The 144,179-nt window shown below is 41.6% G+C and overlaps 8 protein-coding genes and 1 long non-coding RNA gene across 14 annotated transcripts; 2 read left to right on the top strand and 7 right to left on the bottom strand.

Annotated features, from left to right (window-relative positions):
• Nucleotides 1-6,734: 6,734 nt before the first annotated feature.
• On the bottom strand, nucleotides 6,735-8,217 carry LOC147327477 (perforin-1-like). Its single transcript, XM_086295134.1, has 4 exons — nucleotides 8,030-8,217; nucleotides 7,813-7,951; nucleotides 7,640-7,720; nucleotides 6,735-6,965 (listed from the first exon to the last, which is right to left on the bottom strand). The coding sequence occupies exons 1-4, from the start codon at nucleotides 8,200-8,202 to the stop codon at nucleotides 6,750-6,752; spliced, it is 609 nt and encodes a 202-aa protein (XP_086151260.1). The 5' UTR covers nucleotides 8,203-8,217; the 3' UTR covers nucleotides 6,735-6,749.
• A 3,176-nt stretch (nucleotides 8,218-11,393) lies between these two features.
• On the bottom strand, nucleotides 11,394-13,671 carry LOC147327476 (low-density lipoprotein receptor-related protein 1-like). Its single transcript, XM_086295133.1, has 3 exons — nucleotides 13,535-13,671; nucleotides 12,948-13,092; nucleotides 11,394-11,851 (listed from the first exon to the last, which is right to left on the bottom strand). Exons 2-3 carry the CDS (start codon nucleotides 13,065-13,067, stop codon nucleotides 11,714-11,716), a joined length of 258 nt encoding a protein of 85 aa, XP_086151259.1. The 5' UTR covers nucleotides 13,068-13,092; nucleotides 13,535-13,671; the 3' UTR covers nucleotides 11,394-11,713.
• Nucleotides 13,672-42,230: 28,559 nt separating this feature from the next.
• pin1 (peptidylprolyl cis/trans isomerase, NIMA-interacting 1) lies at nucleotides 42,231-49,937 on the bottom strand. Its single transcript, XM_086295131.1, has 5 exons — nucleotides 49,779-49,937; nucleotides 46,038-46,120; nucleotides 45,159-45,267; nucleotides 44,973-45,083; nucleotides 42,231-43,012 (listed from the first exon to the last, which is right to left on the bottom strand). The coding sequence occupies exons 1-5, from the start codon at nucleotides 49,834-49,836 to the stop codon at nucleotides 42,903-42,905; spliced, it is 471 nt and encodes a 156-aa protein (XP_086151257.1). The 5' UTR covers nucleotides 49,837-49,937; the 3' UTR covers nucleotides 42,231-42,902.
• Nucleotides 49,938-49,959: 22 nt separating this feature from the next.
• Nucleotides 49,960-52,186, top strand: ubl5 (ubiquitin like protein 5). Its single transcript, XM_086295132.1, has 5 exons — nucleotides 49,960-50,148; nucleotides 50,448-50,511; nucleotides 51,451-51,534; nucleotides 51,619-51,656; nucleotides 51,909-52,186. Exons 2-5 carry the CDS (start codon nucleotides 50,456-50,458, stop codon nucleotides 51,950-51,952), a joined length of 222 nt encoding a protein of 73 aa, XP_086151258.1. The 5' UTR covers nucleotides 49,960-50,148; nucleotides 50,448-50,455; the 3' UTR covers nucleotides 51,953-52,186.
• A 1,827-nt stretch (nucleotides 52,187-54,013) lies between these two features.
• On the bottom strand, nucleotides 54,014-73,882 carry vav1 (vav guanine nucleotide exchange factor 1). Of its 3 annotated transcripts, none has more exons than XM_086295129.1 (29): nucleotides 73,739-73,882; nucleotides 73,389-73,484; nucleotides 73,178-73,294; nucleotides 69,659-69,775; nucleotides 67,536-67,594; nucleotides 65,849-65,914; nucleotides 65,281-65,389; nucleotides 64,569-64,661; nucleotides 64,096-64,164; nucleotides 63,859-63,962; nucleotides 63,663-63,762; nucleotides 63,452-63,547; nucleotides 63,283-63,351; nucleotides 63,107-63,193; nucleotides 62,927-63,012; nucleotides 62,704-62,839; nucleotides 62,490-62,599; nucleotides 61,849-61,950; nucleotides 61,625-61,719; nucleotides 61,515-61,537; nucleotides 61,313-61,349; nucleotides 59,111-59,247; nucleotides 58,248-58,334; nucleotides 57,978-58,009; nucleotides 56,698-56,808; nucleotides 55,876-55,963; nucleotides 55,563-55,692; nucleotides 55,015-55,166; nucleotides 54,014-54,924 (listed from the first exon to the last, which is right to left on the bottom strand). In XM_086295129.1, the coding sequence occupies exons 2-29, from the start codon at nucleotides 73,473-73,475 to the stop codon at nucleotides 54,871-54,873; spliced, it is 2,553 nt and encodes an 850-aa protein (XP_086151255.1). In that variant the 5' UTR covers nucleotides 73,476-73,484; nucleotides 73,739-73,882; the 3' UTR covers nucleotides 54,014-54,870. The 3 variants fall into 3 exon arrangements, with proteins under 3 accessions (XP_086151255.1, XP_086151253.1, XP_086151256.1); XM_086295127.1 differs by having other exon boundaries at nucleotides 54,015-54,924; nucleotides 64,569-64,664; XM_086295130.1 differs by having other exon boundaries at nucleotides 54,017-54,924; nucleotides 58,269-58,334; nucleotides 64,569-64,664.
• Nucleotides 73,883-86,655: 12,773 nt separating this feature from the next.
• sh2d3a (SH2 domain containing 3A) lies at nucleotides 86,656-105,149 on the top strand. 3 transcript variants are annotated; one of them, XM_086295123.1, is made up of 20 exons: nucleotides 86,656-86,872; nucleotides 87,085-87,176; nucleotides 87,298-87,415; nucleotides 88,623-88,652; nucleotides 88,742-88,803; nucleotides 88,922-89,070; nucleotides 95,595-95,634; nucleotides 95,781-95,897; nucleotides 96,522-96,665; nucleotides 97,048-97,337; nucleotides 97,426-97,511; nucleotides 98,206-98,325; nucleotides 98,403-98,560; nucleotides 98,694-98,894; nucleotides 99,788-99,949; nucleotides 100,111-100,226; nucleotides 100,557-100,728; nucleotides 100,842-100,953; nucleotides 103,492-103,677; nucleotides 104,185-105,149. In XM_086295123.1, the coding sequence occupies exons 2-20, from the start codon at nucleotides 87,087-87,089 to the stop codon at nucleotides 104,358-104,360; spliced, it is 2,529 nt and encodes an 842-aa protein (XP_086151249.1). In that variant the 5' UTR covers nucleotides 86,656-86,872; nucleotides 87,085-87,086; the 3' UTR covers nucleotides 104,361-105,149. The 3 variants fall into 3 exon arrangements, with proteins under 3 accessions (XP_086151249.1, XP_086151248.1, XP_086151250.1); XM_086295122.1 differs by lacking the exon at nucleotides 86,656-86,872 and having other exon boundaries at nucleotides 87,039-87,176; XM_086295124.1 differs by lacking the exons at nucleotides 86,656-86,872; nucleotides 103,492-103,677; nucleotides 104,185-105,149 and adding an exon at nucleotides 102,817-103,468 and having other exon boundaries at nucleotides 87,039-87,176.
• On the bottom strand, nucleotides 88,484-91,621 carry LOC147327472 (uncharacterized). The gene is made up of 3 exons (XR_015129851.1): nucleotides 91,117-91,621; nucleotides 89,855-89,950; nucleotides 88,484-89,049 (listed from the first exon to the last, which is right to left on the bottom strand). It is a non-coding gene; the product is annotated as an uncharacterized LOC147327472 (long non-coding RNA).
• Nucleotides 105,150-105,370: 221 nt separating the features above from the next.
• Nucleotides 105,371-125,437, bottom strand: trip10b (thyroid hormone receptor interactor 10b). Of its 2 annotated transcripts, XM_086295125.1 has the most exons (15): nucleotides 125,138-125,437; nucleotides 118,895-119,010; nucleotides 118,721-118,774; nucleotides 117,705-117,852; nucleotides 117,478-117,540; nucleotides 117,015-117,119; nucleotides 116,611-116,739; nucleotides 116,286-116,432; nucleotides 115,368-115,529; nucleotides 113,993-114,016; nucleotides 108,443-108,552; nucleotides 107,842-107,974; nucleotides 107,679-107,746; nucleotides 107,047-107,168; nucleotides 105,371-106,958 (listed from the first exon to the last, which is right to left on the bottom strand). In XM_086295125.1, the coding sequence occupies exons 1-15, from the start codon at nucleotides 125,159-125,161 to the stop codon at nucleotides 106,813-106,815; spliced, it is 1,551 nt and encodes a 516-aa protein (XP_086151251.1). In that variant the 5' UTR covers nucleotides 125,162-125,437; the 3' UTR covers nucleotides 105,371-106,812. The 2 variants fall into 2 exon arrangements, with proteins under 2 accessions (XP_086151251.1, XP_086151252.1); XM_086295126.1 differs by lacking the exon at nucleotides 113,993-114,016 and having other exon boundaries at nucleotides 125,138-125,433.
• Nucleotides 125,438-126,855: 1,418 nt separating this feature from the next.
• On the bottom strand, nucleotides 126,856-130,210 carry LOC147327469 (microfibril-associated glycoprotein 4-like). The gene is made up of 5 exons (XM_086295121.1): nucleotides 129,999-130,210; nucleotides 128,999-129,196; nucleotides 128,569-128,665; nucleotides 128,229-128,396; nucleotides 126,856-127,756 (listed from the first exon to the last, which is right to left on the bottom strand). Exons 1-5 carry the CDS (start codon nucleotides 130,005-130,007, stop codon nucleotides 127,485-127,487), a joined length of 744 nt encoding a protein of 247 aa, XP_086151247.1. The 5' UTR covers nucleotides 130,008-130,210; the 3' UTR covers nucleotides 126,856-127,484.
• Between the last annotated feature and the right edge of the window lie 13,969 nt (nucleotides 130,211-144,179).

Here is a 144,179-nt window from a genome sequence, read left to right as displayed (position 1 = left end):
AAACAGGTAAGGTGTAATTGTATTATGAGCCATAGTGCTTGGTCTGTTTGTCCTATATAAATCAATTGCAGTTAGAGGCTACATTAATTTTCTTTCTGTAAGCACTTATTGAAATTATCTAAGCACATTACAAGTACATATTTGCTTACTCTGTATGCTCAAATGTGACCCGTTATAGCCAACAGAAAAAAAGCGGAGGCCTGAAAAACAGGTGGGGGTCCTCCACCACCACCACTCACAGAGGCTGAGCAGTTGGCTTCCACATTTGTGATAATGTTGGCAGCATCACATATGATCTTCACAGTGCAGAGAACACAAATTAGCATCCATTACTATAATGAAATAATTTGTTAGTTTGAAATGCTACAGGGAACTATGTACCTGTACATTAATGCTGTGGAAAGACTTCCTGTTCACATAGTCTCCTTCATTTACTGAAGGAGCAATGATTGGAATGTGAGTGCCATCTATACAGCCAATCACGCCTGGGAACCGTGGGAATAAATGTAAAATTTAAGTAGTAGTTCAAGTATCACCACATCATGAATTAAGTTTTGTTCATCCTGATACCTGCAATTTTGTGGCATCCCTCTTTGATAAATCGTGTGGGTCTATGACCGGGGAACACCACAAACGAGTACAGGAGACGTTTCAGTGCAACTGTAACATTCCTGACTGCCCGACAGACGGTAGCCTTGGAAACGTGCTCAGCGTCACCAATATTATACAGAAAGCTCCCGTTTGCAAAAAACCGAAGTGCAATACAAATAATATGTACAGAACTGAGACAATGTCCGCGATGTGTCACATGAGCAATATTAGGCCTGAGGATGTTATTCAAATAAATTATAGATTGTGCTGAAAAACGGTAACGTTCACACAGGAAATCATCAGGAAATGATAAAATGTCCAAACGCGCTCTAATCACTCTCTCCCGGCGGAGAGCTCTGCGGAGAATTTGGGCTTCAACATCTACTGGCTCTTCAAGGAAGAGACACGCCATGTCTGACACTTCCTACAGTCAGGTTTCCGACAAAGAGGCGGAGAAAGTTAGGGTTAGTTGAAGTAAACCTGCTAGGGGGCAGGTTAGCTTCACGGAGTGTGTTGTCATAGTAACTCGCTCAGAATTAATCTAAACTCGCTTTGTGAAACCGAAAACCCAGAGTTTTCGTTAACTCAGGGTATACTTACTCAGATTTTGCTCTAAACCGGCTTCCTGAAATAGGGCCCTGCTCTCACTGTTTTAGCTGTTTGGTGGTTGTTGAAATAGTTTTGTGAGTTTTAACCTGAGATTCTGGCATTTCTGGCAAAATACATTTAGATTTAAAAATTGATTCAGGATTTAATGAATATTGTGTTATTTAAGCTAAAAATTGATTTTAATTGGAAAATCCCAAACTGAGAGTGAGAAAGTGAGAGACCTGAACACACACACAGAGGAAGACGTAAAGACAGATGACATGACAGACTCTCATGAGAGACAAAGACACAAAAGGGGCCTAGTTGACAAGAACAAAATAAACCAGAATATGAATATAAACTTGGAGACACAACAAGAAGTAAACTCAAGACTAAAATGTATAAAACTTAAATCATTAAAACCCAAAGAACGAATCAAATAGAAAATAAACTAAAATATCTGGGTCATAGACCCAGACATCTGACAATAAGATATTTTTGACAATTAAATATACAGAAAGAAATAATTATAGGATAAAAAGACACAAATATGAAAAACAGCTTTAATCTTCCTTAAAAAAGTTTACTGACCGTGCCGAGCAAATAGTCACCAGTCCAAGTAGGGTAGTTTGACTCGATCATTTCAGTCCTGCCTCTGACGGAATCAATCTTTAATACAACATAGCTGTGAAGAAGTAAAGAAACAAAGAGGACAAGTTGATTAAATATTACTGCTTGAAGGAAATGCTTTTAGCATTGTGAAGCATCCTGTGCAAGAAGTTCACAGGCATGAAGAGGGCAGAGTAGAACAGGCGATAAAGAAAAGAGAAAGCTAACAAACCATTTGGGTTAAAAAAAAATTAAATCTGCCAAAGCAATCAAGAAGCAGCTAAGCAGCAAGGTAACAAGGTACAGTTAGATCCATAAATATTTAGAAAAAGACAGCTTTTTTCCATTTTTGGTTCTGTACATTACCACAATAAACTTTAAATGAAACAACTGAGATGCAGTATCTGAATAAAAAGATTGCAGAAAATGTGAGAAACTAAAGCATGTTGTTAACACAATCCCTTCATTTCAGGGGCTCAAAAGTAAGTGGACAAATTAAATAACTCAAGATAAAATATTTGTTTCTAATACTTGGTTGACATCACCAGATACAGGATTTCCTTCTTTTTAATGCTCTTCCAGGCCTTTACAGCAGCAGATTTCAGTTGCTGTTTGTTTGTGGGTCTTTGTGTCCAAAGTTTAGTCTGTCTGAAGTGAAATGCTCACTTAGGTTGAGATTACTTGACCGACTTAGCCGTTCAAGAATATTCCACTTTTTCGCTTTAATAAACTGCTGGGTTGCTTTGGCTGTAGGGTTTGAGCCATTATTCATCTGCATTATGACACGTAGAATAGGGTGAACAAGTGGGTCTTTAACTTAGCTTTGAAAAAAGAAAAAGCATGGTCCCAACAGTTTTTCTCCTGGCTTTAGGAAACTTTAGAAGGCCAGAGTATTGAGATTGGAGAGCATGGGAAGGAACATAGAGGTGCCAAGTTCAGAGAGATATGAGGGTGCCAAACCATTTAAACCCTTGTAGGTGAGCAACAGCACCTTAAAATCTTCTTAAACCTGACAAGGCACCCAGTAAGAGATTTCAGTACCGGAGTAATGTGCTCATATTTCCCAGTTTTGGTTAAAATGTGAGCAGCTGCATTTTGTACCATCTGTAAACGTCAAAAACTTTTCTTTGGTAGCCCAGAAAGGACAGCGTTACAATAATTAATGCGTGAAGACACAAATGCACGGACAAGAACCTCTGGAGTGTCAAGTTATGAAACTCGTATGATTTTAGCGATGCTTCTTAGGTGATAAAAGGCAGTCCTTGAATACCCGTCCATCTGAAACATGTTTTGGACACCACTGTAAAAATGGTTAACTTTGTGAAAGCCAGGCTCCAATGCAACAAATAAGCAGGGAACATGAGACTTTATTACTGCACAGAGAGGTTCACTGGCTATCAAGAAAGTGCTGACCCATTTCTTTGAGCTGAGGGATGAACTTAAAGTTTTCTTCTGTAACTATCCCTCTGAGCTGCCTGAACATTTGCATAATGAAGAGTACCTTACGTGCCTGGCTTATCTGTGGCTTACACATTTTCTTGTCTGAACAAGCTCCGTCTCGGATTACAAGGTGTTTCTGCAACCATATTCAATGTTCAGAATAAAGTTGAGGCCCTGATAAAGGAGTTAAACCTTTGGAAGAACTCCATGGACACAAACAACACAGAAGTCTTTCCCGTGCTGCATGATTTTCTGTGCTTAAATTATCTCACACTCACACAGTGTGAAGCACAACTGTAACATGCACCTTGAGGAGCTGGTGGCGCAGTTATGCCAATACTTTCCAGAAACGGAAGGGTCAAATGACTGGATGTGTCACGTATTCAAGGCCATGCCTACTTTATTATCAGTGGCTGACCAGGATAGCCTGATTGAGATCGCCTGAGATAGGTTTCTAAAAGTTGAATGTGCTCAAAAGACCCTGGCAGATTTCTGGATAGTACTGTGCACTGAAAACCCTGCGTTGGCTAAGCGTGCTGTCAAGACTGATGCCTTTGGCCACCACATACTTATGCAAAAGTGGATTTTCTGCTTTAACAAACATGAAAACAAAATACAGAAGAAGACTTTCTGTGGAAAACAATTTAAGACCTTTCCCAAATTGAGCCAAACATTTAAGAGCTGTGTGCCTGTGCTCAAGAACATCCATCACATTAAATAAAGTTCTGTATAATGAAAGTTCACATCTTGTCTGTATGCTCTCGATTCTAATAAATCTTTTGATACACAGCTAGTATTAAGTAGGAAAGTCATTATCTTTAGGTGGGCGATAGAACACTGTAATTAGAATCACATCATATAAGGCTTATGTGATTTACTCATGAAAGTGGCCACTTTCATATATTGTTCTAGTAAGTATACAAGTTTCATTTATATGATTTTTTTAAGGGATCTTATGTCTGTTTTCACTCTTGTATGCTTTTCATACAAGTTTCACACAAGACAGATATAAACTTTAGAAGATTTATATACATCTTTTCCATGTGGGTTTGCATGTGGCGATAGAAGCTTTGGTGCAGACAATGATGAGTGGGTAAGATGACCAAATCAATACCTAAGACTGAATCACCTTGAATGGGGAACCTCAACATCACTGGGTAAAATGCCATTTTGATGCACCAACAGAAAACGTATAGTTCAGGTAACCTGCATGCCTTTGCACTTTAAAGACACTGGCGTACTTGAAGGACACATGAACACATACAGCGATCCACAGCTAAGACTTGTGCACAGAAATCTGCAGTGACTGTACATGTAAACATTTTTAATTGCTTCATTCAACAACCTGACTTTACATGAACGGCTGACAAAATGAAAGTTATCTCTTTCCAGACTGGAAGAGGAAAGTGGTAGCACACAGTGTGCATTGACTTTCCTTGTGCAGGTACATGACAAACAGCAACAGTCACCTACTTTCTTAAATCCACTCACTCTCACAAGCTCAGTCATAGTGGCTCTGTTGCTTACTAATCACTGTCTAACCACTGTAAATTCACTGTAACTGCCATCTCCTCATAAAATGTTTGTTAAACTGACCAAGCTTACATAGACTGGATATAACTACCAATTCAAGCTGTGTAGATCATTTATGTATTTTAGCCCCAAATGTTCCTAACAAACAGTACAGGATTGTCCCTGGTGACTATAGTTACACAAATGTAATCTACAATCTCAGTACATATATATATTACAGATGATTTTAACAATGATTCAAGTAGCTGAATTCTTGAAACTGAACCAAAATGATGCTCCTTGTACTTTCCTATATTTATTAGGGCATATTATTAGGGCAAAGCATCGTGCCAAAGCAGTGGGTAGAATCAGAATCAGAATCAGAATCAGAATGGGTTTATTGCCAGATGTTGAGGTTTACAACATTAGGAAATTGCTGCGGTGCTTCAGTGCAGACAATAAGAATTAAAGTGCTATGTAGAAAGAAAGATGTGTGCATGAGATATACATGAGATATATACATGAGAATAAGAATTATGAGTGCTACGTAGAAAGATATATACATGAGTGCAGGTGGTGATCAGTGCCAGACATGGAATGATGCAGTGACACAGCGTAGGGTCATGTGATAGTGGCGGGGACAGTCATGTGGTTATTGTTCATGTGTCCAACAGCAGAGGGGAAGAAACTGTTCTTGTGGCGAGAGGTTCTGGTGTGAATGGACCGGAGCCTCCTGCCTGAGGGGAGCAGGTCAAACAGACTGTGTCCAGGGTGAGAAGGGTCAGCTGAGATCCGGGCTGCACGCCGCAGTGTCCTGGAGGTGTACAGGTCCTGCAGAGATGGGAGTCTGCAGCCAATCACCTTCTCAGCAGAGCGCACAACACGCTGCAGTCTCTGTTTGTCCCTGATAGTGGCTCCAGCGTACCACACGGTGATGGAGGAGGTGAGGATGGACTCGATGATTGCAGTGTAGAATTGCATCATCGTCCGTGTTGGCAGGTTGAATTTCTTCAGCTGCCTCAGGAAGTACATCCTCTGCTGGGCTTTCTTGATGACGGAGGTGATGGTGGGCTCCCACTTCAGGTCCTGGGTGATGGTGGTACCCAGGAAGCGGAATGAGTCCACAGAGGTGATGGGGGTGTCAGTCAGGATGATGGGGGGGAGTGGGGCTGTGTGCTTCCTGAAGTCCACAATAATCTCCACTGTCTTCTGGGCATTCAGCACCAGGTTGTTGTGGCTGCACCAAGACACCAGACGTTCAACCTCCCTCCTGTAGGCAGACTCATCCCCGTCCGAGATGAGCCCAATGACGGTGGTGTCATCTGCGAACTTGATTAGCTTGACAGACTGGTGGGTGGAGGTGCAGCAGTTGGTGTACAGGGAGAAGAGCAGAGGAGAAAGAACACAGCCCTGAGGGGAGCCGGTGCTGATGGTCCGGGAGTCCGAGACATTCTTTCCCAGCCTCACGTGCTGCTTCCTGTCCGTCAGGAAGTCAGTGATCCACCGGCAGATGGGATCAGGCACATTCATCTGGGAAAGCTTGTCTCGGAGATGGTCTGGAAGGATGGTGTTGAAGGCAGAGCTGAAGTCCACAAACAGGATCCTGGCGTAGGTTCCTGGGGAGTCCAGATGCTGCAGGATGAAGTGTAGGGCCATGTTGATGGCGTCGTCTACAGACCTGTTGGCTCTATATGCAAACTGCAGGGGGTCCAGGAGGGGGGCCGTGAGGGTCTTGAGATGGGAGAGAACTAGGCGCTCAAATGACTTCATGACCACAGATGTCAGAGCCACAGGTCTGTAGTCATTTAGTCCAGTGATCCTAGGTTTCTTGGGGACAGGGATTATGGTAGAGGACTTGAAGCAGGCAGGCACATGACATGCCTGCAGTGAGGAGTTGAAGATGCCAGAAAACACTGGGGCCAGCACGTTTGCACAGTGTCTGAGGGTGGCAGGAGACACACCGTCTGGGCCGGGAGCTTTCTGAGCATTCAGACTCCTAAACTGCTTCCTCAGTTTCTGAAGCCCACGGAGTCATCAACATTGAGGGCAAAATCCCCTGACCAATCATTGCCTCCTATCACCTCAGTGTGGTGTTGATGGAGACCAGCACCATACCTAGTAGTGTAATCCTGGTTTTGTAGGACCTTCATACAAGACTGTTCAACACTATATAATTTTTCCTTCCCCAAGCCAACCGAAAATCCCTTCGATAAACAGGCGTGAACCTGAAAGAGAGAAACACAAATGCCATGTATATTTAATAGCTATATTTCGGTATTTTATTGCTGCTTTTCCTAAAATAATGGTTTTCTCCACCACTTATCATTGGCAGCTAGAAGAAGATTTTTGGTAAAATAGTAGATATTTAACTATAGACATAATAAAATTTTACAATTCTTCAGTCAGGAAGCAATGCAGAAAATTAAAGACATTTATGTTTTGATCTGATCCAGTTTATCTTGTTTTATAGCAGAAGATGTTTTTTCCTTCATCATACTCAGCATGTTATATGACAGAATACATTAGATTTTGTCTGGAAAAGATCATCTAACTGAAGGTCTAACTGATCTGCGTATACTTTATTTAGAATAAGATTTTTTAATAAGGTTACTGAGGGCAAAGAACAATTACATACAGAACTAAAATCATTATTGAGCTTGCATTGTTTTCAATGTGCACCACTATTCATAGTTGGATTTGTTGGATGTGAAATTCCACAATGATTGAATGTAATTTAAACAATTTAGTTTAATCATCGACTAGACACAGACTAGACACAGACGACTGCCATCACTGTAAATCTGTGCGCACCGGGTCTTTCATGGCAGTGGTAACGTAATGTGTGTAAGTGGAGTGTGTGCAGTCTGTGGACAGGCACATCTGCTTCATGTACATGTACCTCATGTGAGTTGAACTTGTTCAGGGTGGACAAACAGGTTCGTGCAGCTGTGATTCTTCTTAGTTGGCCCCCAAGGAAAACCTGCAATTTGGTATATTGTTATCTTTTTAAAAAAGTGTGTGTGTGTGTGTGTGCGTGCGTGCGTGCGTGCGCACGTGCGTGTGTGTCTTAACCTTGTGGATGTAGTGCGTGCCATAGGTTTTTATCAGTCTGTCATACTGATCACTGGTGGAGGAATTGTAGTGACTTGGCAGATTGTCCACATCCCTCTTGAACTCTGGGCTTAAAGGTGGTCTGCTTGCTACACGGAAACTAGACACAAAGAGACTAATTAGGTAATTATCTTAACTGAAACAAACTAACTGACAGGAACTTATTTTCAGAGCCTACCTATAATATTTGCAGGTGATGCCATGTACACTGAAGGTGTACCGATCCTCTTCAGCCCTGGCTACAGCAAATTTAAATGCTTCGGAACGTGTTCCTCCCACAAACAAGCGAACACCCAGAACTATATTCAAATTTAGGCCATCGTGATCAAGCATAGCCTGCATTACATACATTATAAGTTACATCAATTAGGGGAACGTAACATAATCACTTCTTTTTTTTCTAGGTTCCTTTGCTCAGATGCTGTATCTCATTTGTCATGGATTCCTGATCACATTATTAAAAGAAAATTATATTTTTCATTTAACAACAGATACGTTTTAGCATTGGGTGAAATTAAATATGTTGAGATATGAATTATTTAAGATTTCATGTTTTCTTTAGTGCCATGCTGGAGATTAAAAAAAATCAGCAAGCAGTGTTTTATTATTTAATTGACTAAAGTATTAATTGTATGTCAATAATAGGTGTAATATGTTTCATACCGTCATCAGTGAGCTGTGGATACAATGCAAAGGAAGGGATCTCTGTTAAATTTCACTACTGATTTCTTCAAACAGTTTATCAAATTTTCTGTTCATAAATCAACAGAGGATGTTAATGGGACATTTAGCTTTTACACTTTATTAAAGATATTAAAGACAAATTAGGATCCAGAAGAATATTGTTACATTATTTTATTTGTCCATGGCAAATTTGATGCCAGCTTTTATGGTGAGGCACAAGTCTGTGTTACATAAAAGACATGAAGGCTGTTAGTCCTTTAGTAATTATAACATGTTATAATACTATACCCAACATTGTCGTGTACACTGCTGTCAACCGGAGTGCTGCACTGGCTGAATGCACGCCAGTCCACTGCAGAGACTGGCACCTGAAAATAGAAGACAGAATACCATGATTAATAAGTACAAGCTATGTGTAAGCCATGTTTAACTCACTGCACAGAATTATTTATTTTACTTTCTGCAGCCTGTTGCCTTGAAGGGGGTTGGTACAGAGAGTACAGTGGCCGTTTGGAGTCATGTAGGTCCTCACATCAACCACACAGGCTGATGTTCGCCTCAGGGTGACCAAGTCGAATCCCTCCCCCACCAGGTTGTGGGGGAGGGACCAGGTCATTGTATGTTTTTATTGTGTCAATCCAGTTTGAAACGTCCTATTTTCAAAGGGTAGTAATCTTTCTGTGAAACTACAAGCATAAATTACAAAGACAAACAGGGGGGTGTGAGGGGAAGGTTTTCATACAGTACAATACATACAAAAGGAACACTGATTTTCAGAAGTAAAAATAAAAAAGTACTTTGTACAACTGAAGACATATTTCATGTGGGTTTTTTTGAGACAGACTTTTATTTTGGGGGGCAGGGCAAGGGTTTGATCTATACTGCAGCCAGCCACCAGGGACTTGGAGACATATCCATGGAGAAACTACGGAGGCTGAAAAATGAAGCACAAGTGCCAAAAACTGGAGTGGCTGGCACCAAAAGTAAGTCGGTCACATACACACCAGTGTTAAAATAGCAAGAAAAACATTATGATCATGTTTATAGGTACAAGAAAATACATTTAGATGTGTGTGACTGGTTACTTTAGGGGGAGGGGGAGCCCTCACTCCCCATACTTTAAAATCACTGAACCTGACCTTTCCACCACATGGGTGCCACCCAGTGTTGCCAACTTAAAGACTTTGTCGCTATATTTAGCGAGTTTTCAGACCCCCTTAGCAACTTTTTTTCTAAAAAGCGACTAGCAACAAATCTGGCGACAAATCCCCCCCCCCCACACACACACACTGTAATGCAGAGTGGGAGCTGCAGTAAATGTACTTTTTTTTTTGACTAAAATAAATCAATGCACTAAAAAATATCATTCCCATCATTGCAAACTTAGAAATCAGATGCCCTTGATGAGCCTTAAGTCCGTCTTGTACATCCGATATGACTGAAGCTGTCTGGTGAGGCTTGCTGTGTCCATTTTTATTTTAATGGTTAAAAATGTTCTTCTTTTGCCATTACTTTTTATGGATCACAAGGTATAAAACTATAAAACAGACACACACAGACACACATTCACACACACAAAATAACTTGTAGTTCTAAATGTATTTTAAATGCTTTTATGGTGTTTTTTACTCACTTTATGTCTCTTCCGTGATGTTATTTCTCTCTCCTACAGCGTCTGTTACAATTACATAGGCATGACCAATTATGCAAATTAGGCGATGACATCATTTAGCGACTTCTAGCGACTTTTAGGACAGCCAATAGCGATTTTCCTTACTGAGGAATTGGCAACACTGGTGCCACCTAAACAGTTTGCTAGCTAAGCTTGCAAGCTAACAGTTGCAAGCTAACCAAGCTTGCAAGCATTAGCACACTCTGCACCTTGTATCCAAATACAGTAGGGCTAACTTCTGACTCCAAAAAAGTACCAAAAACTACAGCAGCGGTTATATTCCTAAATTCAGGCTTCTAAATGTAGCGAGTATGACCATGTTTTATATGCAGTCTATGATAAATAAGAATCCATCCAACACAGAAACTAGCTGCCTAGCAGACTAAGTGCAATGAAAAAAAGTTGCACAAATACATATAGTGTGACTACAGTGGAGAGTTTTGACTGTTTATCACTCAGTTTTACTTCACTATAAAGAAGATGACTGTATATTATGACTTCTGATGTCTCAACAGCAGGCGTTATGCTAAAGGAGCATTAAGAGCACTGACAAGATTGTATGAGATTAGTCCACATTAGGCATACAGTACGGTTGAGCCTGTGAAGAACTTGTTTGACAGAGACCCCCATAAACTGAGCTAGCCAACCTCTTATTTGCTGCCTAGAAATGTGAATTGAGTAAAATCAAATAATCAAATAATTCTAGATGTTTCTAATACTATTGCATCAAAGTAATTCAGTTCTGACCTGCTTTTGTTCTAGTAAATGTGTGTGAGTGTAAAAATGCTACTTGGTTCAGAATGAATAAGTATTATGATCACTGCACATATAGTACCTACAGTTCTTTTGAAGCTGTTGGTGTCTCTAAATTAGAGCACTGCTGGGCCAATGAGTCCTGCCAGAGCCACACCCTGATCAGAGGGCTGCACCTCCTGCTCTCCCAGCACCTTTTCCACCTGTCATTTGATTCACATGCTGGCCAAGAAACCACACAGTGCCCTGGTGAAGAGCGAGTAAGTGTGTGTGTGAGTGTGTGATTGACCCATAGGGTGAACAGAGATCAGAGGTAGGTGCCAGATCAGATCAGATCAAGGCTTTCCAAGTAGGATAAGCTCTACTTATGCTGCTTTCAGAAGGGTCGTGTGTGTGTGTGTGTGTGTGTGTGTGTGTGTGTGTGTGTGTGTGTGTGTGTGTGTGTGTGTGTGTGAGAGAGAGAAGTTGTGAGGAAGTGAGCAAAATGAAAAAGAACTGGATAAAATGTCTATAAAATGGTTTCTTTTCCGTCACCAGAGGATTTGTTTTCCTTTTTGTCAAAGAACAAAATATAATACTGCAATCACTTAAAAAAAGTAGTTCTTCATTTTATACATTTTATACAGTGTTCTCGTTTTTATGTTTTTTTGTTGCTTTTCTTTTCAGTTGGTAAAGGCATAAAATGAGAGAGCTCGCTGGCTCTAGGTTGGGCGAGGCAGGGCAATGTTGGCAGAGTTCAGTCCATGCCGAGGTCTATGCCAGGGGGTCGCTCATGTCCTCGTCAACCTGGGAGAGGAGCTCCTTCTTTTCATCAGTGCTCGCCAGAGAATTGCGGCTGTTGTGGGCACCCATGTACAGGGTGGCATACACTGGGTTCGTGAAGTTGGTGGGCTGCGGAGTGAAGAAAATTTCTCAGTGACTCAGGCAAAAGAAATGAAAAGATTTGGTATATTGTGAAAGAAGCAGTATTTTTCTTATTCAAATAGGCTCAGCTCGCATAAATAACAAGATGTTTCCCAGCTCAGTGCTGAAACCCTGGCAGACATTTGTGGTTTGTTATGTTTTCTGTGTTTGGTTATTTGTTTCTGAAAGTCTGGGCACTAATCATCTGCCCCCAACAAACCAGTAGGTGTATTTCCAGTGAAGAACTTGCAACTTCTTTTTAAGCACTCAGGACTTTATGGACAATTCCTCATTTGATGTTTTATGATTGTGGTGAAAAGTGTTTGAATATAGTGACCATGAGGGCTCCAGCATAAAAGCTTTATTCAGCTGCTCCCCTTATTCACAGTGGATTTCCGTTCCTGACACCCCCAAGGGATTTTTGTCTCCAGCTGGGATTAAACTGGAGATTTTTTCACTTCTTAGGTGAATGTAAAAGAAATGGTATTTATATAGTGCCTTGTGCTTTTATCTGCTGAATGCAATCACACACACAGAGGTAACTCAGGGTTCAGTATCTTGCCCAAGCATTGATCTGTATACAAACCACTCGAGCCACAACGTGTAAACCATGAGACTATGGAGCCACTCATCAGAACTAAAGTATATGATTCACATAATTCTAACAATATTCATTCCAAAATTCATTACAGATGCCAGAAGTAAATACCATAACGACACCCACTGGTTTCCTAAGTCTTGCTTTAAAGCTTTTGCATTTGGACTGTGGTGATCTCGATGGCAAAAAACTGGATATAAATGTAGAAAAGTGATTACAGATCAGTCAAGACAGAAAACTGTTTTTCACTAGACGTCCAAAGGACAGGAATATATTGAGAAACCCAGCTACTTTCATCCAGTGTTCTTTAGATCACAAAGAAGGGTCTATTTACTGTCTATAATGACTCCACAACCAAAACCAATTCATTAAAAAAAAAAAAAAACTCACAAAAGGACTCATAAATGTGGAAATATCTGCATGGTTAGCCACTACCAGGCATTTTCAGATATTTTGTAATGAAACGGCTTTTTTAAGCTTTGTTACCTTGTCTGGGTCTAAAGCAAAGTCGGAGTCCAGAAGTTCCCCAGCATCATCATCAGGATCTCCTTCATAGATCTTATAGGCAGGGTTTCCAATCTCAACATTCATGGCCCCGTTGGTCATTCGGTGGTGCTGGAAGCCCTTGGCACTGCAGAGAAACAGATCAACAATTATCTTAGAAGCAGATTCAGACCCTTGTTTAAAAGAATTGATGTGCTAACCTCAGAAGAAAGCTAGAGTGACTAAAAGGTGTCTTATCATAAACCCATATCATAAATTCACTCAGCACTGGCTATGTACAATTGACAAGAACAAGACAACATATATCAAAGGTTTTCAAATGAGCTTTTGTGTCAAAAGGCCATTTGATCAAACCTATCGAATATACTGCAGCATGTCCATTGCGGAGAATGCTGGATTAGATTGCAAATATTCGGCTGTTTGCAAGCATATAAACATTTTTCAGAGATGCACAGTTATACATTTTACTCTGCAAGCACATTGCCTGAGCCTAATATTTACAAATGTAAACAGGGAAAGGCATGGAGGACAATGGGAGGACGTCAAAAGTTCAACTACTCGTGCATCACCAGAGCTATTCCAGAGTGAGTAGGCCCCCTGTGTTGTTGGGTGGGAAACCCCATGGAAGCCAAACAGAAGATGGCAAGCGAGGACAATGCGTTGGAGGTCTGTAAGCAGGTTCCACCATTCTCGCAGAAGCCTTAAGACAGCAAAGAAAGAGAAGAGTGGCAACGGACTGTTAACCCATAACAACGCATGTAAACGCATGGCAACGGACAGTTAACCCATAACAACACATGTAAACGCATGGCAACGGACAGTTAACGCATGGCAACGGACAGTTAACCCATGGCAACGGTCAGGTAACCCATGGCAACGGACCGGTTACCATGGCAACGGACCGGTAACCCATGGCAACGGACCGGTTACCATGGCAACGGACCGGTAACCCATGGCAACGGACAGTTAACCCATAACAACGCATGTAAACGCATGGCAACGGACAGTTAACCCATAACAACACATGTAAACGCATGGCAACGGACAGTTAACGCATGGCAACGGACAGTTAACCCATGGCAACGGTCAGGTAACCCATGGCAACGGACCGGTTACCATGGCAACGGACCGGTTACCATGGCAACGGACCGGTAACCCATGGCAACGGACAGTTAACCCATAACAACGCATGTAAACGCATGGCAACGGACAGTTAACGCATGGCAACGGACAGTTAACCCATGGCAACGGTCATATAACCCATGGCAACGGACAGTTAACCCATAACAACGCATGTAAACGCATGGCAACGGACAGTTAACCCATAACAACACATGTAAACGCATGGCAACGTACAGTTAACGCATGGCAACGGACAGTTAACCCATGGCAACGGTCAGGTAACCCATGGCAACGGACCGGTTACCATGGCAACGGACCGGTAACCCATGGCAACGGACCGGTTACCATGGCAACGGACCGGTAACCCATGGCAACGGACAGTTAACCCATAACAACGCATGTAAACGCATGGCAACGGACAGTTAACCCATAACAACACATGTAAACGCATGGCAATGGACAGTTAACGCATGGCAACGGACAGTTAACCCATGGCAACGGTCAGGTAACCCATGGCAACGGACCGGTTACCATGGCAACGGACCGGTTACCATGGCAACGGACCGGTAACCCATGGCAACGGACCGGTTACCATGGCAACGGACCGGTAACCCATGGCAACGGACAGTTAACCCATGGCAACGGTCATATAACCCATGGCAACGGACAGTTAACCCATAACAACGCATGTAAACGCATGGCAACGGACAGTTAACCCATAACAACACATGTAAACGCATGGCAACGAACAGTTAACGCATGGCAACGGACAGTTAACCCATGGCACCGGACCGGTTACCATGGCAACGGACCGGTAACCCATGGCAACGGACCGGTTACCATGGCAACGGACCAGTAACCCATGGCAACGGACAGTTAACCCATAACAACGCATGTAAACGCATGGCAACGGACAGTTAACCCATAACAACGCATGTAAACGCATGGCAACGGACAGTTAACCCATAACAACGCATGTAAACGCATGGCAACGGACAGATAACCCATGGCAACGGACAGTTAACCCATAACAACGCATGTAAACGCATGGCAACGGACAGTTAACCCATGGCAATGGACAGTTAACCCATAACAACGCATGTAAACGCATGGCAACGGACAGTTAACCCATAACAACGCATGTAAACGCATGGCAACGGACAGTTAACGCATGGCAACGGACAGTTAACCCATGGCAACGGACCGGTTACCATGGCAACGGACCGGTAACCCATGGCAACGGACCGGTTACCATGGCAACGGACCGGTAACCCATGGCAATGGACAGTTAACCCATAACAACGCATGTAAACGCATGGCAACGGACAGTTAACGCATATCAAAGGACAGTTAACCCATGGCAACGGTCATATAACCCATGGCAACGGACTGTTAACCCATAACAACGCATGTAAACGCATGGCAACGGACAGTTAACCCATAACAACACATGTAAACGCATGGCAACGGACAGTTAACGCATGGCAACGGACAGTTAACCCATGGCAACGGTCAGGTAACCCATGGCAACGGACCGGTTACCATGGCAACGGACCGGTTACCATGGCAACGGACCGGTAACCCATGGCAACGGACAGTTAACCCATGGCAATGGACAGTTAACCCATAACAACGCATGTAAACGCATGGCAACGGACAGTTAACCCATAACAACGCATGTAAACGCATGGCAACGGACAGTTAACGCATGGCAACGGACAGTTAACCCATGGCAACGGACCGGTTACCATGGCAACGGACCGGTAACCCATGGCAACGGACCGGTTACCATGGCAACGGACCGGTAACCCATGGCAATGGACAGTTAACCCATAACAACGCATGTAAACGCATGGCAACGGACAGTTAACGCATGGCAAAGGACAGTTAACCCATGGCAACGGTCATATAACCCATGGCAACGGACAGTTAACCCATAACAACGCATGTAAACGCATGGCAACGGACAGTTAACCAATAACAACGCATGTTAACGCATGGCAACGGACAGATAACCCATGGCAACGGACAGTTAACCCATAACAACGCATGAAAACGCATGGCAACGGACAGTTAACCAATAACAACGCATGTAAACGCATGGCAACGGACAGTTAACCCATGGCAACGGACAGTTAACCCATAACAACGAATGTAAACGCATGGCAACGGACAGTTAACGCATGGCAACGGACAGTTAACCCATGGCAACGGTCATATAACCCATGGCAACGGACCGGTAACCCATAACAACGCATGTAAACGCATGGCAACGGACAGTTAACCCATAACAACGAATGTAAACGCATGGCAACGGACAGTTAACGCATGGCAACGGACAGTTAACCCATGGCAACGGTCATATAACCCATGGCAACGGACTGTTAACCCATAACAACGCATGTAAACGCATGGCAACGGACAGTTAACCCATAACAACACATGTAAACGCATGGCAACGGACCGGTAACCCATGGCAACGGACCGGTTACCATGGCAACGGACCGGTAACCCATGGCAACGGACCGGTTACCATGGCAACGGACCGGTAACCCATGGCAACGGACAGTTAACCCATAACAACGCATGTAAACGCATGGCAACGGACAGTTAACCAATAACAACGCATGTTAACGCATGGCAACGGACAGATAACCCATGGCAACGGACAGTTAACCCATAACAACGCATGTAAACGCATGGCAACGGACAGTTAACCAATAACAACGCATGTAAACGCATGGCAACGGACAGTTAACCCATGGCAACGGACAGTTAACCCATAACAACGAATGTAAACGCATGGCAACGGACAGTTAACGCATGGCAACGGACAGTTAACCCATGGCAACGGTCATATAACCCATGGCAACGGACCGGTAACCCATAACAACGCATGTAAACGCATGGCAACGGACAGTTAACCCATAACAACGAATGTAAACGCATGGCAACGGACAGTTAACGCATGGCAACGGACAGTTAACCCATGGCAACGGTCATATAACCCATGGCAACGGACTGTTAACCCATAACAACGCATGTAAACGCATGGCAACGGACAGTTAACCCATAACAACACATGTAAATGCATGGCAACGGACAGTTAACGCATGGCAACGGACAGTTAACCCATGGCAACGGACCGGTTACCATGGCAACGGACCGGTAACCCATGGCAACGGACCGGTTACCATGGCAACGGACCGGTAACCCATGGCAACGGACAGTTAACCCATAACAACGCATGTAAACGCATGGCAACGGACAGTTAACCAATAACAACGCATGTAAACGCATGGCAACGGACAGATAACCCATGGCAACGGACAGTTAACCCATGGCAACGGTCAGGTAACCCATGGCAACGGACCGGTTACCATGGCAACGGACCGGTAACCCATGGCAACGGACCGGTTACCATGGCAACGGACCGGTAACCCATGGCAACGGACAGTTAACCCATAACAACGCATGTTAACGCATGGCAACGGACAGATAACCCATGGCAACGGACAGTTAACCCATAACAACGCATGTAAACGCATAGCAACGGACAGTTAACGCATGGCAACGGACAGTTAACCCATGGCAACGGTCAGGTAACCCATGGCAACGGACCGGTTACCATGGCAACGGACCGGTTACAATGGCAACGGACAGTTAACCCATAACAACGCATGTTAATACATGGCAACGGACAGATAACCCATGGCAACGGACAGTTAACCCATAACAACGCATGTAAACGCATGGCAACGGACAGTTAACCAATAACAACGCATGTAAACGCATGGCAACGGACAGTTAACCCATAACAACGCATGTAAACGCATGGCAACGGACAGTTAACCCATAACAACGCATGTAAACGCATGGCAACGGACAGATAACCCATGGCAACGGACAGTTAACCCATAACAACGCATGTAAACGCATGGCAACGGACAGTTAACGCATGGCAACGGACAGTTAACCCATGGCAACAGTCATATAACCCATGGCAACGGACTGTTAACCCATAACAACGCATGTAAACGCATGGCAACGGACAGTTAACCCATAACAACACATGTAAACGCATGGCAACGGACAGTTCACGCATGGCAACGGACAGTTAACCCATGGCAACGGACCGGTTACCATGGCAACGGACCGGTAACCCATGGCAACGGACCGGTTACCATGGCAACTGACCGGTAACCCATGGCAACGGACAGTTAACCCATAACAACGCATGTAAACGCATGGCAACGGACAGTTAACCAATAACAATGCATGTAAACGCATGGCAACGGACAGTTAACCCATAACAACGCATGTAAACGCATGGCAACGGACAGTTAACGCATGGCAACGGACAGTTAACCCATGGCAACGGTCATATAACCCATGGCAACGGACTGTTAACCCATAACAACGCATGTAAACGCATGGCAACGGACAGTTAACCCATAACAACACATGTAAACGCATGGCAACGGACAGTTAACGCATGGCAACGGACAGTTAACCCATGGCAACGGTCATATAACCCATGGCAACGGACTGTTAACCCATAACAAAGCATGTAAACGCATGGCAACGGACAGTTAACCCATAACAACACATGTAAACGCATGGCAACGGACAGTTAACGCATGGCAACGGACAGTTAACCCATGGCAACGGACCGGTTACCATGGCAACGGACCGGTAACCCATGGCAACGGACTGGTTACCATGGCAACGGACCGGTAACCCATGGCAACGGACAGTTAACCCATAACAACGCATGTTAACGCATGGCAACGGACAGATAACCCATGGCAACGGACAGTTAACCCATAACAACGCATGTAAACGCATGGCAACGGACAGTTAACCAATAACAACGCATGTAAACGCATGGCAACGGACAGTTAACCCATGGCAACGGACAGTTAACCCATGGCAACGGTCATATAACCCATGGCAACGGACAGTTAACCCATAACAACGCATGTAAACGCATGGCAACGGACAGTTAACCCATAACAACACATGTAAACGCATGGCAACGGATAGTTAACCAATAACAACGCATGTTAATGCATGGCAACGGACAGATAACCCATGGCAACGGACAGTTAACCCATAACAACGAATGTAAACGCATGGCAACGGACAGTTAACGCATGGCAACGGACAGTTAACCCATGGCAACGGACAGTTAACCCATGGCAACGGACCGGTTACCATGGCAACGGACCGGTAACCCATGGCAACGGACCGGTTACCATGGCAACGGACCGGTAACCCATGGCAACGGACTGGTTACAATGGCAACGGACCGGTAACCCATGGCAACGGACAGTTAACCCATAACAACGCATGTTAACGCATGGCAACGGACAGATAACCCATGGCAACGGACAGTTAACCCATAACAACGCATGTAAACGCATGGCAACGGACAGTTAACAAATAACAACGCATGTAAACGCATGGCAACGGACAGTTAACCCATGGCAACGGACAGTTAACCCATGACAACGAATGTAAACGCATGGCAACGGACAGTTAACGCATGGCAACGGACAGTTAACCCATGGCAACGGTCATATAACCCATGGCAACGGACAGTTAACCCATAACAACGCATGTAAACGCATGGCAACGGACAGTTAACCCATAACAACACATGTAAACGCATGGCAACGGATAGTTAACGCATGGCAACGGACAGTTAACCCATGGCAACGGTCATATAACCCATGGCAACGGACTGTTAACCCATAACAACGCATGTAAACGCATGGCAACGGACAGTTAACCCATAACAACACATGTAAACGCATGGCAACGGACAGTTAACGCATGGCAACGGACAGTTAACCCATGGCAACGGACCGGTTACCATGGCAACGGACCGGTAACCCATGGCAACGGACCGGTTACCATGGCAACGGACCGGTAACCCATGGCAACGGACAGTTAACCAATAACAACGCATGTAAACGCATGGCAACGGACAGTTAACCAATAACAACGCATGTAAACGCATGGCAACGGACAGTTAACCCATAACAACGCATGTTAATGCATGGCAACGGACAGATAACCCATGGCAACGGACAGTTAACCCATAACAACGAATGTAAACGCATGGCAACGGACAGTTAACGCATGGCAACGGACAGTTAACCCATGGCAACGGTCATATAACCCATGGCAACGGACAGTTAACCCATAACAACGCATGTAAACGCATGGCAACGGACAGTTAACCCATAACAACACATGTAAACGCATGGCAACGGACAGTTAACGCATGGCAACGGACAGTTAACCCATGGCAACGGTCAGGTAACCCATGGCAACGGACCGGTTACCATGGCAACGGACCGGTTACCATGGCAACGGACCGGTAACCCATGGCAACGGACAGTTAACCCATAACAACGCATGTTAACGGACAGATAACCCATGGCAACGGACAGTTAACCCATAACAACGCATGTAAACGCATGGCAACGGACAGTTAACCAATAACAACGCATGTAAACGCATGGCAACGGACAGTTAACCCATAACAACGCATGTTAATGCATGGCAACGGACAGATAACCCATGGCAACGGACAGTTAACCCATAACAACGAATGTAAACGCATGGCAACGGACAGTTAACGCATGGCAACGGACAGTTAACCCATGGCAACGGTCATATAACCCATGGCAACGGACAGTTAACCCATAACAACGCATGTAAACGCATGGCAACGGACAGTTAACCCATAACAACACATGTAAACGCATGGCAACGGACAGTTAACGCATGGCAACGGACAGTTAACCCATGGCAACGGTCAGGTAACCCATGGCAACGGACCGGTTACCATGGCAACGGACCAGTTACCATGAAAACGGACCGGTAACCCATGGCAACGGACCGGTTACCATGGCAACGGACCGGTTACCATGGCAACGGACCGGTAACCCATGGCAACGGACAGTTAACCCATAACAACGCATGTAAACGCATGGCAACGGACAGTTAACGCATGGCAACGGACAGTTAACCCATGGCAACGGTCAGGTAACCCATGGCAACGGACCGGTAACCCATGGCAACGGACCGGTTACCATGGCAACAGACCGGTAACGCATGGCAACGGACAGTTAACCCTTAACAACGCATGTAAACGCATGGCAACGGACAGTTAACCCATAACAACGCATGTAAACGCATGGCAACGGACAGTTAACCCATAACAACGCATGTAAACACATGGCAACGGACAGATAACCCATGGCAATGGACAGTTAACCCATAACAACGCATGTAAACGCATGGCAACGGACAGTTACGCATGGCAACGGACAGTTAACCCATGGCAACGGACAGTTAACCCATGGCAACGGTCAGGTAACCCATGGCAACGGACCGGTTACCATGGCAACGGACCGGTAACCCATGGCAACGGACAGTTAACCAATAACAACGCATGTAAACGCATGGCAACGGACAGTTAACCAATAACAACGCATGTAAACGCATGGCAACGGACAGTTAACCCATAACAACGCATGTTAATGCATGGCAACGGACAGATAACCCATGGCAACGGACAGTTAACCCATAACAACGAATGTAAACGCATGGCAACGGACAGTTAACGCATGGCAACGGACAGTTAACCCATGGCAACGGTCATATAACCCATGGCAACGGACAGTTAACCCATAACAACGCATGTAAACGCATGGCAACGGACAGTTAACCCATAACAACACATGTAAACGCATGGCAACGGACAGTTAACGCATGGCAACGGACAGTTAACCCATGGCAACGGTCAGGTAACCCATGGCAACGGACCGGTTACCATGGCAACGGACCAGTTACCATGGCAACGGACCGGTAACCCATGGCAACGGACCGGTTACCATGGCAACGGACCGGTTACCATGGCAACGGACCGGTAACCCATGGCAACGGACAGTTAACCCATAACAACGCATGTTAACGGACAGATAACCCATGGCAACGGACAGTTAACCCATAACAACGCATGTAAACGCATGGCAACGGACAGTTAACCAATAACAACGCATGTAAACGCATGGCAACGGACAGTTAACGCATGGCAACGGACAGTTAACCCATGGCAACGGACCGGTAACCCATGGCAACGGACCGGTTACCATGGCAACGGACCGGTAACCCATGGCAACGGACAGTTAACCAATAACAACGCATGTAAACGCATGGCAACGGACAGTTAACCAATAACAACGCATGTAAACGCATGGCAACGGACAGTTAACCCATAACAACGCATGTTAATGCATGGCAACGGACAGATAACCCATGGCAACGGACAGTTAACCCATAACAACGAATGTAAACGCATGGCAACGGACAGTTAACGCATGGCAACGGACAGTTAACCCATGGCAACGGTCATATAACCCATGGCAACGGACAGTTAACCCATAACAACGCATGTAAACGCATGGCAACGGACAGTTAACCCATAACAACACATGTAAACGCATGGCAACGGACAGTTAACGCATGGCAACGGACAGTTAACCCATGGCAACGGTCAGGTAACCCATGGCAACGGACAGTTAACCCATGGCAACGGTCAGGTAACCCATGGCAACGGACCGGTTACCATGGCAACGGACCGGTTACCATGGCAACGGACCGGTAACCCATGGCAACGGACAGTTAACCCATAACAACGCATGTTAACGGACAGATAACCCATGGCAACGGACAGTTAACCCATAACAACGCATGTAAACGCATGGCAACGGACAGTTAACCAATAACAACGCATGTAAACGCATGGCAACGGACAGTTAACCCATAACAACGCATGTTAATGCATGGCAACGGACAGATAACCCATGGCAACGGACAGTTAACCCATAACAACGAATGTAAACGCATGGCAACGGACAGTTAACGCATGGCAACGGACAGTTAACCCATGGCAACGGACAGTTAACCCATAACAACGCATGTTAACGCATGGCAACGGACAGATAACCCATGGCAACGGACAGTTAACCCATAACAACGCATGTAAACGCATGGCAACGGACAGTTAACCAATAACAACGCATGTAAACGCATGGCAACGGACAGTTAACCCATGGCAACGGACAGTTAACCCATGGCAACGGTCATATAACCCATGGCAACGGACAGTTAACCCATAACAACGCATGTAAACGCATGGCAACGGACAGTTAACCCATAACAACACATGTAAACGCATGGCAACGGATAGTTAACCAATAACAACGCATGTTAATGCATGGCAACGGACAGATAACCCATGGCAACGGACAGTTAACCCATAACAACGAATGTAAACGCATGGCAACGGACAGTTAACGCATGGCAACGGACAGTTAACCCATGGCAACGGACAGTTAACCCATGGCAACGGACCGGTTACCATGGCAACGGACCGGTAACCCATGGCAACGGACCGGTTACCATGGCAACGGACCGGTAACCCATGGCAACGGACTGGTTACCATGGCAACGGACCGGTAACCCATGGCAACGGACAGTTAACCCATAACAACGCATGTTAACGCATGGCAACGGACAGATAACCCATGGCAACGGACAGTTAACCCATAACAACGCATGTAAACGCATGGCAACGGACAGTTAACAAATAACAACGCATGTAAACGCATGGCAACGGACAGTTAACCCATGGCAACGGACAGTTAACCCATGACAACGAATGTAAACGCATGGCAACGGACAGTTAACGCATGGCAACGGACAGTTAACCCATGGCAACGGTCATATAACCCATGGCAACGGACAGTTAACCCATAACAACGCATGTAAACGCATGGCAACGGACAGTTAACCCATAACAACACATGTAAACGCATGGCAACGGATAGTTAACGCATGGCAACGGACAGTTAACCCATGGCAACGGTCATATAACCCATGGCAACGGACTGTTAACCCATAACAACGCATGTAAACGCATGGCAACGGACAGTTAACCCATAACAACACATGTAAACGCATGGCAACGGACAGTTAACGCATGGCAACGGACAGTTAACCCATGGCAACGGACCGGTTACCATGGCAACGGACCGGTAACCCATGGCAACGGACCGGTTACCATGGCAACGGACCGGTAACCCATGGCAACGGACAGTTAACCAATAACAACGCATGTAAACGCATGGCAACGGACAGTTAACCAATAACAACGCATGTAAACGCATGGCAACGGACAGTTAACCCATAACAACGCATGTTAATGCATGGCAACGGACAGATAACCCATGGCAACGGACAGTTAACCCATAACAACGAATGTAAACGCATGGCAACGGACAGTTAACGCATGGCAACGGACAGTTAACCCATGGCAACGGTCATATAACCCATGGCAACGGACAGTTAACCCATAACAACGCATGTAAACGCATGGCAACGGACAGTTAACCCATAACAACACATGTAAACGCATGGCAACGGACAGTTAACGCATGGCAACGGACAGTTAACCCATGGCAACGGTCAGGTAACCCATGGCAACGGACCGGTTACCATGGCAACGGACCGGTTACCATGGCAACGGACCGGTAACCCATGGCAACGGACAGTTAACCCATAACAACGCATGTTAACGGACAGATAACCCATGGCAACGGACAGTTAACCCATAACAACGCATGTAAACGCATGGCAACGGACAGTTAACCAATAACAACGCATGTAAAAGCATGGCAACGGACAGTTAACCCATAACAACGCATGTTAATGCATGGCAACGGACAGATAACCCATGGCAACGGACAGTTAACCCATAACAACGAATGTAAACGCATGGCAACGGACAGTTAACGCATGGCAACGGACAGTTAACCCATGGGAACGGTCACATAACCCATGGCAACGGACAGTTAACCCATAACAACGCATGTAAACGCATGGCAACGGACAGTTAACCCATAACAACACATGTAAACGCATGGCAACGGACAGTTAACGCATGGCAACGGACAGTTAACCCATGGCAACGGTCAGGTAACCCATGGCAACGGACCGGTAACCCATGGCAACGGACCGGTTACCATGGCAACAGACCGGTAACGCATGGCAACGGACAGTTAACCCTTAACAACGCATGTAAACGCATGGCAACGGACAGTTAACCCATAACAACGCATGTAAACGCATGGCAACGGACAGTTAACCCATAACAACGCATGTAAACACATGGCAACGGACAGATAACCCATGGCAACGGACAGTTAACCCATAACAACGCATGTAAACGCATGGCAACGGACAGTTAACGCATGGCAACGGACAGTTAACCCATGGCAACGGACAGTTAACCCATGGCAACGGTCAGGTAACCCATGGCAACGGACCGGTTACCATGGCAACGGACCGGTAACCCATGGCAACGGACAGTTAACCAATAACAACGCATGTAAACGCATGGCAACGGACAGTTAACCAATAACAACGCATGTAAACGCATGGCAACGGACAGTTAACCCATAACAACGCATGTTAATGCATGGCAACGGACAGATAACCCATGGCAACGGACAGTTAACCCATAACAACGAATGTAAACGCATGGCAACGGACAGTTAACGCATGGCAACGGACAGTTAACCCATGGCAACGGTCATATAACCCATGGCAACGGACAGTTAACCCATAACAACGCATGTAAACGCATGGCAACGGACAGTTAACCCATAACAACACATGTAAACGCATGGCAACGGACAGTTAACGCATGGCAACGGACAGTTAACCCATGGCAACGGTCAGGTAACCCATGGCAACGGACCGGTTACCATGGCAACGGACCAGTTACCATGGCAACGGACCGGTAACCCATGGCAACGGACCGGTTACCATGGCAACGGACCGGTTACCATGGCAACGGACCGGTAACCCATGGCAACGGACAGTTAACCCATAACAACGCATGTTAACGGACAGATAACCCATGGCAACGGACAGTTAACCCATAACAACGCATGTAAACGCATGGCAACGGACAGTTAACCAATAACAACGCATGTAAACGCATGGCAACGGACAGTTAACGCATGGCAACGGACAGTTAACCCATGGCAACGGTCATATAACCCATGGCAACGGACAGTTAACCCATAACAACGCATGTAAACGCATGGCAACGGACAGTTAACCCATAACAACACATGTAAACGCATGGCAACGGACAGTTAACGCATGGCAACGGACAGTTAACCCATGGCAACGGTCAGGTAACCCATGGCAACGGACCGGTTACCATGGCAACGGACCAGTTACCATGAAAACGGACCGGTAACCCATGGCAACGGACCGGTTACCATGGCAACGGACCGGTTACCATGGCAACGGACCGGTAACCCATGGCAACGGACAGTTAACCCATAACAACGCATGTTAACGGACAGATAACCCATGGCAACGGACAGTTAACCCATAACAACGCATGTAAACGCATGGCAACGGACAGTTAACCAATAACAACGCATGTAAACGCATGGCAACGGACAGTTAACCCATAACAACGCATGTTAATGCATGGCAACGGACAGATAACCCATGGCAACGGACAGTTAACCCATAACAACACATGTAAACGCATGGCAACGGATAGTTAACGCATGGCAACGGACAGTTAACCCATGGCAACGGTCATATAACCCATGGCAACGGACTGTTAACCCATAACAACGCATGTAAACGCATGGCAACGGACAGTTAACCCATAACAACACATGTAAACGCATGGCAACGGACAGTTAACGCATGGCAACGGACAGTTAACCCATGGCAACGGACCGGTAACCATGGCAACGGACCGGTAACCCATGGCAACGGACCGGTTACCATGGCAACGGACCGGTAACCCATGGCAACGGACAGTTAACCAATAACAACGCATGTAAACGCATGGCAACGGACAGTTAACCAATAACAACGCATGTAAACGCATGACAACGGACAGTTAACCCATAACAACGCATGTTAATGCATGGCAACGGACAGATAACCCATGGCAACGGACAGTTAACCCATAACAACGAATGTAAACGCATGGCAACGGACAGTTAACGCATGGCAACGGACAGTTAACCCATGGCAACGGTCATATAACCCATGGCAACGGACAGTTAACCCATAACAACGCATGTAAACGCATGGCAACGGACAGTTAACCCATAACAACACATGTAAACGCATGGCAACGGACAGTTAACGCATGGCAACGGACAGTTAACCCATGGCAACGGTCAGGTAACCCATGGCAACGGACAGTTAACCCATGGCAACGGTCAGGTAACCCATGGCAACGGACCGGTAACCCATGGCAACGGACCGGTTACCATGGCAACGGACCGGTTACCATGGCAACGGACCGGTAACCCATGGCAACGGACAGTTAACCCATAACAACGCATGTTAACGGACAGATAACCCATGGCAACGGACAGTTAACCCATAACAACGCATGTAAACGCATGGCAACGGACAGTTAACCAATAACAACGCATGTAAACGCATGGCAACGGACAGTTAACCCATAACAACGCATGTTAATGCATGGCAACGGACAGATAACCCATGGCAACGGACAGTTAACCCATAACAACGAATGTAAACGCATGGCAACGGACAGTTAACGCATGGCAACGGACAGTTAACCCATGGCAACGGACAGTTAACCCATGGCAACGGACCGGTTACCATGGCAACGGACCGGTAACCCATGGCAACGGACTGGTTACCATGGCAACGGAGCGGTAACCCATGGCAACGGACAGTTAACCCATAACAACGCATGTTAACGCATGGCAACGGACAGATAACCCATGGCAACGGACAGTTAACCCATAACAACGCATGTAAACGCATGGCAACGGACAGTTAACCAATAACAACGCATGTAAACGCATGGCAACGGACAGTTAACCCATGGCAACGGACAGTTAACCCATAACAACGAATGTAAACGCATGGCAACGGACAGTTAACGCATGGCAACGGACAGTTAACCCATGGCAACGGTCATATAACCCATGGCAACGGACAGTTAACCCATAACAACGCATGTAAACGCATGGCAACGGACAGTTAACCCATAACAACACATGTAAACGCATGGCAACGGATAGTTAACGCATGGCAACGGACAGTTAACCCATGGCAACGGTCATATAACCCATGGCAACGGACTGTTAACCCATAACAACGCATGTAAACGCATGGCAACGGACAGTTAACCCATAACAACACATGTAAACGCATGGCAACGGACAGTTAACGCATGGCAACGGACAGTTAACCCATGGCAACGGACCGGTTACCATGGCAACGGACCGGTAACCCATGGCAACGGACCGGTTACCATGGCAACGGACCGGTAACCCATGGCAACGGACAGTTAACCAATAACAACGCATGTAAACGCATGGCAACGGACAGTTAACCAATAACAACGCATGTAAACCCATGGCAACGGACAGTTAACCCATAACAACGAATGTAAACGCATGGCAACGGACAGTTAACGCATGGCAACGGACAGTTAACCCATGGCAACGGTCATATAACCCATGGCAACGGACAGTTAACCCATAACAACGCATGTAAACGCATGGCAACGGACAGTTAACCCATAACAACACATGTAAACGCATGGCAACGGACAGTTAACGCATGGCAACGGACAGTTAACCCATGGCAACGGTCAGGTAACCCATGGCAATGGACAGTTAACCCATGGCAACGGTCAGGTAACCCATGGCAACGGACCGGTAACCCATGGCAACGGACCGGTTACCATGGCAACGGACCGGTTACCATGGCAACGGACCGGTAACCCATGGCAACGGACAGTTAACCCATAACAACGCATGTTAACGGACAGATAACCCATGGCAACGGACAGTTAACCCATAACAACGCATGTAAACGCATGGCAACGGACAGTTAACCAATAACAACGCATGTAAACGCATGGCAACGGACAGTTAACCCATAACAACGCATGTTAATGCATGGCAACGGACAGATAACCCATGGCAACGGACAGTTAACCCATAACAACGAATGTAAACGCATGGCAACGGACAGTTAACGCATGGCAACGGACAGTTAACCCATGGCAACGGACAGTTAACCCATGGCAACGGACCGGTTACCATGGCAACGGACCGGTAACCCATGGCAACGGACTGGTTACCATGGCAACGGAGCGGTAACCCATGGCAACGGACAGTTAACCAATAACAACGCATGTAAACGCATGGCAACGGACAGTTAACCCATAACAACGCATGTTAATGCATGGCAACGGACAGATAACCCATGGCAACGGACAGTTAACCCATAACAACGAATGTAAACGCATGGCAACGGACAGTTAACGCATGGCAACGGACAGTTAACCCATGGCAACGGTCATATAACCCATGGCAACGGACAGTTAACCCATAACAACGCATGTAAACGCATGGCAACGGACAGTTAACCCATAACAACACATGTAAACGCATGGCAACGGACAGTTAACGCATGGCAACGGACAGTTAACCCATGGCAACGGTCAGGTAACCCATGGCAACGGACCGGTTACCATGGCAACGGACCAGTTACCATGGCAACGGACCGGTAACCCATGGCAACGGACCGGTTACCATGGCAACGGACCGGTTACCATGGCAACGGACCGGTAACCCATGGCAACGGACAGTTAACCCATAACAACGCATGTTAACGGACAGATAACCCATGGCAACGGACAGTTAACCCATAACAACGCATGTAAACGCATGGCAACGGACAGTTAACCAATAACAACGCATGTAAACGCATGGCAACGGACAGTTAACCCATAACAACGCATGTTAATGCATGGCAACGGACAGATAACCCATGGCAACGGACAGTTAACCCATAACAACGAATGTAAACGCATGGCAACGGACAGTTAACGCATGGCAACGGACAGTTAACCCATGGGAACGGTCACATAACCCATGGCAACGGACAGTTAACCCATAACAACGCATGTAAACGCATGGCAACGGACAGTTAACCCATAACAACACATGTAAACGCATGGCAACGGACAGTTAACGCATGGCAACGGACAGTTAACCCATGGCAACGGTCAGGTAACCCATGGCAACGGACCGGTAACCCATGGCAACGGACCGGTTACCATGGCAACAGACCGGTAACGCATGGCAACGGACAGTTAACCCTTAACAATGCATGTAAACGCATGGCAACGGACAGTTAACCCATGGCAACGGTCATATAACCCATGGCAACGGACAGTTAACCCATGGCAACGGTCATATAACCCATGGCAACGGACTGTTAACCCATAACAACGCATGTAAACGCATGGCAACGGACAGTTAACCCATAACAACACATGTAAACGCATGGCAACGGACAGTTAACGCATGGCAACGGACAGTTAACCCATGGCAACGGACCGGTTACCATGGCAACGGACCGGTAACCCATGGCAACGGACCGGTTACCATGGCAACGGACCGGTAACCCATGGCAACGGACAGTTAACCAATAACAACGCATGTAAACGCATGGCAACGGACAGTTAACCAATAACAACGCATGTAAACCCATGGCAACGGACAGTTAACCCATAACAACGAATGTAAACGCATGGCAACGGACAGTTAACGCATGGCAACGGACAGTTAACCCATGGCAACGGTCATATAACCCATGGCAACGGACAGTTAACCCATAACAACGCATGTAAACGCATGGCAACGGACAGTTAACCCATAACAACACATGTAAACGCATGGCAACGGACAGTTAACGCATGGCAACGGACAGTTAACCCATGGCAACGGTCAGGTAACCCATGGCAATGGACAGTTAACCCATGGCAACGGTCAGGTAACCCATGGCAACGGACCGGTAACCCATGGCAACGGACCGGTTACCATGGCAACGGACCGGTTACCATGGCAACGGACCGGTAACCCATGGCAACGGACAGTTAACCCATAACAACGCATGTTAACGGACAGATAACCCATGGCAACGGACAGTTAACCCATAACAACGCATGTAAACGCATGGCAACGGACAGTTAACCAATAACAACGCATGTAAACGCATGGCAACGGACAGTTAACCCATAACAACGCATGTTAATGCATGGCAACGGACAGATAACCCATGGCAACGGACAGTTAACCCATAACAACGAATGTAAACGCATGGCAACGGACAGTTAACGCATGGCAACGGACAGTTAACCCATGGCAACGGACAGTTAACCCATGGCAACGGACCGGTTACCATGGCAACGGACCGGTAACCCATGGCAACGGACTGGTTACCATGGCAACGGAGCGGTAACCCATGGCAACGGACAGTTAACCAATAACAACGCATGTAAACGCATGGCAACGGACAGTTAACCCATAACAACGCATGTTAATGCATGGCAACGGACAGATAACCCATGGCAACGGACAGTTAACCCATAACAACGAATGTAAACGCATGGCAACGGACAGTTAACGCATGGCAACGGACAGTTAACCCATGGCAACGGTCATATAACCCATGGCAACGGACAGTTAACCCATAACAACGCATGTAAACGCATGGCAACGGACAGTTAACCCATAACAACACATGTAAACGCATGGCAACGGACAGTTAACGCATGGCAACGGACAGTTAACCCATGGCAACGGTCAGGTAACCCATGGCAACGGACCGGTTACCATGGCAACGGACCAGTTACCATGGCAACGGACCGGTAACCCATGGCAACGGACCGGTTACCATGGCAACGGACCGGTTACCATGGCAACGGACCGGTAACCCATGGCAACGGACAGTTAACCCATAACAACGCATGTTAACGGACAGATAACCCATGGCAACGGACAGTTAACCCATAACAACGCATGTAAACGCATGGCAACGGACAGTTAACCAATAACAACGCATGTAAACGCATGGCAACGGACAGTTAACCCATAACAACGCATGTTAATGCATGGCAACGGACAGATAACCCATGGCAACGGACAGTTAACCCATAACAACGAATGTAAACGCATGGCAACGGACAGTTAACGCATGGCAACGGACAGTTAACCCATGGGAACGGTCACATAACCCATGGCAACGGACAGTTAACCCATAACAACGCATGTAAACGCATGGCAACGGACAGTTAACCCATAACAACACATGTAAACGCATGGCAACGGACAGTTAACGCATGGCAACGGACAGTTAACCCATGGCAACGGTCAGGTAACCCATGGCAACGGACCGGTAACCCATGGCAACGGACCGGTTACCATGGCAACAGACCGGTAACGCATGGCAACGGACAGTTAACCCTTAACAATGCATGTAAACGCATGGCAACGGACAGTTAACCCATAACAACGCATGTAAACGCATGGCAACGGACAGTTAACCCATAACAACGCATGTAAACACATGGCAACGGACAGATAACCCATGGCAACGGACAGTTAACCCATAACAACGCATGTAAACGCATGGCAACGGACAGTTAACGCATGGCAACGGACAGTTAACCCATGGCAACGGACAGTTAACCCATGGCAACGGTCAGGTAACCCATGGCAACGGACCGGTTACCATGGCAACGGACCGGTTACCATGGCAACGGACCGGTAACCCATGGCAACGGACCGGTTATCCTGTTTGGTAATCTGCAAACTCAAGAGCTTGTTGACCACTGTATTGTAACCAGAGTGGTTACTTTGTAACGTCCTCATTGTTTAGTGTTACTGATTTGCCAAAATCACCGTCTCAAAGCCTTGAATTTCTCCGTTTTGAAGCACAACTTCTAGCAGTTGAAATACAAGGCTATGGGAATGTGGCATTCCTGCCACATTTGCTAATTTTGTAGCTCTTATGGACAATTTCAGCTTTAACCCAAAGTTTTAACTGCACAAGTGTTTCCAGATTTTCTGGATTTGAAAATTATAACAATAAACACTCAGTTGTCAGTTTATTAGGGAGCTCAAACTAATGCAGACTAACAACAGTCCTGCAATAAAGGCAACTTTTCATAGTTTCATCTTCATTGTAAAAAAGAGGAAGTGTTTGTGGTGCTGTTTTCATGTACTGCATTATACAGTAAGGTGTTCCTATTTGCTTTTCTTTTTTTAGCTTAACCTCATTTACAGAAATGAGGGAACAACTGATATAAATTAGGTGTACCTAATAAAGTGAGAACTGAGTGTACATCCTCTGCTCTTCTTGCTTAAAAACACTCTTAAGAAATTGAGATGTAAACAGAAGCAAATGTCCAGATTGACCTCTTGGTCGTCTAACATGTGTGTCCCCCTGTCTCTCACCCCCCCTCTCCATGCCTACTCACAGATCTCCGAAACCAGCCTTTCCTGCGAGCGGACGCGTTGATCCGGAGCGGTTGGAAGAGACCCTAAACCACTTATTCGTCACTTATAGTCCCCTCCCTATTGTAACCCTTCCCTTTGTCCCAGTGGCGCATCTCAACCCTGAGGCTGCAGATCACAAAGACTGAAAAGCGAGGACAGGACAAAGCCCTTGTTTTAGCCCGGTAATTTATTTATTTATGGATGCCCTTTTACAACCACTTTAAATGAGCAGGCATGATTACAGAAGCACAACGCGCTACTACTCCTTCGTCACCGCGAGCAGAAGGCTTTCCCTGCTCTGTCGGCACTGACCTTTGGGAGGATGACCAGAGCACAGGTGAGGCCATCTGAGGACTGGAGGAGGAATTGTGCTTTCACTAACAAGTGCCTGCTAGCATGTGGATCTTAATGTGGACATTCCTAAAACCCATTAATATCCGAAGGTTACGCAGTCATAGCAGGATTTAAACTGGGAGGCAGCCAAGATAAATTGCCGACTCTTCTGCTGCTGCTGGGACGCCTGCCTTTAAGACACCTGCAAAAGCCTCCTGCAAATAACAGAGGAGGTGCGATGTTATAACAGACATTCGTGGACTGTTTCGCAGCGTTACGCCAAGTCTTCGAGACGCCTTCAATCAGACTTAATATTGTTTATTTTGATTGTATCTGGGAGCAAAGACCATCACTGTACTGGTTCTTCTTGTCAAGCTAGACAAACCAAATTACTCCAAAGTTTGATGTTCCGCTTAAGAAGTGCCTTTTTGTGTTATTTCTCGTCAGTCAGCCATAATTTGTTTATTTTACATCTTTCATTTGGTAAAGATTGTATTTTTTACCGCCTTGTAATATAACATTAGCCTTATAATCCTGACAACAATATGCAAGTTGAAGGCACAAAAAAAGCTTAAAGGTATGTTAGTTCCTTTTTACCTCTAGTACATCAGAACAGCTGACACGAGAGTCCCCAGAGTTTTGTGCCTTGACCAAGTGGTGGTTAAAAACAGAATATTACGTGCCTTGATAACACTTCCTGTCACACCGTGCGTGACAGTTAGGAGGTGACAGACGCATGAAGGAGACTCCAGGTGGACTACTGTTTCAAAGGCACACTTGCTGTTTGGTTAGCCTGCTCTAAATGTATTAACAGATGAAGGATGAAGTGCATTTAAAGCTTCTTTTTCTTATCCGTTTTAATACAGATTATTCCTCCTAACAGCTTTAGAGACTTGCATGACATTGGCACAAAGGGAGCAATACATCTTAACACTACTTAAATTTGGCTCAAGATTGTATAAAACACTATTCTTGTGTGTACTGAAATCAAAAGAAACATACTTTTTTTTTTTAAGAAAAAGCTATTCTTGGGATTGTCTGTTGACTGAAAGACAACACTTCCTGTTTAATAAATATGATGATTTATGTAACAAGACCAAAGACTTTCATTACAATTCAGAAGCCTTTCCAGATTAAGCAACATCCAAACAAGTGCTTTCTACATGTTTGTGTTTTATTTCTTCATTCTTTAATGATAAGTGAGGCTATTTCCTAATGTACTGAAGTATGAAGTAGACTGCTTCTCCTCTCCATCTTTCCAAATGACAGACACGGCCATCGTACATTTCTACTATAAAAATCCATTTAATTCCTTATATCAAAAAGAAATCGAATTATAACAAAACAATCAGAACCACAAACGTGGGTTTTGCCAGTTAAAGAAATTCTCCAAATGAAATATGATTGTTCCAACTTACATGGCGATTTAACAGAGCAGGATGTTAAAAGCAAATAAGCAAGAAAAAAAAAACAGAATTTAAAGAAAAAATGTGATGAATACTGTTAACATTTGAGGACTAAAGCCAGAGTTTCCTCTTGGTTAAGTGTGTCTGTGTGTGTGTGAGCACCATGCAGTGATATGGTAGGTATGGCTGACAAGCTGAGGTGATTAAAAGCAATACGGTGAGCAGTGAGACATAGAGCCACACTTCCCAGACTAAAAATCCGGATGGTTAGCAGCAAAGCAAAGGAATGGAGAAAGGAATGCTTATCAGGAAGCCGATCAGTCTCCTTCCTGAGAATGCACTTAACAATGAGCATTAACCTAAATTACATGTCCATGTAATTACATACAGTGAAGGAAAGAAAAAAAAAATCCAACCTCCCACAGAAGTACGTACCATCAGACGGTCTCCCTGGCCTTTCCTGAAAGTATGTTTACAATCAAAAGACGAGGAACAAAAGTTGAAAGCAACCGTTCTCGGCTAATTACTGGTCGCAGGTTCTTTTTTTTTTTAGAGGATGACCGGAAATTCACAGAAGCTTGTCTCTACTCCAGAAGAGTTTCAGAACAAAGCCCCAGCTCCTGTCCAGGGTGTCCTGCAGTAGGCTAATCCAAGGCCACGGATATCATCCCAGGCTTTTTCATCCTGGAATGTGGACTTAATTACAATCATCTTCATCCAGCGCACACTAACACACTGCCATGATTCATTCATCGGTGACACAAAGTATGTCAATTATACAATGACTTAAAAAAACAAAAGAAAAACATTAAAAAGTACAGACTGCTATTTGTTACTGATGTTTGTATTCCTGGGTATATTTTCAAGACACTTTGTTAATAGGTTCATATATATGGAAATATATATATTTATAATATATATATATATATGTAACTTTAGTCTGTGCAAGGAGGTAAAAGACAATCACTTGAATGTAGCTCTTTGCAACAACAGATCAGATGCCGAGTCTCTTGTGCATACACGTGCAGTTAAACATCACCTCGCCTTTCCCTCTAAGACCTCCAGTAGCAAACATACATATACACAAAATGTGAACCAGCATCCAGGAAGCATTCGTGGTGAGCACTGACGCATCTCCTCTCTTTCATGAACAACGAAGACTTGGCAACATTTTCTAGGATGGAACAAAAATGTTTTTTTTCCTCTTTTCCCCTACACAATTTATACAAAAATAAAAAAATTAAAATTGTTCCACTGCCATTTGTATCTTTTACATTTGCACAGAGGTAGTGGCTGAATGCGTGAGAAAGGTGTGTGTGTGTGTGTGTGTGTGTGTGTGTGTGTGTGTGTGTGTGTGTGTGTGTGTGTGTGTGTGTGTGTGTGTGCGCGCGTGTCACACTGGCTCTTTCATTTGCACTAGTTAATTGGTCTTTCATTTAAGTTTTCTTTTCAAAATGGCCACCAGTAATCATAATAATGATTTTTTTTAATGTGAATAAACTTGTAATGTGAAAAAACATATTAATTAACTAAAATAAAAATAAGAACTAGACTAGACTTTTGACATTTCTGAAAATGTAATTAACTGAAACAATTTTGTAAGATTGGAGAACTAAAAAAGCAAAATAAAATAAAAAATAAATATAGGGAATATTCTTAGTTTTACCATCTGTTAGTCTGGTAAGGATTTAATCACAACTTGCCTAATGAGGCTTTAAATGTGTTCATTGAGACTTTAGCTAAAAGACTGCAGTCAACTGTTTTCAAGACGTAATGGCTGTACTGAACTCTTCATCCAATAATAAAACTAATAATAAATAATAAATGATAAAGAACAAAATAAACACAGAAACTAATAAACTAATAAAGTAAAACAAAAACATTTCAAACAATAAAAACTAAACTGAAACAAGAAAATCCACTTTGGAAACAACCTAAAACTAAACTGACTTAAAGCAGAGTTAAGTCAGAATGACGTTTTACACAATCTAATTAGTAAATACAAAACTTTTTAACTCTGTATTTAACATTTCCAAGGAATTCCGTTACAATAGTTGATACAATATTTTGCATTATTGATACAATTTATAATCCTATTTACCTTTTAATACCCACCCAGTCTCTGACAACATATTTAGGGTAGAGTGACCGTATTGTATCAATTTATTATCACGCATGAACCATTGTGTGATCCAGTTTATATTACAGTGCTATGAATCAAAAGTAAGGAGAAATGACTCAACTTTCATCAGCTGTGATGTAACAGTTGATAGTTGCTAAACTGAGATGCTTGTGACTTTTTCAGTGTAAAAACCAGGATGAGTTTCACAGCACTGGTTTATTTATTGACCTGTTTCCCTAACATCACTGTGATGATGGTACTGGAGAAAATAGTCTCAGCCTGCTGAAGACCACAGGTGAAACATCTGTGCAATTCACAGACATGCCAAATCTGAAAGTGGATGACTGGACCATTTACATCCCCCTCTATTTATATTTATATTCTAACTCTGTAACATGGAACTTCTCTCGATATTCTGCAACTGGAAACTGAATTTCCTGGAGGAACCCATCCGAGGGATTAATAAAGTTCTATAGAATCTAATCTAATCTAATCTAATCTAATCTAATCTAATCTAATCTAATCTAATCTAATCTAATCTAGAGGCCTTAATTCCCCCTTGATAGCAATACCTACACATTAAGGATCACTTTCTTTGATTTCTCAAGTGTATTTAACACAATTCAATTCAATTCAATTTTATTTATATAGCGCCAAATCACAACAGCAGTCACCTCAAGGCGGTTTATATTGTGCAGTAGATCGTACAATATTAGATACAGAGAAAAACCCAACGATCATATGACCCCCTATGAGCAAGAAATTCAGCTTCTGCTTGTCAGAGAGAAGCTACAGGAAACGTGTAGGAAAAATGTAAACCCTCCACCTACATGCAGAGGACAAAAACAAAAAAATGCAGATTTAGGACATTTTCAGTGGTTTCATGTTTCAGACCTGAAATCCATGTCCATCTTTTATATACAGTCTGATAAAACAAACCAAATCAGCCTCTAAACTGTTTCGCCTGTATAGAATAGTTTTTGATGGCCAAATTAGTTAGAAAAATACTATCTTTGGACCTTACCTTGGATTTTATGCTATGCTAATTAAAAGTAGTAAAGAAGATAACACTTTGTAATGCATACTTAACCCTGGAGAACCCATGGGGTCAAATTTGACCCCATGGTTTCCCTAGTAAACCAGTGGGGTCGGCTCTGACCCCATGGGTTCTCCAGGGTTAAACATGTAAAAGAAACAGTTATATTTTGTTATTTTCACTGCAGGAAACAGCTCGTGAAAGAGGTCAGGCCTGTTCACAAACAGCTGATTCTGAGAATGGGAAACATATAAAGGCAACTGGGAGGAATCCAAGTACACTGCGTACGAGAAGTGACAGGAGATGGGGTGAAACAAGGGGAAACAAACAGGGCAAAGATAGCAATGGTAAAAACATCTGCCTTTGGAGAACACAGACTTTAGATTAAATATTTACAAACTGCAGAACCAACAGTAAATATTTGTGGGTAAATAAACACACACACACACATTTGAAGAGTCAACCCACAGGTAACATTTAAATCTTTCTGGAGTTTGAGTAGAGAATACTATGAGACCTAACATGACAGACAAAATATAAAAAACAAACATTATATTGTACTGAAGGAGACTTTAAACTAGTAATTGAGACACATCAACAATAAGGTTCCTTACCGTGGTCACTATTCTAAGTCACTATACTAGGTCACTAGGTCACTATACTAAGTGCAATAATCCTTTCTGTCATCGTTGTATTTTTACTCAGTTGTATATAGTATTTGTATTTTATTTTTATCTTATTGTATATTTATTTTATTTTATTCTACTGTATATAGTATTTTATTTTATTCTATTCTGTACAGTTGTGTACTGTATTTATTCTTATTGTATTCTAATTTTTGCCTCATAACTTTTGCACTGTCCACTTCCTGCTGTGACAAAACAAATTTCCCACGTGTGGGACTAACAAAGGTTATCTTATCTTATCTTATCTTATCTTATTCAAGTGGTCATTTTCTCATAGATTTCCATAAAGTCAGGATTCATATTTAATCTAGAGCATCCTCTTTATAGCACGAGGCTGTGACCACTGAAAGCCTTTCATCTGTCCTTTACCATCCATTTCATTTTGTACAATCCACTCTTCCAAGTTTGTGTGGTTTATCCATCTGACCAGGTGAATCTTCGTGCACAATCTTTTTAATTTATCACCACACCGTGTTTATGTGCTGAAAGAGAAATTATTTCCTTATTAAAACCGATTCTGAAATACGATTTCACTAATAACTGTGGCAGTTTGTCTTGAAAGAACAAGTGTAATCTCCACATTTTGACTTTTATGTCAAAATTTTGAGTCTATTTTCAAAATGGTCAATAATATTTTTTTTCTTAAATTGTACCCTGAGCTGAATTTGTGGTTATATTAACAAAATTTCTGGGTGGTGTAGAGGTTTGTGCTTTATTTTGGGGAAATACTTATATTGTTATACATCTTAGTGTCATATTAGTCTAATCTTTAGCACTAAATAGCTTTTATGTGTGCCTGTTGCACTGACACCGTTTATGAAGACAGCTTGTGAATCAAGGTAACTAGAATGAGCTGCTAAATTAGCACTCCATCATGTTGTCCAAGTATGTAAACTTCTGGCTCCAAAACACTAACATGACCAAAACGACACAAGCTTATGCTTCAAACTGCATAGCATGAATCAAATTAGTGTTTTGTTGGAACTGATTTCTTTTACTCTATTTGTGCATTGTGCAGGGTGTGCAGCAGAATACACACTCGTGTGCAGACTGGAGTCAGGATGCCCTGGAAAAGTACTGGAGGCTGTAAATTCTGGTGTGTGTGTGTAGGGAGGAGTTTTCTCTCCATCTCTCCACAGGGAGATGCCCACTGCTGGAGATGTATGATGAGCGAGAGCCAGACCAAATCCCAAATAAGGGAAAAGCCAAGTATAAACCACAGCTACTCCCCAACTTTTTAACCAATCATATTAATATTCTGTTTGTGTGACTCATGATAAAAGTGTTTACTGCTTGGATGCAGTGACCTTTGTCCGTTTGGCTCACTAAACAGAGGAAGAGGCACAGCAGCCATCTTAATTTGAACCTTTACCCGCCTAATAAATTTCGAAAACTTATACTTTGACTTTACTCATCTTCTCTCAAAATAAAAGGACCCCACAGTTTTCTCTGTGGTTACTTACATATATTCTTTTATAATGTGATCTACAGGAGTTTTTCTCTGCTGGCCTTTAGAAAGAACACAGCAGTCTATAGTATCAATACCAATGCAGGTATTGGTATCAGATCAATAATAGCAACGTACAATCAATACTTTATTTCTATCCTCCAAGTTCAGTCTGTAGCCCACTGAATGAAAACACACTATGAAAACTGTCTGAACCTTTTTGTGTTGACTGTCACATGTTAATAGTCTTTTGCACATTTAAACAACAGAAATGGGTCAATTTCTGACTTTCAGGCATATTTACACGCCAGATCTCCAAAAAGGTGTTTTTTGTCGTGTTAACTAATTTAAGTGCAATGTAAAAATCCCAGTGAGTTAGGGATCATTAAAATATGTTCAGATATTGCAAAATAATTATGATTAATTTAATAAGTCATGACACACTCCATAATCTCCCCAACAAAGCTGCCCTTCTTATGTTAAAAGTATGTGTATATGTGCACATGTGTATTGGCATCAGCAGTCCTGGGACTGTATTTGATATCAGATCAATACCAAAACTTGCTGTATCTCACAGCACTATAATGCATATGGTTTGAGGAACTTCCACACAGCCTTTATAACATTTTCTATAAGAGAAACGTTTTTTGTCCAGATGTGATGGTGTCAAATGGCCCAATCATGATTAGCATGATTATTTATAAAAATTCAGATTAAAGATTTAGACGTTAATTTTATGTACATGCCTCGTAGTGAAGTTGACACGCATGCTTAAGCAATAATTGACCAATAAAAACTTGTGATTTGTTATTTTCACTGCAGAAAACAGCTTGTGAAAGAGGTCAGGTGTGTTTACAAACAGAGCTGATTCTGAGAATGGGAAACACATAAAAGCATTGGGAGGAATCCAAGACAACTTACGTATGAAAAGTGAAAGGAGATAGTGGTGAAATGTTGAAAACATTTGCCAAGGGAGAACCAGGGCTTTACAGTCAAGACGTCTAGAGACTACAGAACCACCAGTACATGTCTGTGGGTACATTAAAAAGATACATTTAAAGATATGACTAAATTGCAACACTAAGGTTTATGTAGAACAGACTTGGGCACTGAACAAGGTCAAACATATGTGTGGTGTTAACCACTACACCAATCAATGGTTGACACCAAACAGTTTTTCATTTCTATAAATCAACTTGAAAACAAACCTAACATCCCAGAAATTAATGTCTATTATTGTGCTTTATGACAGCCTAAATATGAGTATTTGACAGCAGCTTTTACAGATTTTAATTACATCAGTTTTATGCGGTTTGTTTCCATTTGTCCTTTAATATTTTTCATTTGGAACCTTTTTTCCCCTATAGATGTCCTTTGTTGGGATGAGAAGCAAGAAGTAGTTTTCCTTTAATGCGCTGCATTGCTCACGTTTGAAAGGTCTTTATTTTTATAGGCTATGAAAAAGAAAAGCCTCGCATACAAAAACTAAGGATCTATACACACCTGTTTTGAAGACCCAACACATAACACCAGATCAGAGGTTTAAAACCGATATACAATCTACACTTTAGTCACTTCCTGTCTCTTCCTAAAGAGTTTCTAAACTGGAAACGCTTGAAGGTGGTTAAATCATGGAAATAACAAAAACCAGACTTACAAAAGGAGATTTTATTTTTGCCTCAATGACACAACAGTGTTAACAGTTCATCTGAACATTGATGGTTTTAAAAGCTGTGGAGATTATTGTTAAAACCTGCAAGCTTTCAGCGGTGCCATCAAGGCATATCCAAAGGCCAGAAATCATGCGTTTTCAGAGTGGATTGTGTAAAGAAATAATTCCATTTTTTGAATAATGGAAAACACAAAGATTAACTCTAGTAAACTCAGAACAACAGTGCTTTCTCCATCTGCAGGGATGCTGCTAATATTAGAAAGTATTTGAACCTATTTTCCAAAACAGTTAAGGAACTGCTTTGGCACACATACAGTGGAAATGGGAAATCTTATAGGGAAACATACAGTAAGTGGTCCTTTAGAAGTCATGCACATACTAAGTAGACTTTAAATAATCCTCACTCATATGAAAGTTTCCATAGGGCGGTCACTTCAACAGGCACTGTCATCGTTAATAAAAGATCTTAAAGAATAATAGTTTAATGGTGCTTGGAACAAACGGATCCTGCCTCAAATGATGCGATGCAGGCTTTAAGCTTTGTTTACTGGGGTGCTATGTGCCATTAAAATAATCTGCAGGATTGACTGGGTTAGACTTTGTATGTGTGCTTGATGATGGAAGAGGAAAGTACAACGTGTGGAGTCTTCTTGTCAACCAGTGCGTAAGATGATGTGGACTCCAGAGTCAGTAAAAACAGGGCCGCTCATGTCTCCCACTTTGAGAGCAAAGGAGGCGTCTTCAAAAGGCTTCTGCATCTGACCTAAAGCAGAAACACACACTGAGCCATTATCCAAATAAAAACTCATACAACATGATGCACATCAGCACGTGCATCTATAGGTAATCATTCATTTGTATGACTATTTCATATTAATGACATATTAGCTCATTTACATGATTAATTACATTAATTTCTTTTATTCAGTTCTACAGAGTTTGTGCAGCTAGATAACAGGCTTGTACAGGCTAAGCCTACACTTGAAGCCACTTAGGTGTTCGATGGCGGGGGTGACGCGGTGCCACTCTTATGAATGAAACTTGAGAAAATCCAATAAATCCAGCTGTGCTTATCTTGCCCATTTAACACCTTTAATGCTTTCAATTGGTTGCATTTGTTGTTCAACAGTTCTCTTAGTTTCCAGCGTGTCACAAACCGTTTGCTCCTTCCGAACAACAACACCCTCTGATAATTACCTGTGCATACCTTAAGTAAGACACCATAAACATTCAAAAAGTGACCCCTAGTGGCACACAAAGGTAACAACACAAAAACAGCTCCTACAAGCCTAACGTACAGTTTCAGGTCAAACAAATGCTAGTAATAACTGCTAATAATCTTTTTCACTTCGCTGTGGACAAATTTGGGCCAACTCTTCTTTGCAAAATGTTTTAATTCAGCCACATTGGAGGGTTTTCAAGAACCAATGGCCAGATCAGCTCAACACAAAGCTACATTCAGAGGTGGACTTGCTGGTGTTTCAGATGATCATAATAAATGAGGTCATCACTTAAAATAACTGGCAGTCACCAGTGCTACCCCTAAAGCCTTAAAGCCTCGTGGCTGATGCTCCTATGGTATAAATTTGAAAATTGAGACTTCCTTCTTTATCGCATTCACAAGATTTTTCAGAAAACTTCACCTCTAATATTGACATTTAGGTAGGGCTGCTCAATTAATCGAATTTTAATCACGATTATGATCTGGGCTTTCAACGATCATTAAAAATGACTGAGCCGATTATTAGCCCCTCCCTCGTGCTTTACTCTCGCGCTGCTCCGTGTGGCAAATCGAGCGCACCTCTCTGCATTTCGAACACGCGTCACAACAATTAAGAGGACCCGAGGGAAGCTCGGAAAGCTAAGCAGAAGTTATTTGGAGAGGAGAGTGACTGCCGTTGGTTGAAAAGAGAGGTTAAAAACAAAACAAAACAAAAAACCATTATGGGTTCGCAGAGTCAGATGTGGATCAAGTAGACATAGTGTGTAAACTCTGCTACAGTGTGGTAGCTGCACCACAGGCCAACACTGCAAAGTTCACTAAACATAGATGTTTACATTTTTCATTTAATTTTTATATTGCAAACATTTGCACTGTTATCAGTATTTGCACACTATTTTATATTATTTTTTAAAGTCATTATTCAATACATTGTTATTGTTAAATAAATATCGTCAAATAATCGAGATCTCGATTTCAGTGAAAATAATCGTGATTATCATTTTTGCCATAATCGAGCAGCCCTACATTTAGGTTGAGGTTAATGAAATTTGAACTTGCCCAAGATTCTTAGGAGATACACCTATAGTGTGAACTTTGCTTTGAGTTATCGCATTCACAAACTTGTGCATTCATGCCACCCATGCATCAGGCGGAGTGACGACAATACCACATCGGCTTTTTACGGCCGAGGGGTAAAAACTGCAACTTCTGTATTTACTCTGGTTATCCTTGTCTCATATTGAAAATCAGAATCAGAATACTTTATTAATCCCGAGGGAAATTAGGGATTGATGTTTGAAACGTGTGACAAATATGGAATTAAACTGTGCTCACAAACTGCTGGTTTAACTTGTCACTACTATCAGTTATTCATGCACTGAATGTTTGATCACTTGATGGAGAGCTATGTGCAGGATTTTGTTTTATTCAGAAAGACAGATGAAGGAGATGCTGAATGAGAGACTGCACTGAACAGAGAATGACATCACGCCGTGCATACCTCTACCAAACAGTCCCAGATCTCCACCATTCTTAGCGGAGCTGCAGTCGCTAAACTGAGATGCCAGGGACTCAAACTTCTCCTGTCCAGACTTGATCTGTTCTATGTACTCTGCACAGAAGACAGAAGATATTAAATGCATTCATCAGACTTCGTAAAATCTCCTCTCCATGCTGCCTTACTTACTCTGAATCAAATCCAAGGCCTCATCTTTAGATCGTGTAATGTTTTGTTCCCTCCAGGAAGATGGACGACGCGACTGATTATGCTTCACCAAGAGATGAGAGCAGCGTACCTGAATTTTAAAAAATATATACATATACAAATATATCAGTATTTGTGTGTTAACACTCCAGATGTTGGAGTATCAGAACCACTTTACAATTTGGATGGCAGAATTTCAACTTTACAGCAAGTCATGCAGCCCTACAACTACATTTGACTGGTTCTTCCTTTGACCTTCCACCAGATGTCATGAACATACAAGAACACCAATCAACATTACATAAGTCGCAAGTGTAAAAGAAAAAACTAAACTGCTTAGCCCTAGAATAATAAAATTAATTACTGTTTCAGTCCACCAGGTGGTGCTGTTGATGGTTTTTTCCCCCCTGTCTGCTTCATAACTAAGTATTGTGATAAGATAAGATACATACTGATCAGCAATGACGATAACCATTAGCTAAGTAAAAGCACACAGTTGTCCATGAGTCTTTATTAATAATCATGTGAAATATTAAATACTGTTAATGACTGGATTCCATTTCTCTACACCGTTCCTCCTATCACTATTTAAATGCATACGTGTCATATTGCAGGCAGCTCCCTGATGTCTTACAGGAACATTTCAAATGTTATCCTGGAGAACGCTATCCCCCGGCCAAAATGATTTTTCACAATAGTTGTCGAATCATAAATAATTTGCAGGCATTACCAGTACCCTAGCTGGAATCTGAACATGCCGTGTAAAACGTGTTTCAGTACCTCTTTAGGGAAAGTAGCACTGACTCATCACGTGCATAAAAAAAACAAACAAAAAAAACTAAACTAAACATTACACACAACCTTATCTGGCTCGCCACGTCCGTCTCCCACTGGACGTTCCCACTGGCTGGCATTAGTGATGTGGTTGAAGTAGTACACTTTGCCTGTTGAAGTAATGACAGAGAACCAGTAAATTCATTAAGCTTTATTAAGATCTTTTTAAACACATGTAAACACAACACGGACTCTGCAGCTACCCATTCACCCAGTACAGGATACTGTGCTACAGCAACTGGCCTCACTTCACACGAAAATGTCTAAGACTTGAGTTTTACACAGGGATGGCCGACGCTGAACCTAACAAGTTATCCTGGAGTACACCTGAGAGTTAGGCTACGTTCACACTGCAGGTCTTGATGCTCAATTCCGATTTTTTGATCAAATCCAATTTTTTTGTCTGCGTGTTCACACTACAAATAAAACGCGACAGCAAACGCGCTCTAGTGTGAACGCTCAAAGCGGCCCGCATGCGCAAAAGAAGACGTCACACACAACGCGCTCTGTTTAGACCCAGAGCAAACAGTATTGTTTGACTGATGGCCCTTAATATAAAGACTTCGGACTTTATTTTGTTATTTACATAATAATGTAGATAACTTAATAATGATCCTTATTGCTGTTTTAGAGAGGAGCGGTGCTTCAAAGGATAGCTGCAGATTTCTGTCAGAATCTGCAGATTATACAGTACAAATAAAATAATCACGTTTCTCCAACGTTGTCTTCCCAACAGTTTCACTGACATCTACACGGGATGGCCAGGAAGCGTTCGCGATGTCTTATTGGGCGCTTCTCCGGCGCTGATAATTGGCGTCTGTCTTGTGTCGGTGACGTAAAAGACGGATTTAATGCGACATGACCATTCAAACAGCAGTCGCTTTCTAAAACATCAGATATGTATCAGATTCAGTACCACATACGAAAGTGACCCAGATCGGATTTGCGCCGTTCACACTGTCATAGCATGATCGGATATGGGTCGCACAGGGTCAGAAAAATCGGATTTGATGCACTTTCGCCTGCAGTGTGAACGTAGCCTTAGAGCCATCATTTAAGCTGCTAAATGTCCACCTTTCTTTGACAGCTGATCACTGATGATGTGTGTAAGCCACTGTTGTGAGCTGCTAAAAAGAAAAAAACAAAAAACAAAAAAAAACAACCAAACTGCTTCCTGCCATGACTGTAAATAAAGGTAATGAGAGAAAAGCATCAGAGATGCTATCAAAAAGCCACAATAACCAAACTGACTAAAAAAAGCTTATTGTGTGAGTTTACAACTATGAGCAAAGCCTTTTATATTAGACATTAAAGGCCATCTGCACAGGAGAAAATAAATATCGCAGGATGTCTTCATAGAAGAACCACCTTTGAATCCTTCACGGCCTTTCAGCAAAAAGGTGTAAAAGGAAAAAAAATGCTGCTGAGGCCGTACACTTTTAAAAGAAGCACCTTTCTCTAGTTTAGGATTCGATTGTACTTAACAAACACTGAGTCAACTATACAGTTTCTTCTGTTTTAAAAGTAATTCTTATTTTAAGACTGTTTTCACGGACCACTGATTCATTTATTAGGCCAAATGTGACCTTAAAGCTGCAGTCCAACATCATGAAACCCGACTGTTTTTATCTTTGCAAATAAAGACTTCCAGGTAAACTGCTAAATGGTATACGCTCTGACACACAACCCTGCTACCGCTAATGTTCACTGATCGGCTCTTTTGCAGTGCTAACATTTTCATGTGTGGTTTCATAAGACCAAGATGGTGAAAGCCCAACTGCCACACTGCAAGTTTCAAAGCTGGTGCCCACAAACCACGGGGTGACATTAAAGTGGCTCTGCCCAGCTTTTATATGCTTTGGGTGCTTTCCATGACTCAAGCATGCCTCCTTTCTTCCTCTGGTCAGGCTCCATCTTCATATAAAGCAATTAGCTTGTTGTCCAGTACTAGTTGGCAACTAGTTGCTAGCACTGTCACTAGGAGACAGCTCTTCCTAGCCATCTCAGAGAGATGTGAAGGAGGTACGTGTCGATGGAGGAGCTGCTGTTGCTAAATGAGAACTTTGTGGTTTTATCGTCAGTGTACAGTGAGTCACGGTGCACAGCTGGGCCACCTGTCCAACTCACAGACTCCCACACAAGCCCTCACTTAAGAACGATTTCAAAGCTTAAAGCAGCTTCTCCTTCACAGTCTGAAAGTCATTCAAATCTCTAACAGGCCAATTTAAAAAAAAAAAAAAAAAAAAAAAAAATCTCTCGAGCCATCTTTAGATATGCTAAAAAAAAAACAAAAACAAAATATTAGTATTTTTTATTTTATATCTTCCAAATATTTACCTTTGATTTATTTACTTGCGTTATTGCTACTTCCTTACTTATCTTTATTAGTCGTTGATATAACAGGCTACAAGGTAACAAGACAGGCAGCACTGTAACATATCACTGTACTAATTTCAGCAACTGCATTACATCATTTCACTATTTGCATTGAAAAGGTTCTTCAATTATCTCAGCAATGGGCAGATTGAACGAAAAGAGAGGAAAAAAAATCAAACCAGCAGTTTTCTTCCTGTGCTGCTGTCAGCTGAGTTCAGATTTTTGCAGGGAGGAGGAAAATGGTGGAGCAGTTTACAACATTTGAGAAGTGGTGATGTTGCCATTTCATTGAATGAAAGGATGAGATCATGAAGCGCAAACTGCATCCAGAGCAGAAACTGCTGCAGTATACTGTTAATGCAACATCTTTTTACAAACATCTTCACGGTGAAGAACCCAGAGTCGGTGTATCCTGACCCTTAGTCAGCAGCCAGAGCCCAACAGGTAATAAAGGAAGTGATGAGCCATCAGGCTCAGCCTCCATTTCTACCTGTACATGTTTCAACAGTAGAATCAGTGTGTGTCTGAAGGCTCCTTGAGTTGGTTTTCAACTTTGCCACGTGTTATCACTACAAAAAAAAAAAAAAAAAAAATCTTACAGCCTCCGTTATGATAGGGGTTTTTGTCATTGTGTGGGATGTAGCCTAAGGCTTATAATGCATCACAACATGCTGTCAGTCATGTTGCGGTGGAGTAGCGCAAAGTATAACGAGAAATTACTTTCTCCAAGGAGTAACTAGGTAATGCAAAATTAAACAAAAACAAATTAAATAAAAGTGTTTTAAGACTTTGAGCAACGACCCCAGCAATTTTCACCTCACAGTAACTGTTTTGTTTTTCTTTCTTTTTTAAGTAATTAGCTTCCTTGAGGGATGCTAAAATATTTAGGTTAACTGTATATTAAATATTACAGTGTTTCTCCGTGTAACTGTGCTGTATTAGAATTTACTGGTCCTTACAAAACACCACAGCACGAGAGCTATGACGATAAACTGTGTCACGTGAGGAGGGAGGAGAGAGGATGCATAAGTTTAGCATTCTGAAAAGCGTCCTACTGCTGGGACTCGTTCAGTCTGCAGGTGAGGTGCTGGGGCGGGCTGACGTCATGCAGGGCCCTGCCGCAGCCAGGTTGAATGAATCAGCTTTGGCGCGATAATGAAGCTAAAGTGCCTAAAACAAGCTGAGAAAACGCCACAATTAAATAAAGACAATGACAGCAGCGACTAACCCCTCGCTGCTTTTAGACTGCAATGATTAAACACGTCACTCCAACCTCGTTTCAGCACTAATGCACGATGCTGAGGTTGCTAGCTACTGAGCTAAGTTCACTATACACTGCAGTTTAGCTCACTATTTAGGACACTTAGCTTCTTTTGGCTCGTGTTTTATCACCTGAACTGCGGCTCATTCTTTTCTCCCATCCGGGCGGTAGGTTCTCCTCGTCTGCCATGTTGCTTTCTGCAGCAGCGTTTTCAAATTTGATTTCAATCTAGAAGCCGTGTGACGAACCAAGCTGCAGCTAGGCAGATTACGACAGTTGGCCTGACGTTTATGGTAAAAGTTGTTTCCAGTATTAGGTCCGCCATTGGTGGGGGTTTTTGTTCTCTGATAGGTCTAGTGAGAGCGCCAATCATCGTAGTCCTCATTTGATTGGTAGGAAGGCGAATTCGCAACTAAACCAGCTTTACGGTAAGCAGGACCGAGAGGTTTCCAGAAAATATCAGCGAAGGAAATAATTGTTTTTTCTGCTGCACGTTTCAAGGTAAGGATGACAGCTTCAACGTGCGGTTTTTATACGGTATCATAATGTTTCGAATTTTGAACACATAAAGCTGCCCATGAGTGTATTTAAATATAAGTCCCGTTTGTTACATTAACGTGGTGTTGTGAGCAACAGCTAACGTTAGCTAAACAAAACAACCTGGCTGATTTCAGTAGATTTCTGTGCCTGTGATTTCCAGCGCGTCTTCTATAAAACAAACTCACTATGGTTATCACCTACTTTATCATCTAATACCTTCATTTGTCTAACGTTGTCTCATCTCTTCCTTTTTTCTGCAGACGTAAAGATGATCGAAGTGGTTTGCAACGACCGTCTAGGCAAGAAAGTCCGGGTCAAGTGCAAGTATCCTTTGCTGAAACTCTGAAAATGATGCTGAATATTGTCTCTCAACATACACGTCAAAATAATGTTTTAGGTGCAGACATCTGGGATGTCTTGAGATGAGTTAACATAAGTCAGGATTTTTAACAGTACAGCATTCATCTGCATCTGCTTTCAACGCACCCCTGCTCTGAAAGTATGGACTTACTTTGAAGACGCAAGCAAAGCTCATTTATATTATAGAATGGTGTGGAGAATAGTTTTACAATGAATCTATTAACATATGAGTTTCTAGAGTATGTTATAAGACTAAAATTCAGTGTCACTGTTTATCTTGGCATTTCTTATGACTTATTTCATTCCGTTAATACAGAATCCCACAATTGCAAGTCTGTGGGTGATTATAATAGTCATATTTGAGATTTCAGCTTGTAAGTGAACTTTATTTAAAACGTCAGTGTCTTACATTTTGGTCTTTCATGTTCTTTTACCTTTTAATATATGACGCTATTTATGTTTATTATCATCAAATGATGCTTAAAAATGGTGCTTGCCCCCACTTGCCAACTCTTGACAGCAGATATAATACCACTTGAATGAACGCCACTTGACAATCAGCTAAAAGTCTGATGATTTTCAGTAACTTCTAGGTGTCGCAGCTTGAAGGGATCTTGTTTGATCAAGTGTTAGATGTGTTTTGCCTATAATGGGTTCAGGAGCAGTCTGTCACGGGGCTACAGAGAGAGTTGGACCAGTTTAGCTAGAACACTTTAGCCATCCTGCGTGTGTTTTGATTGAGGAAAGCAGAGCGTCCAAAGCTGCTGCGCCGTCCATCTGCAGATCAAAAGAAACAAAATGATATTAGCAGACAACGCTCAGATTTTTTTAACCACGCATTTGTTAACACTCTGGATGTTTTCCAAGCTGTTACACTGCCCTTCCTTAACTTTGGTGTTTCAGCTCTGAGGATACCATCGGAGATCTGAAGAAGCTCATAGCTGCCCAGACAGGAACACGGCATGATAAGATCGTGTTAAAGAAATGGTGAGCTGCTCAAATGGGATTTGATGTGCTTGATGACAAAAGCTCATCTATTTGGACCTAAATGTTGTCCTTTGTTTTCCACAGGTACACCATATTCAAGGACCACGTGTCTCTGGGTGACTGTATCCTTTAAAGGTTTTTTTTCCTGTAGTTATACTTATGTGGTTTTAGTTAGATTACCTTTAATTTAATAATGATAATGACCATGACATTATTACACCCTCACAGAACAACTGCAGTTCTTTTTATTGCACTCACAATGATCCATAACATAAATGTATCCATAAATTGTTTAAATCGGTTAAAAAAAATTATTTTTTTCTTGATTTAAAGATCAAGATTATTTTTGTTGTACTTAACCAAAAACTCTCCAGATGAAATCCACGATGGGATGAACCTTGAGCTGTACTACCAGTAAGCAAGAGGGGAACTACGAGTCAGATGTACAGATGTAAAGATGTTTCTTGCTACAAACACAAACACACATGCGCCGCTGGAATTGAAGGTCTCCCACAACATGATGGAGCGAGAGCGACTCTCACACAGCAACAAGTTTTAATTTTTCCTCTCAAATTACTTTGTGAAAGAGACGTTGAGGTTTTTTTTGTTTTGTTTTTTGATATTTTGGAAATAAAACTGATATTTACCTGACTGTGAGAGTGAGTGCTGGTCTTTGTTGTCCATTAATTATTTTCTCATACTGGGTGAGACTGGGAAACCTTATGTATCGCTAACTCTTCTCCAAATTACTCTTTGCTTTCCAGCTTGCTGGATGAAGGTAAAGTGTTGGGCAAAAGCATGTAAAAAAACATGGAGTTAGTTGCTTTTGATGTTGGTGGTAGAAAGTAGAAGGGATTAATTGGTGCCAATGGGACTTACAAACTTCTCAGTGGATCTTGGCAATGATATTTGCCTATGGCTGTGCATCCAACACCATTCACGTGGGGATGTATATGAATAATTTCAGTGGAGGCAAATAGAGACCATCAGGTTTTCTAGGGGCCTTCTGCTCCAACTCCTCCACAAACTTTTAATTAGTCGTAGCTTTACCTCTGTACATAAGACCAGTATAGCTAATGAGTTTATCGCATATATGCGTTGCAGAAGCTCGATTTACACAAATGCTGTTTTCAACAAAAAAAAAGTCCTTTGACTTAAAAAAGTGATACTAACTGATTAATCAGCTTTGGCAGCGGTTCTCAGACTGTGAGCTGGGGTTGGCAACCAGGGGGAATTGGTATGAGCGCTAAAACTCCCTGTACACTATATGTTTAACCTCGATATGTTAAACCATTCTTTACCACATTACTCTGGTACTGGACCACATTTCAGAGGAAATTATAAGACCTTTGTGCATCTAACATGTACTTTTATTTTAGAAACCTTTCTGTAGTGTACTGATCAGATAAGACAGCTATAGTACAAAAACCACCTGCTTGTATTCACTGCATCAGCGTGAATTCATAAAAGGTCTATTGTGTAAACTATTTTTGCAGTTCTACATGTCAGGAAGCCCGTGGCATTGATACTTTGACCTTTGTTGCAGCTAAATAAATGCTGCTACTACAAAGAAGTGCCATGGCCTGCAACTCTGTTTTAGATTTTAGATTTAGCATTACAACACAGATGTGGGCACAAAACCAGGCCCATAATCAAACATTTTCCTAGTTTGGTGTGTAAGAACATGTCTGCACTGAACAAAGCCATCCAACATGTTTGAAGTGGAAGCAGCACTTTTGGCAAAGTGAGAGCGAAGTCCTGCTGCCATGGAGACCTAAACCACTTACTTATAGACTCAGTCTTATTGGACATGGATAATATTGTCTGTCCCAACACTTCAGAGCTTTAGCCAACAGTCATTCTAGGTTAACTGACATTTCTGGCAATTGATGTAAACCTTTTACTAAAACTGCATCAAAGAAGGAAAAGAATGAGAGGACAGTCGTGCACAGCTGTGGAAAGACAAACAACAACTGCTGAATAAGGGAAGACGTCAAATGTGATAATTAGAATCCCTATATACTAGTATCGTTTCCAAATTGTTGCCAATACAAGAATTTGAATCATTTTTAAAAATAAAAGGCAAGTTTTACCTTATTTGACGTTGAAGAAGAGATCAAAGTAACGTCCAAAGTAATGTGATAATTAGAATCCCCATTTATCATTCTCCATATGCTGTCAATACAAACAATAGCAGTAAGAAGGTTTACAATAGCTCTTCATAGTATTATTATCACTTTGACCTTCACATGTATCTATTGAAGTTGAGGGAGAGGTCAGACGTGACACAATATTCTAAATCTTTATGCATTACTTTCTAACAATACACACTATATACAGCAAACCAAGCCTAAAATACTCTGTTGTAATACTATTACTACTAATACTACTACTAATAATTAATAATAACACAGCAGTTAGTTACATGCATGCACTGTAAAGAAAGAGTAAGGGCACTTGTTCACACATACTGTTCTTCACCTTTTCCCTACAATTGCAGAAACAAATCATCATGTACTCGTTTCTCTTGTAGTGGTTTTAGTGTCAGTCCTCCACACTGGCTAAACCTTTTAACCACTAAACACCTACTTTGCAACCCCCAACCTCCCACTATGTTTCTCTGTGTTTGGTGGTCTACTGATGTTCTTGGTCTCCTGGTTTCTTACGGGTTGCAGACTGCAGTCCAAATAAAGAAAACTGTCTTGTTCACGGCCTCTTTTTAAAACCTTTTTATTTGTTGTTGTTGCTCCCTGAGCCTGGTTCTGCTGGAGGTTTCTTCCTGTTAAAAATGAGTTTTGCCTTCTCACTGTCTCACTGTTATTTTTGGGTCTTTGCTTTGCATTATACAGCGCCTCGAGGCAAATGTTGGAACTTTATAAATAAAATCGAGCTGAACTGAATTGTCAGTTAGCTTTAGGTTTAGCTTTAACTTTAAGACTGCACCACATGAAGTCACATTTGCTGCTTTGGTAATCGGAAATCCGCTGCATACACGATGTACATTAAACACCCTTTTTTCAGTTTTTAATTTAATTTCACATGAGATCACACAAACACTTAAACGTGAGCTTAAAAACAACACAGAGGTGGTGTTGTAAACTGTAAATTTCGAGTAGATATAATGATATGGTTAAAATCCATACATGAACCAGACATCATCAAGCTGGCTGAACAGAGATTTTATTCACATCACTAGACACTCATCACATAATCACAAGTAGCTACTGGCATTCTCGTTCATACACACAGCCACACTCCTGCATGTTGGTTAATGCAGTCCCTCACACAGACCCCTACACATCGAGAACGAGTCTACATATCACATCCATAGGAACATCAGCAGTAGTCAGAGTAATCCTCCTCCACATAGTTGGCTGGAAAGAACCCCACCTGGAAACACAGGAGCAGTGCAGGTCAGACAAGAAAACAGCAAATAAATAAAAAAAATATATATTTTTTACATTTTTTCCGTGCTCTCACCCGGCCGTACACCTCTCCTTTCCACCAGCCACTGTGACCCTTCTTGGAAAGGATCTTGATGGTGTCTCCTTCCCGCAGCGAGAGCTCGGAGCGGTCCCTGGCCGAGAAGTCATACCTGGCCCTTGCGACGCCAAAGCTCCTCATGCTGCCCCCTGTGAGACAGAGCCCACATTGCAGCATGGAACAGCTTAAAGGAATAGTTTTGGGGAAACAGTCTTACCCCATTCCTCGCAGAGGAGTTTTCATGAGCGTTATCATCACCACTCATGTTAAACAGAGTTAAAGCAGATTTTAACTTACAATAAAGACTGGAGATGGCAAAAAGAACTCATGCGGCTATCATAAAGTCATTTCTAGACTCTTGCTTTTGTTCAAAATAAAGAAACGTGATAAAAATGAATATGAGAGCTCCATGATCTGTAGTGATCTGCACTTCCAAAACTAGGAGGTGGGTTGCTCTGTCATTTTGCACAGACATTTGCAAGTCACAGAGGACGACTTTGGTGATCACAGTGAGGACTGTAGGAGGTGATGGAGATCTTCTGTACCTGGTGTGAAATTGGGCATGTTGTCAGACAGGTTGCTTTGCTCCGGTTGTTTGAAAGGTATACAAAGTGTGGTGTCCAGGTCCTTAAAGTACTCCTTCAATGAGGTCTGCTGGTAATACTGAATCATCTCCTAATATGGGAGGGGGGCGGGAGGAGAAAAGAAGCGTGAGAAACGTAAGAGAGATGTTAGTTGTGGTTAGAGAGGAGGAGCTGAGGTCAGCAGCAATCCAGCACTAAAGATAATGTTCAGCGGTAGGTTTGGTTTCTCTTGCTCTGAGGCAGTGCTTCAGCTTTATGACTGTGTATGACTTACTACTAGCTCCTTGAAGGCCTTCTTGTCGTTGATGCGGTAGAGGCCTTCACTAGAGGTGATCTTAATGTGTCTGATGTCCATGTTGAACCTGAGGGAGGAGAGAGGTGAATATTAAAAGCCACAGTCTGGGAACTCAGTCCACGTGGAGGCTGAACGGCAAACACAGCGATGGCTCTCCAACGACAGAATCGAGAATTTTTCACTTCTGCAAAGATGAATGGATTTTGTTGGCTCATGAATTATAAACAGATCATGCATTAAATGCTTTGTCAGTCTGGATTGTTTCCCTTGGTTTTGAGAGGAAGTGATACTTCGTTTACTGCACATTTACGCATTACACGTGTTTGGTGAAACATCTCCAAATTTCCAAACCGTTTTATGGATGGGGAACTTTTTAAAGAGGAGGTTTATTTTACAAGAGGATGACAATGCAGTATATTTCCTGATGACGTTTTGTATGATTTTATTAAGTTAAATGCTCCTTTGATGCAAAAAGATGTTCATCCTTCCATCCATTTTCTTCCGCTTATCCGGGGGCCAGGTCGCGGGGGCAGCAGCCAAAGCAGAGCAGCCCAGACCTCCCTCTCCCCAGCCACCTCCTCTAGCTTGGCCAGTCGAGATATATAATCTCTCCAGCGTGTGCAAAAAAAAAGTGCTCTTTCTTATTGTTTTAGGGCAGATATGCAGCTTATCCTTTAACAATTAAGGTTTGAAATGCAATCGGACCAATAATAGAATATTTAAAAAAATTGCTTGTAATTTGGCCATCTTCAAATCAACAGATAGATAATCAAACAGTACTTTAACTGATATATGTCTTACTTAATGCTGATAGCATACTCTCCTCCATCTTTCTGCCGCACGAGGAAGGTACCATCAGAGCGGGACATTAATAGGTTTTTGGCGGCCGTGCGGTCCATGTTTCCCGCAAACCTTCAATCACACAGAGAGAACGAGAGCGTCAGTTTATTTTGAGTGAATACTGTAGCCTCTGCAACATTAATTCACACAGTTATTTTTTGACAACAGTCACAAGACCAATCAAGTTACACTGCTATCAAACACACACTTTGTCACTACAGCATTACTTGGCCTTCTTTGACAGTTATAGACGTGAGAGCAGACAATGATTCAAATATGAGTGTCATTACAAAGAAACAATCATTTCACAAACAGCACCAAAGTGTTAAAAATTTAGGATCCAGACAAATGTGAAAAATGGTCAGTATGGCAAGCTTTGAGCCAAATTTGAAGAAATCCCCTGAAGACATTTGTGAGATATTTCATTAAAGTGGGTAGCCCTAAAACAAAACACCTCTGGCTTCGCTCTTCGCTGACAGCTAGTGGAAGAAGCTTTGCCTTTAGGGGTTTTTACCAGAAAGACTGTATAAAGAAAAATAGTAGGCTACACTTAGTCCAATGCTTTAGTTGAAAGCCCATCAGTTCACACCTTAACCACATCTTAAAAAGCTATCAAATTAAATGTATCGGTTGCATTTCCCTGCACAAGCGTACATAATTCTGAAAAATACTTTCAAACGAGCTTTAAGCCGATGTTGTTCTCTACAAACTCTGATCAATTATTTTGATAATGGAAAGCTCTGTTTATAAGAAAAATTATGTTGTCTGACTGTACATGATCAGTCGTGTTCACTTTCCTGTCCTTAATGTCATACTTTTCATTACCACCAGGTGTCGCCAAACTGACACATTTTCTAACACGCTGTCCTTCAGGAGGGCAATGGTGTGATTAAAAAGCTGTTTATAATCACTACTTTAAGGGCTCAGAATGCCGTCGTCATCGTCATCAACACGAGCCTGGGGGTGAATCACATATCACCACAGTGTACGGTACATCCCATCAGTTTGAGCGTTACAGAGTGTTCCAAACGCTGCCATTAAAACGCCTATAATTTTCAGTATCGGGTTCTGCTTTTGCGTCTGTTAACTAGTACTACTCTATGTGTCGGCTCAGTGGTGTTTCCCACTGAGTTTTGCAAACACTGCAGCACTGTAAAAAAAAAAAAATCAGACCATGGTTAACCAAGGTAAGCAGAAGCTCGGCGAGCGAGCAATTCTGCCCCGTTCCTGTCAATACTCACCAGTTGAAGCCAGATAGGTCTTGGGGTGGCCTCTGGAAAGTAGTGAGATCACAGAAAAGTCACATATAAAAAGGCTGATAACAAGTTTTCATTTCCTTCTGCTTAATGTTTGTTTTCTTTACAGGAATATGCAAGCTGACAAAAACCACTTGGCTGTGCTAAATTTAGTCAGTTATTTGTTTGCTGTTCTGAGCTTATGCCTTTCTGGGAAATTAAATCTATTTGAAAATGTTGTTTTGTTTTCAAAATGGAAAAAGGTAGGGTGCTTACTGGCTGCTGGATTGTACTCACAGTGAGGTAGGGCTGAACCTTTTGGCAAGGGAACCATCCCATTAGACCACTGGTTAGATTTCTTCCCTATGTCACATAATAGAAAATAACATGATCAGACTGAGTCAACCGATCAGTCACTGAAGGGTAAATCAAGCAATCGACCCCAATTGTAAAAATATTTACTCATATACAAAAGATAGCAATCTGAGGTAAGTCACACATCAAAAATCTGTAAGCAGAGGTTTAATGAGGAAGTACTGTGAAGCATGAAAGAGCTGGCTGACACCTGATTTGTGAATCAATTTTTTTTGGTTAACTATTAACAAAATGTTAAAAACTATTTCACTACGACATGTTTTAAAGTCCTGATGGATAAAATCACAGACACTGTGTTGAGCCCATTTATGCAGCGCTGACAGTGAGACGGTTCAAACGCATGAAGGTTTTTCACTCTTCTCAGCGCATGCTTTCTTTCTCATGAATGAAACTTTCAGTAAACTGTGCCACAGTGAGCCAGCGGGAACAAAAAGCACGGCCGCGAAACCTGAGCGGCTCTGTGGATTTCTGCCGTCAGATTACGCTTATTTTCCAAATCAAAACTGTCACACAGCATCGCGACTGCATGCAGATACAAGTGCAGGTTTGGCACGAGGGAGGAAGTGGAAGACTGAGACGCAGAGAGGAAAATGTCAAAAGAGACTGAAAAAAGACAAAAGCCTCTCACACCTACACGGTAACCACAGGAAACGAGCCTTGAAAAGTCTAAAAAATAATGCATGACCCCCCCTCACCCCTCCCCTTCTTCAGTTTACTGAATGCAGAATGGAGTGCATGTATATGGCTATGTTTTTTAGGCCTACCTCCCACCAGGGCAGCTCTGCGTCAGCGCGGGTCAGCTCAATGACGTCCCCTCTGGAGAGATGAAGCGCTTGGCCGAAGCCCACAGGAGGCGGCGGCATGCCATAATACTCCTGATTTACCTCCATCTTAGGATATCCTGACAGCAGAAAGAGGAAAAAGGAGAGGTTGTGATATTTGGAAGAGCTGCAATAAGGCAAGTACTCCTGGAAAAACGAATCAAACTGGATCAAACTATTCTCTGCATATTTTTTAAAAACTTTTAATTTCAGATAGACAAAGTTTACCAAAAACATCCCCTATCCCCGCCTACCATGATGCTCCGTTTAGATAAATTAAACTGGGCTACCATTAACCACACACGAGTGGGGTTCCCATCAACATGCATAAATTGGTTGAAAATAGTCCACAAACTAGTTAATGGTTGTCGCTCTGATATTTTCTACCTTAAAAGAGGGCTCAGAAAAGAAGACTGTGAGAACATCTCATTCGCTGCAAGTACTGAACTCACGGCTCAATCGGTAAGAATAAAAAAAACAAAGGGAATGAGGGGAAAGCACTTTCATTCAGACGTAAGCGAACCATCCTCATTTATTTACCAGCCCTGTTATGCAACTTGAATAAATCGGGTTGGGGGTATAGTACACTGATATGTTTGACAGGTGAAGCTAAATCACTTGCTGTGATGTTTCTGGGCAGAACTGGAGGGAGATAAACCAAGATATTGACCTCAGGACTCTGATTGACAAAACAAAAAGAGTAAGAATGAAAATATTTACAAGAGTGTTGCTTTTATTCCAGTCATTACAACCAGTGAGTCACAGTTCAGTCATGACTTTTGAAATATTACATAAAATGAAACCTAAAAATCCGTTGGTCACTCCGTGGGCTTTCGTAAATTCCTAAAGTTGAGACATCGCATTACAAACATAAATCTCTTTGAGGTTGCGTCAGAAAGAAAAAATCTTCAGAATCAAAAAGGTGGAGCTATCTGCCATGCTTATGCCTTCTTAGTAAGGGAAATAATCTTCTTCTGGTCAAGAGGCAAAAAGATAAGGTATTAAAACGTGCATCTAGCGATAAGATTATCAGCGTCAAAGAAAATGAATCAGACAGGCTGCAAAGTTTAGTTCCGTCGCATTTCCAGAAGACCAGCTGATCTCTATGCCAGCTCACAACAACAGATGACTCAGCAGGCAAACCTCATAAAGTGGGGTTATTTAATCCTGCAGCTGCAGCAAGCCACTCTGCAACCCACCTCCACCCCACTCTTTTTCATTCGTTGTCTGACGATCTCTACTCTGTTCTGTGCTGAGCTTTTGTTGCTGTTCTTCCTGCTTTATGCTTTACTCTTATGCACATGTAAGAACAGAGACAGCCATACCCTCTAATATAAATCAGTGCTGATGTAAACAATAAGACCCCGTGCACACAGACACACTACAGTAAAAAAATACCTTCTTTTGATGAGGAAAAAAATCAGGTTGCTCGGTCAACAGCCGCAAGCAGTTGGGGAGACCAGAGATTAAGTGTGCAACACTCTCAACCTTAACTGAATTAACCAGCCACCTGATGGCTCTCAAAAAAGTCACAGTCAAACTTATACTGACTGCAATCAGTCAGACAGATTAGTTACAGATTGTTAACACGCTGCGATCTATTTTAGTCAGCATGGTTGCCAAGCGCCTATGTCACTTTGCACTTAGTGTCTTATAGAAAATAGATCACCGTTAAACACATCACAATAAAATACAACCATACAGGCAGGAAAAGCAGACTGGGAATACTTGCTGATAATGTGATATATAACTATCTGAATTATTTATGGTGAACTCTGCTGCTAATAGAGGAGAAAATGATAATTGCCCTGCTGAAGTTCTAGCTGTCCGACATAATAGGGTATGGGTCTTTATCAGAGAAGATCACAGAGAGATTAAAGCTGATGGCAGAGAGGCTTTTAAAAATGGTCACTATATATAGATTTGGTTATAACTTTACAAACAAAGAAAGCACTTTTATGATAACACAACTCACAAGATATATGAATTGTATGTAGGTTATAACTAGGGAAGACACATCGCTACAGCTTTATATTTGAGTGTTGAACAAAAACATAACCTCAGAACCTGAAAGTCTTGTGCTGTATGCTTTCAACATGCTGGTAGAAGTAGGCTTTATAAGCTGATATATCATGAATTGCTTACCAATGCTGGAATGACCAGAGGACCTTTGAGCTTTATTCTGCAGGAGCAAAAGAAAGAAACGGTGAAGCAAAGTTTTGCGCAAGTCCCAAAGAACATCCATCCATTAAAACTGGCACGTACAATAGTGGGAATAAAAAGCCCAAAGAGGCTTTATCCACCAGCTGAGCTGGAAGTTTACAGTATGAAATATATGTAGACATACCTTTTTTGCAGAAACAGAATGATCTGTAATTTTAAAAGCAGAATTGATCATTAGACTAATTAGTAGCGGTGTTTAAACACATACATATGCATGTGTGCACGTATACAGACCTGAGTTTCGTCCACAGGCGGGTACTCTGCCTAAACATTCTTTATGTGCTGCCATCTTACAGCGAGTGCAGCGATAGCCCTGAAAAAATATCCCCCTGCAGACACATTGAGAAATTTTACCTTTAGAGGAGATTCCTTTTCTTTTTTTTTGTTAACTTGTTAATACAGTTCCACAGGAGCTAACTTGTTAACTAGTTGGAGGAATAATAGAATAACAGAAGTACCTTAACAACATTGAGCAAGCTTTACAGGAGGTGGTTTCCTCAAAGCAGTGCATCTGGAAGTCATGGTTATTTGCTGTGGAGTTCTCAGGACTCATATTTGACCTGTAAGCATAAAGCGAAACTGTTTTGACCTCAGCTGGGGGGAAGTAGGCATTCAAACAGCTGCTTTTCAGTGCCAGATACTTTGGTACTTTCACTCTGGTAAAAGTACAAATCATAAGGTATCCGTTTAGAGAGACTGGCGATGAAAAAGCAGTCAAAGCCAGTGCAGTGAGACTGCAAATAATGTAACAAATAGCAGGTTGATGCGTTAAATCAACAACAGAAATCCATAAAACTAAACGTTTCCATGTCCAGCCTTTTTCAGATCCGCTTCTTATTTTGTATGTTCAACAACACAAAAGTCCGTCATTACATAAATGTAATATTTTGGAGGAAAAAACAATTAACAACCTAAAACCTGCAGCAACTTATCCCAGCTCTGGTTTGCTGACATATTGAGGTGTTTTGAAAGAGCTCACTGTTTTTTTTTAGTCTATAAGTCTGAGTATAGTTTCTGGGACTTTAGCTGCTAAATATTCTTCATAGTTCTCTGATTGCTGTTTTTAGTGCTCAGCTGTACGTCCACATTTAATACTCACAGAGCCATCTCAAACTGTTCCAGCCATTTTTTCTTCAGTTCTCTGGTTTTGAAGAATAAATCATAGCCAGACCTTCCGTAGCAATCCAGCAAGAGGAACAAATAGGACCACTGTTCACATACAAAAACACACACACACACAGTCAGTCCTATTGAGATGCCTTATGCCGATCTTGTTTTGTGTGTAACAGGTGTCTCAGTGCAGATTTGGAGACCTTTTTATTGTCCTTCTCTCCTGTGGTTTCATCTCGTATCTGGTAGCTGTGTAGTTCAATGATCTCTTTCAGCTCAAAAGTTTCTCCACTCTTTTTCTTACAAATAAACACGGCTTTATCAAAGAGGAACGCGTACCTGACAAACAGCAGAGCGCACACAAACGCAACGTCAAAAAACAGCTTGTAACATATCAGATGAGACGTGCGTCAGCCACACACGCACCTGTCCTGTTTCGATCTTTTCTCTGAGCTGCAAATCTTTAGTTCTCCATCGATTTTGGGACGACCGTAGAGAGCTAGAGACTGAGTCTGAGGAAGGAGGACGAGAGGGAGGATGAGCAGAAAGGAAATACAAACAACAACCAAAGAGAGACTCATTAAAAATGAAATAGTGTAACCGCACCATGTTTTCTATGGAAAGCTGAAATGTGGTGATTTGCTTGATGATCTCATTGTCTCGTTTCACCTCATTAACACTCTGCGCCAGATCCTGGAAACACACACACATGCATGCACGAGGATTAAGTATCATACATTCAGGTTACATACAAGTAGAAATACACAAATACACACACTTACTCTCATGGCATCTAGAGCTGTTCGCAGGTTCTCCTTCTCTGTTGAGTCAGTGGTGTGTTTTACCAGCTCCTGCAGACACAAGCAAGCCACGGCAAATTAAAGCTGCTGGATAAAACCAACTGGAAACTGAAGATACAGTAAGTACCATGTATGAAGTATAAACACATGCCTGTAATAGCAGGTGGTATTTGAGGACTCTCTGCATGGGGACCATGAGTAAATCTCGTAGAGAAAAACGTCCACTGTTTGCTCTCTTTGAACACTCCTGAGAGAGAGACAGACAGAGCGAACTAGTATTAAACAACAAGAAATGATGATCAAATAAATTTGCATGAAGTTATTTAAATATGTCTAAAATGGAGCGTGTGTTTCCTCCTCACCTCCAGTTTCATCCTGATATCCTCCCTCGCATTTGAAAGCTTGTCAAGGTGTTTTGTTGCCGCCTCCACCTGACTGCAGTAACGACCGTACAGTAACAGCCTGGCGAGAGATGGGATACATAAACATATTTTTCATACATTTGTTTGTAAGATAAACAAGTGGATCTGTGTGTGTGTCTCTGCACGAGTGATATACCTCTCCTTGTAGTTCACAAACACCTGGGACAGATTCCTGGCTCCATTATTTAGGATAGAGTTCTGAACTTCTTCTAGCAATTCAGAATGGGTCTTATTCAAATCCTACACACACACACACACACACACACACACACACACACACACACACACACACACACACACACACACTATGTAAACAAAGGTTTTCCATGAAGTGGGTATATCATGCAGGTGTAGAGGTAAACACCTTCTTTACCTGTACGTTGATGAAGATACTTTCAATGTCTTGTTGCTGGAGAAACCTTTGAAGAGGCTTCATAAAGTGCTGCACAGAAGAGCGAGTATGAGTGTTATTTTTAATTTTTTTTGTGCATGAGTTCTCTATACTTGTGTGCTTGTGATGTATGATGAAGGATTGAAAGAGGTGTGGAACAGGTGTATAAAAAGTGATGTTGTTACTTACGTAAAAATGTTTTTTGCAAATTTGTGATTTTAATTTCACAGAAATTCAGATTTCTTTTTTTTTTTTTAAATGTGTGAGCTTTGAATTTCAGAAATATTAAAACATTTTTGTGTTAAGTTTAAAAGATCTCAGAAATTCACATTTTTTCTGCCCCAGCTCCTTTATGTTTTTTAAGATGGGCTCTGTCATCGTCATTATGAGTCGTTTTTTTTATTGCCATATGAATGCACCGATCTTCTTTGATCAGACTGTGGGTGTGTGCACACCTGTAGTATAGATTGCAGTGTTTCTGAGTATTTCTCTTCCGTCTGTCTGATCTCCTGCAGGCAGCACTCTCTCTTGTCCACACCAGTTTTCTGCTGCTAAAGGGCACAAAAAAAAGTCAAATGAGGGTTTTTTTGCTTTTGTTTGTACTTGCCTTATACAAAAGAAATGGGTTATGGTGTTTAAGTAGCAGTAGTTATTTAAACATTAACAGAGAAGTTTAAACAACCCCTATCAAAGTCAAACAGAAAACTTTGGCACATAGGCTCTGAGGCACTGCGGTTCCTTGACCCACAAAGACTTTCAAAAACCAAAGGAGGTTTTAAGAACATTAATAAGATTGGAAAGACAAAGAAAAATTATTATTCCTGCTACACAAAATTGTATTTAATATTTCAAACTGTCCTTCTTGCTCTTTTCTTACTGAATAATTCTGACTAAAAGGTTTCTAAAAAATCTAAAATAACATGCTTCGGGTGAAGGTGTATATATTAGACATCTGCAAGTAAAACTCTAATCTGATTAAGAGTCTTTGATATGCGGACTACTCTGCCTACCGAGTCATAGCCTCACATGAGGTGATAAGAAACACAGTGAAACCCAGATTTTAGTGCAGAAGTACTTTGTTGGAAGACCTGCAAAGTTTGCAGGTTGCAAGTGAAGGCTACACCCTCCTTTTTGTTGCAGGTTACAGGTCACATGGGAACCACTCACAGTTTCAGGCGGTTCATCTGTCCTCATCAAGTCTTCATAGATTTCATCTCCTTCGTTCTCCTCATCCTCCACAAAGTCGTACAAGTCATCATCTTCATCCACTGTATCACTAATACACAAAACACATGCAAAGTACTTACTGTTATCACCTTTGGCTTTTTTTCTTAAATATATCTGTGCTGTATACGGAGCGTCACTAACCTGTACACCACCTGTACACCACCTGTATAGCTGGTGGAATATAACATTTCTCCACTTGCAATAAACCATCACATCTCCCAGTTTGATTCAATTAAAATTCAAAATGTCCTGACAAGACTCTTAAATTTAATTCTTAAAAGTAAAATAATGCAGAATTTTTGCTGGTAGTTTTCTGTTTGAGTATTTTGAACTTTTCTACAGGTCAAAATGTGGCATTATGAAAGCATTTCCTTGTGAAGATGTTAAAGTTTTATAGGAAAATCCTCAAATCATACAGCCACACAACAAAAAGAGAGAGAGAAAAATTGGCAGCTATTTAAAACAATCTCTCTTCCTCCATTTAGACATTATAGAGAAAAAGGCTTACTCTATCTGGTCAGACAGGCCGCTGTAGATCTCCTCATCAAGAGTGCATCCCTCTAAAGGAAAAGGCCTGTTGAAGGGAAGGTGAGTGTGTTAAAGCAACAAAAAAGAGAGTGAAAATTACAACTGAATAAAGGTTAATATAATATTAGTAATTAAGCATGAATTTAGGTTCCAGGCTGAAGGACAAAACCCCATTACTGTGGTGCTGACTTCCTGATGAGCCGGCGTATTTAATGGTAATGGAAAGGATTTAAATTTTTAAGTGCCCAGAAATCTAACAAAAACCTGTTGTGCTCAAAATATAAAGATTAAATGCCACTTAAATTAATGAGTTACAAAACTTGAAACTTTCGGGAACGTTCTGTCAAGTTAAGAAACAACAGTCTTATCTGGCACTGAGGAAGTGCTGTTATCTGCTACACCAACTTTCAGCCTAAGAAAAAAAACAGCCACAAGTCTCTGGTCCATATAACCAATTTCAGTTGTATAAAAATTATATTCTCGCTTTTAGGGTGGCATGGCCACAGACCAACAAAAAAGTAATCCCAAGTAAGCACTTTCACATCCACGTGGTAGGATAAGGGTATAATTTCATGTTGTGCAATAAACCATTTGAGACTAGTTATTTAAAACTCCATAATTTCCACATTTCTACAGAAAACAGTTATGATTAGGACATTTATTATAAAAAAAAAAGTTGACCATCTTAAACAAGTTACTTCTCCCTTCTCTGCCAACGCATCTGTTTTCTTTCTGCCAGCAACGAAATCGTCTGTGTGATTTCTATAAACCCCAAATATTTCAAGGAAGCAAACAGACAAATAATAAATGCTTCACACTAACAGATAACACACACATCAGATAATTAATAAAATACTACAAATTTAAAAATGCAGATAAAGCTTTTTACAATTGCATTTAAAGGCATTTGTTGCTACGTTTGGCTCTGGATGATGTCAGTGAGATCGCATTAAAGGTAGGTCGATCCAGATATCGGCACCAACAATAGTATTGGTATCAAATCGATAGTAGCATGATAGAGCATAGAAACAATGTATCGATTCTAAGTCCAGTATGTAATCGACTGCTTTAAATTAATTCTTTTTTTGGGAAATGAGAGAATATACCTCAGACGTGCACCATGAAAAATGTCTGAAACTTTTTGTGTTGACTGTCACATCTATTTTATTTATAGCTTATAGCCCATTTACACAACAGAAGATGACCCAAAGTGCTTTGGAGACTGGCACATTTAAATACCCCAAAAGCTGAAAGTTGTGTTTTGTTGTGTTAACCCATTATTGTGGAAAGTAAAACTCACGGTGATTTGGTGGTCATTAAAATGTGTTCAGAATTTGCGAACTGATGATGATTCATCTAAAAATTCATGACACACTGCTCTCCCATACATGAGCTGCCTTTATAAGTTACGGGTATTGCTACTGGTATTGGCAGTACTGGCCCTGTATTTATTTGGCATGAGATCAAGACCAAAATTTCCAGTATTGCACAACACTGGATCAGATATCCTGAATATGATTAGGATATGAGGGCTTATCATAAGAAAGTCGCCTTAAAAGGAGAGCTGGATGGAAGGTGATAGTCTAAGAATACAAGCATGGACTTAGCAGTTAGCACAAGTGGTCCCTTTAAACTTCAATTTTAGTTACAGGCAGGAATGTACTTACTGAAATCCTCTTTGGACAGCAATGGACGAATGAGACAGGGTGGACAACGTATCTATGACCTTACACAGACAGAAACACACAAAGAAGTATAGTACACAATTAACAATCTTGTACAGAGTGTGGGAACACACACTGGCAGAGAAACTGTAAAACTGTTTAACACTTTAAATGTGAACACTAAACAATGGCCTAGTTTCACTCTCGCTCTGTTTGACAGTTCAATTAAAAAGAGCATAATCACGGTGGGTGTTGAAATTTCGTGTGAAATGTGATCAGAAACATACAAAAACAGTGGTTAAAATGAAAGTGAACGCTCTTTGTTTAAAGGAAAGCATGTATTAGCGAGTTTAAATGTTGGTTTATAACTTACTAACCAAGTAAGTAAGGGGCAGTTTGTTTTTGTCACACATTTTGAGCTTCTTTGACACGCTTTTTCACTTTTCAGCATGTTTTCTTTCTGTGTGATGCCACTTGACTTGTTTCAGCTGAAACTTGTCTTCCAACACTTCTGGTTAAGTAAAAAAAAAAACTAAGGACTAAGGAATACATTTCTCAGTCAGCATTTTTCGGTCTAATTTCTGCTTTCATTCAAGACAGAAAAAAAGAGTAAAGATGCAACAAGAAGTGAAAGTCTGTGGTTCTGAGAAGTCCTGTGGAAAAGAAATCAGTGAACTAATTCAAACTGCTATCTTAGTAGCAGAGAATTCAATAGAAAACACTAATTAGCTTTCTGATGAAGTGGTGGTTAAAAAAGATCCAAACAGCTGTGTGAGAGAACAGATGTTTCCCATACTAAAATGTTTTATGCTTAGCTAAGCCCATCGTCTGCTGTCTGCTTGCTTTCTGTTTAAATGCATCAACCCCTTCTTTCATCCTTATATCCACCATAGGTTATCAGAAGTTCCACTTAAGAGAAATGTCTATGTTAAATCTTGAGATGATGGCTAGAAACCACTGAACTAAGCTGTATCAAAAGCAATTTGTGATGCAAGCTCTGCTATAACAGCAAAGTAGAGCTCACACACCGACGGGTAAGCGTTAGCAGTTTAATAAAGCAATAGATTATAATAAGATATCTCTCGGAGCAGGTTTTGTGCCGATGGACTTTATTTACTTGTGTACAGGATCTACCACACCCATGTTTTCTACATTAAATTGTTATGGGTGACTGAGTGGAAGCTGCAAAGTGAAACGAGAAGCTTAGTGACAGTAACACACTGTAAAGTTGATGAAATGACCCCTCCCCCCTCCAAAAATAAAATGTCCTGATGACTCATTTTGAGGACATGGCTTCATCTTAGCTTGCACAGACAAAAAAAAGTGCTCATTTCAAATCCACTCTTGGTTGCTTTAAATCGCTGCACTGCATAGAAAGTGAAAGAGAACTGTTGAGTACTGCATTCATGCCTTTGCTCTGACACTTCACATTAGAAAATCACCAAGCTACTTCCTGTTAGGGCTTTGTGGGTGTCTGCAAGCTGCAGTAAGGCGTTAGGACTTCATGCTTCACTTTAGACGTCTGCCGTAATGACTGAGCTACGAGTGCATCATGAGTTCCCCTTTCAGGTACAATTTTGGGTTCTTCAGATCTTTAAATTTTTATTCATCGTGTAACCATCAGGAAGAGATTTCATCCGTGCAAGATACAGCAAATAAACGACCGTAAAAAGACGATGACACAAAGTAATAAACACTTATCCTCTGGGACAAGAGAAGCAAGGAGTGCCACAAATGATGGCCTGGACCTGATCTCAAACTCAGTCAAACAGAGTCAGCCTGAGGCAGCATGATGGGACACTGAGGCAAGCTAAATCTACAGGAGAACTGTAGTGCGATTCTCCAAAGTGCAAGAGTGCCTGGAGAATTTGTTTCAAAAGCAAACGTAAAATGTGGTCACAACATGAATGTAGTTTTTCCTGTTTACTACATTTAGTGTAAAGCTAAAAGCTTTGGAGCTTTTAGCGTTCATCGTGATAGCGCAGTGGAGAGAAGAAAGGAAGGGTGAGGAGAGAGAAGACTGGATGGTTCGGGGCAGATTCAAACCCAACTTTGTTTAAAGTTAATCAGTAATTAAAATTAACTCAGGGAATATGTCCGAAAGATAGATTTTTGCATGGTCATACCTTTCCAAAGTCCCGAACATCAAACAGATCAAAGGCTTCAAATAGTTCATTCTTCTTCAGATGAAACTTGTCTTGACAAACTCCCAGGAATGTCCGGATATTCTTTAAACACAGGAACTAAAAAAAACCAGAAACACAATCATCACTTTTTTTATAAGTTATATTATTCAATTCAGTTCAGCTGATCTATAAACCAAATAACCATAAATATACATGTGCAATTTTTACATGATAACAAATATGGGCATTGGGCCATACCTCTTGTATCTAGGCTTTAATATGTAGTAGTGCAATATTTAAACTCATACTTAGTTGTTTTTGTTTTAGATGCATTCTGCTTGTGCAGTGTGGATCAGAGTGAAGCTGCATTTCGATCGCGTGGATGTCCCGCACATATTGCACAACTGACAATAAAGTTGACTTTGACTTGAACATTTATGAAAGCATGGGTTGTTCTAAAGAGCTCGCTGAATGTGTTGGTATCGTAATAATTTGTGAGTTTTCTTCCCTCCTACATGCTGCAACTCGGCTACAAAGATTCGGTGCACATAAGGTTACAGAGCGAGGTCACAGAGTGCTGAGAGACACACGGATACATGGTGCACTAAAATTTCCAACACTCTGCTGACTCAATAACTGCAGCGCTCCAAACCACCTCTGGCATTAACATCAACACAAAAACTGTACGCTGGGAGCTTCATGTAATGGGTTTAAATGGCCGAGCAGCTCCTGTGGTCCAGTACATTTGTCCATACAGTGTATTCTAGCCTTACTCTGGATCCTGAGTAATCTGTTTTTCAATCAGTCAAGTTAAATAAATGTGTATAATTCAACAGACTTATTTCTCACTGATTTAAATATGTAGGTAAACACAGGTGTTGGTAATCACATTAATTAAGGCTCTGTACTTAATCTGAGAAGAACTCTTGATTAATATTATTAGTAAGATCTGAAAAGCTCCATACTTTGTGTCCGAATGGCAGCCATGAAACAGGTCTACTGGGTTTTTCCTGGTCTTCAGCGGTGTTGACTGTATTTCTTATCTTACTTATCAGAAATCTATATTTTCCTGTTTTATGTTTGACCAAACTTCCCCCAAAAACACTGTTATAGTGATTTTTCACTGGAAGGCCATCAAAACCTCCAATCTTTGTTAAACACAGATGGTTTAAGTTACTAAATGTCTCGTGTTTTTTAGAAGTGACAATCAAATGAAACGAGCAACTGATGATGCCACAATGGGCTCTGGGAACGTGTGATCAGCCTTTATGACTGTGCTCAAATACTTAGTATATATTTAGTGTAATATTTAGTAGTTCAAAATATTAACAGAAATGTTAATGAACAGATCCATGAAAACAGGAACTATATTAACAAGTTAAAAAAAAAAAAGATTTCTCTCAATAGTTAAAAATAATTTAGAAGCAAATCAAAAGCAGTCGAAAAGAAAACACGTCTTTTTTAGCTACAATTGTAACAAATCAATAAAAACTTGACAAGTTTAGAAAATTGAAAGATTACAAATTAATAATAAATATCTTCAAAGCCAACGAGCCTGTTTGAGAAGGAACAAGCTGCTGTCTTTCTTTCAACACTTAGATTCCACATACGCTTTGTTACAGCCCTGTCCAGACTGTAAATACTCATCAGCAGCACGGACCACGTAACCATCAAGCACAATGAGCTAAAATGTGTGCCACTAAAAAGAAGCAGTTCGAAGGACATCTAAAATATGACTGCAGAAGAAACCACACAGAGCAGAGTGTGCAGTGCAACTGACATGGTGGTCAGACATATGCCGCTTTACATAACTTCCTGCTCTCTCTCTGTGTGTGTGTGTGTGTGTGTCTCTCTCTGTGTCTCTTCAGCAGTGGGAAATGCGGAACTCTAATTTGAGAAAAGGGGAAACGTTTAGTTCTGACTGATACTGCTGCACACATCATGTCGCCCTGCCAGGAGATCACATTAACATGCAATCAAGTATTTGTTTTTACACTACTAAAATAATCCTTATTGCAAGAGCACAGACAAGATTGTCTAATTGTGTAATTGTGTCAACAGGTGTGTGTGTGTGTGTGTGTGTGTGTGTATGCACATTTGTATACGCCTGTGAGTCTACGTCACAGTGTACACGTCCGGCCTTCTGTTAATCAGCGGATGTTTCTTAACCACTTTTGACCTCATAGGATTTCCCAGAGTTTCCCATGCATATGTCAAAGGCCATTAACTCCTGCACTGTTTGCAGATCTCCAGTAAGGAGGGCCTTCTTAAGATTTCAGCTTAAAAAGGCCCAACATGCTCTACTTTAGGTTATGATATTCTACCATCCTGTCTTTCAAATGTTTTTAACTCATATTTGCCACCCTTTTAATTATCTCATGCCGTTCAACCCTTTTGTTTTTTGTTTTGTTTTTTTTAGCTAATGTGTTTTTTAGCTTGCATGCACTGTCAAAAACAATTTTTTGGACAAAGTTGAAAAGACGAGGAAATGTAGGCAGGAATCAACAGGACTTTTTGAGAGTTATATTTAAAAAATGCATAGCTTAAGTATGTATTAAAAATGAATATATTAGCAATATATAAGAAATCACGCCCTTATGTCTGTGTTGTAAATGTACTGGAGCTAACACCTGGCTAACGTAGTGTAGCAGAAAATGTAAGAAGATAGGAAAGTATTCTGCCTGCTACAATCCAGAAAAAAAAGGTTCACCTAACCACATGCCATACCTCAAAAACATTGCTTGTAGTTTGTGAAATCTCTGCAAAAACTGAAGTCAGCTGTTTCTGCTCCCATTTCACACAAACAGCCTGTTTCTTATCTTTATGCTAAGCTAAGCTAACCATAGAATGGTATCAGTTTTCTCATTTGACTGTCTATAACAAAGGTATACACAAAATATTAGGCATATTCAAAGTGAGGAGAAACGATAAGAGGTGAAAGTATTTTTATCATATCCCTTGTGGAGTATACTCTGTAGAAATATGATCAAATTAAAGCACTTTCCAGCTGCCAGTGCGATTACGGTGCTTCGAAGTCGTTCATATGAGTCCAAAAGTTTCTAATTGTCAAATAAGAAAATAGTTGACATATCACAAAGAGTCTTGCTTCGAGCACAAATCCTGAATTTTCCTGAGCTGTGACTATTCTGGATTACAATGCAGCAATTTGGTATCATCAAATCCTATAAAAGTGAAGAATAAATTTTTAAATTGGAAAATGTTGACAAAACCCCTGTGTATAAAGAGATAATTAAATAACAAAAATTTTAGAGTTTTTTTTAAACATTTATTTATTATTTCTCTTTGTCTTCTAGTTGTCTCCTTTTGTTCTCCTTCATTATCATTATCCTGATCACTACATGCTCCCGGATGTACCGATAATGACTGAAGCATTTTCCTATCATGCAGCATCAGGGCCTCAGTAAGCCATGGTGGTAACAATAGCAATGTCCTATGGAAATGCATCAGGAAAAAGTCTGGGTGTGTGCGTATGTGTGTGTCTCTGGCATTGTGTCTTACCTGCGACATCTGTGGGCGTAGGTTGATCTCTCTCAGGTTGACAGCCTGAGGCAGCAGGTTGTTGAGCAACTGGCAGAGCAGCACGCCATCTCTCAGAGCCTGAGCCAGGTCGCACACCTGTCATAGCGCACACACAGAATTAATTTGAGGAACTGAAACGAGTTTGTGTATTCACACACAGGTGAATATGAATGTGTCGCTGCTTATTTACCTGTGCACCCTCCAGAGTGACCCTGTGGTTCTCTGGAAGAACTCGGCAGTCGATCAACCACATCGCGCACTGCCGCCACAGCTCCATCTTGGTTTTCTGAATGAAAAATAGAAAAAAGGGCAAACACACAGACAGAACTTAGACATGCGGCGTTCAATCAAATGGAGAGCAAAATGAATGTTCAATCAGAAAGGCGCACAGCAGACACTCAGCAATCCCTATCACGCCGTCATTCAGTGAAACACCTTTGTTGAAACTCAATGCAACAAAAAAAAAAGTTGCCGCTGTCTCAGTAAACCTGATCGTACGAGTCCAAATCAACACAGGACCATTTAACCATCGGTCCTTACCTTCACTGGTTCCTCCCGGCACTTCTATGTGTTCTTTCTGATGTTAACCTCCCTGTCTTCCTTTCATTATCTCATTTTCAGACTTCGGCGCTCTTGTTCTGTCGTTCTTCCGTGGTGGGTGTTCTGCAGAGCTGCACTGTGTTGAAGGCTTTTAACTTTTTTCCCGCAACTTCCTTTTTCCTCTGACGTACCCTCTCTCTCTCTCTCTCTCTCACTCACACACACACACACACACACACACATACACACTCAAAAAGCTGCTGCTGCTGCTGTTGTGACAACTGGCACAAGCTGATAAAAAAAGAGTGAGACTTGATGAAAATGTATGTGAGACATGAGACAGAAAAGCAGCAAGTAAGCCGCTGGACTGTCAACAAAGAAACATTACTTGTCTAGTCATCTACGCACTGATATTTCACCTCAATAAGGATTTTTTATCCACTTTTGTGGCAGTAAAACGCTGCAGGAACCAAACACACATCAATAAATCTGTGAAATTCAAAATTACACTGCAGAGTTCATATTTAATCTGTCCTAAAGCTCAACAGCAGAGAGACACACTGTCTATCAAAGGAAAATCCTCGAGCTGCCTAATGAATAATGAAACATCTCCTCAAACACTCTGACAGCACCCAGGGGTGATTTTACCCTCATGTTGGCACTTAAAAAAAAAAAAATTCACAGCTGAGACGCCCCAAAATCAAAACTCATTCAGATGTAACATCTCAAACTAAATCTTTACGAATTTCTTTTTGTGCGACTAAAAACAGTGGAAGTACCGTCTAGTGATATCAGTAATTTAAGCCTTCACTCATTAACAATAAAGCAGGAGAGCAGTATTTAGTCAAGTACAATTTTGGGATATTGTTATCCATATAAGTACTTCCACTGGTACTTTGCATTTTTACTCCATCCAATATATGAGAAGGAAATGGAATGGCTTTTGCACATTTTACTTTCAAAACATACAACTGTTGATTTCAAATTTCAATGCCATCTATGTTTTTTTGACGGTTTGTCCAGTTCAGAGTGACAGGAAGCTGGTAAACCATGAAGAGCTTGCCAGTCTACAGGACGATTGACACAGAGAGTCAGACAACTGCTCACACTCTGCTTCACACTTACAGTGAATTTAGAATCACCACTTAACCTAACGTGCAAGCCCTTAAACTGTGGGAGGAAGTCAAAGTACCCAGACAGAGAGCCTATGCAGTCACAAGGATAATATGCAAAATCCACACATTGAATTTTCATGCAGTGTTGTGCACATGACTACAAATTTGTCACATAGTAAATAATAGATAGAGCCACATAAAAATGTAAACACTGTTGATTTTGGCAATTTGGGGGGCATTGTAGTTACTGTTACTTATCATAATAAAGATAAAATTAGATTACAATCCTTTCCTCAGAACTATAAAGTTGCAATATTAACAGGTCTATTCAAGTCCGGAACGCTTTCCACTGTGAGTTATCTGTATTTTTAAATATCAGATTTATCTTTCTAAATTTATGCTGGTGGTATGGCTTCTTGGAGACTGCTGAGCTTTTTTTCAAATATGCATTTATTTTTAAAATGGCCGATAACTTTTCACTCAAATCTCTGTTCTGAGGTGGCAGGAAATGTGTCAAAATGATCTGAGTGTCTAGGTTAGAGTTGGAAGGGGAAAAAAGAAGTATGGAAGAGCTGTTTTGCAAGAAAAGTCGGTTTAACTTATGGTGAACAGCAACCACTGTGGCCACAAGATGAAATTGCAGGATTACAGTAATAGCATTACTGATGATTGAGCAACATTAGGCGTTACACACATTTGACCCAAGCGTTCACAGAGGGAGGGTTTTATGGGTATTTCTTCTTATGGTGGCATAGTCTTGGTTTAAAATATATGGACGGGACAGTGAGCTGATTCATGTAGACCAGGAAACAGAAGAGAAGACGTGACTGATGAAGGGCATTGTGATGTAGCATAACTTAAGCAGCAAGGAAGGTGATAAGTAAATAGCATTAGCAGACAATTGAAGTTCTTTTTAAGCACACTTTATTGCTAGCATCTCCCTTTTACCATAAAACAATCAATCAGGCATGCAAAAATCCCACTGGCTTTATACAAGACTTTGCCCATACCTGACCTCGTTAGTCCCTACCATTGAAACAAAATAGGTCAAACCAAATAATACAATTCTAAACAAAGAACAGGAATAAAGTCATGCATGAAACTGACAAACTCATTTACTCAACTAAATGGTTTGTAAAGTAAAACACTGCATACAATATAACTCAAAAGGCTACTTTAAAGAAAACAAACAATACTATACAAAATGAAAACCCTCCATTTGGTTACACCCAGTGATCCAATCATTGACCTCATGACCCTATATAAACAGGAAGTAGTGGGCGGCCCTTCCCATACACCCGTCTCACATACAGGACCTGAATGCATAACATGGACACCATGGTAAGTATAACCAAAGCAACATAAAGAAACATAATTTACTAGACATGTGCCTGTAAACAGAAGAAAATTCAGATGATCTGATGGTTAGTAGTGTTTGCTTTAAAACACATGCATGGATGTAAAGAATGTAACTACTGCTACCACAAACAAAACCCGGGATATTGTGTGTTAAGAGAAGTTACACCAGCACTGTCTAAATTAAAGCATTATGGCTGACTGTAAAATAACAGAACACAGAATAACAATATACGCAAGTGACAAATGGCAAATGAATTCTGTCCTAGCCACTTTGTCACATTCCCCCCCCCTTAAGTCCGTTACTCTTCATAGGAACGGGAAAGAAAGTCTGCCACAACATTCTTTTTCCCTGCCCTATATCGAATCTTAAAACAATATGGCTGCAATGAAAGATACCACCTCGTGATCCTTGCGTTGGTGTCTCTCATTCTGCTCATCCACTGTAAAGCTCGATGATCGGTTTCAAGCACAAATTCACCTCCCAGTAGATAGTATCTCAGAGTGTCCAAAGCCCATTTTATTGCCAAAGCTTCTTTTTCAATTGTGGAATACTTCATTTCTCTGGGGAAGAGCTTACGGCTTATGTACTGCACAGGTCTTTGGTCCTCTCCATCACCTTGCAGCAACACAGCTCCCAGCCCAACTCCTGAAGCATCAGTCTGTACAATAAACGGGCACGTAAAGTCTGGACACTGCAACACAGGCTCATTACACAAACAGTTTTTCAAATCCATGAATGCAGCCTCACACTCTGGAGTCCATTTAATTTTGTTGGGGCATGATTTACGAGTTAAATCACTAAGAATAGCTGATCTGGTAGAGAAATTAGGGATGAAACGACGATACCAGCCAGCTAAACCCAGGAAGGATCTCAACTTTTTCTTTGTAGTCGGAGGAGGACAAGAGGCAAGGTTCTCGACCTTACTCACCTGAGGGCGGATGACCCCACCCCCAATGACGTATCCCAGGTACTCCACCTCGGTCTGTGCAATGTGGCATTTCCCAGGGTTGATGACTAGTCCAGCTGTTCTGATGCGTTGCAGGACATCAGCCAGATGTTTCACATGGTCCTCCCATGTCTCGCTGAACACCACAATGTCGTCAATATACGCTGCTGCATAGCCATCAGCTCCTTTCAGAACCAAGTCCACCAGCCTCTGGAACGTGGCTGGAGCTCCATGTAGTCCGAAAGGCATAGTTCTGAAACGATAAAGTCCGCTGGGAACCCTGAATGTAGTTAAATCCCTTGAGGACTCTGTTAGGGGGACTTGCCAATAACCTTTACAAAGGTCGAGTGTTGTGAGGTACTTGGCATTACCCAAGCGCTCAATCAATTCATCCACTCTTGGCATAGGATATGCATCAAAAGCAGAGACAGCATTAAGTTTTGAGAAGTCAACACAAAATCTCTGTCTTGCATCATTTTTCTTGGGGACGAGTACCACAGGGCTACACCACTCACCTCTAGATGGCTCTATAATCCCTGTTGCAAGCATTTCTTCCACCTCCTGTTTCAATGCTGGCATTAGCTTTGCTGGAACTCTGGAGGTGGTATCCCTGATGGGTGGTTGATTCGAACAACGCAGGTGTATGTCATGCTGAATAAGATGGGTGTAGCCTGGCTTTGTGCTGAAAAGCTCCTGTGGCATTATGGCCGTGAGCTCCTCCTGCTGTTCTGGTGATAGATGGCTCAAATCCGGAAATAGCTTTTCTTCAGTACTGGTGGGAAAGAATTGCTCTTGAGGCTCTTCTTCCTGCAGTACAACACGAGCCCACAACTGAAGTGATTGCTCTGGCTTCTCAATCCACTCCCTCAACATGTTGACATGAAACACCTGTTGCTTTTTCCGACGATTCGGCATGTTGAGCTCATAAGTGACAGGACCTGCTTTCCTGTTTATCACAAATGGCCCCTGCCATTTGGCTAAGAGACTGCTTTCAGTGGTTGGCAAAAGGAGCAACACTTTTTGTCCTTCTTTAAAGGTCCTCCTGCGAGCTGTCTTATCATAGTTCTGTTTTTGACGTCGCTGGGCACTTACTAGGTGACAATGAGCCAGTTCCTGAAACTGTTCAAGCTTGTCCCTCATTTTCAACACATAAGAGAGGGAAGAGCACTGTTTTTCAGGGCTAGCTTCCTCCCAAGCTTCCCGAAGTACATCCAGTGGACCTCTGACATTATGGCCGTACAAGAGCTGAAACGGAGAAAATCCAGTTGATGCTTGTGGTACCTCTCTATAGGCGAAAAGCAAAAATGGAAGCCATTGGTCCCAGTCTTTTCCCGATTCTCTTACGAACCTCCTCAGCATTGATTTCAGGGTTTTATTAAACCTCTCAACAAGTCCATCAGTTTGTGGATGATAAGGGCTCGTTTTGATTCCGGTAATTCCCAGAAGTTTGTAGACTTCTTTCAACAGGTTGGAAGTGAAGTTTGAGCCTTGGTCTGTCAAGATTTCTTTGGGAATACCCACCCTTGAAAACATCTGTATCAGACAATTAGCTATTTGGCGGGCTTTGACCCTTCTCAATGGGAAAGCTTCAGGATACCTTGTTGCATAGTCACAAATCACTAGAATGTACCTATGCCCTGAACCACTTCTCTCCAATGGGCCGACAATATCCATGGCAACACGAGAAAAGGGGACGTCTATTACAGGCATAGGAATGAGTGGGGCTCTGTCTCCTTTCCTACTTGGGGCTGTCAACTGACACTGTGGACATGATTTGCAAAACTGGGCAGTGTCTGAAAATTGCTGTGGCCAAAAAAAACGAGTTACCATTCTGGAAAAGGTTTTAAGATGTCCTAAGTGGCCTGCCCAAGGAACTGAATGAGCCAACTGCAAGACTACAGGCCTTAAGCTTTTGGGAACAACCAACTGGTCACCAACTTTGCTACGACGATATAGTCGTTCATTCTTAACAATGAATACTTCCCGTACTCTGTCTGTAATCTGTGCTGATTCTTGGGTGCTCTTAGCAAACAGAGGTGCTAAAGAGGGGTCCTCCCTTTGGAGTTGGACAATATTGCTCGGGACAACCAGGAGCTCATCGATCTCTGGTTCAGGAAGTGACTCAGCAATTTCTGTCCCCCTCACTTTTTCCTGTCTTCTCTGCATTTTACTTTTCTTTATATGCGGCCTACTTGGTCTGTCAATATCTGGAATTTCACTGTCTGCATAGGGCAACTCACTCAAACCTGGCTCTGACTGAGAAGCTTTATTACCAGACCTAGTGACTACTAGCAGACCTTCACATGCAACATGCAGATTCTTCTCTTCTCTGTCCTTCTCTGTCTTTGCTAATAACTCCCCAAGAATTGGCATGTCCCGGCCCAACACAATCTGGTAGGGAAGTTTATCCATTACTCCAACTGTAAGTACGTACTCCTTTTCATTAACTTGAAGGCAAACATTGGCAATAGGATAATCAACATTATCACCATGAACACACCAGACTTTAACTTTACCACAAAATGTGGTGTCGCTAGGGAGGCAATCTTGCCTGACAAGTGTGCGGCTACTGCCTGAATCCAAGAGGGCAACACACGGTTTTCCCTCAATGAAAACACAGATGGTGTGCTCCTGATCACTGGAGGGTACTAGAGACTCTGTTTCTTCCTCTAGCAAGTCAAAACACTGTGGTGAAAGACACATGTAAGTCTTACTGACTTGCTGACCTGGGCAATCTGCCTTAAAGTGACCTGCTTGACCACAGGCATGACACACCAACGGGCCTCTCTGCTTTACTTCTCTAGCGCGGCTACTGCTAGTGATTGGGGAACTTTGTTTAGGGCTTTTAGCTTTGTACCCATTCCCACCCCCGGACCTACCCACAAAAACATTGGCTGAACTGGGTTTTCCTACCATGTACCCTTTTTGTGGGCGTCGGGCTGCAAGAAAAGCCTCTGCCATCTCTGCAGCTTCTTTTGAAGTGGTGGGGTTGCGCTCTTTCACCCAGGTCCTCAGCTCTGGGTTAAGAACTCTGAGAAACTGTTCCATCACTATGACATCTCCTATTTGGTCCTTTGTCTTCTCCTTTGGAAGCATCCACTTTTCATATAGGTCTTTAAGGCGGGTTCGCAGCTCTTTGGGTGTCTCATCGTCCTTCACCGTCATGTTGCGAAATCTGGTTCGGTAAGTCTCAGCACTTATTTCAAATTTTTCAAGAACGGCGGTTTTTACCTTATCATAGTCCATTGTTTCTTCAGTGTCCATAGCAACATATGCCGCACGTGCTTTACCACTAAGAAGTGGAGCCAGATGCAGTGCCCATTCTTCTTGTGGCCACTGACATCCTGTTGCAATCCTCTCAAAAGTGGTTAAATAATGTTCAATATCTTCATCCTCACCATAGGGCTGCATCTTCGGGCCTTTCCAACCGCTTACTCTGCCCAGATTGGATGAATGTGGTGCTGCGGAAGATTCAGGGGGGTTTCCTCGCTGTTGAACAGGTTGCTGCACCTTTTGCCGCACTGAGGAACTCAGAGGCACTCCGGAATCAGCTACTGCACCTTCCCACAGCATCTGATGCTCCCGGTGCTCCGACTGGACCTCCTGCTGCAGTTGGCTGAACTGGTGTTGCATTCTATGCCACCGTTCATCCTGGCGTTGTCTGTCCTGCTCCCATTTTGCCTCACGGTCAGCCTGCTGTTGCATCAGGCCTTTTAATAAAGTTGAGAGCTCTGAGAGACTTTGTGCTTCCGTGCTGTGCTCACCCGTAGCTTCTGGCAGGTTGCCATCATCTTGGGCCTCCTCTGGGGGAAAATCTGTTGGCCCTTGAGGTTTCCTTGACTTGGCTGATTTCTGCATTGCTATAACCTATTGGCCTGGAGCCACTGCTGCCACCATTTGTGATGTAGCATAACTTAAGCAGCAAGGAAGGTGATAAGTAAATAGCATTAGCAGACAATTGAAGTTCTTTTTAAGCATACTTTATTGCTAGCATCTCCCTTTTACCATAAAACAATCAATCAGGCATGCAAAAATCCCACTGGCTTTATACAAGACTTTGCCCACACCTGACCTCGTTAGTCCCTACCATTGAACAAAATAGGTCAAACCAAATAATACAATTCTAAACAAAGAACAGGAATAAAGTCATGCATGAAACTGACAAACTCATTTACTCAACTAAATGGTTTGTAAAGTAAAACACTGCATACAATATAACTCAAAAGGCTACTTTAAAGAAAACAAACAATACTATACAAAATGAAAACCCTCCATTTGGTTACACCCAGTGATCCAATCATTGACCTCATGACCCTATATAAACAGGAAGTAGTGGGCGGCCCTTCCCATACACCCGTCTCACATACAGGACCTGAATGCACAACATGCACAACATGGACACCATGGTAAGTATAACCAAAGCAACATAAAGAAACATAATTTACTAGACATGTGCCTGTAAACAGAAGAAAATTCAGATGATCTGATGGTTAGTAGTAGTGATGGGCAGATGAAGCCCCATGAAGCACTGAAGCTTTTCATCCAATTGGTTCACCCCAACGCGAAGCTTCATGAAGCTTCATTTGCTCTAGCAGGACACCTACTGGACGTAAAAATAATAGCTGGCATGAATTTGAAGAGTGTGGCATTTTGCACACAGCCTGTAAATGTCAACAACAAAAGGAGTGTGTAAAACATGTATATTGTAGTGATGGCAGTATACTGTGTATATTTATAGTGGCAGTATGGGAAATGATTATTTGGAAATGCTTGAAATGGAAATGATCATTTACTGTGAGGTGAGGTGTGGTTGGGGTGTGGACAGTAGTTGTGCTTTTGTAACGTTGAGGTATGGACAGCTACACACTGAGGCTTTGAGCCTCAGTCCTGCCTGTTCACATTTTATTCTGTAAAAACTAAATTTTCACTGCTTTTACGTCCTTTTTAGTGGGGAGAACATAGCTGGGATTTAATGATTTAACAAATCTTTTGAATCCTTTGTCCTCCACAATGCTAAATGGCTGGGAGTCCTCAATCACCATGCTGACCAGGTCTTCATCTATTTGAGATTGTTCTCCTGAGGAAAGACAATAAAGACAAAGCACAAATATAAATATCACACACGTAACTTATAACAGTTGTATAATATTGTTATATCATTTAGTAACATTACTGCATGCTATATTATCATTGCATTTGATGGCTCACCTGGTCTTGCTCCACAATCGGTGTTCCTCTTATTCTCATGCAAAGCTCTGTAGTGCCTAAGCATGGATGAGGTGTTGTTGTTATATCCCAGCTCCCTGGCACATAGCAAACACTTCACCTTGTACAAAAGTCAAGACAGCTCAACATAAATTGCATTGCACCATCAGTATTATGACAATACATCTTCTGTAGAAATTTACATACCTTGTTGGGAGGAATAAAATCAAAATGTTCCCACACAGGGGAGGACATCCTCCTCTTCTTAGCTGGCTCCATTCTCTCCTGACTTTCTCTCCTCACTCTCATAAACCTCCAAACGGTCTCCAAACTCTCTCTAACCGCAACTCTCCATCAAACACCCACATTTTGAATGAAGTCTGAGGGGTTTATATCGCTGTCCTATCTCGCGGCAAAGTTCGAACCACTTCATGAACCAGTCACGTGGTACAGCCGGGCAGCGAGGCTTCGGACGTCATCATTTTCAGCTCCTCCCATAAATGAAGCAAGCCTCGATACGCGCTTCGCGGAAACGCCCCCTCCATTACTCGACACACGCTCCGAAGTCTCGATACAGAACGTCCCATCACTAGTTAGTAGTGTTTGCTTTAAAACACATGCATGGATGTAAAGAATGTAACTACTGCTACCACAAACAAAACCCGGGATATTGTGTGTTAAGAGAAGTTACACCAGCACTGTCTAAATTAAAGCATTATGGCTGACTGTAAAATAACAGAACACAGAATAACAATATACGCAAGTGACAAATGGCAAATGAATTCTGTCCTAGCCACTTTGTCACAGGTATGACGCACCTCCCTCATGTTTTAGTCAAGGCTATTACATATCTTAAATTTCAAACGGGTGCTAATGATGTGATTATGATGGAACCCTAAAGCCCTGGGTTGAGAGCTAGATAAAAAAAAAGGCAGCAGATCTTCTGGAGGTTTGTAAGGCTGTTTCACAGCTCGTCCAAGAGGCTTCTTCAGCTCTAAAAAGCAATATGGAGAGTCCCAGGTATTTAACCCCTAGTGGGCGTTGTCCCCTTTGGAGGTGAACCAGGTCGTTGAGCCACTATTGATCATGTTAGTCATAACATGAGCTAAGGTGTGGAAAAAAAAGACATGGGCCATTACCATCACTAGTGGTTAAGGGCGAACCTACTGTGAGACCTTGTCCCCAAGCCATCATGAGACTTATTGAGGTCACCTGACACAAGGTGTGAGTGGGGGTGAAGCATCTGGGAAGACTGCATCATCGGGGGCTGATAGCTGGTGTCATAAATTACCACCTGTATTCAACGCTGGTTGTTCACAGTGGACATAGATCAGGGGTGTCAAACATAAGGCCCGATCCAGCCCACTGGATAGCTCTGGAAAATGTGAAGGACAGCATAAATTTTGGATTTTTAACTCTACTTTTTTTTAATGTTTTACAGTTTTTCCTACAGGTAAAGACTCTCCCATGGCCATTCATACTGCACCAAAGTAATCAAGTAACAGATAAACAGTTAAATTCAGAAATTTAAATGACAGAAAAGGTCTCGTTGTACAATAATTTTTGCTTGTTTTTTGTCAGTTAACAAAGACTTTCTCTTTTATAACTAAATGAATTGAGTGCATTGAGCTACCAGAGCTTTTTCTCTAGTTTTACACATTTATTTTATACAGCTGACAGATTTATTTCATTCACTGCAGCAGCATTTCTTTGTTGTGTAGAAAGACTGATGTGCATTCTTGAAATTGCTCTTCTTTATTTTTAATCTCACTGATTTAATGTATATTTAAAATTCTTTACACTGACAGAAAATAGACTACCACTGGTCCGGCTAACTTAAGTGGGCTGTATGTGGCATCCTCAAAAGTATCCTTTGTCCTTTAGGTGCGTTTGTACAGCGGAGTCCTCTCCTGTTGACGAGGCTATTCTATGTTGAACCTTGTGTTTATAGAGCAGGTGTTTCATCTACATAGAGGTCCGAGCACTCCTCACTGCCCTGCACAGCAAACACTATGTTGTTTAGCTTGTGTTTTACCCTCGGGACAAACCAGTTTGTATCTGGTTGTGATGTCATTTTTGGAGAAAATACTTCATTCATTCAGGGCTTCTTCAGTCCTCAAAACAAAAAGTGGATTTCTCATCACCCACTGGAACTCAAAGTAGCTGTGATCAGGACCTCTACACCATGGGAGAAGAACATTATCTCTAAGGGAGGACAAAAAGAAGAGGAGTACACACATGTTGGCCTAAATCAAATCAGCAAAGATGCACAGGAAAAAATGTCAGAAACCAAAATGAATACCAAATGGAACAACTGTCGTCCTTTATGTAGCAAGTTTGTCAGAGAAACTACAGTTGCCTTTTTTTAAGCTCTCAAGACTACTATGACCTGGATGACTGAAACTATGGTAAATGATAACCTTTACTCCACTGAAGATTAGGAAGTTTACCACCTAAACAGAATTTAATGCTGTCGAGTCACAAGACTACAACTTTTTCCTGATCCCTGGGGTGTAACCGTATCAGTAATACAATATCGTTAAAACTGAGTTTTTCCTTCCTACTGTCACCATGTGCTTGCTCAAAGGGGCTCATCTGATTGTGGAGGTTTTCTCTGTATTATTGTAGGGTGTTTACCTTAAAATCTCAAAAAGCACTTTGAGATAAATAATTGAACTAAATTCTCACAGGATGTTAAAAGTAAAAAACAACTCACAATCCACATTCAATCAAAACGGACATCAAACTCATATCTTGCTGGAGAGACTGGTCCAAATGTGGAGTGAAGCCTTGAAACCAGACTATGCAAATAAATGATGGCACCCAAAATGTAAGCAGCAGCGTCTGACTATTCACACTCTGTCCACAGACCTGCTGCTGCTTCTCATAATGTTAAATTCATTATGCTTTTATCATGCTTCATAGCATCCTCTGTGCTCCACTCCCCCCCAAAATTAAGATTCATGTTAATTATATAGCACTAGGTTGTAAAACAAGACGCAAGATAATGTTGGAATAAATAATTCATCCAGAAGAAAAAAGCTTTTATTCATGGTGAAACGCGCAGGATGATTTCAGCCTGAGGAAATGAACTACTGTGAAGTCTGGTGGTACAGTGGCAGATTGTGGCTCTTGGTATTCTTTGGGCTCACCTCACTAAAAGTCATCCATACTTAAAAGACAGATGTGTTCAATGTAACCCTTTCAGTCTTGGTTCGTACACACGCAACAATAGAGGGGGATGTTTCCTGTCAAGAACCTGGCACTGTACCACCATCATGGAAGATGTTGAAATCCCTTAAGTTCCCCTTTATGAATCAAAAAGCGAGGAGGGTTCTCGATCAAACACTGATACAGCCTCCCTTACATATGCGCCTTTAAACATCCTCGCTGGGAGGAGCTACGGTGAGAGAAAGAGATGAGAGGGAGGGAAACAGGAAGACATGCTGGTTTAATGAAAAGCACCCGGCTCAGCAGGGATTTCAAACCTTTATGTTGAGAGGCCAAACAGCTTCAAAAGTCTTGTTCTAATAAGACATTAATCCTGCACTGTTTACTTTCCCCCTTTGCAGGTAGCCTTTCACTTTCCAACAACTATTCTGGCTCTGTATTGGCCAGCATTGGCCTTGCTGAATGCAATCAGCCTTATCAGCAAACAAGAACACACTCACTGGTGCCAGTTGCCAAGATAATTATCTGTGCCAAATCAATATTGCACCATATGATGATATAACACGATCACATCAAAGTCATATCAAAAACAAAACAGCATTTTGTATGAAACTTCAAAAATACTTAATGCTCCATAGTCTCTGTAGAAAAAGTAAACACCCAAACTGTCCCCATTTAATTTCCTTAGTTACTGACACTCTTTACTTTCAGATTAACATACTGCGGCTTTACATATGCTGAGCACTTGCCATCAAGTTGAGTAAATTGCCTTTTGCTGTATAAAACTGGCAGGTCTGTGTCACTTTTCACTTCAACACTGGGTGTCACCCTCATGCAAAGCACCAGTATTCCTGCAGGGACTGTATCTCACAACATGCTACCTTAACAGACAGTCAGACAGGTTGGAAGACATACCGCTGGGCCTGCATGCCTATCTCTGACTTGACATGCTGACAGCTGCCTAACATTTAATATCCCCCTTCTTGTTTTTTGGAACTCTGTATCTATCTCACGGCATGTCTCTACCTGCGCTCTCCACCTACCGAGAACTCAAGAGGATTCCTGTGATGTGATTTGCCGTTTTGGGCAGGGTGCTGTGTTCCCAGTGTAAAATCTGATTGGCTTTCTGTTGACCCCGCAGGTTTGAGGGGGAGCGGGCTTCCACTGTTACCACAAACAGAAAGTGAGAGGCAGACTTAATGATATAAGAAACTTTGACAAGGACTACTCAAAGAAGGGAGGAAAAGTAAGGAAAGAAAAAAGCAGAATGAAAGAGAGATATTAAAAAGAGAAGAGAGAGAAGACTCCCAGAGTGAGACGGGGGACCCAGTAAACAGGTAGGCGTTGCATACTGTAGCTGCTGCAAGGCAAACTGGACTGTCTGCTTGTGTTTCTAGCTGGCTGCTTTCTGGAAGTAAGCTGATAATCAGGCTGATCCTTCATTTGTGTTTCTTCTAAAACTCTTATGCACAGAAACATGTGCAAGCATGTGCGTGTTTGCATATGTGCTGGTATGTAATCCGTATCTTCCCCCCAACTTGCTGTTCAGACATGAATAATCGCTCCATCGCCTGGTGGCTGAGACAGATTGGCCTGCCCCAGTACACCAAGATACTTGAAAATGAATATTATGGTCTGGAGGTATGAACAGTAAATATTCAAAATGCATATTTTTTCTTTTTTTTTCTTGTACCCTAATCATTGCCTTTTTTTAAATGATGTTCCCCGGCCTGACTTTGTTTGTTTGTTTACTTGTTTACAGGGTTTGCTGAATGTGACGGACGGAGAGTTGAAGGATGCAGGGATAGAAGATGCAACACACAGAGAAACCATCCTCAACCAGCTTTCAAAACAGAGAGAGCGAATGGACCCACACTACGGTGAAATGCATTCGCTAGATGCATTTGCACGTACACACAAGGGCTGGGAAGTTTGGAGATTATGTATAAATATGCTGATTAAATATTGAAACGTACTGGACGACAGCATATAAAGTGGAGCATTATCACATCACAGATTACAGTTTTGTCAGGCTTTCTTTTGGTAAATCATGTATTTCAATAGTTTATCCCACTCCACTTATATCCTGGAAGATTTTGGTTCATACTGACATGACAAAAGTAAATGTGGTCATGGATGTGCAGCCAATAAACATGCAGCACATCCATGACCACATTTCCCGTTTCATCACATCCTACAACATGCTCTATTGGATGCATCCATGCTTGCATCCATGTCTTTTTATGCCAAATTCTGACCTTGCATCCAAGCAAAAATCAAGACTCATCAGACCAGGCAATGTTTTTTCTAATCTCCTACTATCCAATTTTGGTGAATTCAAGCGCACTGTAGGCCTCAGTTTCCTGTTCCTAGCTAAATAGAGTAGCACCCTGTGTGGTCTTGTGCTCTGAAGGGATTTAAGGTTTGACATGTGTGGTCAGAGATGCTCTTCTGAGTACCTCGCCTCTAATGTCTGGTTATTTGAGTTACTGCTGCCTTCCTATCAGCTCAAAGCTGTTTGGCCATTCGCTCGTGACCTCTGACATCAACAAGTCGTTTTCACCCAGAGAACTGCCACTTGTAAATTCTTGAGATAATTGTGTGGAAAAATCCCAGGAAATCAGCAGTTTCTGAAATAATCAGACCAGCCTGTCTAGGAGGCAGCGACCACGCCGTGCTATATATGCATCAACATGTGTACCTAACAAAGTGGCCAGTGAGTGTATGTCTCTGTTACGAAAGAACACAGACAGAAAGATAACATCTTATCTTGGGTTGATTCATCCTTAACTTTCACAGAGCAGAATCTGTTAGAATAATTAACGCAGTGCGTGACGAGTCAGTTTATGAAGTCAAATGTTATCTTTTTAGGGTTTTTTCTGGCTCTTGGTGCTTAGTATAAATGAAAGTAGGTGAAGATCTCTGAACGAATGATGAACTCACAACTTATTTAATATCTGGCACAGTGCATGCTTGGAAATAAACAAATATGCTGAACAGTTCTGTGGATGAAAAGACAAAAACTAACAGACTTTAATCACCAATTAATTTAAATTAACATTGACTATGTTTTTTTTTAAATTCCAGCTTCAATTCTAACGGACAGTCAAGGCAGCGGTACGGATCTTGTCTTCTTCAACTCTTCTTTAACTCTGTTTTCCAGCATGTCAACCTGTGCCATTAAAAATGTCCTTCTGTCCTCTGAGGTGGGCAAGTCATAAAGCGCAGAGTGAGCCGAAAATATTCGCTGGGATCGTCCATGGATCTGGTGAGCTCGCAAAGTTTGCACTGCAAGCTGTGAACATCACAAAACAGCTGAAGTCCTAACGCAATGCAGACAGCTGCTCCAGAGGCAACACTAACTGGGGATTTGCCTTTGCGTGCAGGAGAGGCCGAAGGATCTGTTTCGTCAGAGTGTTCTGCCCCGCCTCCAGCGCGCTGACAAGAAACATCGCCTGTCGGCCTCCTGCTCGCAGCTCCGCCCCCTGGACGAGGACAACATCAGTAACAACACCTGTCAGGACAGCAAACACAGGTAAAGTGACCCCCGCCTCCACCTTCTGGCTAATGATTACATTTGACCTCACAAAGTCTAACTCAGAGTTTGTAAGGCGGGGCAAACAATCAGTTATCCATAAATGGGCCTGAAAAGACATTACGAATGAAAAGCCTTTATGAATATTAAATGACAGGATGTTACGCTGCACTGAGTCCCACCTCCCACTGACGAAGGTCAAGAACTTAGTGACAAAGTGAAAGTATGCGTCTGCAAGTGTTCAATCCTTACAGTCCAAACAATTACAAAGAAGAAGATTTAGCTCCAGACTATCTCCAGCAACAAAATCCAGTTCATTCAAATTACAAAAAGCATGTATTTTCACTCTATTCCTGGTAAGTGGCAACCTTGACCAAGTCATGTCCTTCCTAAACCCATTGTTCCAGTTTGTTTGAATCATCCAGAGACCTTATGAAGATCTCCATAAAAGAATCAGTTAACTGTTATTTTCTCTCAAAACAGGCAGCGATGGAGTTTTTCAGCAGATCTGAGATGGATAAACAATAGTTTAGCATCCTATGTCTGAGGGCAGCTGTAGATGTGGATATTTGAACATTTGAGCATGTAAAACCAAACCCACCTGCACGGCTAAATACAGCTTCAAGTGTGTGTGAAAAGATAGTTTTATAATGTGTGAAGTGACCGTTTACATATTAGCATATCACCTCCTTTCTATAGGTCTGCTCATCACCTCACCTGTAATCAGTTTTACTGATCCAAAGGCTATTTATATCCAATATATAACATCCAGTCATGCACTTACTTTTTAAATTTTGAGATGCCTGTGTGTAAGGTTTCTGTTGCTCCTCCTCAGTGGATGTGACAGGTCAGGAGCAATTTATCTTTCTATTATCAACATCTGTTAAAGTATAAAGAGGCATAAAACAAACAGCATTTGTTGTGCTGAAGAAAGACTTAGTAAAATCTGTTGATGAGGAAAGCATGTGCAGGAGTGCTACAATAGCAGGGTGATCGGTTTCCAATAAACTGAATGTGGGGCAAACACTGTGTCTGTGTGGGACAAAGTGGGACATGTCAACAATGCTGAGAGACAGACAGGTACATAGACAAGGTATGCTACTCTATCTATCCATAGACTAGCATACCTTGTTTTGAGCAATATCTGACAGTTTTAACCATTTTCATCCAAGAATGAACACATATACTACGTTTACGTTATTTTTTTCCCATCATATTCAACAAAAAAGCTTTTTGGTGACTTGTAGCGTTCCCTGATGGTACTAGACAGGATAAGCTTCTTCTGACTAGAAAAGTGCATGACCTGCAAAAACAAGTCAAAATGTGGGACAATGCATCATGATGTTCCTAGGACTAGGGACAAACATGTTGTCCACTCCCACATAAAGAGGCAAATCTAGTTACTCCACGTAACACTGGTTACTAAATACTGCTTAGATTATTCATATAAAATATAAACTTAGTAATCATGCCAGATTGTAAAAGGTACCAGCTACTCAGCAGTATATAAAGTAAATAAAACAAACAGCAGCTGCAACATTGTGAACTGCTCTGTTCTTTATACTAACTATGTTTAGGCCATATTTGGATGCTATTGCTTTTCTATGCAGGGACTTTTACTTGTGCAAATATTATAGACTGTAGTGCAGTAATGTGTATGTTTTGGTAAATCGTCTTAACACTTCTTTCACCCCAATTCCAAATTATTGCTTAGGTCATTTTTCATGCAATACTATTAGCAAATTTCCATTTGTTTCTTCTTCTTCTTCTAATAATGATAATAATAATAATAATAATAATATCTATTTTCTACTTTAATTTTTTTTTAAATTTCTATTCATGGTAACCCCCCAGCCTTCAACTGCTTCTTTTGTTTTTAAATCCTATGCTCGCCCTTGACCGTGTTTTGCCCAATACCGACCTTCAGTTTGTGTGATAAAATAAAATGTTGGCCAAGTTGACATCTAAACCAGCTCCACATGTAGGATATACCCCCATACAGCTCCCCACCTTCCTGTCGTCCCAGGTGCTGCTGTGTCAGCTCACCTTGCGTCGGTATCCGAGGAATGCCAGACAGATAGCGGCGTTTCAGCACCGGGGCCAGGGGCGGGGAGGAGGAGAGCTGAGGGCAACTTGTGGGAACTCGTACTGAGCACGACTCAGGCAGGAGGGAGAAGAGAGGAGGGGGGAGCTGGGAGGGACCGCAGCACAGACGGACACAACGTTAAACTTCCCAGCTGTTGTTTGTTGGTGTGAACTCGGACCGCAAACAGTAAAACATGTCCGCGGAGAGTGAGCTGTGAGTCGGGCTGACAGGTAGGACGGACCGCTGACCGCCGTCAGTGCCGTTTTTTTTAAACAACGAACAACTTTAACTAACGCGAGATGTTGGAGGTTAAGACGGGTGTTTTCTCAACAGTTAATTTACCTTTTATTGCGGATTGTGCAAGGCTTTCTGGACATTTTCTGAACATGCAGTACTCAGAACTCAGCACACGAAGTGGTAAAGCTAGAACCAAAAAGTCGAGAGTGGTTACTTTTGGGTTGTTGTTACCTGTACCTCTGCCAGCGAACTAACGACCTGTTGCACAATTTTAAGGCACTGGCAAGTTTAGACGCTGTCGAAGAATGTTCAGGTTGACAACAAGAGCTGTTAGAGGATATAATGGCAGCTGTCTCCTCTGGTGTGCCAAATTTCCAGAGAACTTTAATAAAATTGTATCAAACATAGAAATATGTGGTGTCAGGTTACATTTCTCAATAGCTGGCTGTCCAGCGCGTTGTACAGGTGTTTCTGCCCAGACCAACGCCCCTCAGACCGGATGTTGAACTAAGAACCACACAGAAAATCTTACAACTGTGATTTATTCGGATGTCCTTCAATTTTAGTTTTTTACCCCCCGGTTTTATTTATATAGCGCCAAATCGCAATAGCAGTCATTTCAAAGCACTTTATATTGTGAGGTAAGGACCTTGCAATAACAAAGAGAAAACCCCAGAAAACCCCCCTATGAACAAGCACTTGGCGACAGTGGAAAGGAAAAACTCCCTTATAACAGGAAGAAACCTCCTTCACTCTGTTCAAAATGTCCATTATTATTATTATTGTTGCTGTTGTTGTTTTTATTATCAACATGGGACACCCCTCAACATAACTCGTATATTACACTAAACCTGCTACCTGTACGAAGGCTGTGATGGTGTTACGGTTCTGATGCTTCCCTGACCTGAATCCATTTGAAAGCCTCTGGGATGTCATGTATCGGTGACTCCACCGAATAGACCCACACACCGAGGTTGTTGTGGGTTTGCACAGCCAATACACACTACCGTGACACATTACGACAATACAGGGAGTGCAGAATTATTAGGCAAGTTGTATTTTTGAGGAATAATTTTATTATTGAACAACAACCATGTTCTCAATGAACCCAAAAAACTCATTAATATCAAAGCTGAATGTTTTTGGAAGTCGTTTTTAGTTTGTTTTTAGTTTTAGCTATTTTAGGGGGATATCTGTGTGTGCAGGTGACTATTACTGTGCATAATTATTAGGCAACTTAACAAAAAACAAATATATACCCATTTCAATTATTTATTTTTACCAGTGAAACCAATATAACATCTCCACATTCACAAATATACATTTCTGACATTCAAAAACAAAACAAATCAGCGACCAATATAGCCACCTTTCTTTGCAAGGACACTCAAAAGCCTGCCATCCATGGATTCTGTCAGTGTTTGGATCTGTTCACCATCAACATTGCGTGCAGCAGCAACCACAGCCTCCCAGACACTGTTCAGAGAGGTGTACTGTTTTCCCTCCTTGTAAATCTCACATTTGATGATGGACCACAGGTTCTCAATGGGGTTCAGATCAGGTGAACAAGGTGGCCATGTCATTAGTTTTTCTTCTTTTATACCCTTTCTTGCCAGCCACGCTGTGGAGTACTTGGACGCGTGTGATGGAGCATTGTCCTGCATGAAAATCATGTTTTTCTTGAAGGATGCAGACTTCTTCCTGTACCACTGCTTGAAGAAGGTGTCTTCCAGAAACTGGCAGTAGGACTGGGAGTTGAACTTGACTCCATCCTCAACCCGAAAAGGCCCCACAAGCTCATCTTTGATGATACCAGCCCAAACCAGTACTCCACCTCCACCTTGCTGGCGTCTGAGTTGGACTGGAGCTCTCTGCCCTTTACCAATCCAGCCACGGGCCCATCCATCTGGCCCATCAAGACTCACTCTCATTTCATCAGTCCATAAAACCTTAGAAAAACCAGTCTTGAGATATTTCTTGGCCCAGTCTTGACGTTTCAGCTTGTGTGTCTTGTTCAGTTGTGGTCGTCTTTCAGCCTTTCTTACCTTGGCCATGTCTCTGAGTATTGCACACCTTGTGCTTTTGGGCACTCCAGTGATGTTGCAGCTCTGAAATATGGCCAAACTGGTGGCAAGTGGCATCTTGGCAGCTGCACGCTTGACTTTTCTCAGTTCATGGGCAGTTATTTGGCGCCTTGGTTTTTCCACACGCTTCTTGCGACCCTGTTGACTATTTTGAATGAAACGCTTGATTGTTCGATGATCACGCTTCAGAAGCTTTGCAATTTTGAGACTGCTGCATCCCTCTGCAAGATATCTCACTATTTTTGACTTTTCTGAGCCTGTCAAGTCCTTCTTTTGACCCATTTTGCCAAAAGAAAGGACGTTGCCTAATAATTATGCACACCTGATATAGGGTGTTGATGTCATTAGACCACACCCCTTCTCATTACAGAGATGCACATCACCTAATATGCTTAATTGGTAGTAGGCTTTTGAGCCTATACAGCTTGGAGTAAGACAACATGCACGAAGAGGATGATGTGGACAAAATACTCATTTGCCTAATAATTCTGCACTCCCTGTAGTGTGTCAGCCTGTGGTTTCAGTTTTTATCTCAGATTTTTGGTTTGATTGTGGTTCCAACCTTCAAGGGGTTAATGATTAATCGTCCCAACTGACCACTGTGACATCATTTTGTTCTCTTTGAATTACTCAGTGTATGTCAGTAAAGATTTTCAGTTTGAGTATTTCCTTCATCAAACGCTGATGTGTGATTTACAATAGAGAACAGAATGCTTTTATTGTCACCATCCAGATGTGCAATGAGATACAGAGCGTCTCCTCCTCAGTGCAAACATGTGGGAGATTTAAGTGTTTCCTTTCATTTTTTTTTTAAAGTGTACTTATCCACAGCCACAGGGTTTAGACACAGACTGAAACTACCTCTTAGCACAATTAAAGGCTATTTCTCTGGCCTGTGTTTTGGATTGAGCTTCATACCCAGTTAATTAATTGTTTTTAGATCTTTGCAGCTTCTCAGTTTGGGGGATTTGCTGTTTTGCTTTGTGTTATGTGGAAGTTGGATTTTTGGCTTTAGGAAAGTGTGATTACTATTATTATTATTTTGCCATTTTGTAAAATTTATAGATCAAATGACAGGTGGATTAGTTAATAAGAAGAAAACTCCTGAGTGGAATATTTAAAAGGCATACAGGATGAAGATTTCTGATGTTACAAAATTGTTCAGGGAGCAAGTTTTCAAGGGCTGCTGTCAGTCTGGTGGACGCCTGCTCTTGAATTCAGTGAGGACAAACATGGAAGAGAAAGCTGCTGTCAGGCTTCATTGCTAGTGAAAGCAGGTAGGATGAGCGGCACTGAGGACTCTGAGGTCATGGAGGTCATATGATTTTTTTTTTCTGGAAGGTTGGTGGACTTTTTTTTAACAACTGTTGAATAACTCTCGTGTTAAAGACTTAGTTGTCATTTAAAAATATGCATATTCTAGTTTTTTAGATTATATGTCTGAAAAGAACATTTTTGGTGATTTGGGGATATAAAATTATGACTTGTTTGCAAAGGTTTTTGCAAAGGTATAGATCTGAAAATAAAGACTCAGTTTGATGAGGTTAATTTAACAGTAAACTGAACAAACAATTAAAAGACACAAAACAGGACTCATCAGAACAATTGCACTCGTATGATTTGAGGATCCTAAATTTGTTTTTGTAATCAGAATATACTTCTCTGCATAAACCAAAGAAAACCATAAAAAATGTGGCGGGTTTTGTTTAGATGTTGATAGTGGTGATGTCCAGGCTCAAATCACCTTCCATCACTGTTTGTGCACAAGCAATCCCTAAACAGATCATTTGTTCCAGTGACACAGATGGACCTTTTATGGAATAGTTAATATAATCTGTGGGAGGTATCTTTTTCCAGCCCTGTTATAAGTTGTCTGACCTCTTCATCTGCAAGCCTTGTGTATACAGAGGCAGGAAGGTGGAAGCTTGGGGAGGAAGGAAGGAAGAAAATGAAGGCAGGCTGTTAAAAGTTGTTCAGATTTTCTGGTGTTAATCGCACACCCAGACCTTGGACCTTCCATCCTCGTGCTGCTTTTGTTCAGAGGAAAAACATGGCACCATCATCTGTGGCTCTCTGGGGTTCAGACGAGTAACTCCGAATCACTTCTTGTTTTTCAGCAAGAGGAGAAGTGTCGCTGCATACTTCAGCCAGCTGAAGGTAAGAGCTTAAGCAAATGGCCTTTCTGGCTGTTTTCTTTTTCATTCTATAAATTTCCCTTTAAATCCTCGTTCATGCAGAATATGAGCACGAAATCAGCAGTGTATCTCTGGCCTCTGCGGGGGCTGCTGTGTTTTGTGCTGTAGGTGTTTGGAGGTCGAAAAGAGATGGACTCACTGAAGAAGGAGCTGGAAGAAGAGCTGAAGCTTAGCACTGACGACCCAAGGAGCCACGCGTGGTACCACGGACCGCTGAACCGAGAGGTGCACATCAGATCTACACGTTTAAGCAACAGATTTACTTCCCCTCTGGAAATATGGTTATTTGCTGTACTGTGAAAAGTTAGACTTTCATGTTTGTACAAAATAAATATCAAGTTACACCTAGTAGCTCGTTATTGTGTGTCAGCCTAGCATGAAGACTGTAAACAGACAGTGCAGAAATAGACACAAAAAACCAACTTCCTGCAGTTGTGACTTCATCTGGGGTTGTCAGGCATTCAGTGAAACCTCAAGGAAGTTGTTTCTTGTTCTCGCAGTTTTTGGATTTTGCAGATCAAACAAGCAAACAGGATATAATGAGTGTAGCTGCTACTGTTATTACATTTGGATAAAGCTAGCATTGACGTTTTCTTCAGTATACAGACTTATTGCCAGTTTTCATTCAAGTGCCACTTCCTGTTTAAAAACAGGTGAATAAGTAAATGAAGGCTAAGTTTAACAGCATAGCTCACCATAAATATCCTTTACAGTAATCATACATCATTCTTGAACATCTAAAACACTTATCTTTAGCTGACTGGCAACTCATTGTATCTATCACACAGACATGAGAGTGTGTGTGGTAATTGTCTGGCTGTCAAAGCTAACCTGCTGACTCTTCTCCAGGCTGCCGAGTCTCTGCTGGAGAGGGATGGGGACTTTCTGGTCCGAGAATCGAGCTCCTCCGCGGGCGACTATGTTTTGACCTGCTTTTGGAAGAACAGCCCCATGCACTTTAAAGTCATACGAGTGGTCCTCCGACCAAAAAAGGTGTGTCTGTGCTACGTGTGCTCATGCTAACCTGACAACAATCCATGTCTCAAACAACACACACAGCACATACCATATGTCTGGCCGTAGATCAATAGAAAAAACAAATATAAATAAAAATAATTCATAAAAATATTAATGCTGCTAAAGAAGTTTGAGATCTTGTGTGATGTTTGTATATATATACACATATAAATTGTAATTATTATTATTATTTTTTAATCAATACCAACTTAAAAGTAACAGTAATGATTCTGGGTCACCACAGCTGCAAGCTACACTAGCCATTTTTTGTTGTTGTTAACAATACGTCTTTACTGCCTTTGCTTGACACGTTGTGTGTAAGTTTGTGTGTGTGACTGCGCCTCCATCTGTGTGACAGGGCTACTCTCGGGAGCTGTTCCAGTTTGAGGAGGATCGCTTTGACAGCGTTCCCGCTCTCGTTCGTTTCCACGTGGGCGGGCGCCGGCCCATCTCCCAGGGTTCGGGCGCTGTCATCTTTCACCCAATCACACGGACCCTTCCTCTGCGTGTCATCACCGAGCGACAGGCCACGTCCAAAAGCAGCTGTAATAAAGTTGCAGGTGGAGAAAAACAGACCGAGCACGGCAAAAGACGCAGCCTCAGCTCCACACATGCCGACACACTGGAAGTTGCCAATCCGCTGCTGAGGTGCGAGAACGTAATTGGTGTGGTGCACATTCATACACAGAACTGAGATTTAAAGCAAAGTTACTGAGCGTTGTTTGATGTGTGGCAGAAGTGGAAGTCATCCTGCTAACTTGGAGAACGTGGGACGGAGGCCTTCACTTCAGACTGCACAGTCTGACAGCAACCTACGAACTGGTACAGTATTGCAAACATGCAGCGTATTTGCAGAACAGCAACATTAATGTCAGCTGCTTGATGTACCACTCGTGCTGCCAAACCAGTTCTGACCCCCTCAGAAAAAAGGAATATGTTTAAATTCTTTTTTGGAATTTAAACATTTGATATGTTTTTGTTTTTCTGTGTTGGATTGTGATAAGGGTTTCAAAGATCATTATACACATACAGTGGTGGGGAAATGATTATTTAATCCCCTGCTGAAGCTGTAAGTGTGCTCGCTTCCAAAGAAATGAACAGTCTCTCGTATTTATGGTAGTTTTATGGAGAGAGGGGGATTTTATCCACAAATCCAGAAAGAACACATTATATAAAAGTTATGAATTGATTTGATGAATTTACGTTAAGTGAAATAAGTATTTGATCCCCGACATGACTTAGTATTTGGTGGCAAGCTCAAAGGTAAGAGGTTCCATGTAGTTGGTCACCATACATTTGGACACACCTCAGGAGGGATCTTGACCCCCTCCTCTGTACAGAAACACTCTAAATCCTTTAGGCCAACTCGAAGCTTCAGCCCCTCCATCACTCCATGGCCTTAATGTGCTTCTTCTTTAGCCACTTCTTTGTTGCCTTGGATATGTTTTGGGTCACTGTCATGCTTGGAGACTCATCCACGCTCCATCTTCAGTGCTCTGTCACCTTCTTCATACAGGTGTTCCACAGAACCTTCAGTCTGAGGACACTAGCCCTGCCCAAATCTCCCCAGTGTTTCGGACAGGCAGCGAGCCCCTTCTGAGCCCACAGCCACGACACGCACGACCTTCCCATCCAGGTAACGTGGAGAGCCACGCGCATGGAGAACTTCTTTATCTAACAAACAAAGCTCATGCTTCCCTCTCTCTGATGCAGGTGGTGGTGCAACTTTAAGAGGTTCAGATGGGCAGCTACACCCCAGAGCTCCTCCTAAGCCTCTCAGGGTTTCTACTGTTTTCTCCAATACTGTACCTCCCCCACCCAGAGACCAGGATGAAGACCCTTCTTCTTTCTACAATGAGCTGGTCATCCGGGTAAAAGAAAAAAATTTCACAGCTGATGTCATCTTTCTGTTGTAACTGTTTATGTTTGCAGAAATGAGGAAGGCCTTTCAAGCTACAACTAAATCCTCCGTGGAGACTTAAGCCCTCCTCTTGTTCTGTTTAGGTGCCACAGAGCCGGCGGAAAGGTCATGTGGATCAGCTGCGTGCGGAAGAAAAGTGGCAGAGCCGTGCCCGCCTCACAGAGACTTCCTTTGGCTTTTTGGAGGCTGAGAAAAGAAAAGCCTCCTCACAGCTGCTGTTTGACAAACAGTTCCAGAAAAAGGCAGAGAAGGAAGTGGAGGACTGGTGCTTTGAACGACCACATGTTTGTATACATAATAATTACCTTCCAGTTTGTAGTTTTCACATTTCCCATTGGTTCTGAGGCTTCTGGAACTATTAAGTTCTTATCTGTACATAAATCTATTTTATGCTCCCCTGGGAGGCTGTTGATTTCCAATTATTTGATTATGATTTATGAAAAGAGTACTCTTTAAATTGTTGGAGTTGTGTAATCCATCACAGTGCTATCAAATCTGCTTTACCTTAGATATAGTTGCATACGTCTACAGGCACAGCAGCTCCAACTTCCACATCAGTGTTTGGTCAGCTACACAGAGCTGACAGTGTCAGAAACTGTATCTGTACCAGTCTTGCCAGTTAAAAGTAATAGGGAACTCCAGGCCTCGAGGGCCGGTGTCCTGCAGGTTTTAGATCGCACCCTGGGTCAACACGCCTGAATCAAATGATTAGTTCATTACCAGGCCTCTGGAGAACTTGAAGACATGTTGAGGGGGAAATTTAGCCATTTGAATCAGCTGTGTTGGATCAAGGACACATCTAAAACCTGCAGGACACCGGCCCTTGAGGCCTGGAGATCCCCACCCCAGACGTAAGAGGAAGTTTTCCATTGTTCCTAAGATCATGTCAACATTGACCTTGACTGTTATTAAAGGTGACACTTTTTTTGCACTATTGCATGCATATTTCCTGTTGTTTCTCTACTGCAGTTTTAATTACTGACTTACTACCTTTTTGCCACCAGGTGTCAGAATCATATTGTATTTGCCAGTTTGTAAAGCCTGACTCTGCCGTCTTAACTTCATATTCACAATAAATTCAATCCATGCACATTAGTGTGCAGTTATATAGAACTGCACACTAATGTGCATGATGTGTATCATGTGTGTATATGATATTCTTCTGCCTTCATTACAGATGGAGTCACAGTCGTGTTTTCAGTTGGATCAGTTTAAGTCGCTGCTCCTACCTGAGAATAACCGACCTCTGGAGAACAGCGTCCTGGTGACGCTGAAAGAGCTCTTTACCCGATCAGACCCTAAAACCATGGCTTTGCACATGCTCAGCATTGACTGCCAGGTGTCCCTGGTTTTTACTCTTTTCTCATTTAAAACTTTAGCTGTGTTGAATTTAACAGTAGTTTCTAATCTTGAGTAGTTTGATAAACACTTTATGTACACATGAGCTGTTGAAATTCTTGGATCAGGAATCTGACTGGCCATTTATCGCTCATTGTGCAGGTTGCACGCATCATCGGGGTGACCGATGAGCAGAAGAGGCTAATGGGAGTTGGCTCAGGGCTGGAGCTTGTCACTCTGCCACATGGACACCAGTTAAGACAGGATTTATTAGAGAGGTACACGCAGCCTGCACACTATTTTAAAAATCAATCCAATGTTACACTTTGTCAGTCATCCTTGGAGGTGTTGGTTTATCTCGTGGCTGTACACAGAAACTGTAAAAGGATCAGTTTTTATTTGTTTGTTTCTTTGTTTGGGGTTTTTTGCACATCTTTTTTTTTTTATTCTCTGGGTACCACAAAATTCATTTCACCTCAACTGTATTTGCTTGGACTCTGGTTGGGTGAAAGCCAGTGTTCAGAAATGAAAAATGTCCCTTACCAGTTACTGCATTCAATCTTCTGTCCACTCAGACGCCTCTAATCCACTCAATGTGAATTTTTTAGGCATCATCTAATAGCACTGGGAGTCGCAGTGGATATCCTGGGCTGCACAGGGAGGGTGGAACAGAGAGCATCTGTTTTACACAAAGTAATCTTATTGGCTAAGGCCCTGAAAGAGCACACCCACAACTTGTACTCTTTCTCAGCTGTGATGAAGGCTCTGGAGATGCCTCAGGTGGAGTATTTATGACAGAGGACTGTGATTGCTGGATGTAAAATTATTCAAAGTAAAATGCGGTTCAAGTTTTCTTGCATATATTGAATATTTGTTTACATACAAATGTGCAGATAACGCGACTGGAGGCGACATGGAAAGAGCTGAGGAGGGAGTACACAGAGAGCGCAGTTTTATTTGAGAAGAATCTCAAACCGTTCATGAAGTCGCTGAATGAGGGAGATGGTGAGTGGCTGTGTTTACATCGTCTATGCAAGTTACTTTTGTTCAGCGCGGTTAGAAATATTTGTTTCTTGTGGTTTGATCAGGCGTTACAAAGATACAGTACTGTGCAAAAGTCTCGAGCACCCTTCATTTCTTTAGATTTGGCTTGTAAAATGGGGAAATAGGTGCAGCAATTTATTGAAACCTGTGCAAACATGCACGGAAATACAGTATGTAAGGCAAAAACAGAATTTGTACATTTCTAATGAGCGTATTCTTCAACCTGGCCTAGACTCTCTTAGGCAGGTTTTCTTGTAACTTCTTTAAGTAGTCTTCAGGAACAGTTCTCCAGGCTTCTTGAAGAACAATCAAAGCTCTTCTTTGGAAGCTTTTTGGTCCCTCTTTTCTTCTCTCTGTCATGATTTTGCTGCAGTATCCCTTCTCCTTATACTAGCAGTTGGCAGTGATTTTCAGTCTACCTCTAGTGTAATTTGGCACACCTCAGCCCTTTCTCCTCATTTCCCTTGCGTAAGAATGGCTTCTTGACAGCTAACTTATTTCTGATGAGGCTTCAGCAAACAGTAAATGGATCAATTCATCACTCAGGTCCTGTCTCAGTCCTCTGCTGTATTTTTTCTGTTTCTTAAGGACATGAATATCAGACTGTTTATCTGCTGTAGACAGTTTTTTTTATGCCTCCCACTTCTTCTTTTGTCCTCCACTTGCATAGTTTTCCTTCTTTCCTTCCTCCTTTCTTTTTTAAGGAGAGACTGCAGAAAATGCTGAGATATGGCAAGTTTACAGCTAACAGCTCTTTGGGAAAAAACTTGCTGGTGCAAAAATACTACTCTGTGCCTGTCAAACTGTTATCTTTGGCATTTTTCATAGATTCGGCTAAAGAAATAGGAACAATTATCTACTTTTCCCCCACAAGCTGTACAAAGTGCCTAAAGATACAATTTTAAAGTGCATCTTTGCTAAGTTGTCTGTTACATGCAGATACAACACTGATTCATCACATGAGTTAGGTGATGAATCTTAACATTGACAAACAAACAAAAACTCCCATTCATCTGAAAGTGGTCAGGTACAAGGCCTGGACCGAAAATGAGTGAAAAAGCTACCAACGCCCGAAACTTTGAAAGAGCATCAGAAAAACCTGGAGAACGATTAATGATGTCTGGCTCCTTAGAGGCAAAATATAAAGAAATGAGTGGTGGCTCAAGACTTTTGCACAGCACTGTAAATTCACAACACAAGGATTTCTGTGTAATATTCAAATTCATTTAAGGTCCAGTTATGCTTGTTATGCTCCTCATATATAACTCTAAGGAGGTTCTGCTTGGTGAGGTCCAGCTAATTAGAAGAAAGTCTCTCAGAGAGAGAAAGAGACTGGAGCTGAGGGCTTTTCTCTGCCTGAACCAGCATGGGATTTTTCCCCCATTTAAAGCTTTTCTAATTTAGTAATAATATTTTTTTTTAATTATTCAAAGAAAGTATAATATGTCCTCTTGAATGTATAGGTTTATTAATAACAAGACTTTCTCATTATTGTTGCTAAGCATGTATAGGTTAGAAAAAGAAATGAAATAACTTCATGCAGCTGGATAATGAAGACCTGTCTAGAAGCCCTGCAGCATCATTCATTCTCTTCTCTGGACAGTCTTAAGTTTGAAAGCCTACCAAGAAAATGAACTTTATGTAACTCTGCTCAGTACTGTGCACATTTGGTTAAACTTTAATATAATTGGAAATAGTTTATCTGGATTTCAGGAGCAGGACCACGCCTCCATACACTTCCTGTTCTCTGTCTATGACCCTGTGTGAAAGCTGTGCATTCTCATTTTCAGGCCCCACTCACTCTCCCTCCCTTTCTCAATGCAGCCACTCCTCATTACTACATGAGGATCTGCCCGGCCTTCCCTAAACCGCAGCCTCAATTCATGGTCAAGCCGTCTGCCATCATCTACTGGACAAGCTGTCAAACCTAAATGACAATGTGGTCCCAACTAGTGAAATTACATATAGAGCACAATCAAATCAACAATCAAGACCAATACTAATATTTGGCGATTTGATGTATTTTGGCAAACACACAAAACATAACTTTCACTAAAATTTGACATATGTAATCATTTATCAGTCCTTTCTTAGATAATGTGACAATGCAGTTTTTCCTTTATTGTCGCAACAATTTGTGAATTAGTCATTTACAATCTGCACAGTTCTCCTTGCATCAGCTGGCTGTTTGTGGTGTCCCAAAAACATCAAGTTGCAGAATGCCGTCTCACAGACAAACTATGCAACATCAACATGAATAGCATGGTCAATCGCTTTCCTTTTTTTTCCCCTTTACTAAATTTTCAGTTGCCAGCTAATACAAATATTGGCAAATATCTAATATTGGCTGATACATCAGTCAGGCTTTAATTATATATGTTAAGCTCTTATGAATATGCAGTTGATGTAGTATTCCCTGAAATGTGTAAGCAAACACTGATGTGTAAAATCTTTGCATTACCCCTGTGAGATTAATGGGTGCAGTGCTTTTGTTTGCAGGCTCTGTGGTCCAGGGCCCCATAGCCTTGCCACATCTGGTTCCACTGCTGATGCTAATGGAGGGTGAGGACCCAGTAGAGGACAGTGAAAGAGGCTGTCAGCTACTCTATGATGTCCTCCAATCTGCTCGCAGCGCTGCGTTGCATGCCCATGATTATCAGGAGCACGCACACGCTCTGCTCTCAGGTATGCACGTTCATCCACACAATACAGTACAACATTATCATTAGTGTTATTAAGGAAACAAAAATGTCAGTGCACGTGAGTCCAAATGAGGGGGGAAATAATATTCAGTAAAACGTTTAAGGCAAATACAGCTTGTGTAAAGATGCTGGGAGGCAGCTGTGTTACTGAGCTGAAATTCAAGTCGAGAAAATGTTGAAGCCAAAACTGGCAACCTGGTGATATGGTGAGCAGAATATTCACTGTGCATCAATTTCCTTCAGCTTTATTAAGTAAGTCGAGAGAGTGTTTTGTGAAATATGGAAATGAAGTGGATTGCTCCCACAGGCTACAGATAATTGGTTCATCTGAGTAGCTTTTGCACCGAGCCCATTGTAATATAAAATAAACACTGGCTGAGACAGGAAGTGGAAAAGTAAAAAGCATTATGCTCAAAAACTGTGTACATTGTGAAACTTGTATCTTGGTGGTATCTGATCTGACTAAGTGTCCAACGCACTGTTCCAACAGGAGGCTGGGAGCCGATCCCCGAACTGCTCGAGGCTTTCCGCACAGAGTTCGCCCTGCGGCTGTTCTGGGGTCAGCTGGGCGCAAGAGCAGAGAGGAAGGAGCGATATGAGAAGTTTGATAAGGTTCTTTGTGTCCTCTCAAAAAAACTGGAATCTAAAGACAACCCGAACCTTTAACCTGAGCCTCAGCCCTCCGTTTCTCTGAGCAGAGAGCGAAATCGGCACTTTCTTCACTTGAGGAAAACGAGAAAAGGTTTCAGCCGAGCCTCTGCGTGCTGTGGAGGTAAAGGAAGAGACATTTCTACTGGGAGATAAAATAGAGAAAAAAATGTTTTGTTTTTTTCTTCCTGTACTTGCTGAGAAAAGACTGTATGTCGAGCTCGTCAAACAACAGCTTAACAACTTTCTTTTTCTTTTATTTTTTTTTTAAACAGGAATGTGTGCACACACCTTTATTGTGAAATAGGCCTGCGCCAGATTTCAAAATTGCTTTTCCAAAAACTGGAATGTGTTTACAAAATGTACATTTCTGATCCTTTTTTTAAAAATCATTGTTTAAAGAAGCCTGACTGGATACTCTATTTTTCACTTCAGTGTTTCGAAGCATAAATAAAAGTTTTCCTTTGTCATTTGTTTCTTATGAGTAACACAGCAATAAAACGAGACAAATGTTTTTCCTTTTTTATGATACAAGTAAATACAAACATTTTCTTTTAAAAAATGACAATGATTCCTTTTGAATGTTGAGAAAACATTTACTCGTGCGGGTCAGAGTGCTGGAGAAGACGTGCGTAAACCTTATGTGGCTCATCTTTAAACGTTTCAGATTTGATCTTAGAAATATTTGATAGCTGTTGGGAGGGATTCCAGTGAGGAGGTGAATCATAAAACTCATTTCCTTTCCACTGATGCCGTGATTCTTCATAATATCGGCATTTCAAGTTTAAAGAAAAAAAGAAAAGGAAAGAGTTTTGCTTTTTAAAGGACCTCATTTTAGACAATCTGACCAGGCAAACATTCAGGAAACATGCAGTTTAAACAATTTGAGAATATGAGAAACAGAAAGCAAACAGCTGACCATGAGAGCTGTAACCCTTCCAGCGTGAGTCCGACCACCGCCAAAAACTGCCTGTAGACCACATTTGTATTAACAGATATGATAAAGCCAGTGAAGCTGCACCCTCAAACACAAGCAATTCACAGGGATCAAAAATTAATAAACTCTGCATTTTTTTTTCACAACTTTGATCTTTCATTGCCAGCACTTTTCCTTTCGCTTCGGACAAACCTTTAATTCACAAAAAGCACCGCAAAGCAAGTTCCCTTCCAACCCTCTGTCACAGAGAAACTACAATGTCTGGTGTGAAGACAAAGGATAGGTTCACATGGTTTAAAAAGTCTGTCTTCACAGTACTCAGATCCTGCATAAGCCCCCTTTCAGCCACCTTCCTTTATTCTGACAGCTTCATGGACACTTCTGTAAACGTCACTATGTTAGAATGTGTAACATCACTTTTTACGCGACACGAGCCTGAACACATGCCACGGGTTAACCGAGGAGCGTGCGCCGAATTAGACCACGCACAGGCTCTTTGTGAGTTGCTTGACTCACCAGAAAATGCCCCAGACAGCAACAACCATTGTGCTTTCGTTATCTGGCCAAGTCAGTTATTAATTTCCAATAAGATTAAGACAGACCTCTGCAGTTTCCCCATTCCCAATCTAGAAGAGAAATCTCGCTCGCTGTCAGGGCCTGCGTGTGACGGGCAAGCTACAGGTCTCTGAGAGGCACCGTGCAGACAGAGACGCTGTGCTCTGCATGACAATTGCTGCGAGATCTAAATGTTCAAAAGTATAGTTACACTTCCATAGCGTGACTGTCTCCATCATTGTCGCGGCATGTCTGAATCAGGTCAGGAGGAGTCAGCAACAAAGTGAAAGTGTTTGAATAACCGGTTGGTGAAGCCATGGAGAAAAATGACTAATCTTCACATGGAGCCCGAGTTCTGTTCCAAACAGACCATAAACACACGTAAACCTATCCTTTCCTCTCACCGTCTACTGGGAGGGTCATTGTGCACTCCCTACTGAGTAGTGGTTTTCAGTTAAAATAATTAAACATCACATTTCTAAATAATAATAATAACAATAATAATAAAAAACCCTCACATTATCCTCTCACATGAAGGAATTGGGCAAATAGTTGGTGTTAAAACAAGAAAAGGTTCAGCAGGTTAATTCAAATCATTAGTGGGAAAGTCAAGTGGATGGATACAAACATTGCCATAAACATATCAAAGTATGTTACAGGAGTGGTCACTTCACACGTGACAAAATGTTCAGGCATACATTCAAAAGTTTTGGGGTTTTTTGTTTTAAAAGAGCTGAGATCTATAAAAGTCAAAGTTTCGTCCGTCTGCGTTTAGAGGCAACGTCTGCCACGGCGAGCAGAGATGGAGTGTATGATATTGCGATCAGCCTCGATAACAAGCTTTATAATCACTCACTTTCATCTCTCCATACACATCACTAGCTGAGATAAAAGATGTAGAGAGCAGCTCCAATTATCTGGAATGACTTTGTGTTCACCTTTGGCTGTTAACTTCCATCACAAGCTCTGTGATGGAAGTTAGGATGCGAGTTTGACATAGGATGAAGGTATATAGCCCTCGTCTCCACTGGCTCTAAGGACTCTCATCCATCCGTCGCCTTTATCCTCTTCCATTATGCTCAATAGCTCTCCCTCTTTAATGGAAACGGTGCCCTCGCTGTTGCCTGCACATAAACACCCAAGTAAGAGATGTATAATAGGCTAAATGGAGACCTATTTATTAACAAGTTTCATGTCAGTCATAAAATTCACCTTCAAAGCTGTACAGAGCCGTGCACTGGCCAATAGGACTTTCTATTTCATCAAACTCTTCATCGAACTCTGCGTAGATGTTCGCATCAGGATCATGTGTTACCCTGCTGGACATGCTCGTCCTCAGATGGAAAAAAAAAGATTACTCATTCTGTTTCACTTTAAATGTTCACACGCTAAGGTAACTGGTATCAGTGTCTAAAAGGCAGACATCAAGCTACAGCCAGCAGTCAGTTGACTCAGGACACAAGGCACCCCTGATTCAGACAACTGTCATGTGATGGCCATGTGACTTTTTAAAATTACATCAAGCAATAGCTCCTAAGGAGGTGCCTTGCTTTTTTGAGAGGGGAAAAAAGTCACATAAACGTCAGACCACCACAGCCAAGTTTAAAATGTGAACATCTTCAGTGGCCCAGCCAAACTTTTTTGTCACAAATCTGATCACCGAACTAGAAAATTATGATTTTCTATAAGCATAAATATGTGATTTCAGTTTTAAACGTGTTTTGGACAGTTTCTTCTCTTTTTATGACAGGTGGTCTACATTTCTTTAGTACTGTGCTATTTACATCAAGCTAAGCTAAGCTAAGCAAACTGAAAGTCTCCTCGTACATTTCCTTTAAACTTACCCATACTCTGTGTTGTTGTTGACAGGAAATGGAGATTCCTCTCCTCCCAGAGCTTCTGAGAGCCACGTCTGTCAAGAACATGAAGATTTGAAATGTTTATGAAAATTGCCCCAAAATACAGTACGGTATTAGCTTGCGTGTGCATATGTATGTGCGCGATAACCTCGTATTTGGCGAGCTCTCCCCTCAGGCGGCCCATGTCCTTGGTCATTTCCAGGATCCGAGGTTCCAGACTGGAGGGGTCTCCCATCTGTGGATTCTGCTCATACACACCCTTCATCTTCTCCAGGGCTTCACTGACAAAAGTGATGAAACAAGAAGAGAGAGGTGTTAATGTTTGGGGAATGTGATGTTTAAGGAAGTCTTTTTGAGAACACTTGTTGAGCTGCTGTTTTAAATCACTGCAAAGCTGTTGAATGGGGTCGGGGTCAGAGCTTGGTGAAGTTATTTTGTTATCTATTAATGGAGCTGACATGAGCTCTAGGTACTATTACGTTCAAACAGAAAATAACCTTTTTAAGCTTCCACAAAGTTAGAAGTACACATTTATTTAAGATATGAAACGATGACTTTGCATTTCTATCTCTCTTATATATTTGCTGCTGTTTTGGTTTAAACAAGAAGCATGTGTGGGAGATATAGCCTCGGGCAGCCGCGTTTCATTTCAAAGTTAGTTCATGCACAAAGGAGCTCGCACTCGGCTGTCTGTCACAGTCAAAAGCATTTTTCAGAGACGTCTGTCATAGTGTTGCCGACGCTTTCACCTTTGGTCCTGTGCCTTCTGCAGATCTTTGTGGATATCGTCAATCTTCGTCTGCAGCCTCTTCTTCCTCTGCTCCGGAGGAAGGTGAGAGTAATCTTCTGCAGGAGTTTGCTACACAAACACACACACGACACCAACAACAACGGAAACGCACACGCAAACAGTTAAATCTCCTGAGCATCACGTATACAACAATCATATGAATTCTGACCACCGGCTGTCTTCATCTTTCCCACCTCTAGACAGACATCTTCACACACACACACACACACACACACAGGTTAATGCAGCAAATGCAGGTTGTTAGTTAAGGAAACAGAAACGAGGGAGAGACATTTATAGTAAAAACCCAGTAAGTAATAATGCATTTACAGTTTATACTGGATGAACAGTTTACAGACAGAACAAGGCCGACTCTCTCTCCTGTGATGGTATACAAGTACGCATTTAAGTAGCAGAAAAGATTCAATTCATTACACATAGTAAATTTTAAAAGACAATATAACAAAGAGGCACAGCAAACAAGTAAAATATGACACACAATGCAAATGCAAACTACAGAATACTGTTTTATATTATACGTTTTTAGGAATGTGCCTAATTGGGAAAAATATGACCCTGTATGATTTATGATACTGGGACTTTCTTGCTGGTTTTGGTTCTTAGTTTACGAACCAAAAAGTGTTTTACACGAAGAGCGAGGACTTCTGTGAAGGTAGCAGGTGTTGTGTTAAGCTACACTGGAAGGTAAAGTGCCAGCACTACTGATTCTACAGTAAGACAATAATAATAATAATAATATTGGCACACCAGTTTAAAAGAAATATGTTTTAAACTACTAAAAAGTAGGAGAAGGAGCGTAGTTAGAAAAGGTAAGGAGCTCCTTATGCCTACATGCACAAGCATTTAACATTAAACAAATGTTAATCTGGACTTTGGACTCAATAATCTAGTCCAATCTATTTTTGGAAACAGCTGGAGCAGCAACAATCAATGTTGGGTCTTTACTGCTTTATGCGCACTCGTTATACATGATAGTTAATAAAAACCACTTTGGCTGTCTTCACTGTTGTTTTTAATATATTTGTGAAGTGAACCTCCAGGTTAAAATGTCATATTTTGTAACTTTTTATTAAGCTTTTTCCTGGATTGGATAGTCAAGCTATAATATACATATACTGTAAATAGTATGTAAAATAAATCTTTAAATTAAATTGATCTGAATTTACTTCAATGTTTCACCTTAAATGTTACATACCTGTATGTCATCACAGAGAGAGAAAATTCAGAGGACGTCCTCAATAGAACAAAAACAAAAACAGTCGATTTTCCCATGAGATAACAGCATTTGATCGGGGGAATTAAAGAGTAACTGCAACCACACTGAGAACCCTGCGTGCACTGCCCACTAGGCCTTTTTCCACACACCACACCCGACTGTGATTACAGGTGTAATGCCATATCACTTATTTCCTTTCAGATCTCTTATCTAGCATAACCCACGCTGGTGCCACCAGTACTAATGCTGATAACAGCGACTGTGTTTCAAAACTTTCCATGTCCAGAAACAGTAAATGGACAGTAAACGCAGCGAGCTGCTGCTCTTGGAGAATCGCCTACAAAAGCTAAATCTCATTTAGGGTGGAGCATCTAGAAATGCACCAGCAGGTGTAGAAGACGACTGGGATCTGCAGGTTACACAGCATTTTCTGGTTTATATAAAATTATGACATGATGTGCTGTTCAAATGTGCATCCGTCAGCGCTGGGTGGAAGCAAATGACACATGAATACATTTACAATATTGGCAATAAAACAGCCATTCCACCATCAGAGGCGTTCTAATAAAACGGAGAAATATTTTATTGAACTGATGAGACGGGAGCCCAGAAACAAGCTTCACTACCAGCCCAACTCCCACAATGCAGCCCGACCTTTACAGAGCTCTTTGTTGTGGCAATTAGTTATTTCATCACTTCCTTACTTGCGCTTTCATTTTAAAACAAGTGTGCTTATTAATTATATAATAAGAACGTCTTTATAATAGCGTAAATTAAATGGCATGTGGCTTTAGGAGCGCGGGGAACTGGTGTTGTTTGAAAATTACCCCACAAAACGAGGCCTTGACGAAAGCGAAGCTTCCTTTCCCACAGTCAGTGATAAATGAAAGCTGCACTCGCGCTGTCTCGCCCTCTCTGTACCTGGATACTGCCTGGAGCTACCAAAGGATTCAAAAGACACGTTTCTATTATGCTAACAGCACCTTTCTTCTCTTCTTCAAACAGGCTACATGCTCACACAATTATAAAGGTACGGCCGTTCCAAGCATCTGGACAATGACAACATTTGTAATTTCTCCTCTGCACGCCACCACAGTGGATTTTACAATCAAACAATCAAGATGTGATTGAAGTGCAGGCTTTCAGTTTTAATTCAAAGGGGTTTAACAAATGTATTCTATTAGATGTTTAGAAATTTTAGTCATATAGTGTTTTTCCATGTAGTTATTTTTGCAGTCAATGATTGCCTGGAGTCTGAAACCCTGTTTCCTCCCTTGAGATGCTCTTTAGTGCAGCCACACTCAGTTGCTGTTTGTTTGTGGGTCTCTGTGCATTCAGTTTTGTCTTCCGTAACTCAAATGCGTTCTCTGTTGCTTTGAGATCACGTACCTGACTTGTGTATTTAGAAATATCCAATTTTTTTGTCTTGAGAAATTCTTGGTTTGCTTTTGCAGTGTGTTGTTGGTTATTAGCTATCTGCTCAGTGAACCTGCTGAATCTGAGCAAAGTATGGCTCTGTATACTTCAGAATTCATGCTGCCACTTCTGTCGGCAGGCACAACATCAATAAACACTAGTTTCCCAGTTCCCCTGGCAGCCTTGCATGCCCATACCATAACACTGCCCCCAACATGTTTGAGAGATAATGTGTATGCTTCAGATCATGAGCGATTTCTCTCCGTTAATCTTGGTTTTATCTGTCTAATGATTTTTAAGTTAAATCTTGCCTTTCTGTTGTTGAATGTAACTAGTAGTTTGCGCTATGTTGTAAATGCCCCGTATTTTATTCACGAAGGCGTCTCTTGTTCTTGACTTAGATAAGGCTACTCTGAAGCATATCTAACACATTTGAGAACACCTGGGATTCTGAATGTTCGTGACTTGGTTAGATATTGAGAAGTTATTCTTACCCATTAAAAAAATTATTTAATCATCCATTTCAGTGGTCTTCTGTGGTCTTTCAGGGCTTTATGTGCTGATAGGTTTGTCAGTGATTTTTTTCTGGTCTCTCTGATAGGCTGAAAAAACAAAATAAACCTAATGATGTTCCATCACATCTCTTTTGGTTTTGAACCGAGAGCTCCAGTAAACAACTGAACACAAGTTCAATGTTTGTGATCAACTCAATTTATTTTTAAATCGTAAGATAAAGAGGAAACTGCCCTCCTGTGGCTATGCTTGTCACTCAACAATTGCTTTTGAGCTTTGGGAAAAAAGAAATGTCTGTAATTCGAAAACACTTAATGCCATACTTTTGTTAAAGTAGGGGATTAATTAAGTCTGCATTTCAATCACATCTTGATTTTTTTTTTTTTTTATTTAAATCCTCAGCTGCGATGTATCAAGAAAAATGACAACAATTTAGTCACTGTGCAAATAGTTATGGACCTAACTGTAGTTTATATACACATATGACTGGAGGAAATAGTTCCCATCTGTGGAAGGAGCTCTAGTTTACATCTATACTGGTCAAAATATTTAAGGAACACTTTTTAAATGAGAGAAAAGCATCAAGTCATTTAAACTTCTTGGCTAATGACGTGCTCAGTTAACTAGCGGGGGGTGGTGGTGGTGGTGGTGGGGGGGGGGTTTAATCAGTTTCAGCTGTTCTGTTTTTAAAGAAGGTAACAACAGGTGCACTAGAGGGGCAACGATGAGATACTACAAAAACAGGAATTGTTTCACAGGTGGAGGACACTGATATTTTCCCCTCATCTTTTCTGACTGCTTTTTTAACTAGTTTTGCATTTGGCTAAGGTCAGTGTCACTACTGGTACCACGAGGTGATACCTGGACGCTACAGAGGTTGCTCAAGTAGTCTCACGATAGCTCATCGGTATGTGCCATTGCGTGAAGGTTTGCTGTGTTTCCAACCACTGTCTCACAAGCATGAAGGAGATTTCGGCAGACAGGCAGTTACTCTAGGAGAGCTGGACAGGGCTGTAGAAGGTCCTTAACCCATCAGCAGGACCAGTGTCTGCTCCTTTTTGCAAGGAGGAACAGGAGGAGGAGGCCATTGGACTGGAAAGGCCATGACAGTGTTATGCTGTCCATAATATTGTTAAGGATGACCGATTTGGTGGTCTGGACAGGCATATCCATGGAGGGACACAAAGACCCATACAGGCTAAGCAACAACACCCTGACTGCTATTAGATATCCTTGGATCACCTGGCAGACCCTACATCAGTGCAGTGGGTGCTGGGGTCCTCCTGGTGCGAGACCATGCCCGGCTTCATGTGTGAGAGCATGCAGGCAGTTCCTAGAAGTTGAAAGACTTCATACCATTAACTGACTTCCAAGCTCACCTGACCTAAATCCAACAGAACTGGGACATTATGTTTCAGTCCATCCAGTGGTGCTGGGTTGCATCTCAGACTGTCCAGGAGCTCAGCGATGCCTTGGACCAGATCGTGGAGGAGATCCCCCAGGTAATAACCCATCATTAGGATGTTGTCAGGCATACAAACGAACTACTGAGTGCCATTCTGAGCTCTTGCAATTAAATGAAATTGCAATTAAAATGGACTCGCCTGCCACCTCATTTTTTCAGCCCACTGTAGATTGATAATTTTTTATTTCCATCACACAATGTGGCCACCTTTCAGTCCTAACACATTACCTAGTCCATTATAGTATAGATATCCAGTATGACTTTTTCCCCCATTGAGATATGATGTATTTTCAAAGTGTTCCTTAATTATGAGCAGTGTAATGTGTTGCAGCATCCCCCTGCAAGCAGTGACTGGAAGAGTTGGAGGAAGTACAACATCAACCAGCTATCCGGTGACATTTATTTCCTGAATGACATGACTTGGAGCAGATGCCTCCCTGTGTCAGGAATCTAAAGTCAAGCAGGAAGTAAATTCCTTGCTTTGTAGGGGTCAAAGGTACTGAAAGCCAACTGAACTGTAGCTAAGCGCAAGAAAGTGAGGTCAGTCACGAACAGAAGCTGTCAAACGGAAACAGATATCCCCCTCAGCTGCGATGAGCGATCAAAATAGTAAAAACTAAACTTCTTTGCAATTGATTATGTCCTCTTAACAGTTCTCTGTCTCTTTTATTATTGTGGTGGTCTATAGGGGACATTTTTTACTGAGTGGCTACTGGGATAACTTGACAGCAAGGGTGTCTGTGCTTTCTACCCACAAAGGTCAGTGCAGCATTAATTAGTGTGGAGTTACTCCTTATATATCACTTCCCCTTGAAAAGAATCCAGCACCAGATCAAGTTCTACCGGTATACCCTCTATGTAGTGATCATAATTGTTACCATTTGCTTTTGAGCTTGCATTATCTAGACAGAAAGAAACAAACACTATGAGGCAGGTACACATCAAACACATGGCATGGAACGCACAGATACAATATCAACAAAAGCTTGTGTACATGAAACAGATTAGGACAGCAAAACAAGGGTGTGAACATGACAGCAAGCGAGGGGATGGAGGTCAGACGTGAACCAAGACGGGGGCGTCACTCACCAAGCAACATTTGTTTAATGTCTTTAAGGTGGAAATCCTGAGTTTGACAGAGGCTGAGGGTTGGGGTGGAATAAAGAAGGAGGGGAAGATGGAGAACAGAACAAGACAAGGTGGAGGAGCAAGGGAGCGGAGAATAGGAGGGATAAAATAACAATGGTAATGAGAAAAGAAGAAAGGGGAGAGAGCGGGTGAAAGAGGTGCACAGCTTGAAATAATGTGTGTAAAGAGGGACAGTGAGAAATATGTTTGGGGCATGTCTGTGCAGCAGCCTGGAATCAGAATCGGCCCCCTAGGCAATGGGGTAGTGGGGTACGACATGAGTGGAATGTGAGCTGAGTCTGATGTATGCGTGTGTGCGTTTGTTCGAAACTGCTGTTATAAGACTATGACAGGACCGTATTTGCAATTCTCGATAAGGTTGACAGGAGCCAGAGTCCCACACTGCATCGAGCACCTGCAGGTTTTCTGTTTCTAGAGTTTGGAGATTAACTCTGTAAAAGTGTTGAGAGACTGACTAACACTGTATTGTAAATGGACTTTGAATGGGACCTGCTGATGAAAAGAAAATACAGAATGAAGCTCTTCCTGCAGTCTGCTGGATAATAGACCTTTTTCATAACTTGACACGTCACAGCAGGGAAAACACAGATGCCTTAATGATGGCTGCATTCCACTTAAGGGAGGTCCTGCTTTTGTTCCATGCAGTGGCTTAATGGGACACTGAAAGGAAATGGGCTGTGCTTTCTGTATTACAGTATAAAAGGTCATAAAGGTCTGTAGAGAAAAAAAGGTCTTTCATCACAATTTCAGAGACTTGCAACACAAAAACAAACTGCCTGTCAGGTTAAAATTCTCTCTATAATACTAACAACAAGGTTTATGTTACATCCTGATGAGATTTGTAATTTCAAGCTCCATATTTAAATAACTCAAGGCAAAAGAAAAAGAGTGTCTTTGTAAGTTGATTAGCATGCCCAATCGTGAAATCAACTCTGTGTCTTCATTTCAAAATAATGTAAAAACATGTACTATTTTAGGAAAGACTAACAAAACTAACTAAGTTAGCTACACATCTTTTTAAAAATGTTGGGATCATCTTAGCCCAGATTAGAAATGATATTCAGGTTTTTACATGCAGAAGAGGAGAGTGCGGTACAAGTTCACCTTGTGTTTCTTGCTGAACGGCCAGATCAGGCCGCGCACTTTTGGCGGGTTGAGGCTGGACTCTGAGGTTGCCGATTTAATGCCCTGGGAGTAGTCTTCAAAGTCCACATCTGCAGGTGGCTCGAAACCAGATTTGTGCTGCTCGATGACCAGAATAGAGTCCTCCAGAGAACAAAACAAAGAAATAGACTCAGTCACATCAAAGCAACAAACGGAGACCTTAAAAGGGTTGGCAGTGACACTGGATTTTTAAGTGCAGCAATTAGAGGCGTTTAATCTTTTTATTTAATTATTTATTTTATTTTACAAATTTTACAGCTAAAAAGCAACATCAAAGTCAAAAACCACCATTCCTTCCACTAGATGCTGTCTACATACGCTGGTCAGAAGTAAATGCATTTAGGTACATTTTTACCCCTCTGTAAAAACAGTGAAGAGGTGAATTTCTGTATAAGTGACTCATTTCCAATTTGTAGCCTGAGAGTTTTTTTTGTTTTTTTTTTCACTTAACGTTTTACATGACAGATCTGGATTTTCCAGACGTTAAGAGAAATTCTGTAGCTTAATAATTAGCCGTTATCTGTGTGACAGTCAGACAGTATAAAAGATGGCTGCAGCCTTGATGTCATGACCCCAAACACACTCAGTGGCTAATGGCTTGCGATTGGCCAATCCACTAACCAATATCGATGCAGTTTCATACCACAGATAATCCTGTATTTTGGAATACAGTATGAGAAAAACTAATAAAACTGTTTAATTTTTTAATCAAAATCACCCAAAAACAAGTGACTGAGCCCATAAACTCTGCAGGAAAATGTTAACAGTGACATCTCCAAGTTTTGCTTAAAGTTGTGTTTTCGTGGAGATGACTCTAAACCTGACAGAAAAAAAATATGACAAACATTTCACACTTGCCTGTTTCTCATTAACTTTTGTCCCAGCAGCAGAAATTCCTTCTAGACACTTCGAGATGATGGGCAGCACCTTCTTCTCAATATCTGAAAACTTGCAGTAGCCATCCGCAAGGCTCCGGATCCTCCGCTCATCCATGCCTTGCAATTTCTGTTCACAGCACAAATTAAAGGGCCTCCTTTCACAATCAGACTTGCTGATTTCTACAATGGCCACTCATCAATGTATGAACTCACTGAATTGTTTTGTTTATATTGACATATGTCATATTAGCTTTGTCCACTTGTGCTACATCATCACAGTGTTTTTATGAATACGTTTGCCTTACATTGAGGAGCTGCGGTATGTCGGTGTAATAGTGGTTGTTCTGTTCCTTGTTGTATTTCTGGAGTTCTGCTGCATAGTCGTTCCTGCACTCCTCTGCCGTGTGAGTGCGAGCATGGGCATGCTGCTTGGCCTTTCAGAGTGAAGGGCAGATGGAACAACAGAAACAAGAGATGGGAGGATAAAAGGGTTCAGCAAGAAAAAGAAATGAAGAGAGACAAAACAAAATGCAAAGTGGAATGCAGGAATAGATGCACGGAGGTGATGGGAGGATACACAAGGAGGTGAGCGGGAGACAGAAAGTAAAAGTTCATGGAGGGAAAATATCACAAAATCCAAAAGTGGTAAAAACAAACTAAAAACGAAACACTGCTCAAGTAAAGCTAGCGCGTGCATGTGTGTGTTTACTTTTTCGACATCGACTTTGGTGGCATAGACCTCGCACTCCGCTTTCTCTGCTTGTTGTGAGGCTTTTTCCGCCTCCGCCCACTCCTTGGCATAGCGCTTCTTCGTCTGTAGGCATAAACACACACATATTAAACTTAAACACAAACTTTATTTTTAATAATTTCAGCCCTAGTAGTATTAACAATTTAAAAATGAAAGAACTGAGTTCCACTTGAGATACTAAGAGTAAAGTCATGGCCATATTTTACTGCCCCTCGGGTAATCTGTCACCTGAAGAGTTACCAATAAATTATTAACAGTATGACAGCAAAAATCATAATAACGTAAACTCCAATGATGTCATTGAGATATTGCTGTAACATCTGTAGAATAAGAATTACTACCAAGAATATCTTCATCTTGAGGTACCACTTGAGTGATCTGCTCAGTAACAAACTAAAACCGCGAACAACACAAGACTCACATTTTCTAGGTGCTTAAAGCTGCTCTCTAAATTCTGCTGGGCCTTCTTGACATCAGCCAGGTGCTGAGGAAGGAAGAGGATGCAATAAATGTCAGGCGGTTCAAGATGATGACGGCAAAGTGTGCAAATCAGTCTTTAACCTGCCAAACTTTCCCGTCAGTTCTTCCTTTCTTTTTCTCCCCCTCCCTCCCTATCTCCCTCTCACACTCGCTTCCTCCTTCTCTCACCGTTTTCCGTTCTTGTTTAAAATCCTGAAGCTTCTTCAAGAGATCAACACAGATGCCAGTTATCAAGTTTTCAGCAATGAGCTCACGTTGCCCGGCGTAATCGTTGAGCTCGTTGAGGATCTCCTGGAATGAAGCATGGTTGCTGAACCTGCGAGAAGATGGCAAAGGGATAAAGTGTTGGCTCCAAAGGTCAAGATTTAACGTACTATTTGGTAAAAAAACAAAACAAACCCTACTCTGAACAGCAGTTGTAAAAAAAAAAGTAATAAACAAACTATTAAAAAATGGACATAGTGATCATAGCATCACATGTCACATACTGGTTACTGAAGTCCTGTTGGAGTGTTTTTGCATTGCCGTCTGTGTGTTTTTAAACCAGACGTGGCGAGCAGCACGTCTGACTGAGAAACTGAGTTGCGCTACATGCTAATGAGTGAGGTTATAATGGACATCATAGTTTCAGGTATAAGGCACTTCTTCATTTGCTTTGTTTTTCAGACTCAGAATGATATAGTTTCGTATATGGTTTGCATATTCTCTATGTTTGACATGCAGCCTTTATTACTTCAAGCTAACTACCATGCTACCAAGCTATAGCTATCTACTGATTAGCATAGTTTTGGACCATCTGTTCAAAATCTTTTAAGCCTCCAAACCACAGTTAGCACAATTTTTAGTATCATATATAATTATGTGCCATGCTACTCCACTAGCTCAAGCTTTTTATCCGAATGTGTGAATGCAAAGAAGAAAAAAAGATGCTAAACGTGAAACTTGAAAATGTTAGCCCACATGATCACAGCATTCTCTTACATACAATCTTCAGTCATTTCTGCAAAAACTTTGCACCATTTGCAACTTATCTGCAGTCATTAAAGTATATAGTTAAAGGTTATATCAGAAAAACCTCAAAAACCAAGGAAATGTTATATACAAATAAAAATATAAGAGCTGAAATGGAGAAATGTAACAATGCAACTCAAACTGGAGCTGGAAACGAGTTTTTGTTTTCTTACTTGCAGTCTTGATCTTCCCTGTTTCCTCGTTTGGCATATTTCTTTGTGAGATTTCTGTTGGAAAAGTGTAAAAACATCCACTTGACTAGCATGCATAGGGTAAGAGCACACACAAAAAATAAATTCAAGATCCCATTTCATATAAAAATGAATAAACATTCAGAAGGACCACACCTGAGCTGCTTGGCGTAATTTTGTTCTATCTCCGACCGCTCCTTCACAAATTTGATGTAGCGGTCCAGCAGGTCAAGGCCCGACTGTGTATGCTTGTCGATGACATCATACTGATCCTGAAAGAAGAACAGCACAGAGAAACATGTTTTATATCAAAATATCACCTTTGGTTTCTGGACAATTTCAATGGAAACTTCTCCTTCCATTGAAATTGTCCTTCCTTCCTCATCCTGTTACTTCCCTAACTATACAAATGCCATAGCATGTCAGTAGGTCAGATTGCCTTTTAAAACTCTGTAAGCTGACCATGCACAAGCAAAAACACGGCTTCAGCAAACTATGACACAGGACTTAAAAGAGTTTTTCACCAACAGCCACTCTGATAAAGCAAACATCCACAGCGCCGTGTGCTGCAGGGCTGCAAAAAATTATTGTTTTTATCATTGCTGCTGAGTATTTTCTCAGTGAGACGACTTGGTCTTGAAAATGTCAGGAAATACTTTTAAATGCCCACGAGAATTTTCCGAAGCCATAACAGATGTTATGAAATTGTTTCTTTTGTCTGACACAAGGTCACGAAAGCCCAGAATACACAGTTTGCAATCACAAAAGGAAGCAAAAGTTCTCACAGCGCAGACATTGGAGAATATTTGGCCTTTTTGCTTGACTTACACAATTAGTTCACAAAATGAGACTCATTGCTCAACCCGGGATGTATTTCACAAGGCGCATATTCTGCATTTAATTTAGGGTTGCAGTTAACTTAATATTCTCATTATTGATTGTTCTTCTTAATTTTTCTTCTTCTATCAAGCTAATATTAGGTCTTTTTCTCAATGTAAGTTGGGCTGTAAGTTCCCACAGTCCAACATGCCTTCATGTAACTCATTTTTTGCCCATTAAAATTTTTAAAAACAACAAAATTATTTCCTTCATAAAACAATAAGCAGAAAACATTCACTTGTGCCATTTTGCATTAAAAAAATAATTAAAACAACAAAAATTGATCCCTTATTAAGACGAACACTGATTAATTTCCTGTGGCTCAGCTAATCGTTTGAGCTTTAATTAAATTGCCTTTCGCAACTCATTTAATCAGGCTGTCGATCTGCCACAAATAGAAAATGGAGGCCTAAGAATAACTCACTGCACACGGATACACACAAGTATGAAGGTGTAGTAGAGAATAAAAGCGCTCCAACAGTACTCTCCTGTCAGCATTCCTCCCTCGCTTTAGACACATCTGTGCAAATCAATCCACACACACACAAAAACCTGTTGGACCGGTAAGGGAGCCCTGCTGGCTTTTATTTACACTGTTTAATGACATACAGTGAGAAGCACCTCGGAGGAGAAAACAATCTGATTACATGGAAACATGAGAGTCTGGGACACGTAATAAAGCCCCACGGGTGGGTCCCTTGTTGTGTCTCTTGTGAAGCACAAAGGAGGGCTCCACCTTTTTCTTTGTTGTGGTGTGTGTGTGTGGTTAAGTGCATGCGTTGGTGCTGGAGGGCCTTCTGGGACCAGAGACACAGATACAGAGTCCTCAGAGGAGGGGGAATCTAAATGGAGATCACACAGTAACACAGTTTGATATGAGAGGCCATGAAGGAGGCGAACGGGATAAGAAAATAGGAAAGTATGATAAAGCAACATAGTTTATGCCAGGAAGTAAAATGACCGTGGAAATCAGATTGAATTATTTAATGCAGGTTTCGATGCAAGAGATTAAAGAGTGTATGACGAGTTCTTGACACAGATTAATGCGTGCATTTCCCACTTCTGTTGCACTACCTCACTTTTACTGGAATACATGTGCATGCTTGTGTGACAAAAGGAAACTGATTGTAAGACAAAGAGCGTTCAAGAATGAGATAATGATTAGCTCAGCGTGAACCTCCGCCCTGTGACTGACACTCCCAGGGGCCTATCTAAACCCTGGAACCAGTCTGACTGGTCCTGCCCTCACAGTACTGCCAGCAGCAGCCGTGCTTCCTGACTGCAGCTGATCTGGTGTCAGGTTTTTACCTCATCTACTCATAAAAGCCACCCAACAACATTTACTGTAATAACTACTTGTAAGTCAGCTTCTAAGTTATTAATAGCTTTTGTCAGAGTGGTAATTTACTCAAATGGGTTGTACGACTCTTGTTTAAAGACCACGTCCAGGCAGGTTTACTACGCATTACTATGAATTCTATTACTTACTTTGCAATTTTTTTTTTTTTTTTAAATCATACAACTTTTGAATGTGAATTTCATGTTAAATTGTCCGTGCAAATAAAGCTAATTATCTAAATGTTATACCCATTTTCAGAAAACTGAATACACTGTCACTGAAATATTAGATACATGTTGAATTTAATTGACATATTGGAGTCAAAGATTTTCAAAGAGGCTCTTTTAGAATTGTTTTTGTTGTTATTTTTACAAAATACGATAAATGTAAATTTAGAATATGGACAGCAAAGAATTAAAGAAAAAGCTGAAAGCTTAGTGGATGTCAATTTTGCCAAAGTGGAAATCTGTCACTTAAAGCATGACTTATAGAAATCACCCTTTAAAGATATGCAGTGTGGGATTCTGTGTATTTACTGGAAAACGTAATGCACAGTTAAATAAGTTAAGTTAAATATTTTAGCAAATTGCAGTCAATGTAACTGAGCATTTGCAGAGGAATCTTTTTCGTTTGTTAAGCCACTTAAATACTGTTCTCTAAATCATTCAAAGATTAAAAAAAAGGCCCCTAACTCAAAAGATGAACCAGTGCTGTGTTTACATATAACAGGCAACTCAACCAAAGAAACCATTTAAAACTTAGACTTTGCTTTGCAACGAATTTGTTCCCATTTCGTTAGTTGAAAGATAACCTACTTTGACAGGTGTAAAATTGGTCAAGCATGTCATGGTTCGGGGCTGCATTTCAGCCAGTGGTGTTGGGCATCTTCCAAAACTCCAAAAGTGATGGAATTATGAACACAAAAAAGTATAGTGAGATTTTGATTGACCATGCAATACCATCTGGAAAGCATCTTATTGCCAAATGCTTAATTTGTCAAATCTCAAACACACGGCCAAGGCACTAAAATCATATCAGGATAGAGAAAACACACAATGAAACACTATCAGTGATGGATTGGCCTCGCCAGAGACCTCAACCAGCAGTGTGGGCTCATCCTGACAGAGAGCAGAATAAAAGAGAGCCAGAATACCAAAGAACAGCTTTGAAAGTCCTTTAAGAAGCCTGGAGAACTATTCCTGAAAACTGCTGAAAGAAATGACAAGAAAGCTGCCTGCAATACCTTCTCTACTACGCCTTCATACTTGTGTGTATCCGTTCAGGCGGTGTTAAAAAAAATGTAGTCAAACCACATATTGACTTTCAAGCTTGTTAGAATTGTACAAACTCTGCTTTTGCTTTATATACTGTATTTCCATTCATGTTTGCACATTAATAAATCGCTGCACCCATTTGCAACTTTCATAGTAGAATATAAAGAAATGAGTGGTGTCCTAAAACACTGTACTACACTGCTCTGTGTGCAAAATAGGCGTTACATCAATAAACATGCCGTAATTTCCAGAAATGCATAACATACAATTAATATTTCTTATACAACCACCATTGCTTTACATGCCAATACAACTTGGGATCAAGATAAAGGAGAAATTGGGCACAATGGAGGAAGCAGTGATGTAGCTGATTTATATCTAGGTCCCTGAATTACATATCAGCAGGATGCAGGCAGGTCAACAAAGAGAGACCATTCCACAGCAACATCATTCTTTAAGTTTGATTACCTGCTCTGTGCAAACATGTACAATATTTGTTATCAAAATGACCTAAATGAACGAGTCAGTTTCCACTATTTTCCACAGCTAGCTTGTTTTAGTGTCATCATGTGATCAGGGAGATTTCTTCCAACTGAACTGGCAAAAAGCAAAACGCACGTACACGGACACACAATCATCCTGATTGCGAAGTAGATGGTTTTCAATGTGACAGAGCTGCATGTCCTCAAGCAAGAGTTTAAATCCACATGACCTGAGATGTTTCACTTCTATTAATGGGATAACTCATGCTTTAAATAATCAAAATCTTTGATAGGACAATAGAAATGCTGAACCTTCTGCACAAAGTACGCTGCTTACATCATGCGTTCTTGTTACAAATTGCAAGATTTTTTTCTCTTTTGAACAACATGCGATTGACTTGGCTCCGCGGTGATTCGACACCTTCTGGATTGCGTCATATTTAATAAGAACTGGTGGTGGTTTTAACTAAGCAGCCAGTAAGTCGGTCATTACAAAGCTATGCCGTGCAACAAAATATTGTCTAAACCCACAGGACTTTATTTTGACATCAAGCACAGAGTCGAACGCTCACCAAAGACAATTAATATGTCTGAGCGTATTTTAGAGGGCATGTGTCTGAAATCAGGCCCAATAAATCTTTTATGATTTAATTTGATGAGATGGTGACGATGCACAACCAAGAAGCCGGAACAGCTGAAGGTTCTTCCAGAATTAAAACAGCACTATTAAATCAGCTGAAAAAGAAATGCATGACGTGTTTCCAGGGTTTGTCTCTCCTCATCCCCAAGATATTCAGTTTACACAAACAGAGAGAGAGCATGTTAACCTAAAACTGGATCAATCCATCTATCTTCTCTTGTTTATCCAAATCAGGGGGAGGGCTTCAACCTCTCCAAGCTATCATAGGGCAAGAGGTGAGGTACACCATGGAAAAGTCCCCAGTCTATTGCAGAGATAACACACAGAGACAGATATCTACTGATGCTCACATTCACACCAAGAGCCAATTTAGAATCACCAGCATGTCTTTGGACTGTGGGAGGAAGCTGGGACACCTGGACAGAAAGCATACTGCTACAGGGAGAGCATGCAAACTCCACCCAGAAAGGCTCAGGACACTTCTTGCTATGAGTCAGCAGTGCTAACCACTGCACTGTGCAGGCTCAATTTCATATTTCAGTACCGCTTATCTCAATTTTAATGCAAAAAAGCTATGGTTTCAAATCCTCGAACGTGAGAATCATACCTGTTTCTATGTTCCATGACAAACCAAATATCTTCTGATTTTGGAAAGAATTCTCAAATGTCACATCATGCTTTTGTCTACAAGACATTTACTCACTAAACTAATAAATAAATAACGCTTTTCTCATCGTTTCAGGTCTAGGCCTCTAACTCTTGCTCCAGTATCAATGAAGCCTCATACACCCAAGTTTATGGTATGCAGCCAATTGAATGCAGTTGAATGACTTTCAACTCTTTTGGAACAGACACACATTAGATTCAGGCCATCAGCCTCACTAAGTCTAACTCTATCTGTGCAATCATTTCAGATCGCTGTGCCCAAATGTTTTCATTTTCTTTGACCTAAAATACAACAATGTGTAGTCAAAGGCACATGCAGCCACCTTCACTCATCTGATTAACTAGGAACTACTCTGATAATCAATGAACTGTTCAAGAAGCAGAGATGGTGAACGATCTCTATCTGGAGCTTTCCAGATGGGAGGATTTCCTGTCGTTCTGTGACACCGGGCAGGACAGAACTTTGCTTTAGGATTTTGGGGAAGAGGATTTCTGATCTTTAGAGCCAAACGCTGAGAGAGATCTTTATCAGTCAGTGCCTTAGATCTTGTGGCTTGTAGCCACAGTCCCTTAAATGCCCTGTCACCCAACTGAAGGCGCTGGTGTTGGTGTGCCGTGACTGATGAGGGAGCTGACTGTACTGATGATTCAACAACTGAGACACGGGCAAGAGCAAGGAGGTTATACTTTCCTAAACATTGCACTGTTTGTATCTGCAGCCAGGACACTTCCTGTCACAAAGGAAAATTTCAGGTTTGAGCTCATATGAAAGAAGAGGATAAAACAGTGTGTGTGGTGGAGCACACCCTAAGCTCACTGTGTGTACACAAAAGTGCACCAGAAAAGAGTAATAAACCTCTCCTTTCCCCTCTGCTTATGATAAGGTATGCAGCAGGAGTTGCGAAATCCTGTCGCTGCAGGCTTTACAGATAGACTCCTGCTGTTGTCTTGCTTAGCCAAGGCCAGCTACTGAAAAACCACCGTGTGCTACGGTGAATGTCGACGAAAACAATTAAGAGGGCACCGCACTTAAAGAAACAGTGAAAAGGCGGAACGCTGTCCTCTAAGGACTTATCCCAGAAGGCTCCTCCGCTTCTTCTGAGCCAGCTGTCAACTTACCCAGAGCTGTGTTCCCCAGTCCATGTCGCCAAAAAAGTTCAGATGCGAGAAGATTCGCAGAGCAGGACTCTTCGGTGTGTTAAAGCAAAGGCAAAAGGCGATCAGGCAGAGATTGTTTTTTAATTATTAGTATGTTCTTTAAAGTAAAACTCTTCTCGGAACAAAACTTTGAGGCACGAAAGCGGAGATGGTAGAGGAAATGTTTGAAGGAAGTCTACGCCTTCTCCTTGGCACGGACGCGACTGTCCTGTTTCTTCCAGCAGGCAGCGAGCGCAAAAAAAAAGTGTTCCTGAAACAACTCTGGGTCCGAGAGAGGGAGGAGGAGGAGGAAGCGGCCTTTCTGTTTGTTTTATCTTAAAGAAGCAGCTTGAGGTTGTTGTTTTTTTCATAATAAAAGCTGGTGTTGGGCTCCAAACTTTAACCCAATGATGTATCCAGTGCTCGTCAGATAACTCACAACATTACACATAAGATTAAACCAAATAAACTAATTAACTTTTTCCCCCACAGCACTGATAGAGGAAGTAAGAACATTCTTTAAGCTACTTAAAACTTTTTTTTTTTACCCTCGTTGTAACATAAAACAGCACCTTCCCTGTGGGGCCCTTTTTTGTGTTTAAAAAGTATAAAAGTTTTTTAATGGCCAGCAGGGGGCGACCTCAAGGAGCGCCCTTGTATAGCCCATTTTGGGGGAAAAAATTCTCCAGCTGTTGTTCTATGACATCAGTGCACACGTTCCAGATGTGTTTATGATCTCACTAGTTTCTGATAATGTAACGTGGTGTTAATTTTGTAAATTATAGTCAAATTTAAAGAAAAACAGATGATATAGCAGTCTAAACCTGTGACTTCTGGGTTTTTTTTAAAAATAAGAGTCACTTCACTAACTAGTGGGCAGTGTCACTCGGGCTCTTCTTTTTATACCACTGCAAAAGTCTTTAGACATTCCTCTATGTTTTGCTATGAAAACGCAAAATAGGTGCAGTGATTTACCGAAATATGTAAATGAACATGGAAATACACCATATAAGGCACAAACAGAGTTTGTGCAATTCTAATGAGCTTCAGAGTCAAATCTAGTATGACCACCTTTATTCTTCAACACAGCCTGAACTCTTCCTGACATACATGACTGATAGTGTTACATCCAGGTATGCTTTCACTGCATTGGCAGTCAGTTTGGGATCATTGTCATGATGAAAGTGAAGCATTTGCCATTCAGATGCTTTCTAAATAATATTGCTTAATGGACCAAAACCTGACGGTACTTTTCTGAGTTCATAATTCCATCAATTTTGGAGATCTCTCTAATACCACAGGCTGAAATTTCGCCCTAAACCATGACAGAGCGTCCATGTTTAACAGATGTCTACCTCTCTCCCAAACTTCCCCGTTTGTCCCCAAAATTTTTAACTTTGATTTGTAACTCCATAGGGCAATTTACACTTGGGAATATTAATAAATATTGCTAATATAATATTTAATACCTGTCTAACTGGGTTATCTTTGGCAGATTCAACTAAAAATTGGGAACATATAATGTGCTTTGTGAGAGGCCGCTACTAATAGTAAGTAAATGAAAATGGTGAAGTACAAGGTATGGACTTTAAATGAGTGTGAAAACAGCGAATATCAAAATAAGAATTAAAAAACCATCAGAAAGCCATCGACGAACATGCTAGCATTATCCCTGTTAGCTAGTTAGCCAGATGAAATTAGCTTTAAGCTCAAAGCTCTGCTGCCCCTGATGTTAGTCTCCTGGCAAGCATGTAGACTCTTTGAAAAATGACAGAAGTCAAGAACAGAGATAGTTAAAAAAAAAAAAACACCATTTATTATATTTATGAAAGAGCTAGCACAATGAAAATGCCTTTCACCTTTTCCAGTAGCATATCATTGGGTTTCTAATAGGAGCTGAATGGCACCTCCTTCTCCTCCTCCTACTAACTGCAACTTTTAAACTTAGTCTACTCTATCTTAGAGGATAGAGAGAAAGCACCAGTCCTGTAGCGCTAGTATCGATCAGATGCCATTACCAGCGTTAGTATCAATACTACTGATATTTGGGTCGATATGTTATTAAATAACATAATATTGTAATAAGAAATTTCAAAAGTAGATGTATGCAGATTTAAACTATTATTACAGTTTGTATTTTTGAAACAAGGCACTAAACTAAAAAAAAAAAGGAAATAAATGGGTGTTTTAACTGTTTCTTTATTGCTTGTAAATTAATTTCAGCAAGAACAACTTGGGTGTTAGAGATGGTGTCCCCACACATCCCAGCTCTTCTCGTGCAATGGAGGGTGGGTACTATCATAATCTTGTTTATCTTTAGAAAATCAGATTAATTTCTGCATGAACACTTAGGTCTTAATCGAATTTTCATGGCAATGGTCTTGAGGGAGTAGTTCCAGCCCTTCCATGTATGCCAAATCACGTGGACGTTATCATACCCAATGGCACCATGAGGCGCATACATGCCGTTTGGGTTAGTGATGTGACACTGATTGTACCAGAACCCACCCAAATAATGCTGAGCGCAGTTTTTATCCCACAGATCCTGATCTTTGTCGTACGTGGTGAACTTCATGGAGTTGTGTTCAGATAAACTGTCCCCTAGAAGAAGAAAACAGGGAAAATGTGAGTGCAGTCAAGACTAAGAAGGTTCTATGGTCTTTTTTACTTTTCTCACACGGGTTTGTATTTGTTATTTGGCTTTTTGTGTTTGACAGAAGTAGTTAATTTACTTGGAGATAATATGTAGAGGAAAATAGTTTGGAACTTTTCCTCAGCCTTTATTTTCAGCAGTTAATTCCTAATTATTATCTTAACAATTGTCTCTTTAGCTGTTTTTCCTTTCAAAGGAAGAGAATGACTCTGTACAGACCAAATACTGCACTTTGCAAACCATTAAGATAAAAAAAAAACCATTATTCAAATTAATAAGCTACACTGGCATATCTCTTTAATAGGATTTTTCCACTTAAACAAAATTTTAAAAATCAGTATGTTCTTTCATTATTATAATTTTATTTTTGGCCAGGTTTAAAAATGATCCACAGTCTCTTGTGCTCGACACACTCCTCACCTGCTGCACCGCCAGTGAAGCTGCCCAGGTGAAGCTGATACCCAACAGTCTCAGACTCAATTGAGAAAGAGGAGTACTGTGCGGACCTCCTTTCTCCGTTCCAGTCCTCCATGTCGACCCGCAGCTCGTTCTCCTTCCTCATAGTCAGCAGGAAGATGTTTTCCAGACCTGGAAAGACACACACACACACAGCTCTGTTTCACTTTGCATCGTGCACCAGCATCCTATTTCTGACACTGTTTCTTTCCCAGGCTCCATCATTTCATCTCGCCACACCAAGTTTAGATTAAAAGCAGCACAAGCGCCTTGTATTTAATGCACTTCTCCTTCCTGCACTCACCCAGCCAATATTCTCCAGCCACATTCCCAAACCCTGTCTTATAGTGCCTCCAGGGCCTGAAGAAGCTTTCTGTCCCATCGATCCTCCTCTGAAATACCTGAGAGGGAGAATACGAAACAAACTGAGACCTTTAATGTTTACTAACATTAAATGCTATATATTTATCTAACATTATTAGTTGGTCACATCTGCATTCTCCACTGATGCCAAAAACATATATCATAATTAAAGATGTAATTTTTCATTTTTGCCCAGGTGCCACCACTCCAGAGGGTTTCGTGAAATTCAGCTTGGTATTTTTGTGCTGACAAACAGACATGTTTGTCAGCACAAAAATACATGTTTTATTCTGCAGCACGGTGACACCCCCCCACCCCCCAAAAAACTTTGACATTTATTTGAAAATATGATGATAGGATTTGATACTGACAGTCCATCTCCCTCCATCAGTGTCCATGTCGCAGTAGACATGCAGGGGAGTAGTGGGACCTCCTGGGTAGATTTTGTAGACTCCACTGGAGCTTGTGTTGTCATTGCGATATATGTCATCACAGTCAATGGGAAGGTAAAACTGGGAGCTGGAGTGGACTGAGGCCACAAGAACGAGCAGAGCTACGAGGAATGTCTCCTAGAGGAGAGGAAAGAGATTATAGCACCTCCAGTATCTACACTGGTTTCCTGTACCCTAGAAAAATGTTTGTCTTATTTATCACGGAAAATCATGCAGATATTTTGTTCTTTTGATCGCCTCTTAAAAATACTTATATTTCAGAGTCTGTACTTTTTCACTTGTACCTGAGAAAAGAAGATCCTTCAGTACTTACCAGCTTTTACTGGTATATTTTTTAACACATGTTCCTGTACTTCTACTTCAGTAAGCAATGTGTGTAATTTTGCCACCTCTGCTATGATACCACCAGTATCCAGCAGTGATGACATTTGGGGTTTCCCTGCAGGATGACTCTGATGTTTGCCATAAAGTTTTGCAATTATTTGTGTAACTTCTCTGGAGAACAGGGTGTTACACGGGCTCAGTGAAGCAAAATCTGTTTTATTCCCCCACATTTGTTCTGTGCATGCGTCACAGAGAGTGAGGTCACAGGTCAGGCGTCTGTAAACTGATGACACGTTGTCAGCGGAACTGGGAGTGCCTGCTAATGGTTAACTAAAAATATCAGGTAACAGGATAAAGTCAACAGTAGAAAGAGATTACAGGCAGCACACGTAGGTTGTCTGTTAGGACGAGGTAGTCTGGCATTTTTGTTGATGTCTGCAGCCTTCAACCCCAATATTGAAGTATATATGGTATATTCTGTCAGATGCAGAATATACCATACCCTATCATCATATCATTTTAAATTTAACATTTTTTTTTTGGGGGGGGGGGGGGGGGGGAGGTGTCGTTAATGTGTAGCTTGCATTATTCTTACCTGCATCATCGTAATGTGGAGGTGGGTCTCCTGTTCAGGTCAGTCTATGGTAAAGGATCTCAGAGGAGGGACAGTTTTAAATAGTCCAAGCAGGGTCTGTCTGTGGAGTCATGTGACATGGGCGTTTGTCTGTAGACACCCACAGTCTGATAAAATATACTGGTCAATTTTTGTTACATACATATCTAACTCTGATTTATTTTTTTAATGAGACAAACCAAAACATTCTGGGTAGCACTTTTTTTTCAGCACAGCACAATTGTTAAAAAGTGGTAATAGCACGGTAACAAGTTAGAATCAAGAAGGAAATAATGTGGAAATTTCTAAATTATTAATTAATTATCAGTAATAACATGGTAGGAACAGTGATTACAGTTGACTCCACTGAAATGTGGCCAGAAACTGGGGGTGATAATGTGAAAATAAAGATTTGGTAACAAGGCAAAACCAGTTAGTAATAGTAGCAACAATGCTGATGTTTTAGCATACTTGGATAGTATTACTATACTATAGTGCTTAAATTATACCTTTGGCTCCCAGCATTCTGCTTTAGTTTAAAGAAAATATGTAAATATTATGTTTAATACTCTGAATTATTAAACAGATATTTGACATTATCAAATCAATATTCTGAAATGTGTCCCTTATACTATGAAGACGTTACTAAGACCATTTGAAAATGTAGGAAGAAAAAGATCCAAGGATTTTTACTGAATTTTGACTCTTTGCCCTGAAGATGCCCAGAGAGCTTTCTCTTTTACTCGAATCAAACAGGCATCCAATCAGCCTTGTGTGAAGTCTTTTAGCCATCAAAGCTAGAAAGGAAGAAGGTTATTTGTAAGTGAAAAATGACAAACCTTCACTGTGCAGGCAAACAAAGGCAGAGGAATACGTTACAATCCTAGTTTTTCTACAGGCTATACTGCTGACTATAGAAGCTTGCTTCTGCCACTGGAAAAAAATGCTGCCCTTGAAAAATTAGATTTTGCAATTTTCAGTTGCTTTTTCAGAACTGAGAGCTTGTAAGTAAAAGTTTGGGGAAACCTAACTCAAACTTTTAAGACACTAACATGAGCTTTCTTAATTGACTTCTGAATGCAAAGCAAATTTTCACCTCTGTGAAATTAAAAGTTAAGTTTTTACCAAGTGTTAATGTGAAAGTAACTAAGATTAGTGAGAAACAAAAAACAAAGTCACATTAGCTTTGTAGGAAACAGTTCCATCACTTTGGGAAAGTGCCCTGAACCGCTTTTCATTAAATTTTGAAACGGTCTGGCTCCTGCCTACCTGGCACATCTTCTGCACATATCTCTCGGATCCTCTGTCCGGTCATTTCTTGTTGTGAAGACTGAAGCACCCACGGGACGAGCGTTTCCTGTTGTGGTTACAAATAATGGAATGAACTGCCTCTCTATATTAAGCTGGCTCCTACACTTGACATTTTAAAATCCCTTTTGAAAACAAACATGTTCTCCACGGGATTAGAGTTAGCTTCTACTCAGTTATTTGACACTTAATAATCTTTTTTTCAGACTTTTTTAGTTTTATTTATTCTAAATTGCTCTAAAAATGAACTTGAATTGGACTGGATGGTCTGGCTCTTCTGTTGGACTCGTATTTTCTCGGCTGTGATCTGTGCACAGCTTGACATTTGAGTCCATCATTCTCATGTTGATGTTTAGCGATGTTGTTGGATCTTGGGTATTTCATAAACAGTAGAGTGTGTCACATGTGGCTCAGCAGAGCATTGCTCATTAGTTTTATGTTTTAATTGACTAAAGGAAAAGGATCACAGACACAGGGACCTAATTTATTTTCCTTTGCAGAATTTCACGAGTAATTAAACCAATCTCAAACTGTTGAAACTTTTTCCTTCAGTTGTAAATCTGCTCCCTCGGCTTCTGTTCTCTTCGCTGGCAAGGCGTTTCACTTCTGCCAAGCTCATCAGCAGGCTTCCAGGAGGATTGGGATCTACCTGAAGGACCTGGCAGCCGTTGATTTCCTCTGCGTCTGTCTCCTTATGTATAATACCAATTTTGCCAACAGCTCTGTTGCTATCCCCATATTCGACCGTAGCTTTGGTGCCTCGGCCTTCCTCCTCATCACGCTAGCATGGTGTTCCCGGTCTGCATCCTTGCTTACAGGTAGGCAGCAGTGTCACACTGTGTAAGTGTAAATGGTTTGTACTGGTCTGGGATTTTCCCCTAATATAAATAAAAAATAAAAATTAATTAATAAATAAAATCCACATGATGAAAATGATAAAAATAAACACACTTGATCAAATTCCATGTTATTATTAAGGTTTCTCAAGATTGTCAGCCTTTTTGGAATTCACATCCTGCAGACAGTGCAGGGCGCGCACATCATCTGTACAGTAAACTTGTTTTTTCTTTCCTGCTCCAAAGAGGCAAACCTGGCAACCTTTGATCCCCAACGTCATGATCTGAAGTCAGCTCACCCAGTTCTGCAAAATCTTAACATATTACCTTCCAGCATATCCCAGTCTCCCTGATCTGCTCCCTGAAGCAGTGACTGGTCACACAGAAACACCTGGTGCTTTATATACAAAATATCTACAGAACATCTGTCTCATCTACTTCACTGTCTGCAAGGTTTTCAGGACCCAGTTCAACCTGAGAATAATTTGTACAAATATATCTTCCAATCATACAATTCAAAATATATAAATCATCCATTCGTTTTCTTCTGCTCGTCTAATTCAAGTTTGCAATGGGGCTGGAGCCTATTCCAGCTGTCATAGGGAGAAAGGCTAGTTACACCATGGTTTTAACAGCTGTTCAGTCTAATGCAAGGCTAACACACAGAGAGAAAGACAATCATTCACTCTCACATTCATACCAGTTAGCTACAAATGCATGTCTGTGGGAATATGGTAAAGAAATGTAATTTTTAAATGTATTATCAAACTTATCAACGTCATACCATACATAAACATTTATACATTATTCTTTCATTTACAATATTGTGGTTTCAAATACAGATAATGTAGTAATGCTAATAAATATCTATTTATTTATAATAGTAAAGTAAAACAAATTAACTGCTTATAAAACAAAACAGCTTAACATTACATTAACAAACATTTCTAAAATATTTGCAGGAAACAGGATGTTAAAATTTCATGTAATATATTTCATGGAATGTACAGTAGTAAATGTGAATATTATTATTCCTCACATAGTCTTGTTATAGTGACAAAAATGTAACTGTAACTGATTATATGTAAAAAATGTTGGGCATGTAATGTACCAGTGTGTCATGTTGTCACGTTTACTGACTGATTTTACAGTCCTGTTTCCCTGGCAACATTCCTAATTTTCTGACCAAAATCAACTGCAGTGGAACTGAAACTGTTACATCACTCGTAGGACGTACAGCAGCAGGTGTGGTGAATAAAGGGATCGATATTGTCTTATACTGTACAAATGCCAGTGCTTTCTGGATGTGGCTCCTTTTTATTTGATTTCCTGCACAGTTCAAACACTGGAGTTGTGATCCAGCTTTTGTGGTGCTTGGGTTACTAGACAGCTAGCTGCTCTCTCTTTTTTCCTTCCTATCTGCCTACCAGAGGAAGTCAGGTCAGCGGTGGCTTGACATTAACGACACAGTTATTGATGGCTAATCTCAAACACAGAGATGCAATCAAACCCAGGGCCTTGTGAATGATGTTCCAAGAAAAGGTCAATGAAAAAGTGGATTCTTTCTGCTGTTCTCACATGTCTCTCTGTCTTTCTTTCATTTTATCTCAGTCTTGCTGCGGGGCTTCTGGTGGTGTATTGGCTCAGAGAAAAGGGGTGGGGATGAGGGGTCGGTAGAGAGGCTGCTATTTTCCTGCCAGGTTTTGTTCGTTTCGACAAATAATCCATGTTAATAAATGGCCCTTGAGGATGTCAAATGCGGCTGGAGGAAAAGGGGAGATAGAAAGGAAGGAAGAAAAGGAGTGTTTGTGTTAAATTAAGAGTGTTCACATATTGTCCAAAATGTTGTATCCAGCTAGAGATATTGGTTGAAAGTGCACCTAAAAGAGCCTTTAAGTTTGAGCTCCACAAGATTTTGAGGGATTCCCATTACCTGGTTGCTCTTTGAGTAACTGTTGTAGTTTATACAGAGGCATGTTTCAGATGGAGCACATACAGTATTTCCTTGTTGCTGTTTAGTAAGCAACTTAAGTAAGCTACTGTGTCAGGGCTCTGTGTGCGGGCAGACGGAAAGGAGGATCCAAACGCAGGACTCAGACACTAACTTGAAACTCAAAAACCTCGGCTTTATTGCTGGTACGAAAACAAAACATGAAGTGAACACGGACTATGGAGAACAGAAACACACAGGCATAATCTGATGGTACGACGCGACACCGAGCATGGGAAAACACAGGGCTTAAATACACAGGGTAGTAATGAGGGAATGGGCAACAGAAGGGAGACACAGTTGGGGGAGATCAGGGCTAACGAGACGGGGGAGCTAAGCTGCACACACTAACATAAGACAAAGACTTTCACAATAAGACAGGAAACAAGAATTACTAAACCAGATGCAGACATGACACTGAGAGACAGACTAGACACTGAACAGAAACTGCAACACACATGAGAACCCAAAACCCAAGAACAGATCCATAATGATAATAATAAACAAAGCACCAGAACATCAGAAAACAATCCATAATGCAAAAATAAACCAAAACATAATAAACTCAAAATACTGGGTCCAACGGACCCAGAACCGTGACATACTGTGAGCAAACAAGTTCTTTATTTCCATTCTTAGTTGATAACGTAACACTTTTCCAGGTTTAACCCAGTGAGATCCGAGTCATCACCTCTGATGACCCCAACCTGTACTTTCAGAATACATAGAGTGCTTAAAAGAAATTTATCACACCACCACCTAAAGTAAGGTTTAAGCCAGCATTGGTAATTCAGTTTAATTTATGTTTATATAATGGTTAATCATCTAGTTTGTTCAAGCTATTAAATCTAATTGCTAAAACTGTTGTTGTCCAAAAGCAGAAAAAATAGTAAAGTAAATTATTATTATTTTGATTGAGATGAAAAATTATAGTTATTTACTTACTGGAGAGGAAAAATCATTTCAGTGATTGGATGTTATGCTTGATTAGTTTCTGTTAGTCCAGTGTGGCGGCTCAGATTTGAGCATAAAAATGTGAGTTCTGTGAATATTCCATAATTTTTAGTTTTAAACAAGTTTTTGACAGATTTCTAAAATATTTGTGTTTTTCGGTTTTTCAAAGTCTTGAGAGTTACCGGAACATGACCATAGTTCTCAGTTAAACACTTCAGAAAGTTATATCCATAGACAGTATTAGCCAACGCTCAGAAGTTTTGTGATGTATCTGTCCAAAATTACAGATCGTAAATCATTGTGATGGCACAAAAGACCAGTGAAAATATCAGCTTTCATCTTTAATAGTTGTTGACATATTCATGTTCAAACGTTGCCACAGATTTCAAAGTGTAAAAAATAATTTGCAAGTGGGTCAAAGGATCATTTTTCAGAAATATATATTTTGAAAACTATTTGATATATGAAGCTAAAATCTCACAGGACTCTTTGTATATGTTCAGACCTTATACCATATTGCAAATTGAAGATATTTGAGCTGAAAATGTCCTAAAAATTGGCTGCATAACATGGAATTACCCACATATCGAAAACCCTTTAAAAAACTCATCTCAAAATAGTCCAGCTTGTCCAAAAAAACCCAACAAAACAAACAAAAAACACACATGTAAGGGTTGTTATCACTCAGGATGACTTAGCTCTGTGATAAAAAGGTAAAAGGTAGTGCAAATATGGTAAGCAACCTGCCTTTTGTCACTGTTAATGTTTTAAATGTTCTATATCAATGTTAGTTATGTTTTATGTCCTATGATGATTTATGTTGATTTTGCAGACAGTATAATAAAAAAATCCTTATGTTGATCCCTTTTTCTATAACTGGGCCTCTTTTTTAGCATCAGAAAACACACTTGAGGCAGCTGCAATAGTAAAGTGTGGTTGGGGTTAATCAACAGCACACTTCCAGGTATTTCCAGGAGTTCCAGGTACCTCCAGGAAGTACCTGGACCCTGCATGTAGTCTCACCTCCTAAGCAATGCTGATATTCAGGTCTAGGAATTCATTCTCAGAGCGAATGATCTGATGATGGCTGCACTTTACATTTTAACTTTAGTGGCCAAAACCCATTACCTTATAAAACTGTCATGGTGGAATGTCGAGCAAGCAGCTGCTTAATTATGCATTCAGTAGATGTGGAGCAGCATTACAATTCATCTGGAGTTTCAAGCCTGCAGATCAATACAAATTCTCTTTTTACTTCTGTTTTTAAACTCTGTCAACTTTTAATGGTAATATCTGAATATAGACCGACTTAATGCTCCAATAGGTTCACCAGCTAGTCTTTGACTGTGTTAGCTGGGCAGGTAACATACATGTAGCTTACAACTGAAGATGCAAATGAGTGAAACTGGAGGCAGCAATGTGACTGAAATATACCATTCACACAGATAGCTCCACTCTAAGTAAACATATGCAGCACTAAGTGTTGTGTTAACAAATGTGACAAAAATGAGCAAAATTCAAAGTGAAGACACATTTCCTGTATGCTTTTTGAGTTATTTTGACACACAGTGTTGTTTCAGATATATTTTTGTGCAAGTTTTTGTGCCAGCAAACTAAATAGTTTTTTCCACAGTTAATTTCAGAAGTTATTTTAGTGTTATTTAACTGCAGTGACCTTGGTGCTTTTCCAAGTGTACACCACTGTATTGTATTATACAGTACTTTTTTATTCTTTCTAAGTCACACTCGAGTCCTCTTTTGCTTGAGTCCACCCATAACTCATCTGTGTGAAATCACGTTATATCAAGTTCCTTGACCTCGTTTAACAAGTGATCTTTAAAAAGCTGTAAAATGACAAAGTGAACTGCAGAGGCTGTCCCTCAGGTCTGCAGTGGCAAAAGTAGTGACTGATGCCAGTGTAAATGCTCGGGCTCTAAAGTACTGTATTTGTTATGGGTGCGTAATGTGGTCTCTAATGTTTGTGTGGCAGAGAGTGTGTGGGGACGTGTGTGGATGTGGGGACATCAACACTCTGGCTGAATAACTACATGTAGTCAGCCAGTCAGCGTTCTTTTGCAGAGCGGTCACTTGAACACTAACTAAGCTGCACCCCTGTGGGAAATGTAAACGCACAGGATTTGCCACGGAAGCTGTGATTTTGTCTTCGCTCAAGAAAAAAAATAAGTTAAATAATGTGCAGAAAACCAAGGAAACAAACAAGTGAGAAAGTGCATGAAAATAGTTTAAACACATTAAAACACCTGCGATATCTGACAGTATTTTACTGTGTTTAATGGGACAAATTGTGTATCTCAACGTGTATTTGTGTCTACATAATGCCACACATGTCGCCCTACATTTAAAGCATGTTGAACTCTTGTAGCTCCTTCTGTGCTGAGGGGAAAGGAGGTGATATGTTCGAGTGTTTGATCACGGCATTACGAATAGGCACCTCTCAATGTTGACGAAACATTACCACGAGCACTATCACGTGTATGATAATGACATAATAAGAAACCCTGAGTGCAGGGTTTCTCTGAACCACTGGATGGCACTGCTCCTCCTCCCACAGTTTCATTTCACCCACCACTCCCTCCCACCATGTAGTCTGTTTCTCTCTCTCTCCCTCTCTCTCTTGCCCTTTCCTTACGTCTCCTTATCTTGTGTAGGAGGAAGATTAGAATCGCCAGAGAGCACAACGAGGATTACCAGATCAATATCGGGGACAATCTTTCTCTCCCATCTCTTTTACATGGTCTATCCCGCCGTTTCCTTCTCCTCTCAGGCTCTGTCACTCACTCGCTCTCTGTGGTTAATTCCTATTTTCACCATGCCCTTCAAGTCACTCATTGCTTCTGGGTGAGAGAGAGAGGCAGAGAGAAATAGAAGGAGAGAGGGATAGCAGGGGGTTGGGGGTGAGGATGGGGGGAGCACCGATAATAAAGGAGACAGATACAGCTGAGTGAGATGGGGACAGAGATGAGAGATTTAGTTTCCTTTCACTCCACGGATGCTATTGATCCACTCTAACCTGCTTGCACACACACTCATAATGGGCAGCACTCTTAATTCATTACACAATGCTAAACAGGCTGAGCTGAGGCTCGGTGAGGCAGCATATAACCCATTTTATACACAGATAGGTGAGTGGCGCTGATGAAAAACACCTAAAGGTATTTTTCTGTCCTCTCAGACCGACTTGGGGCCTGAAGGAGGGGAGAGGAAAACGGAGAGGAGAGACGGAAAAGTCGGAAATAAACGCACAGGTGCACAGATCCATACAGGTTTAAAATAACAAGTGGAACGGAGGAACCTTGTTTGTCCACTTCCAGGGTACACGGAGAGGTGGTAAATGAAATCCCACGAAAAGGAGATTAGTCAATAGACTCAGGTAAACACTTATAGATATAGTGCAGCGCGTGTATGTGTGTATGTCGTGGGGAGGGCGGTGGGGTTGGGGGACTCATCTTTTATGTATGAGTGTTTGTTTAGCTGCACTTGCAGCTGTGCCTGGGTTGCTTCCCATTCTCGGTCAGACACGACTTTCTCTTGCCATAATTAAACACAGTGCTCCATTTAAAACTGTCTGACTGTCAACACGCAATGTTTACATTATAAAATGTCCCAACAACACATTCACAAACAGAGGAACATGACATTTGGTGAAATGACAGTAAAAAAAACCAACAAACAGGAAATTATCTCATTACTTTTGCTGGGGCTCAGAGTTAATCGCATGAATGGACTTGCACACTTGTCTGTTTGCTTGCGTGTTTGCACATGGGTTTGCATGTGTGAACACCGTGTGTGTGTGTGTGTGTGTGTGTGTGTGTGTGTGTGTGTGTGTGTGTGTGTGTGAGACCAGCTTGCATCTCAGTTGGGCACAGGAAATGGGTGTTTGTTTGGGAACAGTTGATGGTGAACCACTCTGGCCCAGGCAGAACTATATACCAGGAGGTGACCAGCGAGCACACACACACACACACACACACACACACACACACACACACACACACACACACACACACACACACACACACACTTCCTTTCCTACTTGCATAATGAACCAAAGAAAGGTCTGTCTAAACTAATGGCCATATCAGCAAGTTCAAATAGTCATGTGTCTCTACGTGTGTGAGAAACTCATTGATATGTGTGAGCAAAGGCGTGTTATTGGTTCCTACGGGCTCGTTTGGGGCTAATTAGAGAGAGTAATGAGATAAGAGGAGTGGGAGAGGGAGGCGATGCTCTGATGGATGTGGGGAAGGGGACGGCATCTCAATGAAGAGAGACTCTGTGGGAGGGAGAGAGATCAAATTAGAGGATGAAAGGGGAACAAGAGGCAAGGTAGCGAGGATGGAATAATGCAGGGAATCAATAATGTGGGCTGAGCGGGAACCTCGCCTGTAGTGGTTCAGTGAAGGGGAGGTCCCGGACAAAGGACACAGTATATTCCAGGAGCTCAGGGTTAAAGTCCAGTACCAGGTAATAAGTCAGAAAAGCAAACATTTCCTGCATCTGGTGATATACACACTGAAGTACCTCTCTGAAGACCGAGAACTGTGAAAAAATAAAAAATAAAAAAAAACAAAACAAATACAGCCAAGCATTGAGTAGCTTATAGAACAGCTTTTAGCGGCAATAATTTAAGTAATTGCTTTCTGTTATCTCTTTATCAGTTTCTGTGGAGGAATTCTGGCCCATCTTCTTTACATAAAGAAAATAAAAGAGACTGCGGTCATTTGTTTATGCACAGCTCTCTTCACATCACAGGGTTTCAGGTTGACGTCTGGACTTTGCCTGGGTCATTGCAACACCTTGATTCTTTTCTTTTTCAGCCATGCTGTTGTAGATTTGCTGCTGTATCTGGGATCGTAAACCTGCTGCATGACCCAGTTATACCCACATCTTACCTATCAGACGGATTTCATGGTCGACTCATTGACTGAAGCTTGTGCCCACGCTACAAAACAAATCACACCTCCACCACCGTGCTCTGCAGTTAGTATGAGGTGTTTGTGTTTATGAGCTGTGTTCGGTTTTCTTCTGTTACTTTCCATCCAAGTATGAACAAAGTGGATAAAATCATCTCTGCTGCAGAAATACTTTGCTTCTTCATTTTAAGTGGCTTAATATGAGGTGAGTCACTAATATGAGTACTGTGAAAAAATAAAAATAAAGAGCTTGAAGACAGCAGAGTTTGTTTATAACAGACCTTCCCAAAGTTTGGGGCCCATGGCAGGGGGGGCGTGGCATGAAAAGGGGGGAAAAAAACAAAACACTTGGACACTGCTAGCACGGGCGCCTACAGAAACGCAAAGCAGGAGATGAGGCATCACTGAATATGTTTCCAAACCAACTTCATTCTAAGCCAAAGACTATAAAATATGGTGAAGCATATCTGCCCTTTGGTTTCACCTGCACAAGTGCCGAGGTAGGTCTCCCTGCAGAATTGGTTTTCCCTTCATCAGGAGCAGCGCTGGGCTGTTTAAATCACGGACAAACAGTATCCCACATTCGTGATTTTTAGTTCACAAACACTTCTTGTAATGACTACTCCTGACATTTTGGAGATATACATACTATACTATACTTTGTACAGTAAAGTTACAGCGGGATACAAATAATATCAGGCTGATCCTGCCACGATTTGTTCCCCTGGTTCAAATCACGGACAAACAGTATCCCACAGCTGTTTATGTTTTTAAACCCATTTTGCACAGAGAGGAATTTTTTGAAAAATGTATTGCTAGCAATGTTGAATTTTATTACACAGGGAAAAAAAACTACACGTAAAATAATCACACCGTGACGCCTCTGCCTTTGTAAATAGAGGGACAGTAACTGCGTGTAAAAACTGCAGATAGTCAGATTAACAGTATTTTGTCTCTATCTGCCATTCTGCAATTCATCTCATGTAAACAATAACGTGGCGCACAGCGTGACGTGAAAAAAGGCACATACCTTTGATGTTGTGTGACGAACTCTGTATTCCTCGTCCACATGTAAACGCAAAACAGGAGTTTTTAAAAAATCTCAGTTTTGCTGATTCCAAACGCTGTTTACGTGTAGACGAAACAGCTGCGTTTTCAAAGATACCCGTGTAGGTGCTGACGTAGCGTAAAAGAGTTAGTAGTTTATTTTATTATTACCTGTAATTTATTGCAGATTACTTGTATTTGCTTAATTGTTTACTAAATGTTTGAGGTGTGAAATAAACTGCAATGAAGCAAAATATGGGGGTGTGTGGTTGGAGGATGTGTGAACCACTGAAGTTTATGATAAGAAAAACTATATTCCTCTCCTTAGACGAGGCTGAAGAGTCAGGAGAATAGAAGAGTGCAGAGGTCCTTCCTTGTTACACTGTGAGGCAGAGCCATAGGTGTGAGGTCAGTGAGACTCTGTAGCTGAGAGACAGAAGTGACAGAGTGACTCATGCATCCAAGCACTGTTTTCCAACTACCCTGATGCATGTAGTAGGCCTGTGTATTATTCCAATAGTACACTTGTTTGGCACAGATAACCTACACCTTCCATGTAGTTCCTTTTTTCCCTTCTGGTATTGTAATACATGTGACCAGTGCTAGCTAGCTAGCTAGCTATCTATCTATCTATCTATCTATCTATCTATCTATCTATCTATCTATCGAGATGAGAAAAATTCCATCCATGTTAAACATGGAGCTGGTAGATATTTTTAACCTATACTGCAACCAGCCACCAGGGGACGACTGAACAGGACGTGGTCATGTTATCCATCTTTATATACAGTCTATGGTTTCAGCTTTCAAATTCACTTGAATGAAGCGAAGCGATATTTCGAGCTTAAGAGCTGGGTTCTTGCCAAGACAACAACAGCGATGAACTGTCCTGCTTTATGTGAGCTGATATTTTTAGACTTTTAATGTTACACAGCAAGTGGAACTGTATTACATGCAAATTGGTGGACTCTCTTCGCAGTTCGTGCAGAATATGCATATTGTTACGCAGGACACAATCAAGCTTGAAAACTCTGTCATCATAACTCATACGAAAGGCGACTGCTGCTGTCAGCACGAGGTTTATGTTTCCCCAGTGATTCTACAGTGTTGTCTGTGTGGACTTTATTTCTTGCATGCCTGTCATTTATATTGTCATTCAAGTACAAATAAATTTAAATATAGATGCTTTGGTGTTCAGTGTAATTTAATTTAACCCTGAACTATTCAAAACCATTAGATTAAATTACACCTAGACCTATTTAATTGTATTTTAAAAAGTTTTCTTTTCTCAGATGTCTGACTTGAATTAAACAAAAAGTTCTCGGGAGCAGGTCCAGATATGTCTGACAACTACAGAGGCGTGACAAACATGAATAACTTGAATAAATGATTTGTGAAGCATAACAAATGCTTCCCTAAAGGGCAAAGAAGCTCACTGAATGGTTTGATGAGTATGAAAGTGATGTGAGTCATGCCTTCGCTGAGGCTGAGGATCTAAATCTAAATCTCTTTTATGCCCGTTTTGACAGGGAGAACACCGACCCTGTCCTGTCCCCTCTCCCCTCAACCGACCCTGCTCCGGTCCTGAGCACTCATGAGCTGAGGCGTGTGTTCCGGAGCATTAACACCAGGAAGGCGGCCGGGCCGGATGGAGTGCTGGGCCGGGTGCTAAAAGACTGTGCTGCGGACCTGGCGGACGTCTTCACCTCTATATATAACACCTCGTTGTCCTGTTCACTGGTACCATCCTGTTTCAAAGCAGCAACCATCGTTCCCATCCCAAAACAGTCAAATGTCACATGTCTGAACGATTTCAGACCTGTGGCACTCACCCCCATTCCCGCCAAATGCCTGGAGAGACTGGTCATTAAACACATCAGAGCTGCTTTTCCACCATCCCTGGACTCGCACCAGTTTGCATACAGGGAGAACCGGTCAACCGAGGATGCGATCGCCACAGTGCTGCACACATTACTGAAGCACTTGGAACACAGGAACACCTATGCACGGCTCCTCTTTGTAGACTACAGCTCGGCTTTTAATACCATCCGGCCATACAAACTCCGTCCCAAACTCCACCAACTGGGACTTAACTCCTCTCTGTGCAACTGGATTGTGGACTTCCTCACTAACCGTAGACAGAGTGTCAGAGTGGGTAAGAACACCTCTTCCACCCTTGTGGTCAACACCGGTGCCCCTCAGGGGTGTGTTCTGAGCCCTCTGCTATACACTCTCTTCACCCATGACTGTATTTCCTCCTGCGCGTCCAATCTCATTGTTAAGTTTGCAGATGACACTACAGTGCTCGGACTTATTTCCAACAATGATGAGACAAACTATAGGACAGAGGTGCAACAACTAGAGTCATGGTGCCACGACAATAACTTGGTCTTAAACACCAAAAAGACCAAGGAGATCATTGTAGATTTCCGGAAGAGGGGTCATAACAACCATCTGCCTCTCTTCATTGGCAGTGAGGCGGTGGAGAGGGTGAGCAGTTTTAAATTCTTGGGGGTAACTGTGACCGAGGACCTGTCCTGGGGCAACCATATCACCTCAGTTGTACGGAAGGCCCAACAGCGCCTCTACTACCTGAGGAGACTGCGGAGCGCACACATTCCCAGATCTCTGATGTTGAACTTCTACAACTGTGCCATCAGCAGCGTTCTGACGTATGGATTTCTAGTGTGGTTCCCCAGCTGCACCAAGGCCGATCAGCAAGCACTCCAGCGGGTGGTGAAAGAAGCTGGCAGAATTATTGGAACAAGTCTGCCAGAGATCAGTAATATCTTCCCCACTCGCTGTCTGAGGAGGGTGCACAGTATCCTGCGGGACCAACATCACCCTGCGCGCCACCTTTTCCATCTGCTGCCCTCAGGGAGAAGGTACAGGTCTATACAGGCCAGAACATCCAGACTGGCCAACAGCCTGTATCCACAGGCTGTGAGGCTCCTGAACTCTCTGCCCCCCTCTCACGGACAATAACCATATCCAACTTCTTAATAGCAATGAACTGGTCTGCATTGGTGCATCATATCTTTATTCTCTTCCCCCTCCTGCCCCCCCCTCTTTCTTAAATAGATAACTATCATAT

This window comes from Aulonocara sp. 'chitande type north' Nkhata Bay, linkage group LG6 (genome assembly GCF_057382095.1).
Source record: "Aulonocara sp. 'chitande type north' Nkhata Bay isolate Kocher_YH1m ecotype deep benthic linkage group LG6, A_spYH_male_GT1.1, whole genome shotgun sequence".
NCBI lineage: Eukaryota > Metazoa > Chordata > Actinopteri > Cichliformes > Cichlidae > Aulonocara > Aulonocara sp. 'chitande type north' Nkhata Bay.
The sequence above is the reverse complement of the archived record's forward strand: the minus strand, read 5'-3'. Positions and strand labels throughout refer to the sequence as shown.

Bases quoted from the DNA above. Each gene is read 5' to 3' on its own strand.
- pin1 (XM_086295131.1), bottom strand. From the start codon at position 49,836: ATGGCAGACGAGGAGAACCTACCGCCCGGATGGGAGAAAAGAATGAGC. The intron at 46,121-49,778 runs GTGATAAAACAC...TTACTTCAACAG, and splicing joins AAGAATGAGCCGCAGTTCAG to GCAAAGTGTACTACTTCAAC. The intron at 43,013-44,972 runs GTATGCACGGCG...TTTCTGCTTTAG, and splicing joins TCTGGGACTGTTTGGTAGAG to GTCAGATGCAGAAGCCTTTT.
- sh2d3a (XM_086295122.1), top strand. From the start codon at position 87,039: ATGTGCTGGTATGTAATCCGTATCTTCCCCCCAACTTGCTGTTCAGAC. The intron at 87,416-88,622 runs GTGAAATGCATT...TTTAAATTCCAG, and splicing joins GCGAATGGACCCACACTACG to CTTCAATTCTAACGGACAGT. The intron at 98,561-98,693 runs GTAAAAGAAAAA...TGTTCTGTTTAG, and splicing joins ACAATGAGCTGGTCATCCGG to GTGCCACAGAGCCGGCGGAA.
- LOC147327469 (XM_086295121.1), bottom strand. The intron at 128,397-128,568 runs GTGAGTGCAGGA...GTGTCTTTCCAG, and splicing joins GGCTGGAGAATATTGGCTGG to GTCTGGAAAACATCTTCCTG. The intron at 127,757-128,228 runs GTGAGGAGTGTG...TTCTTCTTCTAG, and splicing joins CTTCACTGGCGGTGCAGCAG to GGGACAGTTTATCTGAACAC.
- vav1 (XM_086295127.1), bottom strand. From the start codon at position 73,475: ATGGAGCTGTGGCGGCAGTGCGCGATGTGGTTGATCGACTGCCGAGTT. The intron at 58,335-59,110 runs GTAGGCCTAAAA...TATGTGACATAG, and splicing joins CAGAGCTGCCCTGGTGGGAG to GGAAGAAATCTAACCAGTGG. The intron at 56,809-57,977 runs GTGAGTATTGAC...GTGTGATTGAAG, and splicing joins GACCTATCTGGCTTCAACTG to GTTTGCGGGAAACATGGACC.
- trip10b (XM_086295125.1), bottom strand. From the start codon at position 125,161: ATGGACTGGGGAACACAGCTCTGG. The intron at 115,530-116,285 runs GCAAGTGTGAAA...TGTTCTCTGGAG, and splicing joins CAAAAGTTAATGAGAAACAG to GACTCTATTCTGGTCATCGA. The intron at 106,959-107,046 runs GTGAATTTTATG...GTTTATGTGCAG, and splicing joins GGCTCTGTACAGCTTTGAAG to GCAACAGCGAGGGCACCGTT.
- LOC147327477 (XM_086295134.1), bottom strand. From the start codon at position 8,202: ATGTATGTAATGCAGGCTATGCTTGATCACGATGGCCTAAATTTGAAT. The intron at 7,952-8,029 runs GTAGGCTCTGAA...CTTTGTGTCTAG, and splicing joins ATCACCTGCAAATATTATAG to TTTCCGTGTAGCAAGCAGAC. The intron at 6,966-7,639 runs GTACATGTACAT...TCTCTCTTTCAG, and splicing joins ACAAGTTCAACTCACATGAG to GTTCACGCCTGTTTATCGAA.
- ubl5 (XM_086295132.1), top strand. From the start codon at position 50,456: ATGATCGAAGTGGTTTGCAACGACCGTCTAGGCAAGAAAGTCCGGGTC. The intron at 50,512-51,450 runs GTATCCTTTGCT...TTGGTGTTTCAG, and splicing joins AAAGTCCGGGTCAAGTGCAA to CTCTGAGGATACCATCGGAG. The intron at 51,657-51,908 runs GTATCCTTTAAA...AAAACTCTCCAG, and splicing joins CCACGTGTCTCTGGGTGACT to ATGAAATCCACGATGGGATG.
- LOC147327476 (XM_086295133.1), bottom strand. From the start codon at position 13,067: ATGACCAACGGGGCCATGAATGTTGAGATTGGAAACCCTGCCTATAAG. The intron at 11,852-12,947 runs GTAACAAAGCTT...TTCACTCCGCAG, and splicing joins TTGCTTTAGACCCAGACAAG to CCCACCAACTTCACGAACCC.